Source organism: Metarhizium album, assembly GCF_000804445.1.
Source record: "Metarhizium album ARSEF 1941 chromosome Unknown scaffold_36, whole genome shotgun sequence".
Lineage (NCBI taxonomy): Eukaryota > Fungi > Ascomycota > Sordariomycetes > Hypocreales > Clavicipitaceae > Metarhizium > Metarhizium album.
In genome coordinates this window covers 4,143-139,586 of record NW_024467610.1, presented here as the reverse complement: position 1 = coordinate 139,586, position 135,444 = coordinate 4,143, and the positions used below count along the sequence as shown (strand labels likewise).

Sequence of the window (135,444 nt, the reverse complement as noted above, 5' to 3'; positions counted from 1 at the left end):
AATCGCCGAGCGGCGGGCGGCGGAGCAGCGGAGAAATGGCCCGGATGAAGACGAGCAAGAGGCAGCGGACAAGTTGCCGGGCAGGAATGCCAGTGGGAGACGGCCGTGCGGTGCGGGTGGGTGCAAGTAAAGTAGCCTGGCCTGTTTGTGTTGGTTCGGCGGGGTTGGGTCTGTCGGTGAGATTGGATTGGACGACGACATGGCCTTACTCCGCGTGTGTACTCGGTAACTCGGTACCCCGTGCAATGTGATGTGATGGGACGGATGAGACGCCACGCCCCGTAAGGCTGGGTGCGCCCCCGTACGGAGAGGTACCAACGGCGCGGCGGCCGTGGCTGGTGTGTGTCTGGTGTGGCCGTGCGGCCGTGGGGACTGGACAGGCTGTGGCGGAGCGCGGCAGGTGCGACCAAGTTCATCACCTGGCGCGGAGTAGGCGACGTGCTGGACTAGCCGACGCTCAATTACATCACGTTACGGGAGAAACATGTCTGTTCTTCTTCTTCCTCCTCTTTTCTCCCTTGGTATCAAAACCACCGTTTCTCGGAACTGGGACTAGACCCCCCCCCCCCCCAACCCCACACGCACCGCCATCATCATCACTTTGCTGAAAAATTTCCATCAAGGCACATCGATCCGACTTGCCTTGCGTCACAACGCCGACGAGCACATTCCACCGGGGACATCATCTGTCCTGCGTCCCAGAGCCAGTAGGGGACGCCGACGAGCTGGATCCCCTTGACGACCGTGAGCCGCTCCGCCAATGGGGGGATGCTTTCGGCCACCAGCTCGACGACCAAGAATTGCACAGGCTGAAAAGGAGCATTGCCGAAATGGCCCTCAGTCGGATTGACGGCCGGGACAACCTCTACGTAGGCGGGTACGTGCGCTTCTTACGTCATTCCGTGTACACCACGCGCCGGGTAGTCGGCCGCGGGAACCTCCCACCGCCAAGCCAGCAAGTTGCCAACTTATTACTTGCAGGATTTGGGCTCTTCGCCGCTCGGATAGTCTCACGGAAAAGGGCATAACGCATGTCCTGTCAGTGGTGGGCTTCAGCCCGGACAGCCTGAAAAACTTCAAAGACGAGCCGTGGTCCGAGTACGGCAAGCAGTTTCGCCACCTGCTCATCGACATAGACGACGTGGATGAGTCAAATCTGCTCGTTGAACTGCCCAGAGCAGTCAGATTCATTGACGACGGATTGAGGGGGCCGGCAAACAAGAATGGGCGCTCACCTTCGGACCAGGCCGAGAGCCGAGGTGACACGGTACGAGACGGGAGCGGGGAGAGCGGCATCGTGGAGGAAGGACTGGAGAGGCTGAGGGCATCCACTGCCGACGGCGCGCCCGCGGCTGAGAGCATGTCCCGAGCGGGCGGTGTCTTTGTGCACTGCGCCGCGGGCAAGTCTCGCTCCGTGTCGATTGTGATGGCGTACTTGCTCTGGCGGTATCCGGACCGGTTCGACGCCAACGTCGTGCCGGCCTCGGCGTATGGCGACTTGGGCGGCGGGAAGGACGCCGGCGGTCCGGCGGCGCATTCTTGCGACCAGAGCGCGGGCGGCATCAGGTCGCGCAAGGAGACGGCTCGCGAGGCAGTCGAGCTGGCGCTGGCGCTCGTCCGACGGACGCGACCGATGGCAGAGCCCAACGACGGCTTCATGCGGCAGCTGGCACTCTGGTGGGAGATGGGCTGCCCGGACGACGTGGAGGCGCGTCCTCTGTACCAGCGGTGGGCGTACAAGCGCGAGGTCGAGGAACACGTCGCTGTCGGCCAGGCTCCCAGCCGACTGCGGTTCGAGGACGAGGAGCCCCCGGCTGCGGCCTCTCGAGCTGCTGCCGCCGGCACAGGAGGAGGGGGGCAAGCCACGGGGCTGGCGCTGCGATGCAAAAAGTGCAGAAGGACACTTGCCACGGCGCCCTTTATCAACGAGCACGTCGCCGCCGGGTCGTCGGCGACGGTTGGCCCCCGGCAGGCGTGCCCGCACTACTTTGTCGAGCCACTGAGCTGGATGCGGCGAGAGCTGGAAAAGGGCCAGCTCAACGGCCGACTGAGCTGCCCCAACGAACGGTGCGGCGCTGCCGTCGGACGCTACGACTGGAAGGGCATCAGGTGTGCCTGCGGCGGATGGGTCACGCCGGGCCTGTCTCTGCAGAGAGCGAGAGTCGACGAGGAGGTGAGGAGGAGTCGTGGGGCCGTGGGCCAAGGGCAAGACCCAAGGCTGAGCGAGGTTGGGAGAAACATGGGCATTCGAATGCCTCCCGGGCCAGGGAGGGGTGGCGGCAACTTGTAAAAAAAAAAAAAGGAATAAATCACAAGTTGGTAGAGAACACATGTCACGCAGCTATTTGATGCAGCGGCATCAGACACACGGCGCAATCATCAATAGTCAAAGACGTTGGATGCCGCGTCGGCGCGACCTCTTTGGGCGCTGACAACGACGAAATGCGGTTGGGAGAAGCCGAGAGCACCACGAGGTTCCGCCTTTCTGCGCCGCCATGACTCGCCCGATGCGTCCAATGGTCTCGGCCTTTGTCTTTGCTGTACCGAGTATACCTGTTCCCACGTACATCATCTCTGCGCGGCCTTTTGTTTCGCCCCGGCTCTTCTCCCGGTCTGCGTCTCACGGCGGTTTCAAGACGGCCTTTAAGGCTGGCCGAGGTGAAGGCTACGACGGCGCCGCCAGAACAGGGGCCAACAACCTCCTCTGGGGCCGATTTTCCGACTTTGAGCAGCATCTCGAGCTCTTTTCTCGAGGGCACGAGAGACTTGCATTCTGCTCTTTTTTTCCGTCTAGGTCCTCGACGCCCGGGCTTGCAGACCATGGCGGACCAAGTTGGAGACGTCGTGACTGCACGACAGTGCCGTGGTCACAAACCTGCAATGTCCGTGGGGGAAAACCGTTTCAAGAGGTCCGTCGAGGCCCCGTGTGCCGTCACCGGACGCCGTGCCCGAGGCCGGCACCGACGGCCCCACTTGAGTTGTGACGGATCGGCACGGCACACGCAACATCACGCCTTGTCTTTCCGATACGTGGTGAATGCGAGTCCCCGGCCGTGTCATGCCGGGCGAGGCGGAGGACGTTTTCGGCAAGCACGACCACGACTGGGGACCGGGCGCTTGTCGCGGCGCGGACGCTGACTCGGGGATTGGGTCAGGGTCGGTCAGGCCGTGGAGTTTCTTTAAAAAAGAGAAAGCAAAAAATATACATGTTTACACCCTCGGCGCGCCGTGGCCCGTCGCCTGTTTGATCCTGGCTGTCGTTGAGGGATACCTTTTCCCGGCTCTCACCGCTTGTGCTGCGAAGAGTGACTGTGTCGACGAGTTTGGGCAAACTGGACAGGCCCATGTATCCATGTCCATGTATGTGCGTGTGTATCCCGGGATGCACTATATAATATAGTATACACCAACATTGCCAGCATGTACTTGGCACCTGGCGGCGGACAACCTCACCATGACCCGGGCCGGTAGCACAAGAAAGCGGCTTGTAAGGGCCTCCCCCCTCCCCCCCCTTTTTTTTTCATATGGAGTACTCCGTACCGGGTGGACGAGTCGCGTGGTGCATGATTCGGTCACGCGGCCGAGGTACATTGACGGCCAACTTCTTGGCATGCTTCAGAGGCCATGAGATTGAGTCATGCCAGTTGTTGTCGTGGCCGTTGCATCCTCGACGGCCCCTTCCGGCTGTCCTGAACATCCATCCATCAAGGCAGTCGGTGCCACGTTTCGGCCCCCTCTCCCCCCTCCGCCGAGGGGAAGGAAGATGAGATGGCTAGGTTGCCGTGCGTGACGTTGCAGGGTCGTGGCTGGGGGTTCCTCGATGACTGACAACGATCCGAGTCACTCTGTGCCGAGTGTGGCCTACCAAGCTGACGCCGTCCCTATCCTATCCTGACGCAAGGGAGCGGCGCTGACAGTGGCCGAGTCGCATCACGCACGCCTCCGTTTACGTGATGTCGCAGCAAGCGCTGCCTCTGCCTTGTCGGTCCTCATCCTCGTCCGTCATGGCCACGCCACTCGCCGAGATCCGGGCCCAGATCTAGCAAGTTGACCGGGAAAGGCCTTGCATGGGGCCCTACATCGTACATGGTACATACGGAGCACTGCATGCCACAGCCCGTCAGCAGGCACGCGGCTCCCCCCCCCCCCCCGCGGGCGAGGGTTTGCAGAGCCTTGCTGGAGTGCCTTAAATCTCACTGCGGACTGGCAGACGACAAGTGCAGTTTGCCCTCCGTCCGTCCCCTCCCCGCTGGCGAGTCAAGAGGAACGAGTAAATCGTGGGGCAGTCTTGTTCCCAGCCAGCGAGCAGAGAGGCCGGCGTAAGCACGTATACCGCCATGACGCTGCCGGAACGGATTCCTGCGTGAAGCGTTTAGGTCGGTCAAGCGAGTCCCATCTCAGGCGTAAAATTGCCCGTTTCTCGCTCGCAGCATAAGCGCGCGCGTTGGTCGACGAGGTCCACTGCCGTAAGCAAAAGCACCCCTTGCGCCATGTCTCTCATCACACACTCTCTCTCTCTCTCTTTTTCTCTCTGTCTCTCTCTCTCTGTCTCTCTCCCCCCTCTCCCTATCCATCCTTCTTACGTTGGGCACCATCGAATCCATCATCCAGGCTGCCGGGCCCCCCGCTCTGACACTGAGTAAGTGGAAGAGGGATTTCCCTACCGCCCAGCCACCGCCGTGTCATGACACGATGAGTGACGCCCCCGCCCCCCGAGCGTACGACGCAAGCGCTGTTGATGGTGAAGCCGCTTAATATGCGCGTCCTCCCCTCCCCGGCTCGCCGTGCTCCATGGACTCATTTCAGCTTCCCACCTCCTGTGTCATCGCTGCGTTGCTACCCATGACACCATCGTTGAGGGTCCATGCCGTCCACGTATCTTGTCCGGCCTCACCACGCACACGCCCCTCCCCAAAACGTTTCCGCTGGAAGACAAGACACATGTGCAATGCGCTCATCGCCACTTCGCACAGCCCAAGACACGGCCTGACATGCCTGTAGTCGGTGCGCCGGGTCCATACAGAGGAGCTTTGCCGCGGGCCTTGGACTGAAATATCCAATATAGCTGGGAGCACGAGTCGGCCAACCCCCACGGCTATACGGCACACGGCTTCATGCTTGGGCGGTTGGGTTCCGCTGGTAATGACGCTCTCCTCTCGATTGCCGCTTCTAGCCTTGTCAACTTGGACGCTCAACCCACGCTGTCCATGCACGGCCATCTCCAGTCCGCCGCCACGAAGTTTGCCAAGTCAATCAATGGCATTGCCTTGATTCAAAGAAGAACAAAAAGGCCAAGCGACCCAGGAGGGACACCACGCTGGTCTGTACGACGCCGCGGTCGGCGACGGTGAGCTTTTGCGCTGGCGTTTTGGCCTGGTGTATCTCTCTTCGTTGCGGTTGGCGGCAGGCATCTGGCGACGTCAAGCCCCGCCGCATTCTCGACCGTAAAGAAGATATCAAAGGCCATGTTGCCGTGTTTTGGCTCCTTCATGAGGGTCGCCCCAGCGTTTCGACATTGTGACGGACGCGGCTCGCTCGAGGCCATGATTCAAGGGTTCAGAAACTTGGAGATCTAGGCTGCTGATGAATTGCAGCAAGCCGCTGTTCTGGATCTCCTGATCTAGTGGGCCTTGCTTTCGCATTGTTGAGCTTGGGGCTGTCGCCCTTTTTCGTTCAAGGTTTCTTCTGGCGTGTCGCGAGGCTCCTCTGCACCGCCCTCGGGAGAGGTCTTCCGTAGCTCGTCTTTCAGCTTATCCTTTCGTCGCATTACAGCTCCCTCCTCGACCTGTTTTGTCTTTGCAAGAGGGCACGTAACGCTTACAACTCGGTCCCACTATGTGAGTGTAGACAGTAAATAGATATGAGCGTTTCTCTGAGCACTCGCTTCATCGTCTACAAGATGCGTAGCAGATACGTAGCGTACAAGAGATTGTTGGATGCAGAGGAATGCAAGGGCGTTTTATACCACGATTACTCGGTGTATGAATTGACTTGCGCAGAAGCATTCTGTTCTTTTAAGCATTCACTAGTCGTGGACTGAGAAGAAACTTCGTATGTGTGATTCATTCACAGGCATAAGCTTGGGAGTTGGTACGAATCCGCACAATCAAGCTCGGTGTATTTTTTTTGGCGCAGTATACTCACTCAATGCCTCATGGCAAGCATTTTGGCTTCTGCATGATCAAGCTGTGACCCGAGATGTGTTCCGGAATGCAAAAGGATGAAATGTATGGTTATTTGGCGGGTGGAGCAGATGGGACAGATGGGAAATATCCAGGCTGGGAGACACGCTCTCGGTCTCTCTTTGCTGCTTCAGCCTGTCGTTTTCTTTGGAGCCGTTGTTGGTAAAAGGCGCTGACATGATTAGCGCGGTAGATGTTTGAAGGAGGGAGTCAGTCGAACCTCTTGAGCTCAAAGACGCGAGGCTCTTCGTTTGGTGTGCTAGATGGCTCGTCCTGGGACTGGCGGCAGGTCAGATGTTGTAAGCAACAGTCTTGTCATGTGCATACATTTTTTGCTGATTCATTATCAGCCTTTTCTTTGCTATCCTCCCTCTTATCTGCGTTCTTGCCCTCGTCCTTATCCTTGTCCTTTTCCTTGTCCTTTTCCTTGTCCTTGTCTTTACCTTTTGACTCCTTTTCTTTCTTCTTGCGCTGACGTTCTTCGTACTCCTTCTTTAACTTCTCTGTTTCCTCGGCTATTTCTCTCTCGCGCCTGGCTTTGAGAGCACCCTCATCTATCTTCGGAGAGCAGAAGTAGGTGTCCTTCAAGTGCGATGGACACACGTAGAAAAAGTCCTGCATGGACGTTAGACCCCATTCTTAGCGCCGACCGTACAGCACGTAGCACGCAACATGTCGAAAGCTACCTTCTTGTCCGGCGTGATGAGAACGGAAGTGCTTGGCTTGTAGCAAACGTCACAGGGTCTGGCTGCCCCTCCGGCGACCTTTCTATGCGTGTAAAGATTGGGGAACGGAGCTGACATGGCTCCGCCGACGGACGTCTCTGCTCCCGAATGAAGTCTCTGTCCCAGGGCAAGGGACGACACCCTGCGGCAGGCTTGTCGTTCTTTGATGGTGGTGATGAGGCTGCTGCCAACGGATGGATGGACGCATTCGAGTCTCGACGGACCCCTCGGCGGGGCAAGGGCCAAAAAAGAAACCCAAAATTATTATGTAATCATACAAGTTCCACGCCGACATCGATTATGTAGCTTTGTTCAGTCGCCGCGCCAGTCACAGCCGTGGTGGCAAGCATATCTTTTAATCCAGAACCGCTCGGTCAATTGCTTTCTCCATCACGTTCTTCTTCGCTGGTACAGGTCAATTGGCAAGCATGGAACCCGTCAACATGGCTACAGCCCTAGACTCACAGAGGCTTGGCCTCATCTTCCAGTCGCGTCCGGACATTATCGAGGGGATCGAACGAGCCGCTGGTAAGCAGGAGGCTCCGTGAACAATGGCCGAGTCGCTCTCTGAGGCTCTAACGACAGTTCCAGATTCGCCCGGACGCATTTCTCTCTTCAACAAAATCGCCGGCCACGTCTACGGCATGCTACACAACGATGGCGAGCCCGCCCTCAAGAGGCGGAAAGTCGACCCTGCGACGGATGCTGCGAATGGCACGCAACAGGCAGCAGCAAGCTCCGGGAACGCTTCTGACGAGCCCGTTCTACTACATGTCAAGGAAATATCCGTCTCGGTTCCCCAAAGAAAGAAACTCGAGATATGCCTCAGCCAGAATTTTGTTTACGCTAGGGCCCCTGGAACGGCGGCCCCTGTTCCAGGCATGACATACGCATGGAAGGACATCGGTACGCGTTTGCGAGCCATCTCGATCGACCGCCACTGGGATACAAGTTTCCAAGCTCCTGACCTTTTGCAGAGTACCTCTTCTATTTGCCGGTGCCAGAAAAGGCGCAAATACAGCACAACTACGTCCTCTTCCCACGGGGAACATGCCTGCCGTCCAAGGACAGTCCCCCGACCGTCGAGCCGCTGGTCTTCACAGTTCCTGCTACCGCGCCCAAGGAGGGTACCGTCGGCGGCACCGAAGCGCCATCTGCTGCCGCGGTATCGGACACGTACGAGTCGCTCTTCCACTGGGCATTTGAGAGGCGGTTGCGAGCCGCCGGGAACGCCCGAGATCTCGTCGCGGCCGATCCCAGCAAATTTCACAGCGTCGTTCGCCAGCCCCATCGACCGAACGAAAGGGCGGTGCATGTGAGTGGCTTCCGCGGCTCCAAGGATGGGTATCTGTTCTTTCTTGACACCGGAATCCTGTGGGGGTTCAAGAAGCCCTTGATCTTTATTCCTCTCAACCGCATTGCTGCGATCAGTTACACCCAAATCCTGCAGATTACTTTCAACATGGTGGTGGAGATTTTCTCTGGGGAGGGTGAACCAAACGAGGAACTGGAGTTCGGCATGTTGGATCAACAAGATTACCGAGGTATTAGCGATTACGTGGCGCGCAACCGGTTGCAAGATAGGAGCATGGCGGAGCAGAGAAAGGCTAGGCTTCAGCTTGCTGAAAACAGGGGCCCAAAGAAGGGCTCGGGCGAAGGTGAGGGTGGTGATGCTGAAGGCGGCACCGAACTGGAGAAGGCCCAATTCGAGGCTGAACAGCAGCTACAAAACGACGAAGACGAAGACGAGGAGGATTACGACCCTGGTAGTGAAGGGGACAGCGAAGGATCCGGAGGCTCTAGTGACGAGGGCGATGATGACGGCGATGGAGAGGAGTACGGCGACGGCGACGGCGACGACGACGAAGACGAAGACGACGAGGCGCAGGCAGAAGACGAAGGGGTAAATCCGGAACCGGCGTCAACGCCTGCGCAGCGGCCGAGAGCTGAACCGGTCAAGAAGACGTCGCACGTCCCCGTTCGCCAAGGATGGGCGGCAATGGCAAGCTCGCGACCGACAGACGACGTGGACATGGAAGAAAAGTTTGAAGTCATGTAACGAGTCGCAAAGGGTTGCTTGTATTCTCCGTGTTTACGAAAGCCACGAAGCTCTGGGACAACACTGTAAGGCTTGACAGTCAATTATCGACATGTGCCCAATTTTATGCCGTACAGAAAAGGAACATCTCGGAAACAACATGTACATGTACTCTCCTGCAAGCCGCGTCCGTGATCCTCGCACACTTAGCTGCACTGAAACGAAGCCGTCAAGGCCACCCTCAGCTCGCCTCATCCCTAGCAAGATGCCAACACAGCCGGCCGTCCATCATCCGCTCTTCTCCCCGTCCGTCTCATTCCCCCAGACCATCAGCTGCCTCGACCTACCATCAACGTACTCCCGCGTGCTAATATCCTCATCCTTCCTCTCTTCCCCTTGGCCCAGGCAACTCTCCAAAACTCCACACCGCTCCTGGAGGCCGAACCCCCCAAAGGGGCGGAATGCTCAGCCTCTCTCTGCCACCCGGCTTCCTCACGCGGTGCACCGTGCTCACGTACTGGTCGCTGGTGATTCCCCGCATCAAGTCACCAATGTTCACCATGAATGTACGAGGAACAGACGGGCCATTGATCACCGGCCTTGGCGGTTGAAGATCTGCAGCCCGCCCTGCGAATCCGGTCCCATGATAGAATCGTGAACAGCCTGAGCTCGGGCAGATGGGAAGTGGCCTCCTAGGGGGGACTCGTCTCCATGTGCCTGCGCGCATACTCCGGGACCGCCTATTTCGGGGTCGTACGTAGGATAGTACGTACGCCCAGAAGAATCCGCCAAGGGGCAAAGCGGCGATGGCCCGATATCTTGCCGCGGCCCGGCGCGATTCGCGCCTTCAGCTTCGCGTCCAGGCCTTGTGGTTTCGTCATGTTGTTGTGGTTCCCTCCGACTCGGCTCGCGCTGCCCAGTCATGCAATGTCTCTGTGGCTCCTGAGTACATGTTGAGCACGACAGTTGCTGGCGAAAGGAGCTGGGGAATGTCGGGGTTTTCCATCATGTCCGACAAGACGAGGAGGTCCCATGACGTGTTTCATGATTGCAAGAGTCTTGGCTACGTGCTCCGTTTTGACCCCAAAACAAACAACCGGACAAATCGGATGGATGCCACATTTGCTTGTTTGCATACAGCTCTCCAATGTAGGCTTCGGCAAGGCCCCGACTGTAGTCTCGCACCTAGACATCTCGTCAACGACTATCGCAGGCTGCAGAGCACACAGCGCCGTCTGCTTGAGTTGACCGTCCCGTCTGGACAAGCCAATTGTCGGTCGTGGCCGAAGTCAACATGGAGGAGTCGCAAGCACATCAATGACACAGGTTTTGTACAGAGGGCAATTGCCTTGCTTGTTCTGCCTATCCAAGTGTGAATATACAAGAAAAACGAGCGAGCGCCATGAGAAAAAATATATGCAGAGGCCAACTGCCATGTTTGTTCCTGTAACAATCTTCCAAAAAACGAGTGATCGCCATTCGCCATGCTTTCCAAACAACAAACTAATAATGGTATCTTTCCTTGACGCAATGATAAAAATGCTCAACTTCTCCATTCCATCCAGCTCAACGCCGCCGCAATGCCTGTATGCAATCATAACCATATCTGTAAGAGGCGAAATGCTGTCATGCCGGCTCAACAATAAGACAGAAACAAAAGCAAAGAAAGTAAACATAATGATACACAGAAGAAGAAGAAAACACAATGAGACACAGAAGAAGAAAACATAATGATGCACATGAGAAGAAGAAAACACAATAAAACAAAGAAGAAGAAAAGAAGAAAACATAACGATACACAGAAGGAGAAACAAAATGTGATACAGAAGAAGAAAAGAAGAAGAAAACAAACAATCAAAAATCAAAAACGCCTCATTCCTTTCCCAATTCATCATAATCATGCAATTGCTCATGCTCGAACTCGAGTGGATGATCGTGTAATTCTATTTGACTTTGCTGGGGTTCCGTTCTGAGACATTCCCAGAGTTGCTGCGACCTTGGCGGCGCGCTGTTTTTTCTGTGTGGTCGTGGTTTGGGTGGGCTTTGCGATCCCGCTGCCACCTGAACTTGCGACATTCTTGCCTTTCATGGTGGCGATGCGTGACTTCCTGGCATCTTTGCCATGGTGTGCTTCGAGAGGAGTTTTCCATCCAACACACTTGCGGCCATTAGCTCCTTTTGCTGGCGCTTCAGGATCACGATTTTCCTCGGTGGCCTCCTCATGAGGTCTCGCCTCCTGATACCTGGCCAAGACCTGCGCGGGATACTCTGCATTGCCCCTATTCTTGAGAGTGTTCCTTCGAGTCTTGTTGGATAGTTCTTTTTCTTCACTTCGAGTGTGGTTCAATGCAACATGGCTGCCGTTGTGTCGACCACGCAAATTAATGGAGGTTGGGATAGATGATTTGGCGGCAGAGACAGGCTGCTGTCCTCGCAATCTAGTAGATCTGCGAGTACCTGTGCCAGTTCCTTCTGCCTCTTTCTCCTCATGATGGTTTTCAGTGGTTCCGCCACCATTTGTAGTCGAAGGAGGTTTTTCAGTCGAGTCATTGTTTTCGCTTCCAACCGCTGTGGCTTTGCACTTTTGGGCTGGTTGTTTCTTCCCTGGGCCAGGATTGCTGACTCGTCGAGCCTTCTTAGGGAAGGGGGCAACAGACGTCTTCAGCGTAGAGTAGGAATAGGAATCTTGATTCTCAGCCTCTGCCTTGCGCTTGCCCTTCTGGGGGCTTTCGACATTGGGACTCTTAATTCCCAGTGGTGCACGTCTCACTGGTGGCGCAACCGGCGACCCAGTTTCTGTGGTGGAGAGGCGCTGCTGATGAGTTCGCTTGATAAAGTCTCTCATATAATCGCGTCCCGGGCTGTCTTCGCAAGGATTTCGCTGAGCAGGCTGATTGCCATGCTGAGTTGAGCTGTCAGCTTCAGTGAGCTTGAGCTCTTGAGGAGCAGAGGCGGGCGACGTCTGTGAGGCTTCTTTGACCTGGGAAACAGATCGATTAACTGGTGTGAATGAAGCACTCAATTTTGTCTCGGGTGAAGGAGTCGTAATAGCGGGAGCCTGCTTCTCCTCGACAGTCAACACAGGAGAAGTGACGAAGTCGGGAATAATCAAGGTGATGTCTTCATTTTGAATCGACGAGGGCAAGATGACTTGCTCAATTTGAGGTGATTCTTGACCATTTGTCAAGGCAAGCTCATTGACCTTTTCAAAGCTAATTCTTGGTGATGAAGACATGGCTGATGGGGTACTGGTGAAACGAGATTCGTCCATGCCCTGGTTGTAAGGGAATAGGTGTGCATACTCGGTAGGCAGCTTAAACCTAACAATGAGCCTGCCGTTCTCTTCACTGACCATGACCTTAGCCTGGCCATCACAGTGGTCGACAGCAATCTCGGCTAAGCGATTGATTGCAGGAGGACTTGAAACAGAATGAGCAGCAGGAGCTCCGAAAATATCGGGATTCTGGCACACATCAATGTTGTGCAAGCCGTCCATGTGCATGACTCTGCGGTGAGCGGGTGTGCTCTGGACACCATCGCCAGACCTGCGACCTGTCATTTTGCCCCAAGAAATGGCCGGTGTCATTGAAGTCAGAGTAGCCTCCGAGGAAGCCGGTTTTTCTGGAGTTCGACCCCAGCCCGTAAGAGTAGGCTTATCGTCACCAGCGGCAGCTTGGTGCTGCAACAAGGTAGGTGCTGGTTGTGCAGTAGTGGCTGTGTCGAAGACGCCTTCGCTCGTAAAGTCATATCTGCGAGGCGAGATTGTCTGTCGACGGGCAACCTGGCTTCTGACGTGGCTGCGAATGACAGGTTCACTCTTGCGTCGAGTGATCTTTTTCGTGGTCTCCTTTGCTCTACTAGTAATAGTGCTGCTGAGCCACGTAGGGGCTTTGAAAGTGGGAGAGGAGGGCCCAAACTTGAGTCGAGTTGGATCAACAGACGAAATTGGGTGCGTAGAGGGTCCATCAAGCTTGGGCGTCGATGTCGGAATGGATTCAACTAGGCCCAGGCCAGGTCCGCCATTCGACTGTGGAGTAGCAATCTGAAAAGGAGGAGTTGAAGGTTCCGACTTGGACACCCTTGGAGTTGTCTGCGCGATCGATGGCGAGACCTTGGTCAGTGATAGCTGAGGTGGCAGGGACAGATTCACGGTCCGGTCCAAGTCACAGGAAGAGTCAAACGAGGGTGCACAGAAGTGCTTCGTCGGACCAGGAGAGAAACAAGGAATATCAGCAAGTGGTGAAGAGGATGCGCCATGAGCGGTGACACGAGCCAGTGGTGAAGGACTCTGGGCCACCTTGATTGAAGAAGGCGAATCAATAAAAGCTGTGGAAGGCGACCCAAGAGATTTGACAGGAGAAGAAGCCACTTGGAGGCTAGTTGCAGGCAATAGCTTGACGACACCATCGTTCAAATGACGAGGAGAGGCCTTGAGAGGTTCAGCAGGAAGCGGTGACTTCTTGGTTGGCGATTTGCCAGACTCATCCTGGAAACTAGCAAGCTCAAGCACGCTCAGAGGCTCAGTCTTATCTGCAATATCCGGCAAGCTTGGTCTGCCATATGCGGAAACTCGGACTCGGGGGTCGTAGCAGCCCATCTCCTTGAAAAGGAGGGCTACATCCGTAATGGAACCCTCCGTAAACGTAATTCTCTTGCGGCCCCTGTTTGTGGCTTTGCGAACGAGATGAAGAACTTCAGTGTACGTCAACAGCTTCCATCCGCCCCAGAGACCGTGTGGCTCGATGCAATCGTTTCTAGCGATGCGTCGCTTTGCAGGAATAGTTAAACCATGGTTCTTTGTCTGCAGAAGGCCGACCTCCCTGTGGAGAAGTTTTGTGTCAAGCTCCAAAAGTCCATTGGCAATATCCACTGCATGGCAAGACAAGTTAACACAAACGTGAACGAGAATCTTGCTAGGAGACGTACCTTTAGCTTTCATGAACATATAAGTAACCATAGCCCAAGAGTCAGGTCCGCCACGGATTTCGATGAGGAATTCAGTGGGTTTGAATGAGTTGCGTTTGCGAGACTTGCTCGGCGGCATCTTGCATCTTGTCGGCTCTGTCCAGGCGGCAATGCGCTTGGCGGCAGCAATTTCCGAGCTCCCAGACACGAAAAAGCTGGTTCCATAAGGACGTGGCTGTGGGTGACCAATTCTTCTCATGATAATACGAGAAAGATTGGGGTTCTTTGAAGGGAAGTATTCGGTAGGAATGCGATGCCATGCTGGTTCTCTTTGGACTGGAATTGGTGCTCGTAAGACGCCGACCCAAGACCTACAAATGCCATCAACAGTCAGCAAGTTCAGCCGCCAAACGAAGTCATTCAGTCTTGTGATCTGATGTGAAGCTTTCATACGGATTTGGGTGGCAAGAGCTGGTTTGGTTCTTTCCATCAGATGAAGTGCCGTTGTCGCGTGCCGGGAAGAAGACGATGGAGGATGGGGGCAAGTTCAAGCTGCGAGACGCGTCATGTTAGTTTCCCGAGGTCATGAAACGAATTTGCAGGTGCTCCATCGGGAGGATGCACTTACCTGATACTGGGCTTGAGCCCAAGTCCCCAGGTTTGGGGAGTAGGCGCGTCCATGAGGTCGGCCTACGGAATCGTTTGTTTGGAACGCGATTGCAGTAAGTGAAAAGCTCCCGGCTGGACGGGGCAAGCGCGTTGCAGATTGGTGAAATCGTTTTGCAAACAGCGTCGTAGCAGTGGTAGCAAAGATTTCGTGCTAGAAGCATCAAAAAAAAGTGCAAGTGCAGTGTGAATCTGAAAATTGCTCTGAATTGTTCGTAGCAGTAATTGGTGACGATGGAACAAAAGGTGTCCCCCTCGTAGGTTCATCAACATTTGTTTACACGAGCCCAAGGAGCATCGTTAAGCATCAGAGGGCGCTAGTCCCGGGCTGGAAATTAGTGGATTCTGTCGACAAAATCCGTTCACGCGCCTGTCGGTAAGCGACAGTGAGTCGCGTAAATGGCATCGTTACGCGAGGGGAGGCTGGATCAGCCATGACATCGTCATCACATGCCATCGTTCCAAGAGCTTCAAAATAAGCTTCCAGGGATGGCATGATCTCGTCGCTTGTGAAAAAAAGCATATTTAGCGACCCCGATGTGATTCGCAAAGTGGGTGAGTCTCTTTCTGCTGACTCATCCGCCCTTCTGACGCTGGGAGTCCGGGACAAGGATGCGTCATCCCGCTCGACACAGCCCATTTGGCTGCGACATTCTTGCACCACTAACCTGCATGCAGCCCACGGTTAGACACTTCAAGAGAGCCTCCGCCAAAACTCAAACTCTCCCATCGTCCGCTCGTAATATTGAACTGCTTCCCATCTGCCATCCATCTGCCACCCATCTGCCAGCCAGTATGAACCGAATCTTCGGCTCCAAACCGTCTGGTCCAAAGCCCACCCTCTCCGGCGCCATAACCAACATCGACACGCGCATCGCCTCCATCGATACGAAACTAAAAGCCCTCAACGGTGAACTATCCGCCTACCAGGAGAAGCTGTCCAAATTGCGCGAGGGTCCCGGCAAGCAAGCGATCAAGCAAAGAGCCCTCAAGGTCCTTCAGCGTCGCAAAGCCTACGAGGCGGAGAAGGAAAAGCTCGAGGGCCAGGTATGGAACATGGAGCAGGCATCCAGCATGCAGGATAATTTAAAAAACGTCATGACGCAAGTCGACGCGATGAAGACGACCAAGAAGGAGCTGCAGAAGCAATATGGCAAGATTGACATTGACAAGATCGAGCAGCTGCAGGATGAGATGGCGGATTTGATGGACGTCGGGAACGAAATTCAGGAGAGTCTGGCAAGAAGCTATGACATTCCAGATGAGGTGGATGAGTCGGAGCTGGATGCGGAGTTGGAGGCTTTGGGGATGGAACAAGAGTTGGAAATGGAGTTGGGGGGCACGGTGCCTGGGTTCTTACAGGACGAGGTAGTGCCCGAGTTTGTGGATGAGCCTCCGCAGACGGAGGATAAGATGAAGGAGGCCGCCGGTTAGGCGTCTACATGACAAGTGCTGCATATTCCCAAATCCGAATACCATCAGCAGCAGGCGTTGATTTGCGCAAGTTTGCTTTGGGTAATGTAGCTCCGGTCACTACCATAGCACTTCCCTGCAGGTCACATCACTCATGCCCACATATTTGCGTAGCGGAATATGACTTCTTAGTACTCAATGTTTAATTAAGAAATCCTACCGTTGTTGTCACCTACCACGATCCCATAAACTTAGGTCTAGGCCTCAGTGTGCGCCTCGATATGTGCAAACGCCTTCTTCCCGAGATACAAACCAGAAAAATCCCTTATTTGCGCCCACAGGTTTTTCATTTCTTCATAAAAGTTGGGCACAAAGCAGCAATCGGCCCCTTCATGCAGGCAGTAAAACGATATGGGGTAGTCTAATCCACAGTAGCAAAGAAACGAGCAGTCTCCTCGAGCTCGCTATCTCCGTTACAAAAGTCCCAGCCCACAATGACCGGCGCTTGGCTACAGCACACAATCTTTCGAGCGTCGAACTGGAGCTTGAATACACGAGCTGGTGCGTTTTCTGCCCCGGTAATGTGCGGGTGATGATGCGCCGGCGGAGGTGCACCGTGTTGCGCGGGTGCTTGAGCTGGCTGAGCTGGTGCAGGCGTAGGGGTCGGCAGAGGAATTGGCATCGGCGTAGCACCCGTTGCCATGAACACATCCGGAGCAGCGAGTGTCGCAGCCAGAGACGGTATAGCGATGGCCTGTGTTGGTCTGGGGGTAGAGATATCTGCAGGCTGGTATGCTGCCGACGTTCCGGGGAGATTGCTGGGGCCCGCAACAGCAGGACCAGCGGCAGCAGGCGGCGCTGTTAAGGCTGGATTCAAGGTGCTGGCTGGGCGTTGTCTTGTCGATTGTTGCCCGGTTTGAAAGGAGACTAACGCGGCTGTGATGGCCTGTCGAAGCTGTGTGCGGACCAGTGGTGACGGCTCGCGCTCAATGACGGACTGCAGGTAGTTGTGGTGGCCAAGCATGGTTGGATAGTTGGCCAATGTCTGCTCCAATGCTCGGGCACCGAGGGGGACGACTTGGTCAATCAAGTTCATGTAGAGTCTCGAGTTCCCCTGGACTTTGGGATCAACGCTGGTCTGGCTCACGTCATCCGGGGCCGGAGGTCTGCTGCTAGAGGCAGGAATGGGCATGGTTGGGGGCACGGCAGATGGGTGCATTGGGAGGCTCGCCTGTGCTTGACTTGGAAAAGTCGGTTGTAGAATGGATTGTGGTGGTATCGCCAGGGCCGTATTTCTTTGCGCTGCAGCTGCCGCCTCTTCCTGGCGAAGATGATGAGCCGGTTTCCAGACACCCTCCTTGTCCCGTCTCCAGATAATAATGCTTTGATCGTATGAGCCAGAAACAATCCGTCCATACTTTCGACCGCCGCCTCCTCCAGGTGGCACCTTGGCCCCGAACGCCTGCACATCGGCTGGCCTAGAGCTTCCTGCGTTCACTCGCCTTGTCCTTCGATTCCGTCTTTCGCCGTCACGGGCCACTTCTCCAGCCTCAACAGCTTTGAAGTACTCGGCATCCACAGTTTTGGCTTCTGCCTCATCTTCAACCTGGCTGTATGGCAGATCACCAAAGCCAGCCTGAACAGTTCTGACCAAGTGTGCGTGGCCACGTAACTGCGCAACCTTCAAACCGGTGGGCGCGTCGAAAATGCAGACCTCATAGTCACTGCTGCCACTGACGATTCGTCGTCCATCAAACTCGACGCAGGCAATGCCTTTATCGTGGGCGGGAATGGTTTGTGTGCACACCTGGTCTGGCCAATCCCAAACCTTGATGTGTCTGTCTCCGGACACAGACACAATGGTGCGACCTCTGACCTGAATGGCATTGACGGCGGCACCATGTCCTTCCAGACGGCCAATCATGGTGTACGGTTCCTTAACAGGTAGCTCCTGGGCCAAATCCGGTTCATAGCCGTATGGCTTGATAGTCTTCCCGACGGCACTGAATGCCAACTCGCTTGAGCCATATCCTAGGTCTCCAAAGCGCAGAGGTCTCCTGTTAAAGATTTTGATTGTCTTGTCTTTTGATGACGTGACAAGAATCCGCTTGTCGAAGCGAACATTCAAAACTGACTCGCGATGCGCCTTGGTAATTTGTTGGATAAGCTCGCCAGTTGAGAATTTCCAGATGAAGACATTTGAGTCGCTGCTGCCCGAAACAATGATATCCTCGGAGGGGTCAGCGTCAAACTGGAGACACAAGACCGAACCATTGTGTCCGACTAGCGGTGGTCGAACTAGTCGGCGTGTTCGCACGTTCCAAACACGCATCGTCTGATCTCTGCTGCCGCTCACTAAATAGTCTGCGTCGAACTGGAGCGTATAAACGCATTCTTGATGTCCCTCTTCAGGGTGATGGGGATGTGGCAGCTGAAAAGTCGTGTACTTGCCAAGTTCCCAGTTGGACTCGAGTCGTCGTCGCATGTTGTAAAGATATTTCCAGTTAATGCGATACCTCGAGCTATTGATATCCCAGGCCCACAGCGTTGATCGTATTGAAGCGCTTGGGTGATCTTTCGGCAAGATAGGAGGTAAAGAGGGTTCTGGCGTCCCACCCGGCTCCTTTCGCTTCACGCGGACAACGTCTGACGAGCCAAAACTCCGATCTACTCCTTTCCCCTTGTAAGCCGACGAGTTTGAGGCAAACCTGATATCCATGTCGACATCTCCGCCTGTGGGTGACACGACGAGCCGATTGGAGACAAATGATGAGCCTGGAGTCCCAAAAATGCTGCTGCTCGCGATGCCCATTGGTTCTTGGACGATGTTCTGGCTTCGAGCGGTCCCTGTCATTTCCTGGTCCTCGTCTTCATTCAGTATGGCACGAATCTTGTTAGTCTGGCCATCCGCATTCTGGATGCGATGCAAGTGACCAATAGAGCTCGTTAGACCGGCGTTGACTTTCCCTTCGCATAATTCAATGTCGTTCGGCACCGCCTTCCAACCCTCAAGGTGATATAGCCTCTCCCACAGTTTCCGATCCAACGCCAATTCGTACCAGGCGCGACATGTTTGGGAGACGCCGACTAGTGAAATGGGATCCAGATACCCCAATACTTTGAGACAAATTTCGGCTGGAAGATATTGGACGAAATCAATGTACAGCCGGGGATTCAATCGCTGGACGATTTCGGCAATGGCTGACGTGGGAAGATGATCGAGAAGTGCGAGTGTCAAGTCTGCGCGAAGAAGAACAACATTAACAGTCAGTAACAGCGCTCAGCCCGATGGAAGGGAAAATACGTATGGCGGCCTGGTAAGGTCCGGGTTCGCTTGCGCAAATTACCCTTCTTGACAGACACTGGCAGCGCCGAAGCATTGCTTGCCAGCCACGATGGCAGCTCTGCCGGGGACCGCAATGTCGCTAAACTGGCCGGCAGACCATGGTGAACAGTAGGATTCAGGGGGTCCTCGGAATAGCCCTCATCGGGTTGATGTGCCGGCGAAAACGGATCCATGGGCGGCGGTTGGTCGGGCTTCGCCATCAGGCTGGAAGCCAGGGGACGGACAAGGCGGAAAGCCGAGAAGACGACGTAGCAGGGGAATCCGATGTGAATGAAGGTTGCAGCGGTGAGAGACGATGCAGCAGGCGGTGAGATTTATTGATTCGCTAGGCCACTGCCGGGTTGTCGGGATGCAGTATCGATGGGATAGGCCGTAGATTGACCGTCGGTTTTTTGGCTGACCCGAGCCTTGGTCATGAAGCAGGCGCAAACACCACGCGCCAGTGAAGCGGCGGCGTGGCACGAAAACGGTGTCGAGGCGCTAACGACTGCGGACTATCAGCGTGGGTACACGGGCGACCCGTCGATGTCGGTGAGATGGGCGCTTTCGTGAAACGTTGATGGCGGAGATGGCCTTGTGGTGTTTGTTGTCGCGAGTCGCGACTCACGATGCACGTCCACAGGCGAGCTGATACGGAGCAGGGCGTACTACTAATGGCCAGCTGACATGTGGCGCCCAGGGCAGCAGCGGCAGCAGTAGGCTGAGGTAGCAGCAGCAGCAATCAATTGAACAATGAACCAAAAGACTCAATATCGAAGGCGCGTAAAGGGGACGTGGTCAGCAAGGACAAGGGCAGCGGGTGACGATGACGGTGACAGTGACGGCGACGGTGGACGGTGAATTGCGGCCGGCGTGCGGCGGAATGCTTCGCGGTGGTGGGTGGTGGGTGGCTGGTGGCTGATGGCTGGTGGCTGGTGGCTGGTGGTACCGGCACTTGAGACCAAACGTGTACATGCTCCGTGCGGACGTTCGAAGCCAGCGCATGAGGAGCCGGGTGATTAGCGGCCATCAGGCCCCCAGTGCTGGCAGTCTTAGCAGCTTCTAGTGCGGCGAGCTCCACAGGCGCGCTGGTGGAAGGGCGGCAGGGCAAGTACCTACAGGTACTTGCCAAGTCAAGTGTCTGACAATATGCTTCATTATGGAGTGTGATGCGACTTTGCTCAAGCAGCCACATGCCACTGGAGAGCTTCTCTTCTCGGAGTACGGAGTTACACGTACCCTCGTCCCGCATGCTTACCGAGACTTGGGTAATAAAGACTGATCAACAACAAGTTTATAACGGCTCGCCAACGAGTCAAGTACTGAAGTACTGCAGTCAACCAAAGTCTTTCCTCTTTTCCTGCACCGCTTGGGCGCAAGGGTACGCGGTACAGAGTACGGAGTACGTGTTGTTTGAAACCATATTCGCTTTAACCCTCATCCGCGGAATTTATAGTCACTTCCTGCCAAACAAGCGCCGGCTGGAATGTGTCGAGCTGGAGGATCGAGGCGGCCCGGGATACTAATCGTGCCCGCCCCACTTTATGTGGTTCGGGCACGATTACCGCATGGTGCGACTCAAACATCCTTAAGCAGGCATGCCTGCCAGATGCTTGCGTAGACCGCTTGAGAAACACTCCTTAAATCGCGCTCGCAAATGCATCGTGTACCCGGTACTCATGTCAAGGCAGGCAATGCCAACTTTGACCCCTTGTTATCGGCCTTTCTGAGTCCTTCCCCAGAGTTGGGCAGACATCTTGCGCCGTGGGGCGAGAGAACACGACGCTCCTTCGCCTCTCTCCATTCATCTCGGGAGACTTTCATTGATCATCAGTTGGCGTGGCCGCTCAGGCATAGATGCAGATGAGGAACCAAGCCCGATAGACGATGCAACGCAACGCAGCCTTGCAAATACGAGGCCAAGGTATCGCCAAATTTGAAATCAAACACGTTGTGCCGGTCATGGTCATCATGCATGTACGCCGTATGTCCTTTGGGCTCGGGCTGGTCCGTCTACAACACGCATCGGCACTGCAACATGCAGCTTCGCACGCCGTCTTCTCACAACTCCCGTCCATATAATTGCGCACAGCTCTGGCCCTCGAGTTGGGTTGTTGATGACAGTCCCTTGGCCAACGGTGTCCTTGTCCGTCAATCGTCATGCCGCTGTGAAATGAAATCCGTGTTCGCAGGCCAGGCGCAACAGCAGCGACACCGGCAAGTTCCTGGCGCGGCGAATGATGGCTCCTAAGCCTCTGTTTGCCAAAACTGCTGCTCGGCAGGCCGTAATTTTAAGCGTCATCTGAATCGGCAGAATGGATAACATATTATATGCTTGGGTTTCTTCGTGATTGCTGCAGGGTAGCGTCTTCTCCTGTCTAATAGGCTTGCCTGACACAATGGACGACGATACGATGCATACTGGTTACCTCAGATCTCTGGTCGCACATACCATGCGTTTCTGCATAGACAAGGACTGTGTAAACATGCAGATTGCCATGCATAATGGTCATGCATCGCGTGCAGGCATCCTTCCATGCGAGGTGGTTGGTGGAGTGGCTGCTTGGCTGCTTCGAAGAGCGAGTTGCGGAGCCTGGCCTGCCTGCCCGCCTTTGTTCGAGACGCTGAGCATCTGGTGGGAGAGGAGAATCCGTGATTGCGTTTCCTCGAGGGCATGGCGTGAAGGTTGGCAAGGCTAATAATAATAAGTGTCGGGACTCGTCTGTCTTGGCGCGGATTTGCGCTTGCAAGGTTCCCAAAACCTTCCTTCCACTCTCCCCTCTCCGCTCTCCCCCCACCAGCAGGACAGGACAGCAAGATTGCGAGGCGTATCTTTGGCTTCGTTCATAAGGATACCTGGGTAGTCGGCACGCAATACGAGAACTCCCTCCAAATCGTCCCGGAAACGCATCAGTTGTTAGACTTGCTTCACCAAGTCAGCTGATCCACGCACCAACGCGCATTTTATCCCAGGCGGTTGCTGCTGTCAGAACCCGTCATCCAGGCTTCACGTTTCTGCCTGAAATGGGAACAAGGAAGAACATTCAACACAACCTCCTGTCAAACAAAGGTCGAGCGAGAATCGAGATGGGGGGATATGTCGTCCCTGCGTGCCCCCTTCACGCACATGACGTTCGCGAAACACCAAACGGCTGCCCTCAGCGAACCCTGTGGCTTTTTTTTTTTTTTTCTGAAACAAAGACGCCACTCCAAGGAGTGACAGCCCCTTTTTTCCTTTCTTTTCCCCTGGCGTCGACCTGATGACCTGAATAGGTACGGAGGTTGAACAAACAGCCTATCATGGATCAAAGGTATCACATGGTGACCTTGTTGACTCGAGGGTTTCAACTGGCCACCCCCGACTTTTGACGATTGGTTGAATGGCATCTGGTTTGGGCGCGCAGAGTGATACCCTGACTAGCACCCACCATTGGCCACGTTGGCCCAACGTCAAGGGACCCCATCCGCCGTGTACATGCATACTGTACGGAGTATGGCGTATTGGGGGCAGATGCGATCGACAAAGCGCCGAGTGTGGCATATTGAGGATGAGGACGAGGATGAGGTCTGGTGCGCATGCAAAACTGGCTGACGCAGAATCCCACGGCGTATAGCTGATATCCATTCTGGATTCAACGGTGTTATCACCTGCTGACCATGACGGCGACCGGAGAAACCGAAACCAAGCACCTAGGGCTAATTTGTAATTGTATTGTAGCATCGTATCGGAGCGGCCCAACCTTGGGAACCCAACGTCGAGCTGGCCATTCCAAGACCTGATGCCGGTGCAGGAACAGCAGGGGGCCAAACCAGCTGTCCCAGGCAGTGCAGCGCGCGGCAGTGAATCGATTTGACTCAGAACAAGATTGAACAGATACGGACGACTCCAACGCACGCGAGACTGGACCAAAGAGGTCCCCGGTCCGGATCGTCATGGGGACCGAGAAGCCGAATGAATTAAACAGGTCGCTTGGTGCATCATATGCACGTATTTGCACTAGTTGGCGGCGACGGCGATACGTGGAGTCTCGACGGCGGCATACATGACATACTGGACAAGAGCACTCGAGACTAGACGCGGGCCTGGTGTAGCATCGTCCACTCGGTACGCCTCGTCTCGTCTGCTCGCTGCTCAAGCAGCCAGGACTAAAAGTAATGATATAATATATGAAGCCTTCTAGAGTTGTACGTGTGTCACGGACGGCAACGTTTTCCCCCTCCGACGTGGCTTCGAGGGCTCCGGCTGTTGCTACCGTGCTCCCCTGCTCCTCTGCTCCCCCTGCTCCTGCACCAGCGGACCGCCAACGGGCTGCCAACGGGCGGGCTGCCTGCCGACTGCGGACCATTTTGGCTGCACCCACCCACACGCTCGACGCTCACGCTCGACGCTCACGCTCACGCTCACGCTCGACGTTCGGCGCCTCGAAGCCGGCAACGCACACAAACACACCAGACTCGATTTGCCATTTGCTTGTCTGGACCGCCACGTCGCTTGCAGCCGCCGTGCACCGGTTCATGCGTCGGGGCTCAAGCTCCCAGCGCCTTTTCTCCGAATGCCTACTGGTTCCCGTCGCTCGCTCGCTCTCCCTGCATCCCGGACCAGGGGGCCTGATAACAACTTTAGACAGCCAATGACCATGCCGGGGGCCCCCGCGGCGCCAGGCACGTACTAACTAGCACGCCGTAGACGCTGGCCGGGCGCCCCCAAGCGCTGTTTCTCTTTCGTCTTGTGTGTGATGGCTGCTGTAGCAGTGCTCCTCACGGAGCACATGCGCCTGCGTCTGGACACCAGACACCAGACACCAGACACCAGACACCAGACTCATTCTGCCTCACTTCCGTCACACGCAGGCACCGGCGTTGCCGTGGCCATCGCTGCCACTTGGGCCTACGGCGGCCGGCAAGCCTCTGGAGTATCCTCGAACTCGTCAACGAGGAGTCGAGGACAGCCCCTCACCCGCCTCGCTCCCGCCTCGCTCCGGCCGTCTTGGAGGTCTTGGAAAAGAGACTCAGACTCGGCCACCCGAGGTCTCTCTTCGTCTGTATAAGCTCAGTAGCTGCAATAAGAGAGCCGCGGATAAAACGACTGATATTGCGTGCAAACTCAGGCTCAAGGGATGTATCGTCTTCTAATACCTCCCCTAGCTTGTTGGCAACCTTATTTATCTGCCTGAGTGTTGTGGGCGTCTCAAAGTCGGAAGAGTTGTTGTGATATAACGGCGGCGGCGATGGTGTTGATGTGTAAATTGCAGCTCGTTGTTCAAGGGCCTCAATTACAGGCTGTGGATTGTAGGGTGAAATTCCAGTTTTTCGAAAGGCTGTGAGAATAGTAGTAGTCTTGAAAGCTTGTTTTCGTACAGCTTGAATGCAAGCAAGGAATTCAATCTTTGTAATATTCAACACGCCGTCTCGAACAATGATATCCAACGCCTTTGCATGATAATGCTTTAGTGGCTGAAATATCACAACATCAAGAGGTTGAAGGATGTGTGTAAGGTGCGAGGGCAACGCAAAGGGAATTATATCGTGCTGTTCGCAGTATTCAACGAATTCAATTGTATGGTGTGATCCGTGGCCATCTAGGATTAAAAGGCGATATCTGCCTATTGGCGTTGCAAATTCCTGAAAATGCTGTATCCAAGCAACTGCAATTTCGTCATTCGTAAAGCCGGTTGGTGAGACTGTTATTTTGGTATTAGCTTCAAGCTCCTTTATCCGATACCAGGACTCCATGTGTTTTTGCCCTGTAAGGATAAGAAAGGCAGGAATAACTTTGCCGCCAGCAGAAATGCATTCTATTGCTGTTGCAGTCTCCCTGTTTTCTGGCATTGAAAATAGATGCGCTCTTCTTCGCTTTGTAACAACTAAATGGTCCTTTCCCATTCCAATACGAAAGCCAGTCTCATCCATATTCCAGATATCTTCAGGAGGGACTCCGTACTGCTGAATAGCCTCTTTAAGCTTGTTGTAATAAGAAAGAGCTCTTGTCACATCTTCTGAAGCTTTTCGACTTGAATCAATCTTTTTTTGAAGACCTTTATGATAGTGATGCCGCTGGATAAAGCGTGTAGTCCATCGCGTTCCAACTTGCCTAGGCGGGGCAGTTGACGATGCCCTCTCTTTTAGGATGTAATTTGCAGCATCTGTAATGAATTCAGGTCGTACAGCGAAGTTGGCCTTATCAAGGCGATCGATATAGTTACATAAAGCAACTTCCTCTTCTCGTGAAAGCATTGTATTTCTTGCTGGATGGCCTTTCCTAGCAGGAACGCCGTTAGCACGTCGTTGAAGCCGGCTACGAGGCACGTTGAATTTCTTCGCCACAGAGCGAATTTTTGCACCTGGATTTTCCTCAATATACTCAAGAGCCTCGTTGACACGTAATTCGACATCGCTTTTTGCCGTTTGGACGCTAGTTGCAGCCATTTTCGCGGTTCAACGCGTCTAGGTTGAAAATTGGTCCGCCTTGGTGTCCGGCCCGCCTTGCTGTCGAGCACCACCTTTGGTGGTGAGGGCTTTTGCTAGCCGAACCACATAAAGTGGGGCGGGCACGATTAGTAGTGCGACTAGTCAGTTCACTGACAGTCTCGATCCCACGGACCCACACGGCCCACCTCGAGTCGAGCCACACGGACTGTCGCCACTGAGCCGCTGAGCCTCTGAACAGTGCGGGCAAATGGGCGCCAGCCCTGATCCCCTGATTTCCTGATCCCCTGTCCCCCTGACGTGCTAAATTGCCAATCCCCCAATCCCCCAGTGCCGGGCGTTGCTTTGCCCGCAGGCAGACAGACGCTGGGCAGGCCACGGGCCACGGTCATCCACCCACCCGGCCTGCCTCGGCCTCGACCGCCCCGGGCGCCTTAACTGACCTGTCTGCCCCCAACTCACCAGACCATTCGTCAACTGCCCCGACCGGTCGACGCCTGCCTCTGGCCCTCGGCATCGTCGCCTGCAGCATCTCTCAGCTCGCCCCCGAATCGACGGTGCCTGCCGCCTGCCTGCTCCTCGTCATTGTTGGCTCGACTTGTCGGGACTCACCCGTTCGACGATAACTGCCGCCTCGTTGCTGGCCGCGGCGAGCCGTTCCGTGACGAGTCACGACTCGAGCCGAGTGAGATAGGAGGTCGACTTCCCCTCTAAACCCGACCCGTCTGCCTCTGCCTTTACTGCTAAGTACCAACCACCACCTTTCGTTGGTCTGGGGCAACCAAGGAGGAGGCCTGGGAAAGGGGAGAAGGGAAAGAAGAAAAAAAAACCACCTACACCTAACTCCTACCCACACGCCGTCTCCCCCGGTTCTGCCCTGTCCGACAACTGCTCTGCTCCCTACCAGGCGACGGACAGCTGCATTCCCCGTCTGCTCGCGAATCGTCTCGCCCGACAATTGTTTGTTGAATGACGCGACCAAGCGCACAAATCTGAGACCACTCCGTCTCCGTGCCGAAAGGAGGCCGGCCTGACAAACAAAGGCAACGCCCCTCGTTGACGAGCGAACATACACGGTCATCTTTCCCACACGCCCTGCACTCCCGCCGCCACGACGATTGACCCCTCACTCCTGCATCTCGACGACAAACATTTGTGCCCCTTCATTGTTCGCGCCATCGCCTGACCCGCCCGCTCCCTTGGGGCTCTCATTTTCCCTGGACGCATGGAGTGAATGGACATGGCCCATGCCCCTCTGCTTCGAAATAACACCGCTCCGGTCTTCCACCCCAACCAGAGCGGCGTCGGCGTACTTCCACACAACAACATGAGCAGCGTGTCCCGCGGCAGCCAGCTGTCGGGTTCGACGGCGTACACAACTTCATCAACGTCGCTGAGCTCACTGGGCAGTGCGGCAACGATAGTTCCAGGGCACAATGGCGGACCTGTCGTGGCCACGGCCAACATCATCAATCAGAAGGCGGATGCCTCGCGATCGCTCTACCAGATCTGTGTGTCGCTCAAACAACGATTACGTCAAGTGCCCGATTTTGGACCGTTCCTCGAGCAGCTCGACCCTACCGATCCTGTCGACCCCCTGTGGAATCTGTTTCGCTCTGGCTACCCCCTCCTTTCAATCTACAACTCCCTGCAGCCCACGGAACCACTCAAGGTGGAGGACCCGAATGCCTCGGAAGCGAAGAAATCCAAGATTGCCATTTTCAAGTTTGTACAAGCGTGCATGAAGGAATTGCAAGTCCCCCCGGCCCAGAGTTTTGTCATTACGGACTTGATGGGAAACGACACTAGCGGTTTTGTCAAGGTCACGCAGGTCGTCAACTACGTGCTTGATCTGGCAGAGCAACGTGGCCTACTGCTGCAGCTTCAAGCGTTTCCCGACGAGGAGCCCGCCGTCGCAACTGGAGGCTCGCAAATGAGCTACAGGGACCACATTGTCAAGGAGTTGGTTGATACTGAGCGAAAATACGTCCAGGACTTGGAAAACCTGCACGATCTGAAAAAGACTTTGGAACAAAAGGGACTCATTCCAGGAGATGTTGTGCATCAAATCTTTCTCAACATCAACGCGATTCTTGATTTTCAGCGACGATTCCTCATTCGAGTCGAGACCACAAACTCCTTGCCCAAGGCCGTCCAGCGATGGGGCGCCCCGTTTTGTTTCTACGAAGACGCCTTTGACATCTACCAGCCCTTTATTGCCAATCAGCGCAAGGCTGCCCAGATCGCGAATCAAGTCTTCGAGAAGATCCAACAATCAGAGCACCCTGTCGCCACCGACTTCAACACATTGGACGGGTTTCTACTAAAGCCGATGCAGCGGTTAGTGAAATATCCCTTGTTGCTCAAAGACCTCGCCAAAAAGTCGGAGGATGAGGAGGTCAAGGACGATCTCAACGCCGGATGCGACGCTGCAGAACGGGTCCTACTCAAAGCCAACGAAGCCGTGAACCGCGATCTTCTTGATGAAGCCCTGGAGGAACTCATCACTCGAGTAGACGATTGGAAGTCTCATAAGGTGGAATCATTCGGCAAGCTACTCCTGCACGGTGTGTATGGTGTCATTACTGGAAAGAGCGATCAAGAGAAGGACGTACGTGTTGACCCCATTCCATGTAGGTATCAGGCGAAACTGACTCTTTTCTTTTTTAAAAATACAGTACGAAATTTACCTGTTCGAGTGCATTCTGTTGTGTTGCAAGGAGGCCTCCGGCAAGAAGGACAAGACGCGATCAACGGGCCCCAAACTTAGGAGTAGGAACGCAAAGCTGCAGTTAAAGGGCAGGATTTTCATGACTAATGTGACTGACATCGTATCCCTTTCAAAACCGGGTAGGTGACAGGACTACCCAAGGGACGTCCGGAGTGCGATTTCTGCTAACCACTCTCATAGGCTCTCACAGCGTTCAGATTTGGTGGAAGGGTGACCCTGGTGTCGAGAATTTCACGATCAAGTTCCTTAATGAGGAGACAATGAGGAAATGGGCGGGGGGACTAGAGTCGCAAAGGAAGCAAAATGCGCCGCGGCTCTCCACCAGCCAAGAATCCACCAACAATGATTTTGCTTGGACCCGAGACCAAGCTGGCGGCCTTGAGAACCCCTATCTGCAGCAAGACGAGGAAGAGGACGAAGACTATGGGCCGGCAACGGCGCCGGCACAGTTCCCAATGCCTTCGTCGATGGGCAACGCCGTGCCTCGCACCGCTTCCAGTTCCAGTCTGAGACAACGCTCTGCCACGGGGGAGAGCACCCAATCCCTTGCAGGACTCGCAAGAGCTCCGCCGCCGCGTTTTCCACTGCCTATGCCGCCCGCTCCCCTTAGCCTACAGACCCAAAGCAATGGCGCCCAGTCTCCCGGTTCCAGGGGAGGGGACAGCTACTTTTCCCCGGTTGCCGAGTCTCCAGCTTCGTCTCGCACCAGCACAACGAGCGGCATCTTCCCCGGGCCTGCTTATCAGTTTCCTCCCAAGGCTGGCACACCACAGGCCGTCTGGGACGACCCGCGCTACGCTGCCTCCATGCCACGGGCTCCGTCGCGAGATGGCGCCTCCCCCAATCCAACGGGCATGGGAAGCAGAAGCGCCCGCGGACCGTCTCTGCCTGCAATGGCCACCCACAGTCAAACTGCCGCTCAGCAACAGAGAAGTAGGTCCTACAGCACGCCAGATGTGAACGTTTCAGGTATCCCTCGACAGCGGCAACCGAGCCAGAGCAATATTCCAGCGGTACCCGGCATCCCTCAGCATTTGCACCCAGTCCATGACGGCAACGTCGCTCGATCACAGACAGGCTCGCCTCGCAACGACTTACCCATCCGAACCAGCACACAGAGCCCCGGAGCCCAACGTGAGCGGATGCACCAGCACTCAGGCAGCCTCGGGGGTGCCATGTGCCATTTCCCTCCGCAACAGGCCTACCCACGCGGAAACACACCCACGGGCATCAACGGGCTGCGGGTCGACCCCGTCAGTGCCAACTCCCGCAACGTGTCTCCGTCACTCGGTACGGGGACGCTCCCTCCGACCAACATGCCGGTGCCCAGCCCAGATTTGCCCATGCCCACGCAGTTGAAGGTCAGAGTCAACTGTGACAGCGGAAACTATGTGACGCTTGTGGTTGCATTCAACATAACCTATCAATCCTTGATTGATAGGATTGATGCTAAACTCGCCCGTTTCATGACGAGCAGCATTGGCAAGGGCATGCTCAAGCTCCGGTATCGTGATGAAGACGGCGACTTTGTCACCATTGAAAGCGACGACGACATTCAGATTGCCTTTATGGAGTGGCGTGAGGGGGTTCGAAACATGTATTCCGGTGGTGTTGGAGAGATAGAGCTCTTCTGCGTCGGAGAAGGCCAATGAGGCTGCTACATGACCATTTGGTTTTTGGCATCCTCGTGGGCCTCTTACGAAGTTACTACTGGCTGCATTTACCCACGACATTCATCGCAGGTTGGCGTGTTCAAAGCACATGTCGGCATTTGCGTCCTTGGCACTTGGATCCCCTCTCAAGGTCCGGACGATGCCAACAAATACAGACATTTCCGGCCTGTTCGGCCCTCACCCACATTTTACGGCACATATCCATGACATGGACGTGGGATTGCGGCGACCCGTATGTTTGCAGAGTCTCGCACTCGACCGGGAGTTTGCCCGTGGATGTTGGACACTATTCTGAATCTTTTCATCCCCCCCCCCTTTTTTTTTAATTATATTTTTTATATTGTTTAGACTGCCGCAGCCTGTTTCTCAGCAGTGCGTCTCTTCACCTTGGCCGGGCAGCAGAGTTTGTTGCCTTGAGATGGCCTGGCCTGTACTGGGACTCGGTCCATTCATTGGATGTGCATTCTGTAGCGACATTACCGCAAGGCTGTAGCATAGCATCATATTGTCTGTCATCTTTTGGGCAACGTTTATGGACATGATTAGTAGGCGCCACACGGAGGTTCGCGGAGCCGGACATTGGAGGCTGGGCGTATCCTGGGTTTCCCTCTTTTTTTTTTTTTCTTTTCTTTTTTTCTCCCTCGTCTCTATTTTGGTCGGATATATCAACATGGCCACACACTCGTTTGGGATTGCATTTCCCTGTCATTTCTTTCCGCCTTGTGCTCACCCTCGACCCCTTTTTTCTCCCTTTTCTATTGGCGCTCTGTGGAAATTGAGCGGGGTTTTCCTTGTTATTGGCGGCTGCAAAGCTGGATAGAAAGACGGTGGCACGGGGAGCTGGGACAGCTTGGGGTCGTGCATAGTAGATCTGGAATTGCAGGGAGTGAGGAGGCTTCTCAGCCTCAAGTTACATAGATACTTAGTCAGGCACTTGGCTGTTCTGATGAGCGATTTAGCAAATTCGATGTGAATGAATTCGTCATGGATATTGCAAATAGCACGCTCGTCCCCGCGGTCTCTGTACAGCCGTCATGTCGAAGTCACGCATATCCTACACTGGCCGTCAATGGCCCGTTGGCTGCCCCATGCAGACAGAGGAGGCATCACCAAGAAAATGCCGATGAAGAACGCCCGTCAATGCCAAGTTTCCGTGAGACCAGACACGTACGGTATATATACCGAAAATGTCCCAACCACGTCGCCCGTCCTGGCCCCCCTGTCTCCGCACCCTCCAACACCAACCTTTTTTCTTCTTGCGTCGACGTACGGCCCGTCATTACGATTCACCTGCGCTTCCTCGGACTCGTGACGTGCTTCTGCATCCTCGAGAGGTGGTAATTGACGGTGTTTGCTGGCGCGGGAGGCGGTGCCGGCCCGTCCATACATTTCCGGAGCTGGCTCTCGACGGCGGCGCAGCCCGAGGCGTTGTACCCCGCGGAAGCCCAGCACGCTGCGGTTTTTGTTCCCTCTGTCAGCTGCGGTGCGCGGCGGAAGGGCTGCTGTTTCTTTCGCTGGGGGGGGGGACGTACCGAGCACGCTGGACATTATGGCGATGCACGGGTTTTCCGGCTGCCGCTTGGGGTTGTGCACGCGCAGGGTCTGGAGGGGCGGCAGGCGGATGGGCTTGTGGCCGCCGGGCATGGTGACGGTGGCAGATGCTGCGCCGGGGAGGGGAGAGCAATGGCGCGCGGGTGCGATGCGATGGGAATGGGATGATATGATGGCGGGCGGTCGGTGGTGGTTGAGGTGGTCTTGTGTGGTTGAGATGGAGTCACGTGATGCGGGCGGTGGAGGTCCACGTGCTTGACTACTGGCGGACTTGGTTGTGATTCCTTGGACGCTGCTTTTCAGCGAGGGCCTCTTATCGATCGTTTTTGGCCGAGATCGGCTGGGGACTGGCCTTGGTTGCTGCTGCTGCCTGGGAGACGGATACGGCACGAGGACGCATTACCAGGTTCGTTTCGTGGTGGGGATGATGATGATTTGTTCCTTCTACATGCACGCCGTCGTTTGCGTCGGTTCTCGCGATCCTGGCCCTTGGCCCCAGGCGTGCGGTGGCTTGATCCTGAGTCCTGAACCGACGACGTCGGAATCCCGATTCCCGACGCTGGGATGAGGACGTGCTTCTTGGCGTCGGCAGCTGGGGGGGGGGTCATGTCGAGCGCGGGACCTCGTCGCACAAGCCGGGAAGCCGGGACCTACCCGGAGAGCAGTGCCAGCATCGATCGAGGCCCGACACCAGACGTGGTTCCGTGCATGTCAGGGTGCTCAGACACGGGGACAAGTTCACGACGACACCCGACTGCTCGAAGCACGCGATGGCATTTTCTATCCTAGAGGCGACTATCGCATAGCAGAGCAGCGTCTATGTAAACCTTGAGCCCGTGTCAGTCAGAGGCCTTTGCTCCAAACCACCGGCGATCCGAATCCTCTGCCCACCCAAACTCGACACGGCACAAGACAGCAAGACCAGACGGCGTAGGGGACAGCGGAAGACGAGATGACGCCCGTGCAAGGCTCGCCGCAGAAAGATACTCTCCGTCCCCCGAGGAGCCGGGGCCCCGGCGCCATGGTGTTTGCGGCATCCTCTCTAATGTCCGTGTTCCCTGTGAAGTGCCTTGGACCGTTCCCTGTGATACTCATCGACAGGGTCCGGGAAGGCCGCGACCTTGAGGGGCTTCTTGCGAGGGCCGGGTGACGTCGCGGCGTCGTTTAAAGCAAGACTCGGGCACCAGGCGCGGCACGGTATGATGCGACAGTAAGACTTGCAGAATTGCGCCTTGACGCTGGGCCTCAGGAGAGGGCTGCGGCGAAGAAGGGCGCCCGGGGCCTGGACCTGCTGTCCCGCGGCGGCCGGGGCATCGGCGCTGCCGGCGAGGGAGGGAGCTGTCGCGACGAGCGGGCTCTGGACCGGGACGTCGAAGGTGCCGGGCGCCAGATGGCCTCTGTCGGGCACGCCCTGGGGCGGGATGCTGGGAACGGCCTCGGTGGTCTCCCCGACTGGAGCGGCGTTGCCCAGCGAGAGGGCGGAGGAGGCTGCGAGGACGGCTGTGAATCGCATCTTGGAGGAGACTGGTAGCGATGGCCCGGCGACTGAGAGCGGTTTGCGGGTCGAGAGCCTGACTGGAAGCGGCGGGTTCTGCGTGCAGAGAGGATGATGTGGGAGGGAGAGAGAGAGATTGTGTGTGTCAAGAAGCGCAACTTGTTTGACGGCGTGCCCTTCTTATACGACGGCTTCGAATCTCATCGGCCTGGGCGAAGCAACACATGGGTTCGCCGGCTACACGTCAGTCGAGAGGTTATCGTGTGTCCTCGTAGCTGCGTGGCTTACTAGGAGCGCAGCCGCGAGCAGCGGTGGCGCTGGACGCTGCCGCCGAGCAAAGGTAGCCATGTTTAGTCTGGTGGTAGATGCAAGCGTCCAAGGAATAGCCTCTTGCCGGCAGCTTGGAGCGAGTGAGTAGTCTGCCTTAGACTCGGAGCTTGGCAGCACGGTCGAGGCAACTCGCACTAGGTAGTGACGCATGTCGCGGCCGACGTGGTTGACCAACGCATGCCGGCTCAAGAGGTGAGGAGGAACACAGCACACGCGGGGCTTGGACAGGATGAAGAGATTCAGCTGGCTGTAGAACCACGCAGTTGATGGCAACCGCTCGTTTGGACAGGACCGGCGTGACCACGCACTCGACGGCCCCGAGGAGTGCGACTCGGGGACGCGGACCGCATCCCAAGTCGACCGGCCTTGCAAGACTTGACGCTTCACGAGCCCAAAGCCGGTGGGAGGCGGCTCGTCTGAGCTCGTGGTCAAAGTGTGCTTGTCTAGGTGTCTGCCCGGGTGAGCACTTCTCAAAAGCGCAAGGCTTGTTTACCAGGCGCTTGTAGAGGCCGCCTGTCACCGGGCCGTCGTCGAGATATGTGTCGAGAGACCGGAGATCCAGAGACTAGAATGACACTCATCGACTGGTGTAGTCGCAAGTCACGGCTCGGCTACCCAGTCCCAATCCCAATCCCAATCCCAATCCCATTCCATCTCCCAGCATCAAAGCCCATTGCGGTTCCTGGATCGATGGATGGAACGTCAGCATCGACTCCATCTCTATGCCCTTCCGACGACGCCCTTGCCCGCTGGGAAAAGGTGTCCCGTGAACGACAGTGCGGCGCTCGTCGAGCAAAAACATGCGGCTCAACACCACCTCCTTGCCAGTCCGCAGCATCGTCAGCCTCCAAGCTCCAAAAGGAGACACAAAAGCCAGAGCACCAGCCAGCCACGGCACCAGCCACGCAAATCCTCTGAAACGTTGTGCGCAATGACCACAGGCCGCCATGGCCCATGATGCGGCTTTCCCACAATACAGCCGCAGGCCGAAGCACGGCCGGCCAACCAGCCATGTAACGGACCATCCATCCATCCATCCATCCATCCATCCCTCCAACCCAAAATCCAAAACCCAAAACCCAAAACGCGAAGACGCTTCCCTCCCATTCACCCGACGCGCCCCGGCGAGTAAGAATGGCACACAATACCCGGCGACCCCGACACCCGGCCGCCACCACGTTTCTGGCCCTCCCAAGCGTCCGGCTGGTGCGTGTCTGTGGTGGGGGTGAGTAAGGTGGCCTGCGCGTCCACGGCTGGCTGGCTCACTCTCATACAGGATGCTGTCTGTCTCGTGCGGTCCAGGGGTTTCCTACGGTCTAGGGGTGAAAATCCTCACGACACCAGTCACATGGGAACATGCAATCAATAAAAAACCCATGGTATTCCTGCCATTCAGTGTCGACATGCCGTGCGCTGCCCATGCATCATATGTGACAAATTTGTATCCTGAGCCATAATGCCATGTACATGCAAAAAAGTCAAAAAGTAATTTGAACCAGAGGTTCCCAAACCTCCAAGTGAGTGCGCATTCTCCCCTGTCCCGTACAAAAATAACATGTCTCTTGTGTTCAGAAGGGTCAGAGTTTGCTGTCGTGTGTTCGTCGTGAGTTGTAAGGGGTATAAAAATTCTATCGTCTTGATGCGGTGATGCGATAATGTAGAAGTCAGCCCCGGTGGGCTTGTAGCTGTGTAACGGAGACGTGCTGGCTCCTGGCGGCCCAACCTGTCTGGAGGGAAAAGAGTGCAGCACTGTGCAAGGCGGTTCGCGCGAAGGCTTCACTGTCGGTGGTGCTTGGAGCCCTTGTAATGCCTCCTTACGCGCTCCCGCCCTCGTCTCTCTTCATCCTGGCTGTGCTCGGCTCTTCCATCGTCGCTTCCGCTGCTCAGTCGTCGTCGGTCTTCCTCATACCACGCGCTCAATGATTTGCCACCAAACGTCAAGTCTTCGTCGTCGATCACAATGGGTTGTACCCATGCGTACGAGTTGAGGTCGACCTCGCGCGCAGAGGTGTCCAGCGCACGGAGGTTCGGGACGAGGTAGCATGTTGGTTCCTCTTTGGGCGACATGGTGGTGGTGGTGATGGATTTGTGCGACTGGATCTTGGGTGGCGACGTGGTGCGCGCCGCCGCTGTGAGATGCTTGTCGGTGTGCTGGTCTTTGATGGGGAGCGCCAGCGCGAAGGTGAGAACAACAAAATATCTTGTTTGTGTGCAACAGCAGATATTCCAGGTTGTGTGAGGGGATGGTTGATGTTTTGAGTCAAGGAGAGGAGAGGCAAGATGGATGATAAAGGAGACGGTAGGGAGTCTTTCTTATCGGGATCGGGAGTTGGTTTGGTGGCGGGTCCAGAATTAGTCAAGCTGAGCTCGGAGGGGCAAAAGTAACGAAGTAGGTGGTAGTAATCGCGTATAGTAAACAGGCGCACTGTAGCGCCAGGCTGTGGAGCGGCAGCGCTTTTGAGTCTCAGCTGAAGGAAATACACAGCCAGCGTGCTGAATTCAGTATTTCAGCTGCGAGGCTCGGCCGCGTGTCGGCTCGGGAAACGGACTGGCGTTGGGAGAAGGAAAAAGAAAAAAAGAAGAAGAAGAAGAAGAAGAAGAAGAAGAAGGAAGTCGAGGTTGTGTAAAGGAGTAAAAAACAGGAAAGACGAAGATAATGATGATGATAATATAAAGAGAAGAGTCAGGGGCGCCGGCACCGGACGAGTCATAAACACGTGTGATTGTCTTTTGACTCTTTGCACGGCGATCTCCGGACAACGCGTCAGAGCGCGGGACGACAGTGCTAGAGACTTGGATGCCAAGGGAACTCCTGTACTCCGTATGATGGATGGGTTATGGGGGCTCCGGAGACTGTGGCGGGCGCCGTCGACCTTGTTGGGGGGCTCGGAAACTTTTGGGTGACGTGCCAAGTGGGAGCTCCGACTCATGCGGTTGCGTTGGGTGTGGGAGACGAGTAATCCCGAGGCTCTGACTAGGGTATCGTTGCGAGGTTATGGACGAGTCCAACGGGGCCGGTCAAGAGACTATTCTGCGCTTTCGATCAGTAGATGATGAGGATTTCAACGCGCTCGGGCACATCATATCCTTTCGAGTCGGCAACGGAAACGGAAAACTCGATCGGGAGGGGGGGGGGGAGCATGAAAAGAAAATAAACGACGACGGCATGCGGCTCGGCTCACAGGGCAGCTGGACTGGAATGGTTTGGTCACAATGTCGCAAAGATGAATATCCCGTACGTCAACGTACAATAATCAATCGCCATGCTCGTCGGGAGGCTGGAGGCTGGAGGCTGGAGGCTGGAGGCATCTGGACTTGGGGCCTTGGGTTTGTTGCGGGGCTTGGCGGGGGCGCTCGCTGCCTTGGGGACCAGCAGGAAGGAGCCTCCCATCCATCGAGAGGGACACAGTGCGGCCCTGCGTGCCAAGATACTCCCTCTATCTGCTGGAGGGGCCAAGCATCTCCAGTCAAGTACCTCGGCGCCATGTACTCCATATCAGCATCAAACGTGGCCCTGGAACAGACTCTGAGACTCGACTTGCAAATCGTGGCCAGCCAGCAGTGGCACTGTGTGCTGCCTGCTCCCTGCCGACTTGCCCCAGCACCCGGGTTAGCAGTAACTACTCACCGAGCACCAAGCACCAAGGTGCCTAGCCTACTTAAGGCAGCGAGGTTCCTGAAGCAGGCTGCCTCTAGGCAGACAATAACCAAACTAATAGATTTGCAGGGCTGAGCCAGCTACAACCGAAGCCCTGGTGAAGGCTTTCCACGTGGCCAACAGTTGGCCGGGAAATCCTAGTCTTTGGGGACCGACAAATGCGGCGTGCAAGTCATACATATAGCAAGCAAACTAACTACTCGGGATCCAAAGTCTTGTCTCGCAATCCTGTCACCACGCGGCATCGATTCAAAGTGCCATGGACGAGCAGCCAAAAGGTTTTCCACAGAAAAGTATGAACATGTGCCCTGTGGGACTCGCTGAGAATCGTCACCTCTTCTACGTTAAGTACTCGGCCAACACGACGTCGGGGCAGTCATGGAAGCCTCACTCCGTCTCTCGCCGGCTCACCCTCTCTCTCCATGTGTACAGTGCACGAGGACGCATCAAACAGCCTCATTTCGCGGCTCTCTGCGCTCCCACGGCAGGCAAGCTGTCGTTTCCGCCACGCTGTCACCCTGCCCTTTTGCCCTTCAGTCATTTGGTAAACTCTTTTGCTTAGCATCGTGTGGCGCAGCTCAAAGTGGCAGCTGGCGGGTTCGAGCCCGCCGCCGGCCGCCCTCTTGTAAGTTGTGACGGCCTGCCTGGTGCAGATAGCGCCTTGGTGCATCCATCATTTTGTCTGGTCAGTCAGGCTGCACACACAGTCTGCGTCGCTTGCTAAACGAGATGTTGCCGCACGAGACCATGCTCCATGACCAACCGTGTTTCGCCCGTCACTGTCACTGGGACGTCTCGCGGCCGGCTGAGTAAGACGCACTCAGCTATTTGTGCGGATCCCCGTCGACGAGCCTTGACAGCCGCGTCAGATTGCTGTGCCTGTTTGAACCTCGAGCATGACGAGCTGGGGCGGCTGCTGCCGTCAGCTCGCCCTCGACATGGCAGCGTTGCCGACACCACCCCATGTCAGATTATGTACGAATGTACCCATGGGCCGTGGCGATGGGCACGAATGCGTCCCGCCTGTCTGGTTCGTCAGCCGACAGGGCTGATGAGACTAGAACCGCCGCCAGGGACGCTGCCATGTTGAAATCTCGTAAAGATTGGGTGGGCGTCCGTCTTTTCTCACCCTCGTCGTTGCATCTCCCTCGGCGGACTTCCTGATCTAGGTCAAAAAGACTTTGGACAATCCCCCTTCCTTGCATCGACGTGGAGTCGAGCATGACCTTTTTCGCATCGCGGCGCCGTTTGGTGGTGAAGAGGGTCCGATGATTGTCACGCAGCGCATGTTATTTGTCCGTCCAAGTGTTTGTCGTTGCAAGAGGCCGCCCAAATCGGTGATGTCGTTTGTGCATGTGCTGTCTGCTCATTGGATGTTTCTCAAGAGTCAAGACGCCTGCAGATGTGGGTGGGTCAGCCGATGTGTGGACGGAAGGTCGACTTGAAGCCGGAGCATGGGGAAAAGCGCCGCAGCCGCCGGACTGTTGAAGGATATGTCGACAAAGTCGTGTGTGGTTGTGAAATTCACGTGGTGATTTGGAAGCAGTCTTGGTCGTGGCAGGTTGGGGAATGGATGCGATGCGAGGTGCGAATATGCAAATATGCAATATTCGCGCTCGAGGGAATCCTCCAAGTCGAGCCGGAAGCCGGAGAGGCACAAGACGCCTTGGACCATGTACCGGGCCATGCGGCTCCGTCTTCGAGGCCGAACCAGGCAGTCTCCAACACACAGTCGGTGGGCGGGTGCAAAGATGGCACACGGTGTGACCGGCACGGTACGAGATACCTGTAGACAGACTTTTGTTGGATGCGGTCGGCCCGTGGAATACGGCGGCCCAAGTACCTAGGTATTTAGCACGTTGTCCGAGACGGCGGAATAAATTCGCCTGAGCCAGCCAGTCGGTCGCCTGGTCACGCCGGCCGTTGAGATGTCTCGCAGCCGGAGGAACAGGCTCACCGCGCTCCCTTGCCCACACCGTTGTACGACCCGACACTGGCTTGCCATGTCTGATGAACAAATTGACAGCTTTGCAAAAGACGTTTATTGCACTTCTGCAGTTGAGTTGGCTTCTAGCTAAGCGGGCGAAGGACAGGACCAAGATACCTGGTACCTGCCTGGGAAGTACCAAGGTACCCCAAGGATCCTCCTTTTTGCCCCTCCCCCGCCTTTTTTACTTACTTATTCTCCCTGTTCAGATCTACGTATGTAACTTACTACGTCCCTTCATGGAGATGGAGGATCCCCGCAAACTAACGGTGCAGGTAGTACTATCGCCTGTACGGATATCAAATGTCATCTCCAGTAACTAGTCCTCCGTACAAGTGCCAAGCAACAAAGACAGACCAACGTACGGGCCCTCGGAGATCCGCGACGCCATCAACGGGCTTGGTCTCCGTCATCATTCTCCCCCCTCGCCGCCGCCTGCCTCGTCACCGCCATCATGACTTCATGCATCAACGCCCATCAAGAATCCCATTTTCCCAAATTACCCGTGTCTAAAAAAGAAGGGACCACGATGACGACAGGACTCGCCCCCCCCCTACCGCCGGTTTACCCAACGCGGAGAACCAGGTTCCCGGGCGCCGCTGCGTGTGAGCGGCGAATACGTCGTCATGTGCGGTGTCAGTGTGTGTTCCGTCCCGAGCGGGCCCGCTCTTTTTGTCCGCCTGCCCCGTGCTGAGTGGCCCTATCCCTTTATTCCCCTTTTTTCTTTTCCGCGCGTTTCGGTCTCGCGGTGGGTGAGTGATGTCATCGACCGCCGTGCCCGTTCATGTGCGACATGCGGTTGTCCGGACCTACGTCCGGATCAACGACTCGTTGGACATTGGCTGATTGCGTTTATTGCCTTCTTTTTTTATTTTTTGTCAAAGAGAGAAGCAGCCATGTTTAGGCTCTGGGATTGTTGCCAATTCGAAATTGCCCATCTGTGGAACGAATGCCCGGTCCAGCTGCTGGAAACCGGCGGCGGTCACCTTCCAGAATGAACAAGTTGATCGTGCCACAGGTGTTCTTGTGTATATACAAAAATCAACATCAGTGGTATTTATTGCGCAAAAATCGGTTCAATCCGCCACTGTGCCTTTGCCCATTTGTAATACCAGCAACAGCACGACGCGACAGGCGGGCAGGCTCAGACAGACGCAGGCAGAGACAAAGCCTACAGGGTAGGCTACTCAAGGGCCAGGTCCCCGCCCCAGCCAATCAAGCCGCCGCGCATCGGCCCGCCTCAGTCAGCATCGACATTCAACTTCGAAACAGCGACTCCATCCCATCGTCACCGCGGGCTGAGGGCAGCTCTCCCAGCTTCTGCTATTCTCCGGCCATCGCCTCTATCCGCCGAAAACCGCGGCCCGCCGACCAACATGTACGCCACATACGGCGCAACGTTGCTGCTCTTCGTCGTCGGAGCATGTACGTGAACCACGGAACGCGCGCTCCCGCCGGTGTGTGCCTCCTTTGCCGACCCCCAACCCCCCGTCTCGCCGGCGGCGGCGAGTCCTTCAACGTCGGCCGTTTTCTGGAGCCAGTCTCCCCGGCGGCATGGGCGAATCTCGGCATCTCGCTGTGCTTGGGTCTGTCGGTAGTCGGTGCGGCATGGTACGCGGCAGCCACATCCACATTCACATCCACATCCACCATCGTCTCGTCGTCGGCGAGGGGTCCCCGGCACGAGCTGACCATGTACTCTCTCCCCCTCTTTCTCTGCCCCCGTGTGTAGGGGCATTGCCGTTACCGGCTCGTCTATCCTCGGTGCGGCCGCGAGGGCGCCGCGCATCCGCACCAAGAACCTCATCTCCATCATCTTCTGCGAGGTCGTCGCCATCTACGGCGTCGTCGTGTCCATTGTGTTCTCGTCCAAGTTGCAAGAGACGAACAAGCGAACAAATACGTAAAACCTCGGCAATGTGCTCCTGCGGGCTGCTGCTGCTGCTGCTGCTGCTGTTGCTGTGGACTAACTCTTGCGGCAGATTTGTCAAGATGATGGTCGTTGAGATTTTCGGCTCGGTCTCGGGCTTGTTCGGTCTCATTATTGGCCTGCTTGTTTCGATCAGGGGAAAGGCCCTTCCTAGCCGAGCTTTCAGGCTCTGCAGTGTGGAGAAGCAAGATATTACAGAAATACAGAATGAAGTGTAGAGGGCATCTGTGGATAGCGCGGTATTTCCCGTTTTGTATTTTATAATAATTAAGTAATAAATTAACGTGTAAGATATTTAGGTTTAGTAAAACAAGTTTTATCTCATCTATCTGCAGATAGCTTTACAATCAGGCCACTAAATGCTGCCAGCGTAAGCGTTTCTTCATAGACTAGGAATAGTACGCGCTTCTATAGGAGTATTTTACCGAAGTTAAAAGCAGCAGAATATCTCTTCTCATACCACCTGGACAGTAATATCAACGAGACTTCGTGGCTCATACAAAATGCGCTTCCTCGTTTGTCTCGCTGCTGCGCTGCCTCTCGCGCTAGGCGCAGAGCTATCGACTGTCGTTCAAAACCTGCACCCAAGCAAGAGGGCGCCTCGAGCAGGGCAATCGACCTGCGATGGAGAACTGATATTGCACCTTGACTTCCGCAAGGACGCACCTGCCTTTGAACTATCCGCGAGGCTCCGTCGGGACAGCCCGATTCCACAGGAAACCACGTTTTGGTCTGGTCCCGGTGTTAGCATTACGTTGAACATGGGGCGGCCGGGGAAGCTCAAAGGAAAATTGAAACTCGTGTTAGTAAAACCGCAGCACCATAATGTGCCGGATAATCTACAGACAATGCAGATACCTGTTCAAAGTACGTTGATCTAGTGTTTTACCGCTTACCCAAGCAGCTTCTCTTCTTAAGCACTAACTGGATTTACGCCCAGGCATCTACATGACTTGCTCTGATGGGAATAATTTTTATCGCCTCAAGGTACTCGGACAAACCACTCTGAAGCCGGGAAAACTCGTCAGAAGCAGCCAAAACCGTTACTACGAGCTTGAGACGATAGACATAGCTAGAGTTCCCTTGGAGCAGAGTCGATGTACCGACGTACAGAGAGTAACTGGTACTCTTTCTATATCTGACAAATGGTGGGCCGGAACTTCAAACGAGGTCCATATCCGTGTTGGCAACCAAGACGTACTGGTAGCCAAGGGCTTCAGCCGCGATAACAAGCTTCCTTTTGAAGTGAAGGACTTGGATCGAACTACCTTGAAAGACCTCAGCCGCATTTTGGTTCTTCTCAGAGGAGACTCCGACGACGCAGCGCTAATTGAAGGTATTACGACTCCGTCTTTATCACTCTACTTGCTCTTACAATAAAAAAAGAAGCAAATCTAACTCTTGGTAAAATATAGCTGTAAAGATGGTGGCTACTTGTAGTGGCCGTGGTGTAGTTGGTTATGTGCGCAACGACAAATGGCTACATCGTGAAGGCGAATTGGCATTGAACTTGAATTGGCAGTTATTACCTTGACGGTCTCAACGCCTACCATGGACTTTAAAGTCGTAAAATGCTGGAAAATGAGGTTTCAACAACACTTGTATAGCTAGACTTTGCTTAGTTGGGTGTTAGCCTTGGTAGCTAGATTTCACATTTTTTGGCTGTAAAAGGTCTCAAATCTCTTTACAGATACTCTTGCAACGCCTAATGTAACGTCTCGTAGTACTCGTTTGTAGCTTTATTTATTTGCAACTTTTGCTCGTGTAGTATATCCTCCTCGGCCTCTCGCAGGGCGTTTACTAAAGGACGAGAACCCCTGGAAATTTGTGACTGCGTTGTATTCAAGGTTGTGAGCAAACATGCTTTGTCGGGCTAAAGTGCGCACATGCGTTGTCTCCTTGTCCTAGTCATGATTTGGCGAGGCCATCTTTGGCACGATTTTCAACTGTGTCGTTGTGTTTTCCGGGAAAAGCCTCGGCTGTAGCTCCCGCAGAAAAGAAGCAAGACCAAGCACAGCATTCCGGATTCGTCTGGGTCAGTATCGAAGAAAGACATGCGGTCATTGGGCCGACAAGCGGTGTTTCTTGGATGAAGAGAATTACTGTTTTGCTGCAGTGATTCCCTTACTTAATGGCCATGTTGTACCTCAGATTGTATTTACTCTGTACTACCACATGGACTGTTATTGGTCTTGGACACGGTGGCAATGTTCTAGTTACCGTTTACGTTTCTGTAGTTGGATGTCCGAACGTACCAGCCGACGTCGAGTTCCTTGCGTCAGAGGCATTTGGCCCCGGGGATCCAGAGCAGGGGTATCCATGGATAGGAGGCGACTTGTCCGCCTTTCCCAGCGGCCAGAACGCACTGCCGCCGTAGACATTTACAAGATGCAGCAGTGCTCATACATTTCCGCGTCAAACTCGTCTCCCTCCCCCGCCGTACCCGCCGTACTTGCTCGCGCACCGCCAATGTACGCCGGAAACCAAGGAATCTCACGGCTCAGTTTCTGGGGCGCCTCCCGCCAGTAGGGAGCGGAATGCAAGACGTGAACCATGGCGTACGAGCAACGATAGTCGTCCAGCAACTGACGCAGCCTGGATTTCAAATCAGAGCCCTGCTCGGCGGTACACCACGCAGCAATTGTGGACAGCGGAATGTGGTGCGCACTCAGGGGGAGCTGAGACTTGGACTCGTCCGCCAGCGTGGCCGCGTCGGCGCAAAACGTGGCCCGGTCGTCAGCAAGCCGCCGGTCGTCGAGTCCCCCTCTGGCGCGTGTGCGCAGGAAGGCGTTGAAGCTGAGGCCTATGGCGATGTGAAGCGACTGTGCTTCCACTTGGATAGCCTGCATAAAGGCGTCGTGCTCCGCCTTGTCCTCGACGGTCTGGTGATGCGTGGGATTGACGTCTCTGGCGCATCTTGGATACGCATCCCTGATCATGGCATATATCAGCTCGATTGACTTTATGTTTTCCCTGGGGCGCCGCAACAGTTGCGGTATCATCAAGTAGACACTGATGTCGAGGCAGTAGAAGTCATAGGGCCAAAGCGGCTTCTTGGTCCTGGATTTATGGCAGGGCCGGGGTGCTAGATGGCGCGGCTCTGCCGTCGAATCAAAGACGTTGAATATCCAGGGGTAGATTTGAATCCTGCTGTTGAATACGCTTGACCGAAGCTGCCGCGTTTCGTGTCAGTCGACGTGGGGAAAGGACCGCGGGAACTGGCCGAGAAACCTACGGCGACTGGTCCCGAAGACGTACCAATTGTATCGCGGCAAGCTTGAGCGCATCGTCAGAAAACTGACTTGGGTCTTGCGTGCCACTGTCCAGGACGACGGTGATGAGGTGCGCCAGCCCATCCATGTGGCCGCTCGCCTCACGGGCGCCGTCGACCACCCACATGTGGCAGAAGGAGAGTACAAACACGGCCAGCAGGGTGTCCGTCTGGTACCGGACTGCCGGCTCATCGAGGCTCTGACGAAGCGCGCCCAGAGCAGCGGTGTACTTCTGGAGAGGCCTGGTGTTCGACGACAGTTGCCGTGGCGAGGATGGCTTGGCCGGCGCCGCCAACAACCCGACGGTGCTGACCAGCGCGGCGAGAGATGCATCGAGCGCCGGGGAGTTGCCGATGCGCTGGACGGCCGACTTTCTCACAATGGCACTTAGATTATATCCCGGATGCTGGGCCTCGAAGAGATGGACCATGGAGGCGGCGAGCTTGCTCGAACCGTTGCTAGGCGGGCTTGCAACGCTCGCCACGCCGGCCATGCCCGGACGAGCCGTGTTCTGTTTTCTTACGACGGACAGCGAGGCCGACTGGTCTTTGAATCTGAACCGTTGCTGGCCAACTCCGTGGCAGGGGAGATTCTTGCGCGCGCACAAAGAACACTTGGGGCGCGAGCAGTCGCACTAGTGATCAATGTACGATGGAACGAGGCGGTTAGCCTTGTGCTCAGGTGGCAACAAGGAAAGAGGCAAAAACAAGTGGTGCTGCTGTACCTTTTTCTTCCATTTTCGACAGTTATCACAGCCACGATACGGGCTCATGACTAAAGGTTAAGCCAGACCTGGCGAGGCGGCGGCCTGGCTTTTCAAAGATGAGTCGATGGCCAAGGGATAGATGCGTTTCCAAAGTGTGCCAGTGTGCCCGCTTCGCTTCCAAGGGACTGACAACGGCGACGTCGATGAGCTGCGGTGGCGGCACGTCTCGAGGTCTTGAGTCTTGACTCTTGACGAAGCCGGCGGAAGTTGGAGAGAGGCAAGAGGAAATTTGATTGGCCCGGAGAAGTTGTGTCACGAGTTACCCTTCCACTCCGTACATTTGAAGAATCAGAATTATTAATGGAGGCAGGCCACATGACGGAAGGACGTCTCTCGCATCGAAAATTCGTCCATCTACAGCGGCCTACCATCCGACGAGCAACGACCTGCGTTGACTGCAGCCCAGCCAACCACCATGGCAACATTGAGCACAGAAAGAGCGTACGGACGGGGAAATACGACCTCTGCAGAGAATAGGTTAGACACGAGTAGGGTTCAATACCGTCTGGCAGAGGCGGAGGGCCCTTGGCTGTCGTAACCGTGGCGGCCGAAGCCATCACGGCCCAATTGTGTGTCATCGCTCACCTCGAGCCGGGTGGGCAGCAAACCCCAAGTCTGCATCGCCATCCGTCTCTGCCACCGCATGTTTCCATCCAGAATGATGCCAAGCGCTGCCCCGTACTTTATCGGCCATAGCCATAGCCTCCGCGGACCGCCACCACGTGGTTTTCCCCTCAACCAAAGGAACGGACACGCGGAGCCAAACGCCATCGGTCCCTAGTGCAAAACTCTCCACGTCGCCGCCATGGACGGAGCTGGGGGCAGCCGCGTCTCGTCTCGTCTCGTCTCGTCTCGTCTCGTCTCGTCTCGTCTCGTCTCGTCTCGTTCCCGGTTCTGGCGTCGAGGAAAGGCCTGCCTCGAGCGATAGATGCAGTCCAGCAAACGCAGCCACGGAAGCGGTCCTAGGCGTAACACCCTGACTCTGGACCTTTCTGATATTCGCCCCTGGGGGTGAGGATGGCCGTTGGGATTAGCCAGGCCCTTCGGAATGCGGTAGATCTAACCCCGGGGGGCGAAACTCCACCATGTAAGTTTAACCGTAAATGACAGCTGAACTGCGGAAAACCCAATGCTGTTTGCAAAGCGCGTTTCCGCGTAAAACCTCGTACAAGAGGCGCGCCACTTTTCGCGGCTTGATTAAACCACATAGGCTCGTAGCCGACCCTGAATCCTCCTTCACACAGGCCACTCTCAAGAGGTTTCTCCAGCCCATCCAGAAACGATTTTGTTATCGTTGCCTTGAAAAGTGCATCCCGGACGCATGCGTCTCAGGTAAAGCTATCAGATGCACCTTCAAACCATCGTCTCCCTCGTCATATCCCATCGCTCGCTTCGCCTGTACCGTGGCAAGAAGAATGGCGATAATATACGAGTCCTCACATGCTTTCCTCGGCTGCACCAGTCGCTTCTGATCTCTTATTGCAGTTCTTTGCCAGCTGCACCATGTATTTCTTATTGCAGTTCACCGCTCCGGCCCATGCCATGCGGTCTCGCGAATAGGCGATTTTCTCAAACTGAATGTCCGCCAGGTGTGCCCGCCGTGGTGAGCTGGTTCCAAATATGCCGCCAGTCTTAATAGTCGCTGCCATCTTGTTGCCCAACAAGAGTCCGGGCTTGTTTTGCCAGAGCTGTGCCGATCGATTATGAAATGTGCGTAGCTTGGAATGAGCGTGACGAATACCATCCATATTGTTAGCATCCTGACCGTATAATATGTATCCAACGATCCACCCAAGGCAGGGAATAACTATTACACGTACGGTATCCATTGCATGCCGTTTTGCTGGAGTATTTGCTTGAGAAACTCTGCCTCCGCACCCGAACCCGTCTCTCCCGACGATTTCATCCACCGGGTGTTGTTTCCATCGTCTCAGGGCGCCGCATGCGCTTTGGATTGCTCTACCTTCTCGATATCGCAAGGGTCGGCGCGTTTCGTCTTCGTTCTTTTTTGTTTCCACAACTGCCGCTTGAAGCGCCTTGAAAATGTCTTCCGTCCGGAAATGGCACCGTGTCAGAGTCCTCACCCAGGCGACGTCGTTTGGCGTCTGAGGGGCTTGCCGCATTATGCGTTTGGATGGCGTTGTATGATGGGAACAGTCGCAGTTTGGCCGTTTTTGCTGCGAACCAAGGCCAATGTATAATGGAAACAATGACAATTTGACAAAACACTGCGAAAGAGGGTCATTGGAGCCTAGCTTGCTCTCCAAGAGACGAACGTGATTCCATCCATCACCTTCAAGTACGGTTTTTGCAGGCCGCACCCCCGGCCATGGCTACATGCAAATATATGAGACTGCTGAAACTTGCCTGCACAGAGGCGTTTTCTCAGGCTATTTGCCGAGACTTTGCGAGGTGAGCATGCACTTTTCCGTTTCCATTGTAGCGGTCGGGGCAGAGACAGATTGTACCACAGGCAAAATATATTGATGCTCATGTAACGATGCTGTTTATTCTGTACCGTCATGTGGAAGCAGGAGACGTGTGCAACCGCGAAGACGTTGAATCCCCTAAACCATCCTTGCCACTCACTCGTGCCAGCTCAAAGATGTGTGGCGGGACCAATTAATCGCAGAGACGTTCTTGTAGCAGTCTGCTTCCCGAACGAACTCGTGGACTGGGATCCCCCACGCCGGGCGAGATGGATCAAAGGGAACGCACTGCGGTAGCAGATGGATAGGAGCACATTCTTCGGGGATATTGCCATGGACCATGTCGGGGTTGTTGAACTGCTTCAGAATAACCATCTTCTTGCCGTGGTAATACTTGATAGGCTCGTTGCACATTGCCAGCCGACTCAAGTTGAGAAAGGCGTAGGGGTGACGGCCCTGGGAAATAGAAAGACCACGCTGACCATCACCGACGTCTAATCTGACGCTGGAAACATTATTGTTGCCCTCGTCCAAGTGGAGGCTGAGGCCATACTGGATGCTGGAGGTTCCGCCGCCAGAGAAGATCTGGGCATTGCTGGACCGAAACTCATTCTTGGTTGCATTGTGGTAGAAGACACGCGGGTTGAAGCCGTTGCCAATTCCAAGGAGATTGTGAGTTGGGCCAATGTGAATGCTGCTAAGTAGCTTTCCGTGAGGCGACTTTGCGAGCGGGCGGGACGAGTCGGTGACGTTGACGACCAGGTGGAAGCCGCGGGAAGTTGATTTCTTTGGATACTTGTGGGAGCGGGAGTCGACCACGGAAGAAGTGGCCGCAAGAATAGTAAGGACGATGGCAGCAGTAAACATCATCTTGTCGTCTCGAAGTCTATTATTTGGCCTCCTTTCTTCTGGGATATTTCAAGAGCGAAGCAAAATGACGGCTATGTCTTGGCGGGCTGGATGACAATAAGCTGTTGATATTGCTTTTGAAGCGGATGCAGATGATGATGATTGCAAAGAAGTGAAGATGGTACGGAAGCGAGGATTTTGTTTGGCAAAGTATGTCCGTCCGTCGGTGGGAGTTGCCATGATGGAAGAAATCATCAGCTTTGGCCATTGGTCGTCGACTTCCTTCGGTAGTCGCATTCGCCTCGGCCGTCCTTCCCAAGTTGCAACAAAAGGCATCGGCAAACATGGCAGGCGTCCTCGGAGTTGGAGGCAGCGAATTCCTTCTTGCCCAAAATTGGAATGATGAATGCAAACAGGAAATGGAGCATCTGGCATCGAGGAGCATCGAGGAGCATCGAGTCCGGGATTGCAACATCGTGGTCATTCGCTGGCGGCCAGCCATGTCTGCACATCAAATAGACAGGTCATTCATGGCCCTCTTTGTTCGCGTCTACAATCGTCAGCTTCATGCCGCACAACAAAAGTGATACTCGTGATGCAGCTTGCTGGCAACGATATCCAGTCCGCCCTTTGCCTCCGAGACGTGATGGTCGGAGAGGCCTGGCGTACCCGAAAACGTGTGGTCTTGGACAAAAGTACTTGTCCACAATGTTTGAAAGACATGGTCTCCTCTTCATCAGTCAGAGCGACCTGCAGCATGGAAGAGAATACAATACAGCTTGATCCCATTGGATCTGGGCCGTTTAGAAGACGTGCCAGGACCATGGCCGTTAAAGCTCTACTACTGCGGGTGATTAGTTCTCATTACCTAGCAGCAGCGAAACCATTATTGTACAAGAGGCAATTCATGGACTTTTCAAATTCACAAAAACAACCGATGCCTCTAGTACCGTCACTTCCAACAGTGTGCATTTGAACCCCTCGCAGGGTCAGTATAGCCTCGGCGTTGCCGTGTGCACACTCCAACCGAATTACTACCGCACGCCCTTGGCCCTATCAAGATGCATATTCCGCAATTTGAGCATCCGTAGTGGACAAAATATGCCGTCGCTGGAATGGCAGGCCTCCCTTTGGTGTAAGTACCGCCGCAAGCCAGGAGTCAGGTCAGGAGCCAAATCACACGTAGCACGCACATTAGCCATCAAGACACGTAACCACCACACGGTACTCCGTACTCCGCACTCTATTGTTTACTCTCGACATTCAAATTCTCGTAGGGTCCTCACCCAATATTGTCTGGTATATAAAACCCCGTCGCCGATGGCTCGCCTGATCGAGGGTCCATCGCCACAGCCATTGCCCTGACGCAACCACGTGGGGTTGCATTTTTCCGCCGAGCGGCCTATCGCGGGAGCCTTGTCTGCAAGCTTCCCTTTTCGCAACGGCCAGCAACAACAGCTCAACGCGGCTTCGCTGTGTGAGTTTGCTTGCGCTCACGGTCCCCTTACGATCCCCTCACGGATTCCTCACGGACTTTCAACAGGTAAGCGCGGGTGGGTAGTGGTGCAACCTTGATGAGATAAAGTTTAGGCGTCGAGCTGCAGCACTGACTAACCCTGGGAACGACGGGGAAAGGGCAGCAGGAGCAACTAAGTACTGCGAGCCGACACTGGAGAAGGAGCCTATACTTCATCACTGGTCGACGGGGAGACCGTGTGACATGTGCGTGCGCAGAGCAAGGATCTCGATTCCCAATCTCCAGGCCAGTCCGTCAACACGGGACGGAAGCATCTCTTCCTTTGGGTGGGGGAAACCGTACCAATGTCCCTATTGTTGCAAACAAAGGGGACCCGGCGGACCAAACCGTCCTAATCGCAGGAACGCGGCTGTCCGGAAGGGCTGTCGACCCCGTGTTGAAGAGTTGCAGAAACCCCTCAAGCCAAGTCGAAAGAAACAATTCCGGCATCAGCCAGGCGGGAGGAAGGGTGTCAAGCAAGGGGCTCACTTGCCGACTAGCCAATAGGTTTGCCAGGCCCCCGATCAGGTCGTGGAGGCGGCACTTGTGGCGCTCTAGTGTGGTTGGTAGTAGCTGGGAGTTGTTTGAGCGTCTGGTGGCACGAAGCCAGTTGATCGATCATTGGGTGTCCACAGCTTCGCCGAAGCTTCGTCTGAATTCAGCTGGACTATCGACAGGTCGCGGCTCGTTCGCCGTGGCCGCAACGCACAAGACAGACAGCAGCTTGAAGTACGAGCCTAGGTAGGTATTTTAGCGGAGTCGAGAAAGCAGACGGGGAGGCTGGGATAGTCGTCAGTCCTGACTCCACAGACAGCGCGAGACACGCGGCGCAGGGGAAAACATGCCGAAAAGTCGGAGCATCCAGCACCAATGGTGGTTCGATATAAGACTGATGCCGCCTCAGCCCTACACGTATGCGTACTCAAGTACCTTGGGTGGTGGACTCGATCGGGGAGCGCTCCCACGCAGGCTGGCACTTGAACAGACGATGGGTGCAAAGACGTGCTAGTCATCATGTCTTAGTCATCATTTTCTCCTTCGGATGACAAGTTGACAAACAAAACGTCGTTCGCCTTCCAGTCAGACTCACTCCCCTCACGTTTCTCCATCGAGCAATCCAGTGCAGCAGTCAACGCTCGCATCATGCGCTCCACGTCACGAGTTTGTAACGCCATGCCGCCCAAAACCGTCGAGCCCCGTTCATACTATCGAAATCTAAACCCTGATTCCCGTGCCGTCAGGACGGAACGTGCACTGTGGACTATGCCACCCTGCAAACAAAGTTCAGTTCTTATATATTCCTTGTCCCTTTATAGCACTCTGACCACCTTGAACCTTGAGGAAAAAAGGTTTCCATGGACGGATGGTGCTTGCCGCCCAGCCTCTCTTCAATGTCACTCTCCTCGAGTCGGGCTTCGTGTAACACCGTGCTCTGCAGAACGCTTGTCTCGGAGCACGATTGTCGGCAAAGACGTTCTCAGTCACACCGTGTGTTTGGCCGCTGGAGCATTGTCCCCGTACGAGCCGGGCATGAATGGTCGCAGGGTTGGCAGCTTAGCAGACGGATAGACACAATGACTCGACAACACTGTCACTCACGTACGTGATAACATGGTCACAGAAAAAACCAGAGCGCCCACAATCCGGCTCAAGGTGTCCGTCTTTGGGCTGTCACCGGGCGCGGGCATTACAACGGACGTGCGTACAACCAAGGGCTGGGACAGCCCATGAGCTTGGCAAGGTGTAGTCGTCCAAGCGGGCAAGCACTCAAGCAGGGAGGGAGGTACAGAGTATACACTACTCCGTACGTGACACCGGATGAAATCATGACGAGATCGGCCAAAAACAAAATACATAGCCACGAGACCACGCTGCCTTTGAGCTTTCCTCCCACGCTGCCACCCAAAAGACCACTGCGACGGCACGCTGTGACCCCTACTCACATATGTATGTGCGGACATGCATATCCATCGGCCACATGCGTGCCTATCGATCGAGCTAGTAGTCCGTATCCGCCGCGGTAGTAGTTTTACTTTGGCACTGCTCCGTCGCTTTTCGACTAAAAGGTCGATGCCGTGAGGGTCCACGTTGCATCCCACGCCAGACATCGGATCGGCGGCGGGCGACCAAGCAAGCATTGAAGAGGGGCTGCTGAGCGGATGAGGAAATTCGAGCGCGGTCGTGTGTCGTGACCCGTCATGGCCAAGGTTCTATTTATTGTTCACGGATGATTGGCACTGACATGGCTGTTGAACGTTGAACCCCCCTTGTTCTGCAGAGCATCGTGTTCAAGTATTATAAGAGACCTTTGATCCCGGAGCGGACTCTGTTTTCTTCACCTTCTCCTTTTGATACTTCTGTGGCAAAAGAAAACAAACAAGGGTGGCCACAAAAAGAGATCATCGTGTCCCGTCGCTCGCACAGGCTGGACTTTTGGATACCAAATCAACCTTGACAGCAGACAAGACGAGACAGAAGGCGCACCCACAATGAACGACCAGACGACTTCCTACCGGCGGATCTCCTCGTCGGCATGCTCCGCGGCATCGAATTCGTCGTGGGCCTCCAGCGACGAGTCGTCCTCGTGCCCGCCGTCCTCTCCGCTGCTGACAACGTCTCATCGGTGCGCCGCAAGGTTCTTCATGCATCAGCGACCACGGAAGCCAAGTGTAGTGTCAACTTGGAGCCGCAGCTGCGAGGGCATGGACAATGAGAAGATGCGTGAGCTATGGCGCTGCATGTTGGACCTGCAGCAGAAGTACGGGTGCTACAACTCGACGAGGATAGACCTGGCAGTGAAAGCGGGCGAGGCGGGAATTGATCTGATGCGTAAGTAGCCGCCTGGCAGTGTTGTCGTTCTTGTTCTCTTGTTTTCCCTGAATGAGTGCAGTGCGTGCAGCCGATGTCGAGACACGATCAAGTGATTCACGTCTCGCCCGGACTCTGGACTCTGGAGACTGATGGTCTGGTGCCGGCCCGGCATGTCAGGCCACCAGACGACACTAGTTGCCTTGGCAGCAGCGGGCAGCAGTGCACGCATCGTGCATGCATCCCCCTCGTCCCTTGTGTGCACGCTCGCTTTGATGCATGGCATAATGTGGGGCCCGCCGTCAAACCCCCCAGTCTGTCAAGTATCATAAGCAACAAACAACCCTGAACCATCAAGCACCAGCTAACACTCCTCCCTCGGCGCAGCCAACCCTTTCATCATCGATACCCTCAACGACTCTCTCGTTCACCTTCCCGATGCCGGGCGGGAAATTCTGGACCGCTGCCTGCGAAACGCGAGCCACAAAGAGCCGCACGCCAAAGCCAAGTCACTCGCGAAGCTCTGGCGTCGGACTTGAGTCACAGTTTCCCGGGGTCCATCAGACCTCATGGGACTACTCGTCGCCGATGATGGTTAATCACTAGTTGGCTTCTGCTTGATTTTTACTTTTACTTTTATTTTATTCTTTGACGTGGCATAAGCTACTGGTTAGCTAGGCTGGCCAAATAATTTGCCACGCGTCCATGCTCGGGGTTGGCCGAGGAAGAGAAGGCTGGTCCGAATTCCAAAGACCACGGAGAACCAAAACCATGGTCACTTTGGTGTTTACTTTGGTCCATCCGTTGAATGAAATGGATGTTGTTTTTAAGGAGCACTGCGATACCCCCTTGGAACTGAGAATGCGTCACTAGGTACCTGACTATTATACTTGAACAAAAAACATCAGTTTGGACTTTGACGAGCCTGACGACGCACCATTAACTGGACGGATGTCGCGTGCGATTATTGACAAGGACCTATCAATTTATGAAGCACCTGTTTGATCATGAAGTGCTCCTGCAGTAGCTGAATGGGCTGCTCAGTGTAGACACGGACCCAACCCAATGCTCTCTTCTCCCTTCAACATCCGGATTGGCTTCATGGCCGAAGGATGAGGTAAGAAAAGCTGCTAGTAGTACTGAAAATTCGAAGACTTTTATTCCCTCTTCCCAACCCTCTGCCAGCTTTGCCAAGAGAAGAAGAAAGTGGCGTGAAACGCAGCTGGCCAGTCGGAAGCGGCCCCAGCAACGGCATCCTTCAACTTCCAGAGAAATCGCCACTAGCTGCTGGTCTTTTTGCCCTTGCAAAATATGCTTGCTGTGATGTGACTTGGTTGTGAAGCGTGTTGGTGGTATGAACAGAGCTTTCACGCCCTTTGACATACCTCGGTTGACATTGCGTGTTCAGAGTGAACAACTTTCAACGCAGGCAGTAGTGGATGCCGTCGTTGATATAAATATGTGAGTAGACTTGACGGGAGTTGAGAATCATATCGCGGCTACGGAAGAACCGGGTAGTTATGCGAAGAGCTGACTCCGAGAAGGATTGTACGGTTTGATGAGAAGGACTGCGGGTCAACATTATCCGTGGATTACCTAGGGCACTTACAGCCCGATTACGCCTCACGTCGAGGGACGATGCTGCTGATTTGACACGTACAAGGAGGCCCCATTCCGACGACGGCCAACAGCTGGTGATTTGATGACGACGACTTTCCAAAACCCAGATGCAGCACACGCTTGCCCTTGTAAAGGGCCGGTTGTGCAAACTTGTCGATATCTTGACTTCTCATAAGCCGGTATCCTACAATGTAATTCATCTTGAGGTCACTTTGTGATTAATATAAAACAGGATGAGAAACCTTTATTTCGTCTGAGCTGGCCTAATCAACCACGCTGCCTGAGGCAACCTGCACCTGTTTGTCGACAAAAGACGCCACTGGGCTCGTCTCCATAACCATGAAGTGCAGCCGGACCACTTTCTAGGACAGCCTCGCCTCTCTCAGTCTGGTGGCTAAGTTGAACTTGTCTGACCGGGCATGCGGTGGCCACCGGCGCCACGACGAAATTCGTACCGCGGCATACCCATGGCCACCGGTGGCAAGACGGGCTTCAGTGTGCTTCTCCCCCGCGGCGTCTTCGTGGTCCGGTGCGCTCAAGGACGAGAGAGAAACTCTAACAGAGCAGTCCTGGTCCGCAGATGATCCTTTGACGCAACCCGAAGGGATTCGGACCCTGGACACAGTAAAAATAATCCAGCTTGAGCGCTGTGCATTCTATAAATCAAATCACGCATCAGTACACTGCATCTATAACGGAAGGTGAGCACACGGATAGGCAGGGCCTCAGACCATTCCCCAAAGCAGGATTCCACCGATAACTGCAGTTCGACATGTGAGCAACGGGCTGTATGTACTATGCAGTAGCAGGATCAAGGGGAAGCTCACAAGTCGGCCAGCGTGAACGTGTGGCTGTGCTTCCGGACGATTTTCACACATGTGTCTCCAGACACCACCCGATAGTACTTTTGGCATTCTTCCTCCGTGTCTGGCTCCATGGGCGATGGAGGAGCTGGCGACCGCTTGTCGAAGGAGGAGTCGATCACAGCGGTGCTCCTCTCAGTCCTCGACGAGCGAGGCAGGACGTTGCTCACCCCGACGCAGTATGAGACGCCGACCTCGATGCCGCTGCAGTCGGATTGGACGCTGGGGTTCTACGGCAAGGAGGATGAGTCTGGTTAGCCATGGTGCCCGGCACCGGTGTCTCCGAGAGGGATGGATGGACGGAGCTCACCCAGGCGACGAAGTCGTCGTGCGAAATACCCCAGGCGGCTTCGAATTGTCGGCACGTCTGCGAAGAGTCCGCGGCTGCGTCGTAGTATGCGCAATCCGACGCAGTGCCGGGCGCGAATGGACCCTCGTGCAGCCGACGTCCATCATGCCTAGGGACCTTGGGTGTAGATGCCGCGGCGGCGGACCATATGATGGAACCAAACGCGAGACAGGATGGCAAATGCATGGTTTTGGCGGCAATGTCAAGAGGCGGCTGCGTAGGGGGCCAGTTCTCGAGAGCTCAGACACACAGTCCTTGATGATCCGTCGGATTGTGGTGTAGGTGAGCACCTCTTTATACCACGTCTCGGAAGACGCAGAGGCGAGGTGTACGAACCGTGCGGGCGATGCATTTCGGGACGTGGAATGCACGCCCAAGGCGCCCTCTCAGCTCATCATCGAAGGGGCTGCGTCGACGAGACGCGAGTCTGTTGCTGCGACCCGCGCGAGATGCAGCCATGCGATGGCACATGGCGCCCGGCCGTCTGGGGATGAGTCTGGGGATGGGACTGTTCCTGATCCCAGGTTGAAACGTCAACGGCCATTTCGACGCCGACGGGCGGCGAGCAAGCTGGCCCGTCTCCAATTCCCGCTGCCCACTGCCACGTATAGTCATCCTTCGCTATGGGCCTCGGATATCTCGAGTCTGGCAAAAAACAAGGGCCTTGTTCACGCTCTTCACGAGTTCCTGGCCCGTCCTTGCTCAACCATCCAGGGTGCCATTGTATGCCGCGCCGGCCATGGGACAGCTCCTCGATCGGGCCATAGCTTGCGCCTTTGGTGTCCGGCATTGCCGTCGTTGCTCCCAGCGGTTGCTCTCATCAATCCCCACACTCTGCTCGTTTTCGTGTATTTGCATTTCTCTTCCATCCTGTCCGCATCAGGCATACATACCGAGAGACTGCCGGTGTGAGTCGACGGCAGGGGCGACGAGAAATACGGGCGGCCATCAGGAGGCAGCTCGAGGACGGACCCTCATCTTGGCAACGGAAGCCTTGTTCACGGCCTTCTTTGGCAATCATGACTCCGAGGCCGTCGAGGCAGCAATGGTTTTTCATTTCGACGGCGATGATACAGCCCCCTTGCAACGCAGTTGACCTGGCCGACCAAGAAGCCGCCCGGGGAGGCATCATCTCGCCGCTGAGAGCTAATTTTTCTCCGCAGGAAGACCTGCCTGAGGCTTCCCAGCACCGAGAACGAGACGTCCCTTGGTTGCAGGGCGAGTAGATGCCAATTTTGGCATGTTCTGCGAGGCTTTCAGTAGGATTCGCGTTGGCTAAACCACCTGTCGGCGCCGAGACACGGCGCAACTCCCGGGTGAGGTTTCGATAGACGTGCGCGCTCCGCCGAGATGTCCGCTTGCGCTGCGAGGTCTGGCCTCTTCGAAATAGCTTGCTGTGGCGCGAGTGATGCCGACGGCGCCTGTCTCCCGCTGCCTCTCCTTGAAGTAGCTTGGCTGGACGTCCACGTACGTGCGCCCCAGCCTATGATCCTGGAGGAATTCACCCATGGGGGCGCTGATCCATTGCCCGTCTGCCCAGCGAGCGGCGCTGCAGTGCCACGGAGTCGTGGTCGTGGACTCCGTCTTGGTGTTGAGGGTGCCGACCGCGGACTCATGGACGGATCGAGAGGCGCAAGTGATTTGGGTAGGCATTTTTGACAGCCCGAGCAAAGGCTTGTCGAGAATCCTCAGCAAACTGTCAATAGGCGCGGCAATGTAGCAGCTCTCCTCACATGGCCTCGGATCCAACATCTGCTTGGCGAGATGCTTGCAATCCCTCCTGAAGCCATTCGCGGTTCTATCCCGGCCCCTAGGGAAGACGTGTTTCAAGTCCGACTCCAAGAATCTCTTGTACCCAAATGTCACAAAGCCGTTCTGCAACGTTCCGCGACGGTCCCTGTCCAAGCAGGTCGATCCAGCTTTGCGGACAAGACTTGAACAAGGCGCGGCTTCTTGCCATGTACGTCATCCTCGCGGATCAGCCTGATACCAACTTCAAGTCTGACCATGGCAGTTTGCCTTTCTGGCGGCTCATTGTTGTGCAGAGGCTCGAGGGGAACGACGGCCGGACTTTGTCTGCTCTGCCATGATTCACTCGGAGACGGAGTTTGACGGCTGTGTCGGCATCAGCACTGCTCTACTTTGGGATATTAAGTCGCGTTGAGTGAGTGACTGAAAGTTTGGACGTTTGAACCGCATCTGTTCTGCGAAAACCTTCCCCAGCCACATCAATTAAGAACACGGATCAAATTTCTTCCCTTTATGTCTGGACAGTCATTGCGCAGTGGCCTTTGCGCGCACAGAAGGTCACGACGAGTTGGAAGGCGTGTCTAAGGGAGTACCGTGCACCGAGTGTCAGAGGAAAGGATCGTGTCCTCTTACTGACAACAACTGGTGTTTATTACACTATGAGAGACAGTGATCGAGATCTGAAGTCCAGGGGCCAAACATGTCTTGCGCGCGCGCACCGAAACGGGTGAAAACATTCTGCACCACATGGGACAGGAGGCAAAGACGAACAACACTGCGCACTGAGGCTGGTTTCGCAGCCTGTATACAATGACGTGGTCTCCCCCTGGGGGCTCCGAATCATTCAAGATATTTGACATGAAAGGCAGTTCCGTCCATGGCAGTGCGTGGCGTTGCCATCCGATCCGCCGCACATTGCGGCTCACCTAGGAGGAGCCGGTGAGCCCGCCTAGGCCGGGGATGCCGGACAGAAGGTCGCCCATGTTGTTTGCGCCCAAAAAGTCTCCCAGATTGGGGACCGAGCCGTTGGTGGCCTGGCCGAGGTAGTCGTTTGCGGCGTCGATTCCGAGGCCAGAACCAATCATGCCGATGGCCGCAACGACGGCCTTGATGATGCCGGGGGCGAGGCCACGGCCCATCAGACTCAGGAGCTTGGCGATAAGGGGGATACCGCCGATGATCCGCTTGCTCTGCGGCATGTGTCAGGCTGGATTCCTCCATGGACGGGGGTTTGCGTCTGGTGTTGGGCTTACCTGCGGGAGAGCTCTTCCGGAGAGGCTCTGAAGCACGTTCTCGATATCAGCGACGTCAGCATCGCTGGTGTCACGGCCTACAACGACACTGTCCTCGTTGACGATGGATCTTTTGTAAGGGGCCGCGGAGGCGATACCGGCCAGAGTGACGACGACGACGGTGACGAACTTCATTTTGACAGGATGAAGGCTTTGTGGTAGACAAACGGTCCGGGGGAGATGGCTTCTCAAGTAAAAGACGGTGCCAAGTCTCTGTGAGCGTCTTGAATGGCGTGGCCTGGTCGGTAGTGACTGTAGTTTGCGAGGAGGCAAGAGAGCGTCTTTCGTCGTTTGGGTCCAAGGGATCATAGGCAAGTACTTATACGAATGGCTGGCGTTTAGACTGGCGCGACGCGGCCTGCACCTGCTTCGGGACATGATGAATAGAGATAAAGCACGTTCATCCTTTGCAGCGATCGACGCCGTACCGGGTGGCCAAGACTCCTCAAGCCTGTCCGGTAATCTGGGGTTGGCAGATGCTGGGGGGGGGGACGCGGTAGCCGGACTGGTTAGTTTTGTGTTGGGCCAATTTAACCAAGCGCTGATTGCCAACTTGCCTGGAGAAGGGGTTCCTGAACTATTATCTTGGACGGAAAAGCAGCGGGATGGTATCTAAACTCGAGCAACTGCAGACTTGGCGCCGGGTCCCTCCCTGATCATGGGTGTTGATCATGGCTTGTCTCCCACGACGCCTTCAGTATTGCGAGCAACACATGCCGCAGGACGGACACTACAGCCTATACATTCCGTAGGGGTCTTATGTCTTGTAAGTAGAACGTTTGATTGTCATGTTAAGTTTCGGACAAGGGATTGACATGTACAACCAAGACCTTGAGTTGCGGAACGGCCAGACGCTCGGTTCCACGCTCGAGGGCGACAACTGTGTCAAAAAATTGCCGCGGTATACTACCCCCCCGTAGGCAGCATGTAGTTGGTCTGGAAGGTTCACCTGACTGATAGCCAAAACCCCTGACTCTTGCCATACGTAATAAACTATTTTAAAATGTTAGTAGGCGATTACAGGGGAGAAATAACTCTGAGAGTGCTAACCCTGATTTAGCAAGGGATTCGCTACATCGTTATAATGCTTGATTCCCGTAAGCTGCAAGACTCCCTGCCTTGTCAACTCGCGGCTAACCATCAGGGCTTGTATCGTGCATTGTCAAATTGATGCGTGCTTCCGAGGGTCTGAACCTCGGCCATCGTCGGGTTTGGTTCATATCCAACCTGTCGACAACGCTATTGGCAGCTCCACGTGGCAGCGATCGTCAGTGCCCTTGTCCCCAAGGTGATCATGGGACCGTGTGGCGGCCAAGGAAACTTCGTATCTTGGTGCCAGGTTCCAGTCGGCGTTCCAAGACAGCGTGAGATGAGATGAAGAGAGACATGCGGATGACAGGGCGCCACGTATCGTCCTCTGCAGGACCCTGAAGATCATGAGCATGAGCCCTGGTTCGCTTAGTACCTGTCGATCTCGGGCGTGCGGTGGGAGGCTAAACGTGCTTGATCACAAGAGCTAGCTACTCGTGTATCGCGCGCAAAATAATAACATCTTGCAGTAGAATAATAGGTATGGGCTTATCAACAAGCAGGTATATCATAGGGGTGCTATATAGGCTTATATGTCAGTTCTCACGGTATGATATGCGGCGGCAATATACTGCGGTATGAAGCATATACTTATCCCAGAACGTAGCCGCTCTCATATTTTCTGCATCTTTTGACCCCTCCCTGTTCTACGATGTTGCGGATTCCGGTCACAGACGGCATATTCGACTTGGGCGGCGATTATTTTCTTTCCACATGGTTCGCAAACTTCCCTGCATCAAGCAAATCGACCGCGCGTCGATCAACTCGCCGTCACCTGCCAATTTCTTATACGTTAAAGTCTCAAGGTTCCGGCGTAGCCTCCCGTTTTGGAAGATGAACCACGGCTATATCTGCACATCGCCGTTGAGCCGTGCACACTTCTTTGCATCGTTTAATGAATCTGTTGCAGCCTTCTCGAGCCCACGTGAGTCGTTGACCCCGTGAGCCTCCTCTTGCCTCACACTCGACGCAATTTAGGGGTGTCCAAAGCCCATTATTTCTCAGGTAATCTTGGAAAGCTTGGCGTTAATGTGAACGTGTTCGTCAGGTAAAAAAAACGCCCATGCTACTCGTCGCGAACTGGATGGCGTACTCGCGTCCGGGTAACTGATACTACTAGTCCTCTCACTTCTAGGGAGCGACGGGCACGCCTCATTGTCTCAGCACTCTGCACCAATAGGCTATTTTCTTCATGAGACATGGCGCAAATCTGAGGCTTCTTTGCTTCCAACATTGGGCCTAGGCGACACGTCATTTCTACACAGCCACCGGCCGACTTCTAGGATTTGCCCGAAACTCTTCATCTTGGGTTGCCCGCGGAATGGGATGCAGGCAAAAAAATGCGCGACATACTGAGCAGATTTTGAACTCGAGTATTCATCCGGTTCTCGCGCGCTCGAATGAAAGAAGTGAGCGGTCTTGCGGTCTTGCCTGGGTTTGTCTCTGTCTGCTGCCTATTTGTTTGAACCCAAAGCCTCGGCTGGTGTTCGCCGTGGCATGGTCATCTTTCATAAGTACACATGGAAACAGGCTGGTGGCAATCATCAACAGGCTCTGTTCGTTCCCTTAGACCCTAGAGCCTCCAGTAGGAGTCTGGGATCCAAGGCTGCTGTCGAGGAAACTGTCTTGACGGCAGCGGTTGTGCTATTTAAAGCCATATTAGTTGCTACCGGACATGGCGGACGACGGCAGCCTACACCAGCCGAGGTTCCTTCACTTTAACAGTGCAGGCTTTATAACATCGGCCGAGGCGTCGGGGGGGAGTGCGTTGGAGTCATGACAAAGCTGTAGTAGAGAAGCCGAAAACGTACCGCGGGACTTTTGCGAAACGACAAGTAATGTACAAAAGCAAGTCTTTGAAGTAAAAGGGATCTGCATCGTCTGGTGGACGGATTCAAAATCTCGCCAGACGAGTGGCTCCGTCCGTGTCCGGGGCCAAGAGGGAACACTTGGATCGTCGTCCACGTTTGCCTTTGGGTAGCCAACGATGAGATGAGTTGTTGATCATCAATTAGCACCCTCAAATATACTGCTTAACATCGCGATACATCGTCAGCGTCGCATGGAAGAAAGGAGGCAGGCCAAACGGCATCACACGGGAAAGGGGAAAAGACGAAGGTCGAGAAAACCGGATTTCCGGCATAAAGCAAAAGCCACGTCTAAGCGAATTGTCGTGATTCGCAAGGCAGGAACGACCTCAGATGTAGCTCTCGCCGACACGGCAGGCACGAGCAACGCTGACACAACGCGATTGCATAGAAGCAGGACATTGCGAACCCCGAAAACTTCCATGACAAAGTCTCTTTCCTGAAATATATTTTTTAGGCTCTGAGCATGATATATGAGTATGATGCGAGGGCGTCTTTACATTGAACCAAAAAGTCCCATACAAACGGGAAGGAAACATGCTGGTAAGATGTCGGGGCTCGCAAGTGCGCAACCACCTGGGCTCATCTTCACAAGAGAGAGAAGCAGGATGAATGAGCAAGCATAGCAACTCAGGAGAGTCCGCTCCATGTTCTCGCTTGTTGTGACAAAGAGGACAAAGGCGACAGAGACAACAAAGACGACGCGGAGATGATTCTGATGAAGCTCACTGATACACTGGTGACGGTGACGCATTTGCTTTTGTTGTACCAGGGTGACCATTACTGTTGCGGTTATCGAGCTGGTGCTGCCCGTTCATGTTCCGAGAGTCTTGTTCAAATCTTCAAATTCCGCTGATACGGCTTGGAGCGGCGAGTATGCCATGGCTTCGAGGCAGTTGAGGTTCACGCCACACTCGTCAAATGGCAGCAATCACCACCCTTCATGCCTTCTGCTAAGGAGCTTCTTGTTGTTATGCCTCACCAACTCGCCAGTCTACCGATGGCATCCAGGCTCTTGGGGTCCATTGATGGCAGAATTCTGTCGAGTGCTTCCAAAAGGGATTGACCGATCCAGCGGCAGATTGGGAATCCAGCGTCCGATTCGACTGCCTCGGATATAAGTGCCATTGTGCCGACAGCCAGCACCAAGGCGTGGTTTCCAAGCCGCCTATGGACAGGTACGGCCATAAAATCACGGAAGATCATCATCATTGCCGTTGAAAAGGGGCGTTGCCAACGTCACGAACCTGATTCAGAAAGTAGCGCTACCAGCGGACCTCGCAACACACGTCAAGGTGTTACATGCGCATGCGACAAGCAGGCAAGAGAGTTCAAGCTGGGTATTGAGGCAACAAGGAGAAAATCATAGTCAACGTTGATGGTCATATTCTGTGGCCGCCGCAGTTTCTCGGAAACTTAATAGGTTGCTTCTACGACCAGTCGGTGGGGGCAGTTGGGCCACCACTCGCGGTCCATGTCCCCAAGCATCTCCAGAACAGCAGAGGTGTTGCCCCATGGGAGACGGCAATGACGAGAGCTTCATGGAGAGGGAATAATGGCCTCGGAGCAGCCTACGCCATTGCCGGGTGGTGCTGGATGCTGGCCGGCTCGACCGTCCTGTTTAGGGCCGAGGTTGTCCGAGATCCTCGATTCTTGCCCGGCCTGACCAACGACTGACTGCTCGGGCGGTTTAAGCTTGATACGGGGGACGACACATTCTAGTCTCGTTGGCTTCAACAGCACGGCTGGAACATTGTTTGTCCAAAGCATGCCCGAGACGATGGTTAGTCGAACGACTGTCCAGACGGGACGTGCGTTTTTAAAGCAAGCTTTCCGATGGAAGCGAAGCACCATTCAGTCGTATCTCCGCACTCTGAGAGATGTCCCCCAAATCTGGACGGAGCCATATGTAGCTCGCAAGACAGTCGGGAGACTTTTGCGAACACGTCTCACCGCGATCCACATTCTCTCGCGGATGATCTCGTTCTCGACGTATCCCAAAGTCGCGGAGGCGACCAATCCCCATCTCTCCTGTGCTCCTTTCCCGAGAGTTGAACAAGCAAGTTATCCAGGGCTTTGCTACTTGGATATCATGTTTGGGATGCTGCCTCGAGCTATGCCGCTTTTCTCAAGCGGTAGCGGTATATGTAGCGCCAGCTGGGCCATTGTGCTGATGGATCATTTTCGTATCATCCAAGATGTGCGGAGCTGGCCGACTCTGAAGCAGCAGTATCATCGCGCGCAATTTGCAGCACTGCGCAGAGTTGACATGCCACCCATCAAAAAACAGCGCAACGCAAGGATGCCCCAAATGGCGAGCGATGAGGGCCCCACCTCCGCAACTCGGCATCGCCAGCCTCCCTTCCGGTCCGGCCACGCGACGGGTGGACCAGCGCCCCACCAACGCCAACCACGCGGCGCGAGTCCCGGATGGCCCCGCCGACACGTTATTGGCTGCGCCGGCGACGCCTGTGCTCCTCCCTCAACGGCAAGTCTAGCCGAAACAACAACAACAAGACGCCAGCACCGCCGCCATCTCCCGGGCCACGGAATCGCCCTCCCTCCTCCCCGGCTCTTGTCTACGTCCAACGTCAAACGTCAAATGTCAAACGTCCAACCAACCCGACCCCCCTTCGAGGCCTTTACTCGCCCTCGCCCTCGCTCCGTCCTCCGTACCCCGTAGCACAGCAACTTCACTCTGGTCTCGTCTTGTCCCCGTAACCAACAAGCAACAAGCGAAACAAAGTGCCACCGGCGCCGGCTACATGCTCCCGCACATGGCCCCGCGGCCTTTGTTTCGGACGTGCGCACGCACAGTCAGTCGTCCGTCCCATCAACTCACAACTCGCAACTCGCAACTCACCTCGTCGGTCGGGCACCAGTCAGCGCACATCAATGCCCCAGCAGGGGACGCAAGCAGCTACAGCCAACGACTCGCGCAACACGACAGGTACAGGTGAGCGCACACCGAGACGCCATCAAAGTCAAAGTCGAGCAAGAACGTGCTTCCTCCCCGCCCTCCAGGCGCGCGCGCGCACGCACGCACCCTCGGCATGGGCCAAGACGGCAGACAGTGTCAGCCGCGTCTCCCCGTGTCCTTCTTGTCTCCCGTGTCCTTGCCTGCGCGTCGCACGGCGTACGGAGCACGGAGTACCCGTAGACTGACCGGCACCCGTATGCATGCCTCTTGCCTCTTGCCTCTTGCTCTGTCCCTGCTCTCCTCCTCCTCCCTCCCTCACATGAGACGTGCCGCGCGGTGTTGACGTGCCCTGGGTGTTGCGCCCTTTCCATCTCGTGTCCCCTGCCACGTGGCCCGCGGCTCTGCGCCATGCCCAGCCCCGAGTGAGGAGCTTTTATTTCCCCAAATCTGCGAGGAGGCCAGGCAAGGGCGCGGCGGGGCGGGAGTCGGCGGGAGTCGTCGGGAGGAAGCCGATGCGGTGCGGTGCGATGCGGTGCGGTGCGATGCACACATGTGGTCAGCTCGTGGCCCGACAGACCGACAGACCGACCGACAGACCGACCGACCGACCCTTCGCCGGAGCCAAGTAACTAATTTTCATTCTTCACCGTGGCCCGTAGCCAAGTCGTGCTCGATGTTGTGACATGTCACACTGGAACATGGATGCCGTCATATTGCCAAAAGCATCCAATAAATAAGTTATAGTAGTCTAGACCCTGCGCCATGTTGTCGCGTAGATCAAGGTGACGTGGCATCGACCCAACAACCCTTGCGACGAGGTACCGCCAATACCAGCCATGTTCCGCAAGCAGCTTCAGCACAACCCACCGACGTCAATATAGATGGCAAAGCAAAGCACGAAATGTACCATTCCGTTGAAATCTTTTGTTGCCGTCAACTCAACAGCTGTCGTAATCCGCGAGCTGAACCCCCATGCCCAGCCTTCAGGCTGTTCCTTATTTTTTTTAATTTTTTAATTTTTTCCCGCTGCCACATCATCATCCTGCCCCGTCCCATGTTGATTTGATATTTCTTTTTTAAAAAAAAATGCTCCCACATTACATCCAGTCCGTCACGCCGAGTCTAAAACTTTTCGGTTCCCTTGTGGCACGCTCCTTTTATGTTCAACGCCTTTTCCGTATACATGGTCAACCCCCCCCACACACACAAGTATGAAGAAAAGAACACGGCCGTTGGCTTTTCCATCTGGTCAATTTCTTCTGGCGCCACTGAGGTCGCTCAAGCTGTTGTTGTCGTACGATATCGGAGAAAGAAAAAGTAAAAAAAAAAAAAAAAGGCAAAGGAAAAATAAGGAATGACTGCAGTCGGGGTATCTCTTGATGTCGCTTTGTGGAACAACTGAAATCAAAGCGGGCTGCCATAAAAGATGCAAAAACATTCGCTTGGTTGCAATTTCGCACTTCGTACAGACTTGCCATGGCATCAACGCACATGCCCGTGGCCTGTGACGACGCGACCCGACGGCGAAAGCAGCCACGAGGCATATTATTTGCGCAGACCTACTCGATCCGCTAGAGTCTTCCAGAATCGACCCTTTGCATCCTCGCTTCTTGCTCGTACCATCACCGCATCCCGTTGCATAGGTCCAACAATGTCTTCGTCACCCCGACCGGGGAACTTGCCGTCTGCGTCAAGCGACTCCAGCATTTGCGGAACAGCGCTGGGGAGGCAGTCTTCCAGACGTCTCCACTCGAGTTCGGCAACAAGATCGTCTTGGGCTGGAAGTCGCGCGAGCGCTGCGGCATTGGAACTGCTAGAGCGGCCGCGCCCTCGTCCTCGGCTGTGGTTTCGAGATGCACCAGCCGATGCGGCGGTAGCTCGATTGGTGTTCTTCACAATGTCTCCAAAGGTTGTCTGCCAACGTCGCTCTACTTCAGCCCATTTTGCCTCAGTCAGAGCGTAGATCTTGCTCGTCTGTCCATAGTTTTCACCAGTTCTGACCAGGTGCTTGGTGTAATTTGTGCGCGCCAGATCCCAATCATTGCGGAATTTGGCAATGGTCTCTTGGTTGATGGTTTCCAACTCGTACGGCTGTGGTGAGATGGTGAAATTGGCGTGTCCAAGTCGGTCCGACCACTCATCATGTTCCTGCAGAATCGACGGAAGCGGGAGTGGCAGCTCCGTGCTGCTGGAGACATTTCGCAGGGAGGACATGGATGGACGACTGCTCAGTGCTGGCCGAGAGAACTGCGCTGGTGCACCAAACGCGGGCGACAACGGAGCATCTGGAGTTGGGCTCGTTTCAACCTTGGGTGACTGCAGCGGCGACTCTCGTGGAGGCCCGGCGAGCGTGCTGGTGAGCAGGGGGGGGAGGAGGGGAGTAGTGGCCATGGAGCGATCGCGTGCCAAGTTGGAGTGGTCCTCGGGAGAAATGTCTAGCCCAAGTCCAGTTTCTACGTCGTCGCCGTGGCTGTAGAATGTCATGGTCGGGTTGGACGGGACCGGTGGCATCGACTCCAGGGCACGTTCGGGTAGATGGTGTGTTGGCGCCGACATTGACGATGAACGGCTGCTAATCGACCCGCGAGCCAAGACATTCTCCAAGCTTAAGCCTGTGGTAGGCGACGCTCTGAGAGCTGCACGCTTGGTTGACCGCCATCGCTTGAGAGAGGGCATTCGAGAGCCCAGCCGGGATGTGAACTCGGACAGAGCAGCTTCGGTAGTGCTGCGCTTTTTTCGAGGGTAGCGAGGGTCAGTGGTGAAGTCGGTGTCGCTCAGGAAGCCCATGTCATAGTCGATATCAAATTCCGAGACGAAATCACCCTGGAATTTTGACTCTGAGCTGTTGCGGTGGGAGCAAGCTTGGTCGCCTGCAGGATACAACGGTCAGCATGTAGATTCTCCTATTTCATGTTCAGGTGGCCCAACTCGGCACCATCTCGCAGTGCAGCACATACACAAGCAGCTGTACAAGCCAAACTGATCGGAAAGAGTAGCTGTATCCTCCCCGCGATCCAGCGGTTCCTCCTCCACATCAGGCAGCTGTCGCAAGGTGGACATGGCACTCGAGGTCTGTGATGGTGAGGCTGGACATTCCTGCGGCATCTGCATGGGCAGTTCCAGCGATGAGGTGGAGCTCGAAAATCTGTTGTGGCCCTTGGGCGAGAAGATGGGTGTTACAGGGGACGTTATGTCGGACGCTGAGGAATTGGTCGTGTAGTAGACGAATGACAAGTCGCCTTGGTCAGGAGCTGCCATGGTGGACGATCCATTACCATGCTCGTTCACTTGTTGCTTCTCGGTCCGGCCTCCAAGTCGCTGCTCAACCAGCTGCGGCAGGAGCAGAGGCTTCAGTCTAGGCGTCATGCCTGCACAGCGTCGGGGCTGTGAGAACACAGCGGTGCCTGGCGGTCTTTTCGAGCTGGGCAGGTATCGAGTATCGTCGCGGTGTCGATGAGTCGTGAGGTATGGAGTTGTGAAGGAGAGAGCGAAACAAGTCTGGGAGGGCAGGTGAGCAAAGCCTCTGGAGGGTACGGCCGGTAACACGCTCGGGACCCTTGGAACCCTGGAACCCTTTTGAACTCGGGGAGCCCACAAGTTGCCGGGCAGAAGTATCGGGCTGGTTTTGTTGCCTGTGCGCTTCCGACGTAGGAATCGATTCAAGAGAGCCTTGGAGAGGGTAGAGCAGAGAAGGGTGGGCAGGCGCCAGTGGGGTCTTTGTTCGACGCCTTTCCTGCCAAAAAAAGGCTTCCCACTCGAAGACAGTTGACTGGCCGAGCCGGATTCAGTTCCTCGGGGCGGGGGCCGATGGTGTGGTGGGCGGGTTGGCGGGTAGCAGCCCTGGGGTCCTTGCAAACAATCCCTTGGCCTACTTAAGTACTTGCTTAAGTACTCGAGTACCTAGGTGCTTGCTAGTCGTGACGCGACTGGGTCGAGCTTCTTCTATGGAGTAAACGAGAGCAGGAAGTGGGGGGGATAATACTACTACTACTACTAATAATAATAATAATAAATAAATAAAGTGGGATTCTCTTTGACGGCCGCGGCCCAAGACGAAACCAAGCCAAAAGGCGCGTCTTGGAACGACGGCATGTAAGTGTGAAGAATTGGGATTTGATGTCTTTGTCTGTCTGCCTGCCCACAATGGCAATGGCAGGACAAAAGAAGGAGCGGCCGGGATGGAGAGAAGGTAAGCAGGGCGGTGAAGGCGGTGACGGGCGTTGACGGAGGGCGATGGGTGATGGGCGACGGGGGGTCAACGCGGAGGGCGATGGCGCAAAACAACGAGGACGACGGAATAGAGTTCTCAGAGGCTCCGATTTCCAAGGTGCGGACGCAGGCGGTTTATAAAGCATCAACGGTGTTGTCGACTGGCCATGGGTCGTAATCCGGCTCGGTGTCAATCCAAGGCGAGGCGGGACGAGCAAAACGCCCAACGCGGTGCAGCAGACCGGGGGTGGTTTGCTCCACGTGTTGGCGTGATGCCGGTTGGACGACGAGCGTGTGGTGCTCAAAGCAGAGCCCAGGTGCAGGTGCCCAGGTGCGCGGCCGCCGTCACTGGTGTCTGTGGGCTCTGGTGAGACTTGTGCGGGTTGTGTCTGTGTTTGCTTGCTCTGCTTGCTCTGCTTGCTTTGCTTTGCTTTGCTTTGCTTGCTTGCCTGCCTGCCTTCAACGTCGGAGTCGAGAGGGCCGGGCCCAGTTTGTGGTTGCAGTGGGCGGCAAGGCAAGGTGATCCAGATGCCCAAAAACTGGCAAGCTGTGTGTGTCGTCACTGTGGTGCAATGGGCAGTGCGATGCCTTCCAACAACACACGTTAATGCTGGGATGCGCCCGACCTGGCCTTGGCCTGTTGCTCTGCGCTACGGAGCAGGGTGCTGGATAAATCTAGTAGGGCCACATTCGACGCACCCAGTCCGGGCAAAGGTTGAACCATCCACAACACAACGCGTCCGTCTTCTGTCGCTGCGTTTGCGTCTGGCTTCTCGTGCGTGCGTGTGCGTGTGTGCGTCTGCCCAATGGAGAGGCCAACCGGCCGGTCGCCTCAAGTACTCCGTACCTACTTGAGTACGGAGTAACTACCTAGGTACTTGGTACGCATCAGTGTGTCTGCGTCAACCCAAGCAGCCAGCGGGTAAGTGCCTCGCTCGATTGGGTTGAGCACCCAGGCGCCGTTGTGGTTGTGGCCTTCGGATGTGGTGAAGCTGATCCGGACAGACACGTGAGAATTGACGCCGATGCTGCTTGCTTGTTTGACGTGGACGGAAAGACCAGATGACTCTTGGCCCCGGCGTCACCGTCACTGCTGGCTTGCTGTATGTGGCCTGTGGTGCCAGCAGTCGCTCGATGTCTCGGTGTGCGGTGTGCCAGTGCTTGACCAAGAAGACAAAAATAATACGGGTGAGACAAGAATAAAAATAAAAATACGGCCTGCTGCGCCTCGTGATTGATTGATCCTTTCTACTTGCTTCACCGCGTTGGAACTCGGCGCTTAGGGAGGACGAGGGGACATTGGTGGCTGGCCAACACCACACAAAGAGACACCGCTCGCCTCTTGAAAGAAAAGAAGACACCAGAGCTTGTAAAAATATAAACAGCCAGCTGTTGCTCTTTGTCCATGCGGCGGGCCTTTGCCTAACTCGTGAAGCAACGAGACGGGCACCATGGAATAAACGTGGTGTAGTAGCGCGCCGAGATCCAACATGGTAGACATGCGTGCATTCAAGTCGTCAGCATCGTTTCTGGCCGAGATACCGAGCAGTCGGTACATGCGTTTGCGCTCGGCGCCGCGCGTGACATTGGTGCTCGTTGATTCCTTCTGCGGCCCATCCACGCAAGTCGACCACGCAGACATTACTTCGACACTTGATCGGTTTCTCCGTCGTCCTCTGCGTTTCGAGTCGACGATGCGTCCTGTCCCATGTCCATACAGCTTCAACGAGGAGGCCAGAGCGGGAGGGAGCGCCTTGGCCGTGAGACGTCAGACTGGTCCTACCACCGAGTACTGCGATACCTCGGCGCTCGCGCGTCTCCCTGCGCAAAGAAAGCTACCCTCTCGCATCGCTCCAACCCTGCTCAGGTGGTTGGTTCCTTCGCCTCGTATCAAAGGCAGCACCAGCACCGCCCAGTCCAGCGTTATGGTTTGGCGCGTCTGGGGAAGAAACCAAGCCGACGGAAGCTCGGTAGCTGTCCACCCTGGCCCTGGCCCATGAAACTCCCATGACAAGTGCGTGCTACTCCCTACGTCCCGTACGGAGTACCCAACTGATGATGGGTGTCAGATCCACTGGCCGTGGCTCTGACTGTCTCCAGCAGATGTCCCCTCAGCTCCGCCCTGTCCCAGTGCTGCTCCCAGTTCTGCTCTGCTCTGCAGTCCCAGGACCACGGGCTCACGGAGTCCGTACCTGTGCGGAGTATGGAGTACGAGTTACCAGGCTATTACGGAAGATACTGGCTGGCTGACCTTTGTCGTCCTGACCGACGGGATCCCCTGGTCAAAGCCGCCACCGGTGGAAGTCGCCCGAACTGCGCTCATTTTCATGGAAAAGCACAAGCATCTGTGCCTTCGCCAGCCTCACCTCAGGACTGGAAGTGGGACGCACCTAAGTAAGTTTTCGCCGCAGGGTGGCTATTCGTCTCCGTGCGTTCTGCGTGGCTTGGGGCCAGCAGAAAGGATTACTGGCGGCCATGGCCCAGCATGGAGACACCAGCAGCGCCATTTTCCCTCGACAACACCCGTGGATCGTGGATCGGTCAAGTGGTGAACATGCCAGGCTCCCCGGGGGGAAGGCAGCCCGCCCCATGGCTACCTCTAAGTACCAGGCTACCACCAATGACGAAACATTGACCGTTGGGTTCTGGAGTACCGAGTACGGAAGTATGAAATGCCGAGAGACGACCGGTTCAGTTCATCTGCCAGATCCAGCGACACGCGGAGGAGGGGGAGGAGGGTGCCTCACCCATGGGCCGTGGCAAGCTTTTTGTTTCAAGATGCTCCTTCTCTTCGATAGGCTTGCTGTTTCGCCATGGACCAGTCAAAGATAGAGATGGATTGCGGATATCCACGAGCATCTTACAGCGCGGATCCTCGGCAATTGGACCGCCTCTGCTGTCTCGAAACCAGCAACTCGAGGGCTTTTCTCTCCTGCTCTGGCCGCTCAAGTGGAGGGCAATATGACACCATGCGAACAAGCAAAGGCCTGCAGTACCCCAAGACGTATGTGCTCGCCATCGTCCCACAGAGTCACGGCACACAACAGAAGTAGTAGACCATACGGCGTACGGAGTACGGAGTAGGTAGTCAGTCACATCTTGGCATCATGGCGTGTCATATTTCTGCAATGTCTGCTGTGCTCGGTATCAATGGCTGCACGGTCTTTGCATGTGCCCTTTTGACACCCGACCTTGTTGTCCCCTTCCTCTTCAGTCGGGGGAGTGTTGTTTCGGTGGCTGCGTACGGAGTACCGAGTATCTACTTGAAGTAGGTTTGGCCCCGTCCGACGATTCGTTGGACTTCCTCGCTCGACCCATCCTCTTCTTCTTTTTGATTTGGTTCCCATGACAAACCATGCCAAGTCTTTTGTCACGAAATGCGTGCTTGGGAAGCGGGATATAAGCATGCCTCCGAGAGTCCTCCGTGGTTTGGCTCGGTTGCACTGACAACGGGCCTTTGGCTGATGATGAGCTAACGGGCCGGCTTTACGGCGAAAACATCAAACTCTTGTGCTCTAGATCCAAATTCATCTTTACACATGGTGAGGGCCACAATCAGGCTAAATCGAGATGTAGGGTTCCGCGACGCGTTCCGCTTCGCGGCACTCCACACAGGAACAGACTACGTAGTCAGTGAGTCAATACTCCATGCTCCGTGCTTTTATTAGCTTCCTTGCATCGGCCGTGGTTTAGTTATTAAGCATGATGCGTAGAACGGCAAAGGCTAGCTCGTCACCCGCGGACCTGTTCAACAAGCGATAGGTCTAGTGGACAGGAAGACAAAAGCACGGAAAGCTTTGGTCTTGCCCAAGTTTCGTTGTCAGGGTCGTATTGCAACTTCTCGACACTTCGTGTCTGTTCTGCGCCAAGACGATCCGGCATGATGTGTGAACGGACAACAAGCGAGTGCCAGATAACCTCCACATCCCCGCCCGGTTAATAGAGCACGAGTTGAGAACTTGAAAAGCCTTGTCCCGTGAATGGCTTCGCTCTGTAATATCGCACCTGTGAGACGGATGCCCCGGCTTGTAGCGTCTTGCATTGTCAGAGGGTATGTATGAGCAGAAACGTGATGCGTATGTGATTGCAAGACGTTGGTTGAGCTTCCTTCGTAGCATGTAGCATCTTGTGACGGATCCCACATCGACACCGAGTTTCAGCAATGGTAGCTAATAGTAGGAATGCCCTCGGAAACCTGCCAAAACAAGGAGATCGCCAAACTACATGGGTGGCGCTGGATCTTACAACGCTGGTGGTTGAAGAAGCAAGAAATGTATGTAGTCCGACACCACCGCTCTCAATGTTCGAGATGTCGTAGCCAAAATGCGACATGCAATGCATTGAGCGGCATACTGTCAGCCCCATTGGTTTCTTGAGTTGCATGCGTCAGCAGCAAATGCCTGCAGGATTGTCGATTGCGCGCCGAAGCGGATGAGGTTTCCGTACCGTCTGGTAGCAGCAAGCTTCTCGGGCTGTGCGGAATACACCACATACTGCATCAATCGACAGGTTGAGCCGGGACGAGGATGGGCTGGTCTCCATCCCGCAATGAGCTCAACTCAGCCTTTCGCCGTCGAGGGACCAGCAGTTCACATTTCACCTGTACCACTTGGCCGCTGTGCAATTGACGAAGAACATGGGAACATCTCTCACTCTTCACATGGTCTCCTATGTGACGGGTGGACAAGCAAATGCAGATAGACACATCGGGCGGCGAGATATACAGCCAGGTGGCCTGATACTATCGATTTGTTGAGTAACACCACACGCTCAGATCTAGATCTGGTATACGCGTTGCCGAAACCCCGTCTGCACAGGTGAGCCTGAAAATTAGCGCATACCTGTGGACTCACAGCTTGAGGGCTTTTCGCGGACAGCAACGAGGAGCGAAGTGCTAAAGCCTTGTTCCGCCTTTGCTCGGTTGGACATTCAAGGTTGCTCGTTTCTGCACCGGGATAATCTGTTGTACGGTGCGGCTGCCAAGAGTCTGGCCTGTGGCCACGGAGGCATCGAAGAATTATCCTGGTGCATAGCTAAATTCAGAGCAAGTGTAGTTACATGTGCGAGGCATTTAAGCGTACGTCAATCTTCAGCCCATCCGATCTCTGGCTTCTCAGCCAACTGTGGCTGCATATATTGGAGGAGGTGGACCAAGTTCACTCGATATGCTGCTCAAGGCAGAGGCTGGGCCACACATCGTATTGACAAGCTTGGAGCTGGGAAGTGTGTTCGGAATGCTCTGGTCTTCTCCCGAAATTGCGTACTCAGTGTCGAAATAGAGTCCAAGACGTGGTGGTATCGACGGAAGAACGCCTCGACAGTTCGCAACGCCGGGTTGACGCAATACGCCCTATGGCGGGCTGAGGCAAATCCGCCCCCAATGGTCCCTATTCGACAACGGGACAAAGTTCCTCATTTGCTGCTTCGCCGTTATCATGACACTAGCAGTGGTCTGCATGCAAGCCCCCTACAGAGAACTATAACCGATTCCTTTGGTCCCTTGGCTGCCGCTGCCGCCGCCACCTTTTTCGACAAGATTTTCCGTTGGGGGTGCCAAGAAATCCTGGGTGCAAGGTTCTGCTTCCGACAGAAATGAAGAGGGGTATATCCGAACATTCGAGCCAAGGTGCTCAAAGGTGCTCGCTTCGTTTGACACAAGTGCAGGCAGAATGTTTGATATCTGGTGTACTCGCTGCTTGAGAAGCAGCAATAAGCTAAAACCCAAAGACAACCAACTCCAGACGGCGATGGGATGGAATGGTTCAAGGACAAGACGGACAGAGGCAGAGACTCAGTTCCTGCGAGCGGGGGATTTTTTTTTTTCCCTGGACTTTTTCAGTGGCTTTTGGCCACGATCCAACGTCCACAATTCCGTGGACGTGGCGAGGGATTTCTGAGTTTGTGCCTTACATTAGCCAGGCCCGACGGAACGCCTCCCCCGGCCACCAGCCATGTCACGTCCGGGAAGCGCCACCTCTTTGTCGGGTTCCTGTGCTTTCGTGGTGCAGTGGCGAGAAGCTCAAGCCATGAGCCTATCAAGCTAGCCAGAGGGCACATCCCATCCATGGGAGATGGGAGCTGTCCATGTCAAGAAGCTTACTCCGTACACAGGTTCCTTATTTTGGCGTGGCCGACATGCTGTGAGAGATCTCGATTTGACCTACACCATTCAGCTACATGCAATGCCGTATGCTGCCCTGAAATGTGCAGCAAACAAGAGATGGGGGATGCAGGTCACCACGGACCGCATGCTCTTTCAAGCTACACTTACTTTCAGGACGCGGGGGCCGTGGTGCGATGGAGCAATGCAATGGCGTTTTTTTTTTCATATGCAGGTTGGGACTCGCCGCCACCATTGACACATCGTAATTTCGTGGTGGACCGAGTCGAATCCGTCACGACATGGTACAGCACAGCACTCCGTAGCAGTGTCCGCTGAATCGGGTCCCTCTGTCTGGACACGAGTGGGTTGACGTCGTCCCGTTGGTGAAGTGGAGGAGAAGACATTTTCAACGAGCACTGCGCTCCACCTGGCCTGAAGAATGGGGCGCCTCTGCTTGGAAGCGTGGTTATTCCGGCCCGCGAACGGGGAAAGAAAAAACTCTGCACTGAGACGCCGTCGTTCAAATCTCCACCCAACGCAACTTGCCCACAGGGGCAGCCCGAAGCGGAATACGTCCGAAGACCCGCGCACAAAATCATCATCCGTGGATCTTTCCTTTTGCCTTCTTTTCCTTTTTCTTTTTCTTCCTCTTCCCTTGTAGGGTGACAGCGCGTCGCCACATTGGTGGCCTGCAATGACTTGCATCTGCGATGAATCTGGTCGGAAGACCTTCTAGCCTCTAATATGCCTCATCGGTCTTGGCAGCGTCTTCACACAAGTTGAGCGAGTTATGGCAGTGGCACAAGCACCTGTGTGGTGTACTCTTGGCTCGACATTCCAAGGCTGACCTACTTTCTCTCGCTGAGTAGCTGTGCATTAGTCCCATATGGGATCTACAGCGCCGAACAGCAACGCCGTGTCGTCCGTCTCCTTGTCCAGACACCCTCTACATGCAGTACAATCCGTATGGGAGGGAGCCTGTCCGCAACACCGACCACAGCCAGCGAAGCCCAACATGCTGCCTGAATTCTTGGTGCTAGGGATAGAGAAACTCTAACTTTTCCCTCTGAGACACCGAAAATATCCCGGTGCTGGCGGTTCTGGAGTGGTGTGGCGCCTCGCTATGCGTCGACCCCGGGGCCCGGAGCTCACCAATGGTCGGAGAAGTGTGGTATGACTGATGATTGATGTGATGTTATGTGTATGTGTACTCGGATGGTATCTCCAGAGCCGGAATTCAAGAGTCTGTCTGGCTGGACGATTCTTCCCCGATATCTTGGCGGCATCCGGCAAGTTCCGTATAGCAACGTGGGTTCCGAGCAGTGGTTGGAGTTTCGTTCGGTATGCAAGTCATGACAGGGGCGGTGAGCAAAATTTTTGTGTCTAGTGCAAATCCTATCGCAGGCCCTCTTGTTCTGAAGGAAAATTGGACGCCGTCATGGAAGTACTATGGGATAGGTCATCTTCCACACCGGGAACCGTAGCAGACGCACTAATTATATGGCTAGCTGGGCTAGCTATTTAGGGTAACTTATAACTAACATGGGATAGGTCACACAGGATGGTATTGCGGCGTGAAGCTGTTGTTGAACGTGGAGTGGTGTGAGTGGGTGACGAATGCTGGCCGGGGCATTTGCAGTTGGCACGTTGTTATTACCTTTGGCTGTTGTACGTGTCGAGTAGATTAGGCTCCGTCTGCGTAAGCGGTGATTTTTTTTTTTATTTTTGCCTTGTCGTAGCCGTCAAAAGAATCGACTCCAAAGCCGGACATGGTGAGGGGACATAGCCCACATCTTCGTTGACTACCTACCAAGTACGGAGTATACGGTGCCAATTGAGCGAGCAGAGGACAGCTTGTTCATTACGTGAAGCACCCTTTTGACCCCAACGATCGGGGTCCGGCACACCACGGGAATGACTGCGGCTGGCAACCCGCGATGGCTCGTTGAGCTGGTCCATCACAGTACGGGTTCTACTTGGACCTGCCATTGCATGATAAGCAAGTTCCCTTTGGCGCGTTGCGAAATATATATATAAAAAAGTAAAGCATATAGTAAGATAACCAAAGAAAGAAAAGATGGCTTTTCTACCTCTTCCATCTTTTCAGTTCGTATTTGATACCAGCAACGCTTGACTGCAGCAGCCTGTAGGTTAGCCCTTGACAATGATGCTGCTCCGCTATGATAGATAACATTTTACTTGCGTGGAAAATAGGCACTCCTCTTTCTGCAAGAAAACATAAAAAGGCTTTCAAAATGCCAGGCATCTCTTTGGTATATACCTGGCGAGCAGCGTTTGCATACTTGACTGCCTTCGTGTCGTGCCACAAGCGATCCGGACGATACACGAAGCAGACCTGTGCATGAGAGACTCGATCGCTCATCCCCCAGCATTACTCGACTCCTCTATTGATGTCTATTCTAATAGATGAGTGGCATGAGCTGCCACCGTATCGCGAAATGTGAAGCTGTTGATGGTTGTGCCGCGCATTCAGTCCGACATTTACTCTTGTTTCAAAGTCTGCGTGGATGTTGCGTAAATACAGATGTTCCGAGAAACAAGATTACTCTTTATGAGTCCAAAGCACAATTGCACTCAACAGGTTGTCAAACTCTAGTTTGTTTCAGAGCGCGTACAAACAGAGCCAAGAGTTGCCGTGGCTTGACAGGTCATCGAGCATACCTCAACACGTAGAGTATGTGATGGTCCAAAGTTCTCCTTCAAAAAAAAGCTGGTTGCAATGTAGCCTTTGACGTACTATTTGCCCCAGACGACGTATGCATTCATTCATCACAGTATTTTATGCCATAACCCGCGATAGTCTAGTCCGTAACGACCTGCTCTAGCCAAGTCTTTCTACCTCCCACGGTAGGCATTCTACAAAGGGGCACCGTACGCCCCCGTGAGAGTTCTCATCAACAGTTATTGTTTCCAAAAAAAAAAAAAAGGAATATCCTGCTGCGTGCAAGAAAATAATGCGTTCCTTTCTTCGAACGCGTGTGGTGTGTTGGCCGGCTTCGACTTGCCGGATGAGTTTTCGTCAACACAAAGTGCACATTAGGATACATGCGTGCACCAACCACAAGGCTCTCTGTTCGACAAGTCGACAGAAATAATGCTGATGACCGCTGGTCCAGTTACTTGACTCTCGCAGAGGAGGTCTGTGTTATCGGGCGTCCGTACTGCCTTCTCGTGGTGGCGATCGACTCTAAGCACAGGCTCAATCCCTGCACCAAGTCGAGCGGACATCTGGACCATCCGTCTTCGGTTGACTTTACACTGAAACGGGCCTGCTTGCTTTAAATTGTTTGCAGAGATCTAGGAAATTTCTCCACCAGTAGAAGAAACACCAAAAGAGGCATTCACGACTCTTTGCGATTATTTGTGTGCCTTGGAGAATGAGCCATCAAACTAGGCGAACGTCGTGATTATTTTAAATCGACTCTGCCTTTGAACTTCCGACCCAACTTGACCGTTACTACTACAACGGAATAGGCTGTGTATGGAAGCCTACGTGATCTCAATAGTTAGCGTGGTAAGTATTTTGGACATTCTTCCCATTGTGACTGCAATTCCCGTGGGGGCTGAAGCAGTTATTATTATGTCGGACAAAGCCAATTCGACTCGTGCAGCAGGGTGGAATTGACGAGCACGGCCGGTATTTCTCGCTATTTGAGGCCACGCGGAGAGCTAGCTGCAGTAAATGTCTTCCAACTGAGGGCATCAAGTCTTGCCTAGAATAACTTTCTGGGGCAAGGCTTGAATCCCTTGTTGCTGTTGAGCTATCCGCGTATCATGAACCTTGCGATCAAATGTCTTAAAGTCAAATGCCCCCTCTAACTCTCCCCGAATGGACAGTAATTGGTCTTGGGCTATTCTGATGTCGTCTGGCTTGTTGTCTTGAACAACGTGAGATTTGACGAGGAGAATCCAGCGATTTTGCATGTCGACTGGGGTTACATCATCCCAGGCTGGTAGTGATGTAATGGGGCTCGGGCTCGGTTGCTGGCCACCTCTAGACTCCAACGGCGCGTAGTCGCCAAGCGGTCTCAGGAAATACTGCCTACTAAGACAAAACTCTACTTCTTCTCGAAAGAACCTGTAGTTTTCTTCGAGGATTTCGGTTTTGAATCTGGTATACGTCAGCTGAGCCGAGCCACTCCAATCCACGGACCCTGCGTACCTATAATTGTTATCCCGCATAATTGGTAGAAGCTTCTTCTGCTCCCATATTTCCACCATTTTTCTCTGACTGAGCCATGGTCTTCCATGGGGAGGGTCTGGGAAGTCTGCCCATCGCAATACGCCAGGCATGCCGTCCAAATCCATTGGTGCTGAGGAGGGTCCCAGGTCTCGATCTTTTACAACCTCGTATCTAACTTGAAGAATACACGACTGGCGGCTGAGGCTTTGATGGAGCTCTTTCCATAGCAATGCCGTATCTTTTCGTAGAGGCTTCTCAATGGATGACTGATTCGTGATACCGCTGGGTCTAGGGGGGCCTTGCAAGTAGAGCACCCTGTTGAGAGTCTCCCAGGGAGACATGGCACAGAAGCCACTTAGCACAGAGCATGCTGCATTGAAATCCTTCTCCTCAATCAATGCAGTGAGAAATAGTTCGTACATGATGAGGGAAATGGCGAAATGGTGCAGAGGCAGCCTTGAGGACTGAGGTGCTGTAACCTTGGCGAAGGAGTAAGTATGTGTTTAGTCGTACGATCTGGGGACAAGGCTTCCTCCACGTTCAACGGATAAATATTAACAAGGGAAAGTGGCATAATTTTCTCTCGCTGAGGATTACTTTTTGTTGCGCGAGATCTCTGCGAAGCCAAACCGTTCACCGTTCATGTTTGCCGTGGGACAAATGGAATGACATGTCCACTCAGCACGTGATCCCGCGTTAAGCGACTCGCGTGCATCCATTTTCCCTCGCGTTGTGGCTGCATTTGGGACAGGACTTTTGCCTCGCCACCACATTGCCTGGGTCTCACAACGCTGATTGACTGTAATTATATTTGGAGGAACAGCTACGACTTATGCTACTCTGCAAGAGCCAAATTTCCCCAACATGGCACCGCCACCTTCCACCATTAAGCGGAAGGCTGAGGAAGCACCGATTTCACCCCCTCCTATCAAACGGTCTCTGCAGAGTACCACCACTAGTAGGTATTCATTCATATTCCTCAATGTAGTTGCAAGGGCCCGCTGACTAAACTATTCAGAGTCCGCGGTGGCCAATTTCTTTACTCCAACCTCGCAGAAGCCCAAGGATCGAACGACTTGGTCTGAACGCGGACCAAGCGACGATGTTCCTGCCACGTTGCTCGTCGGTCGATATGTACCAGATGCACACGTTTCTGGAAAGAAGCCTAAAAAAAGGATCGCTGCATTCGATTTAGACTCGACATTGATCGTGACTAGCTCTGGGAAGAAGCATGCGGGTGATGGGAGAGATTGGAAATGGTGGCACCCTCACGTTCCTGGCATTCTCCAAGAATTGTCCAAGGAGAAGGACTATCAAGTTGTTATTTTATCCAACCAGGGTGGACTTGCGTTGAATTTTGACCCGTCATCCAAAGGCCCAAAAGGAAACGCCCAGAAGCGAGTTGCCGATTTTAAGCAAAAGTGCAGTGCTATTCTCGCTAGCCTGGACATCCCAACGACTATTTACGCCGCGACCGAAAGGGATGGATACAGAAAACCCAACACAGAGATGTGGAAGGAAGTTTGTGAGGACTACGACATTCCAGAAAACGAGGTGGACCTGAAACACAGCTTCTTCGTAGGAGATGCGGGCGGCCGAGTTGCTGGTCTCGGCCGTTCTGGTGGTGACGGCGCTGCGTCAAAGGCCAAGGACTTCAGCTGCTCAGATAGGAATTTTGCCCACAATGTAGGAATCGCTTATAAAACTCCCGAGGAATATTTCTTGGGTGAAAGCCCTAGAGATTTTGTTCGAGACTTTGACGTGGCAAAGTTCCCATTTGACGATGGGGGGACTTTGTCTGATGGACTTTTTCATGTCTTCGAGCGGAAGAATGACAAGGATGTTGTCTTATTCTGTGGTCCGCCGGGAGCTGGCAAGAGCACGTTCTTTTGGAGGTATCTCAAGCCATTAGGATACGAGAGAGTCAACCAGGACACTTTAAAAAGCCGGGATAAATGTCTTCAGGCCGCCAAGGAGCTATTGCTCAAGGGGAGCTCTGTCGCTGTTGGTACGTGTACACGACAACCTTGAATTCTTTGTGCTTCGTTGAGCTGATGAATTGTTAGATAACACCAATGCTGATCCCGATACGCGGGCATTGTGGGTAGAGGTAGCGTCCAAAGCAAAGGTTCCTATCCGATGCGTTTGGTTCAAGACGCCATTGTATATTTGCGAGCACAATGATGCCGTTCGAGCCCACAACAGGTCATTGAATCCGGAGGCAAGACCACGCTTACCAAAATTAGCCTTCACGGGCTTCTCCTCAAGATATAAAGCACCCCAAAGCAAGGAGGGATTTCAAGATATAGTAGAAGTAGACTTCAGGTTCATGGGAACGAAGGAAGAGCATGCTGTATGGGCACGGTATTGGACGTAACCGCACGTTCAGAAGCACGAATGTCAGCTACGAAATCGATTTTCAGAGCCCAAAGCATGGGATACCTTGGATCCCCGGCGTCCAGAACGATACTTTTGGCGAACCCAAGTTTGGGTTGACAATGCACGACGATGACTTCAGCGGCTTTCTTGGCAGCGTCCGGTATATCTGAAATAGCAGTAAGGCGAGGTCACCGGACATGGTACGCATACCGGCTCCATAATGTGCCGAATTGACGAGAAATGCTTGGGGCGACAAACTCTCCAACAAGCGAAAATGAACCGGATGGCGTTGGCCGGGGTTTAACTACAACGGGGCAGTAAGCAAAGAAAGAGTTTAGGTCTGCTGCCCCTCGCTGACATACTTTGACAAGTTGCCGTCTTGCCCGAAGGCATCTGATAGGGAGCCGCATAGGATCGTCATGAAAGGTCACTGATGCAAGTCAATTTGATGCGGCTCCAGTCTGGGCAGAGCGCCCCGAGCCTGGGCATGGCATGATGGCATACTTGGCGTGATAAGTCACGGTCAAAATAAATAGTATATGGAGACGAAATTTGACTCTCATCAACCCAGGCATTTTGCACACGAACCAATGTTGGACTGTCAATTGGTAAGTTGCCACCTCGAATGAAGCCAATATCTGGGAACGACAAGACAAATGGCATAGAACCGTAGTGCGACACTTGGATTTCGTGCAGCGTATGACGCAATCTTGGCGTACACGATATCCTTATTGTGGCGGAATTGGCGACTCTGACTTACCCAACCTGACAACTATTGGTTGCAAATGCGAAGATACAAGCATCACGCACGAAACCTGCAGGGTCGAACGTGTTGGAAGCACCCAGGTTATTTGTCATGGTTTTCGAAGACGACACAATGTCATTGGGTTGTGGCAAACCAGCGTCCCCTCAACGTCGAACCTGCGGACCAAGGTCGAGACAATTGGCAAATCACAGGCGACGTTGGAGACGCTCCCAAGTCGACAGTCCAATAGCATCATTGACGAGACCGGTTAACAATGACTTGCGCGCTCTGCGGAGGGAGCCGAGGCGAATGGGGGGTTTTGAAGAAACGACCAACACCGGCAACTGTCAGCGAAGCAGACCTCGACGCCGGACGTTGGCCGAGATATAAATTGTGTCAACAACAGCGGGCCCCGCTGCATGACGGCCGAGGCGGTGGCTTGTCGAAAGCGGCTGTTTAAAAGCCCCAGATTCAAGAAAATGGCGGCGGGCTGGGTTGGGTGTCCCTGGGGTCAAGATGCGGACGGTGCGGAGGCGGCCGGAAATGCCTACGTGCACGACTTTTGTCTTCAGCCTGATATGATATCAGGCAGAGCTGATATCTAGACCCGGAGGAGATGACGAGGTTGACCAATGCCGTCATCTGTGGGCTTCCAAAGGTTTGTTGGGGGTGTCGAGCTGAGAAAAAAAAAAAGAACCAACCGGCCTGTGTTTCCGCGAATGCCGACGTTGGCAACTCGCCATCGTCTGGTTCGAGTCAGCTAGTCGAGTCAAGGGTCAACCGGTGGGCTCACATCACATGGCCTCATGCGTCGCCGGCGCATCGTGACGATGGACCGTGCTCGAGAGTTCCCCCGCGCCCGCGCCCGCGCTTCGACTGGTCGCGGGCGGACTCGTGGAGCCGTGGCTCGAGTTGATTCTGGCACCCATCTGGAACACTCGAAGGCCGCGACGCCGTCCATGCCCCGGAGTACGCCCATACGGAGACCAGGGGACAGGGGACAGGGTTCATGGACGACGAGACGAGCAAGCACCCTTGTCCCTGTCTTGTCCATGCCAAAGCAAGGGAAGCCCTCTGTCGGCGCACGCATCGATGGCCTGCCTGCCGCCCCGCGCCTCTTCGTCTTCGTGCTGCAGAGTCTTCAACACCGTGTCCCGTGGGCCATGGCACGACACGACATTCGTTGCTTCACCCAGTACTTGCATCATCCCTGGACAGTTTCGCATGCCAACTCGGATCCTTTGGCTTGCTGTGGCTGAACTTGTCGCCCTGGCTGCCGCCGGTTCGGGTGCTGGGGACGTTGCCTAGTTTAGATTAACTTATAAGCCAGGCGCACCATGACTGCCCGCCGCCGTTTCGTCAGCAGACGACGCGAGGCGAGGCTGTGAGGGAAGCGTGCTTGCTTGCTGGCTTGCTTGCCCACAGACTTTTGCATTTCTCCAAGCTAATAAAACCCCTGCCTGGTTTGGAAAAGGCCTGCGACTTCGGGCTACTCGGCCCTGTTGGTTTCCCCAGACCTCGGACCCCAGAAAATTCCCCAGGATAAGAATCTCGCAATGCCCGCCTACTATTCTCTCGCGCAACGACTTCTGCCGCGTACTGTCAAGAAGTAGTTCCGCGTCCCTGTGTTTCTGAAAACCGGCCGCCCGTACGCCTCCCTTCTTCCTCTCGTCCCCTGAAGCCAAGAATCTTCCTCGGACACTCCAGCACGACACCACACCACAACACAATGGCAGGTGGCGTGAAGAAGCCTGTCAACATCTTCCGTCTTGGGGACCTGGGGGAGCCCAAGGGTGTCTTCAACTGGCGCCTGTGGTTTGCTGTGGTGTCGTTTGGCCTCCTCGGCGCTGCTCGCGGGATCGACGAGGGTCTCATCTCGGGGGCTTTCAACTCGGCGGATTTCCAGTCCACCATTGACTACAAGTCCTTCTCTGCCGTCGAGCAGGCCAACATCAAGGCCAATGTGTCGGCCATGGTGCAAATCGGCTCCGTTGGTGGTGCGCTGCTGTATGTGCCATTCCTTATTAACCTCGCATCACGATGCAACGGCGGCGGCATGTCCGCGTGAGCTTCTTTGTACGACAGACACCGCCAGAGTTTCCGGAAATGAGAAGAGAATGGACGCACACCCCTTTGGCGGCGGCGCGCACTGGCTAACGTTTTTGACACACCACAGAGCCTTTCTCGTGTGCGATCGCATCGGTCGCATCATGGCCACCCGCTTCCTATGTCTCCTCTGGGTCGTCGGCATCATCATATTCATGGTTGGCGGCGTCAACGGCAACCTTGGCGCCATTTATGCGGGGAGGTTCATTGCAGGTCTTGGCGTGGGACAGACCCCTGTCGTGGGGTGAGTTGCAGCGAAAGACTTCTTTTGCCCTTGACTCGCGCGTTTCATCCCGGACTTTTGGTGTTGAGGTGCTCGGAAGTCGGTCCTCAGGGTCCAACCCAGCCCGCGCCGCCGCACTCAACGAGCAGCCTCTTGGCCTGCGTCTTGCAAGCCCTTTTTTTTTTATTTTTTTATCAAGTCTTTGCTGACAATCTCGCAAAACAGCCCCGTGTACATCGCCGAGGTCGCGCCCGCTTCCGTCCGCGGCTTGTGCACCTGTTTCTTCACCGGTGCTGTTTACATCGGCATCGTATTGGCATACTTCACCAACTATGGCTGCAGACTCAACATTCCCAACAATAGCCACAATCAGTGGTTGGTCCCCACGAGCCTGCACATCATCATGGCCTGCATCATCTTCATCCTGACCTTTATGCAATACGAATCTCCCCGCTTCCTCGTCAAGCAGGGCAAGAACGAGAGGGCTACCCATGTCATGGCCCGTCTGCGCAAGCAGGAGCCCGACAGCGAGTATGTTGTGCGCGAAATCGCAATCATCCAGGCCGCCCTGGACCATGAGCTGGAAGCCAGCAAGGGGGTCGGCTGGGCCGGCAAGCTCAAGGAGATGTTCCTCGACAAGAGCAACCTGTACCGTGTCTACCTCGCCACCATGGTCCAGTTGCTGTCTCAATGGTCCGGCGCCGGTTCCATCACCCTCTACGCCCCCGATCTGTTCAAGATCCTTGGCATCACCGGCAGCGAGGAAGGCCTCCTCGTCACCGCCGTGTTCGGCATCGTGAAGCTCGTTTCGGCAATCGCCTGCGCCCTCTTCCTGGTCGACGTGATTGGTAGGAAGCGCGCCCTGCTCACAGGCATCACCCTGCAGGCCGTTTCCATGATCTATGTCGCCGGGTTTTTGACGGCCGTTCCTGAGCTCGGCACGGTCGAGCACTACGTCCTGCCCGCTTCCAAGGTCCCCGCCAGCCGCGGAGCCATTGCCATGATTTACGTCTCGGGCTGCGGATGGGCTCTCGGATGGAACTCGATGCAGTACTTGCTGACTGCCGAGCTGTTCCCCCTGAGAATCCGGGCTCTGGCTACCTCGTGGGCCATGACCCTCCACTTTGCCAACCAGTACGGCAACTCCCGGGCTGTGCCCAACATGCTGCTTCCTACTTCTGATGGCGGCATATCCCCCATGGGCACCTTCTGGTGCTTCGCGGCAGTCACCATCCTGGGCGGCATCTGGGTCTGGTTCTCCGTCCCCGAAACCAGCGGCCGCAGTCTCGAGAGCATGGATCGCCTGTTCGATCTCCCCTGGTACAAGATTGGTCTGTACGGCAACCGGGACGCCGAACAGCAGGACATGGCGTACAGCGAGAAGCAGCGTATCGCGGAGGAGACGCACGGTGCCGGGCAGCACATTGAAGAGAGGAAGACCGTTTCGTAGACGATGCATGATGCCCCGTTTTGTGACGGTAGCCCTTTTTTTCATTCTTTTCTACTCGAGACAATTCACTCGTCGCTGCATTAAACTTGTGCGCGGAGGTTTCGCATTCCTCTGCCTCTCCCTGTGACTAGTGGCTAAGTAACCAACTTTCCGCGCGAGAAAGGTTGAACTGGAAACGCCCTCACGACGTCGTGTCTGGCCATCGACCGCCCGGGCACCGTCGACACAATGCCAAAGTAAGTAGGCTTCCGAGACCCGAGACACAGTAAATAACCTTGGCACTCCATATTTCAGGCCACAAACCTTGATCCCTCAGTCTGAACCGCCCACATGGTGACATGGCAAGGCGTCTGCCCCTCCTCCCTACCCCCGCATGAGTTACCCCAGTTTGACAAACGAGAAACGCGGCAGAAGACTATGGAACCATGATCCATTCCCATTCCACCCAGGGGCCCCGGTGGACCTGAGTCATGCCGGATAGGCGGGTACATGAATCAGATCGACGACTGCCAGCGAGCTCGGCGACGGCGCCGTGTACTCGGCATCTCCTTCGGAAACATGGAAATCGTATCACGCGCAAGCGCAAGACGGCCAATGGGGCATCTCATCCATGCACTCTGAGTCACTAGTGTCAGTCGACTGCCAAGTACCCGCGCGTTGCGAAATATCACCGAGAATCATGCGCTGGCTGTATGTATGCTTCCGGAAAGCTGGCGCTGGCCCTCCTGGCGTGCGCATTTGCGAGTGGACACGTGGGAGACGCCCGGGCAACCAGGGGGCTTGGAGCTGAACAAGGGGCATGCGAAGACGGGGCAGATGATTCTCCTCCCAGTCTGGTGGCTTGATTTTTTATTTTTTATTTTATTTTTTGGTTTTGCTCTCGTTGCCGCACTGAGACTGAGACGGTGGACATGCAATACACGGAGGACGCCGGAGAAAGTTGGAGTTGGGTTTCATCGAGTGACGAGGAGGTGACACGTATCTAGGGCTGCGTTTGACGCCGGCATTCACGTCCGCCGCCTTGTTGTGGGATCGCTGATGAAAAAAGGGGGCTTCTACTCTTTGCCCGGCGCGCGCGTTTCTCGAGGCTTTCGGGGTCAGCCCCTGCGCAGGCGCCTCGACGGCGCGTCTTCCGAGCTGCGGCCCGGGCGCGGCCCGGCTGGTCGCTGGTCGCTGTCCTCTGGAGAAACGTCAAACTCAAAGGGCACTTGTCCGGGCTCGAGGGCGCTCCACGCGTCGTAGGCGACGGGCGTGACGGGAGACGGCGAGGCTTGTCGTGGCCGACGGGCGTTGGGCGCGGATGACCCCGCAGGCGACCCGACAGGCTCCTGCGGCGTGAAGAATGGAAATGAAGTGTTTCTAAGGTCTGGCTCTGACGATTCGGAAAGCAAGCGTATCGGAGACGCTGGCCTCTGCGCAGCACGGGGCGACTGGGCTGGTTCGACGTACCAACGGGCTCGGCGGGCGCGGCCGCGGCGAGATGCTCTTTCAAGCCCCGGCGGAGGTGATGTCGCGGGCTCCTCCTCCTCGTCGTCGGCAAGTGATCCGTCGTCGTAGCTGTGGGAGACGACTGGTGAGCCCCTTGGCGGCGAAGGCACGCTCCCTTGATCCCAACTCGGCTGTCTCAGGGGCGACGACACGGAGGGCTCGAAATCCGGGCGGCTGGAGCTTGACGCCCGGTCGATGATGGTCTTGCGTGACCGTCGTCGAGTCCCCTGGGCCTCGTTGTAGTCGAGTCGTTCGCGCGCGGCCGAAGGCGCGTCGTGTAGGGGGCTGAGATGGTCCTGGGAATCCTGCTGCTCCATTTGTCAAGCGAGTGCTATTCTTTGCGTCGGCTGTGTGCTGCTGCGCTGTCAATGGCATGACTCACACGAAGAGCGCCTCGTGCTGTCGTACGCGCCGGGCCGGGCCTTTATATATCGCCGCGGGACGTGATGTTGTTCGCGGAACGGCCAAGGTGCCTGGTCTGTCTGCGTGACAAACGAGGTCGCGACGTGCGGCTCAGTCATGGAAAACAACGACACAACCGGGCGGTTCCATTTCCAACAGACACGTCGGGCTGAGACGTGAATTTTGGATCGAGACTTGCCTTGGGCGAATGCACATGCTGGTCAAATGTGTACCACCGGTACGACTGGCAAACAAAGCCAGTGCACAGTCCTAGACCCGCCATTCAATGAGTGAGCACGCATTCGAACGGACAAGGGGAGTTGGAGAGACGTATGGCGATTGCTTTCACTACCTGTTTGGCGCGCAAAACGCCGGTGAAAAGGAAGGGTGTTGCCTGCGTGTGTGGGAGACAGTGAGTGGGTGAATCAACGCGAGCAGCTCTGGACGAAACACAGCCAGTCTGCCGTGGATTTCGCAGGATAACTGGCAAGACTCACGCATTCCACTTCATCTTCACATAAGCTGCCTCTCACAGTATCGTCAAGCGTCGTGTGGTGGAGATGCCGGTCGAACTGGCGGACCAGGACGGTAGCGGCCAAGTACATCTTCGCACAGGCAAGGCTGCGGAGGACATGTTGGCAGAGTTTTCGGAATCGAAGAATGACGATACGAGACATGCGAAGGAGTGACACGGAAGAAGTTGGACTTGCTTGATGCTCGGACATTGCCTGCTCCCCTTCCCAAAGCTGACGAGATCTCTATCCAACCCGGTGTCTTTCCCACCAGACTGACCCGATCCAACGATCCGGCTTGAAGTCCTGGGGCTCGGGAGATACCGGTGGATGCAGTAGAATGAAATACGGTGCTTGCGACACCGGTAGGGCAGAGCAACAGGCGCCATAGCAAGACGTCAACCGGACGTGTGATGATGACCGCGGCGAGCAGCAGCAGCAGCAGCAGCAGCAGCAACAGCAATGGAATGGGCTTGCCAAGCAGACATTGCTGCGGCCATGCGGCCATGTCATCGACTCTGCGGCGGCTTCCACGCCGAAACCTGAGGATGTGGTATCGGAAAGGGATGGATGGATGGCCGGGATTTTGTAGTTGATGCACCCACCATTTTCGCCTTTATTTGGCACCACAGTCCGCATTCGTTGCTGTACAGCCTGCGACGACCAAGTCTAGGCTACCAGTTCATGGCCATCAGGAGATGCAAGACAGGCCCTGGACGAGTCGACTGTTGCCAACGGGCTGGTGGGCTAGGTGACTTGGTGTCGGTCCCCTGTCTCGAAGGCTTGGGATCGACGTCCGCTCAAAAGATTGACACGCGGCATGTTTGCGTGCAGTCTGCCACTAGTACGGAGAGGCAGGGCTGTACAGTCCATCGAGCAAGTGGGCGAAGCTTGGTTGATCTGGCTCTGGCGGGACCCGAGGAGGTGCGACGAGACGAACTGCAACACAACACTCATCGCGGTTGTTTTCGTTTGCGTGCTTGAAAAGCCTTGGAACATGAGATTCATTCACTCAGCCTTGGCGGCCGAAAAATCGACTGTCCAGGCCATGCGACCGTCGTGACTGGTGACATCTCGGCCTCCCCCGTCTCCATCCATCTCAGCGTTGGCCGTTCCGGGGTGTGATGCTTCCAATCCTCGGCTCCCATCAGCGCCTCCCACTCGCACGAGTCTGCCCCAAGTCACTTGTCTGGCCTCTGGCGAGTGCCGTCTCCGTGGCTTGATGCTAGCTCGGCCTCATTGAACCCTAAACCGACTTGGCGTGGCACGACGGCACTCCGGCGGACTCGTGGTCGCGCATACAACGGAGAGTCTCTGCTCCTCCGCCGGGGCCGCACGGGTCGTCTTTTCATCGCAGCTTCGTGGCCGTCTTCTGGCATCGGCGTTGCCACAGGTCCGACCATCGAGGACGGGACAGGGACATGTCGGACGTTTCAAGGGGCGTCGCCGGGCTGCCCGCGCCGCATGCCGACGAGGCGAATGCGCCCATACAGGCAGATGCCGAAGTACGTTTGCTCGAGCCTCGGGGCCCGGGGACGTGGGATTCCTTGCGAGTCGGTCCCGCGGCCAGGCCATGCATACACACATGCGGATGCTGCAGCGGCAAGGTCCAGCTGACATGAACATGCTCGATTCCGCAGTCGGACGAGGCGGCCAGCGATTCGCATTCCGACTATTCCGAAGTCGCCTCGCACACGACGAGTCTGCGATCATCCGCCTTCGACTACACGTACGAAAATGGCCGACGATACCACGCCTACCGAGCCGGGCAGTATCTCCTCCCCAACGACCTGGAGGAGCAGGACCGACTAGACATGACGCACCACGTCTTTCGGCTGACACTCGACGGGGAGCTGTGCGTGACGAAGCTTGACCATCCTCAGGAAATCCTAGACATTGGGACAGGCACGGGGATGTGGGTATGTGCGTGACCTGCGCTTCACCTCCTCGTCCGCCTGCCTGCCTGCCGTCATCCCGACTCCACACACAGGCAGTCATGTACAAGACGACATGCTGACCGTGACTGCGTGCGTCTGCAGGCCATCGAGATGGGTGATTTGTATCCATCCGCCGACATCGTCGGGACAGACCTGAGCCCCATACAAGCAGAGTGGTCCGTAACACGTCCTCGTCTCTCTCCCCCCTGCGTGCGCGCAAACAAGGCGCCGCCTGCGCATTGCTGACAAGCCGTGGCCGGCAGGGTTCCCCCAAACGTACGCTTCGAGATTGACGACGCCTCCCTGGAGTGGACGTTTCCTCTCCAACACTTTGACTTCATCCACGCGAGAACCCTGGCCGGGGCCATCCGGGACTGGCCCGCGCTCCTGGGACGATGCTTCAAGCATCTCAAGCCGGGCGGCAAGGTCGAGATCTCCGAGGGACGCGCCGACTTCTTCTGCGACGACGGCTCGCTGGCCGAGGACACGGCCACCCACAGATGGCTCTCGGAGTTCCGGAGACTCGCGGCGCCCCTGGGCTTCGACATCGCCCCCCAGCTTCCGGACATGCTGAGGGACGCGGGATTCGCCGACGTCGCCTACGCCCAGAAGGTCGTGCCCCTGGGGACGTGGCCCAAGAACCCGGCCCTCAAGGAGATTGGCCGCTGGTTCCGCGTGCAGTTCCTCGACATGGCCCTCGAGGCCTACAGCCTGGCCCTCTTCACCAGGTTGGGCGGCTGGTCCAACGACGAGGCCCAGGTCCTGTTCGCCATGGTGCGGAACGAGCTCAAGACCAGCAGGATCCATCTCTACACCTACACGTACGTAAACCCCCCGCCGGATGCGGTGCGGCCATGCTGAGTCTGGAGACGCAGAGCCTTTGTCACGGGAACAAAGCACGCCGACGCGCCATGACGGACGTGTTGGAGATGCGACAAGGCGCCGGGCCCCTGTTGCGCCTCGCAGCGTCTGCGTCCTGACTCCTCGACGCTGTGCAGGCCGCTCGCGACGTGTGCCATGCTTGCAAGCTTCTTGAGATTGAGGCGGAGGCGAGACCGGGGCGGAAACCAGATGCGGGAGTTGCTCGACGGCGTGTTCAGCATGACGAATCGAGAGCACGGCGCTTACGGCCCTTGGGAACTGCCTTGGCATCTCACCAAACACGTGCTGAGACGGGAGCTTGCTCCGTTGCCGCCGATGTATCGGTCTGTGACTTGTCCAAGATCAGTGTCGGGAAACCGACAAGACGGAGCCCGTCGCTCGTCACCATTGAACCGTGGTCTCCCACGAGGCGCAGGTGTATACAGCATACGCCGGGAAAGCCAAGCCTACATGAATCATTTTGCACAGACTGCAAACCAGTGGACCATGCGGGCAGTAGATGGAGAGCAACGCGACGTTTGGAAGCCCAAAGAATTGTTTGTAGGCAGAAAGTGTACGGCCACGGCTCAGGTCTAATCAGAATCTCGGTGTCGACTGCGGCAGTAGAGTCCCCAGGTAGTCAACCATGCGCTTCAAGTCAAGTCTCGTGATTTCACAAAGCTGGGCACCCATTTGAAGCGTTGCAGAATAGTCCAAGATGTTCTTGACAACATGACACCATGGCACAAGACAGTGCAAAGGTAGTGTAAGATGGTAGTAAGTGTATACGTATTCCGCAGAAACCACACCCTTGCTTCATAGCACACAAGGCACATGGCCCCAAGACTCACGGCCAGACGAGGTCGCTCGCTGCATGCGCAGGACTCCCAGGCAGAGAAGGGTCTCGCGGAAAGCCAGGGGAAAGCCAGGGGCGACGTCCAGCCCAGAGAAGTTGGACTGAAGAAGCAAGAGGCGGTGCTGCGTCGGTCCATGGGACGAGGGGAACAGGTTCCTTGCCTGGCATTCCATCGTCGCCGCCGGCGCAGCCTCGCCGCGCGTCTTGTGTCGACACGGCCGCTCATCCGTCCTGATGCTGCGACGGCTCCTCAGCCGAAAGCGCGTCTTCAGACCTCGTCCTGCTCCCGTCCTCCCCCCGGCCTCGGCCTCGCGTCTTCCACGGCCGGCACGCTCGACCTCGGCTGCTTCTCCGGTTCGAAAATGGCGTCCATCTCTTCCAGGGTCTTGCCTTTTGTCTCGACCCAGAACACTGCCTGGGATGGAAATCAGCCTTTCGCCGCCGGCGCTGCTCGCGAGAACGACCCCGCCGTCGGCCGGAACTTACGATGAGGAGAAACGTGATGACGTCCCACGATCCTTTAATCATGTACATTCTCCAGCCGATGGTGTCGAGGCCGATGGGCATGACGAAGACGAGCAGCATGCTGCGCCCGGTTAGCCCACTCCCGTCCACACCGAGAGAACAAGCAGGCAGGCAGGCAGGCAGGGCAGGGCAGGGCACTCACGCCAGACCGTTGGACGTAAACGCCGACAAGGCGACGCCGTTGGCCCGAGTCGGGTAGTCCATGACCTCGGGCGGGTAAAGGGGCAGCAAGGGCGTCCAGGCAACGGAGTAGAAGCCCTGGAACAGAAACATGACCGCGACGTCGCCGTAGACGAGGCTCTGCGGCGCGCCGCCCGGGTCGTCGGCGTACATCTTGGAAAGACCGCCGATGACGAAGAGGCAGGCCGTCAGCAGTGCCTGCGAGACGAGAGCCGTCGACTTCCGTCCCCACGAGGCGGCGAGCTGCGTGCCGGCGAGGCAGCAAGCCAGGCACCAGACGTTCAGGACCACGTTCTTGCCGAGGTCAGTCAGCCGCCGGGGCATACATACATGCCGCGAGCAGGTTCAAGCCGGCCGCGGGCATCGTGGGACGGCTCACTCACAGCCTTGAGTTGGTCGCTGGGGCTCGTCACTCCCGCCGTGGTCAGCTCGCTCCCGAGATAGTACGACGCGATGACGTTGCCGGCGACGCACGAGAACGGCCCGGCAGAGGCGCCGACGAGCACCCGTCTCCTCGCCACCGGGTTCCTGGCAATCTCTACGGGGCTCATGGCCCGGGCCCGCTTCTTCTCCCGCTCCAGAGTGTCGAGGATCTCGCGGTAGACCGCGCTGGCCACCGGATCGGCCACGTCGCCGTCGGCGTTGGTCTGGGCCACGACCAGCCGAGCGTCCTCGTAGCGGTCCTGCCGGACCAGCCATCGGGGGGACTCGGGCACAAAGGGGAGGACGAGGACGCAGACGAGGGAGAAGACGCTCTGCAGCAGGGACGGACACCGCCACGCCCACGTGGAATCCCACCTGCCCGTGGCGAGGGTGACGCCGGCCGCGACCAGGGCGCCGACGTAGTAGAAGTTGTTGAGCAGCTTGGGCCGCGCGTCAGCCAGCGTCGAGCCAGGAGCCTCGACGGGAGGACGGGGACGGGGGATACATACGCCGACCCCCCAGGGGCGCCAGCGACTTGAAAAGGTCTCGCTGAGATAGACGGGGGCGGCGACGTAGCTGATGCCGCCGCCGAAGCCGAGGACGATGCGGCCCACGACGAACATGGCCACGTTGCGCGCGGCAGTCTGAAGGGCGACGCCGGCAACGGTGATGACGGACGCCCAGAAGAGCGCCGGCCGGCGCCCCAGACTGTCCGACATGACTCCGCCGGCCACGGGGCCGAAGAAGCCTCCGATAAAGATGGAGGCCGTGTTGAGGCCCCGCGTCGCAGACGTGAGCCCGAAGTAATCGGCGTACGAGGGCAACATGTTGAGCCCGTTGAGCATGGACCCGTCGTACCCGCCGGTGGTAGATTGGGCCACGGAGCAGAGCAAGAGCAGCACGGACAAGGTCGACGTGGACTCTGGGATATACGACGGGAGCCAAGTCCCGGACGGCGTTGGTCGCAGCATGGAGAGCCCAACGACGCCTCCTGCTGGGAGCGTGCCTCGACGTCTGTCGCTGTAGAAGTCGCCGGGGCGGGACGGGGAGGAGGACACGGCCGTGTGAGATGCGATTCGGACGTGGCCACGCCCCGTCATATAGTGTCTGCTCGTTGCTCCCTCGCCTCCTCCAGTTCAGGCTTGTCGACTCGGCGACAACGAACTGGCGAGATGCGACCCGACGGCAACTCGCGGCGACGGCGACGGCAACTCGGCAAGGAGACTCGCGGCTCCCATCTCTCATTGGGGCACAGGCCTGCTTCTGCTTGTCTCTGTCTCGCAGGACATGTTCCCCTCGCAGGGCAGCGACGCTTCTGCGCGAGACACTGGAAAGTCTGTCTGATCCGCGACGCCTCTACACCGCCAGGCCGGTCCGTTGACAAGGCGCGAGAGAGCCGGCCGTCCACCATCGCCGCGTCATCGGCCCAGACGTCGTTGTCTCTGCTCTGCGTCAATGTCCCGAGACCTGGCACACGTGTGCGACCTCGTTACCTGCTAGCGGGGTGGCGCCTCACGAGGACGCAATGGACATCAAGGCGCGTGCGTGCCGAAACTTGATTGACGTGTCGAAATCAGCGTCAGCGTCAGCGTCGTCGCCGCGGCGGCGCCCCCTCGAGGCCTGGATTCCCATCCCCGTCCTGCTGCCCGGCGAGCAGCGGCCCTTCTTCATCTCGGAATCGGGAGACGATCCCACGATCCCACGGCCGGCGGCTCCGGCGACGTCACCGGGGGCTGGCGCGGCTTCTCCGCCGTCCCGAGTTTCAGGGCACCACCGGCGCCGTCGAGCAGGGGGACCCGGACGTCGAGTCCGAAGTCGTGCTGCAGGTCGGTTCCGGCTATGCCGTCCTCGCCAAGTCGAGGAAGTTGTGCCACCACGAGAGCGGTTTCACCGAGCTAGGCCTCCAGCCGAGGTCGGCAGACGTGGTGGTCCCTGACGCACTGGTCGTCAGTATTGGGTGTCTGGAGCCGGACGGAGCTGTACGACGTGGCCAAGGGATGGATGCTGGCCCTGACTCCTGGCGGCGTTGACCGCGACCTGGGTGAGATTGGGCCGTGGCATAACCCGGCGGCCCATGTGGCCCTTTGACAAGACTTTGACAAGGAGCCGGACAGGATATTGGGGCAAGGCGCACGTCGGCCTCTCGAGGCTTTGCAGGGACGCTGACTCACTACTCGCTACTCGCTCTGTGCCGGGCTGAAGGAATCAACATCACGACGTGAAAGTCTCCGGCGTGTCTCGGCACCTTCAAGGACAGACTTGATTTGTACCTACTACTCCAATAGTCGGCCATCTGGCCGGGGCAGATGCAGCATGTGGGTTGGCCAGTCACGTACAGACGCCGCCATCCATAGTACATACATACACATACGTACATACGTACATGTGTAATTTCCTTGACTCGCGCATCTGGGCAGTGGGCACAACCCGGTCCGGGTTGCTTTGTTCAAGTGGAACGTATTCTACACCGCATCATCTCCGCGATAGGCCCACCTCCAAGCCCAGCGGCTTTCGCAGAAATCCTTCTCTGGTCTTCATCGGCCCCTGCCGCGGAGTAACCTCGTAGCGTCTTGCCCACGTAGCCAGGATCAGCCTCATCTCCATCTCCGCTACGTTTCGCCCGACGCAAGACCTCGGCCCGTGGCTGAAAGGGACGAAGGCGTTCTTTTGCCTAGCCGTGACCTTTTGCCACCTCTCGGGCTTGTACTCGTCCGCGTCCTCTCCCCAGATCTCCTTGGAATGATGAATCGTGTAAGTGGGCACGCTGAGAACGGTACCGCTGGGGAAGAAGTGGCCCTGGATAGTAACGCCAGGCGACTCGGGCGGAACCTGGCGCGGCAGCCCAATGCCAGATGTACAGTGGTGACGCAGGGCTTCGTCGATAACCCACCCGAGATACTCGAGGTCGCGGACCATGTCGTATGTCGGGACGTCAACGTCTTCAGGGACTGACGCGTCAAGCTCGGCTTGGAGCTTCTTCATAACTCGCGGATCGCGAATCAAGTAGTTCATGAGAGCGCAGGAAGAATTGGATGTCGTGTCGCTCCCGGCAATCAGCTGTGTGAGTGCTTCGGCAGTCAGCTCTTCACGGCCAAGAGGTTGGCCGTTGTCGTCTTTGCCTTCCATGAGCCGGGCGAGCAAGTCCTTGCGGTCCACGTCTGGGGGGTTCTCGACCCGACTCTTGACGCGAGCAATGGCTATGCCGGCTAGGTTCTGCACGGCTTTCAGGCCCCGGCTGAAGAAGGGGTCGGGGAGCATGGACGCGTAGGGCCTGAGCGGCGGGTAACAGCCCAGTGTCGCGCTCACTTCTCCTCTTCGGTTCAGAATCTCGATGGCTGGGGCGTAGACGGGTGGGCTATCCGGCGACGACCTGATCTCGGCGACGTCGGCCCGTTTCTCGAGCATGCCAAAGGGCGCCCCGAATGCCAAGTCGCCAATGACATCAAAGGCGAGCAGGTTGAACCACAAGAGTGCGTCAAGGCGGGCTTCCGGCTTTCCACTCTGCGTCTGATGCGGGCTTTCCTCAATCAGCTTGTCAAGCTGTCGCACGAACAAGACGAGGTTTGCGTGGATATATGGCTCGAATTGAACCACAGACTTGGCGGAGAAGGTGTGAGAAACCAACTTTCGCTTCCGAGTGTGTTCGTGCCTGACTCGCGTGTTGAATAGGCCACGGCGAATGGACACAAAGGCATCATAAAACTCGCTATGTCATCAGCGTTAGCTCCTTGTGGTCCCATGTGTTCCGTCTGGTGGGTGGGCGAGGGTCGCAGATGTTGCTCACGATTTCAAAAACCCGTTGCCATGGCCATATATGGTAGCGATGGCTGCATCGTCGGCGATACTGATGTGGTTTGGTTGTATTCGCACCACTTTGCCCAGCTTCGCGTGGTACTCGTCGACGGTTTTGTATCGATCTCCTCGTCGGCATACCGTCAATAACCACAAATTCGAAAATTGCGCTCCGAACGGTGCTGGGATCCCGCGCAATTTTGCATTCGCCACAAAGTAGTCGAAAATATACCATGACAGCACCAGGCCAACAATGGCCAGGCCGACCTGTGGCGAGAGCACCGATTCTATCAGCGCCATGCCAAAATTGACCATCAACTTGGTCTGGAGCAACGTCAAATCAACCTCACGGAATGACGGTTCATGACGCGGTAGTTTCAGTTTCGGCGCCGGAGGACTTCAAGGGCGGGCTTTTTTCCTTTGTCCTCAGTCGCTAGAGATGCCCAGTGACTAGGCGCAAGACGTAAACGCCATGTAGCAGATCGCCATGCAATAAAAGAGTTTTGCCAGCCGGCTTCCTTTTCAGCCCAAGTTCCGACCCCGCAGGCTTCATTTCTGCCTGCTGTGCTTCTGTACGCAGTATTCTTCCGAAATCTTGGCCCACCGCCTCGGTTATCTTATTAAAGACACGGCAAAATATCATGTCTCAATGCTACTAGCAGTGCGTAGTTCCCGGTCCCGGTTCCAAATTACAAACCGCCCTGTGTAACTGGCCTGGAGATTAGACCATCCCCCACACCAGACAACGCGGGGAATGCACTAGTCAGCCGGACGGGAAGAGTGTGGGTTGCTCGGGAATCGACGTCGGCAAGGCCAATGTCTCCTTGTCGACACCTGCCGTACTTGATTGACGTACCAATGACGGCTCGGGTTTTTTGCTAGATCCGTGGCTGTGGCGTGGCGACCTCACGAGTCTGCCTCTATCAGCGGCGTTTCGCATAGTCTCTGCCTGGCTCGCAGCGTTAGCAAAGCAGGACCAATCTGGAAAGGAAAGAAGAGGAAAGGAAAGGAAAGGAAAGGAAAGGAAAACCCAGGGTTTGCCACGTATTTCGCTCCTCGAGATGCTGGCTTGGATCCACTCTTAAGGCAGGCATCCAGCCGTCACCAGCAGCAGTCTACGATCTGGAGCCTGCCTCGCGTGTTTTTTCCCGTGCTTTTTGCAGGGCATTTCAGGTGGCTCCCCCGGCGGCAAATGAATTGGCTTTGGGTCCAGCTGATTCCGGCTGGGGCGAAGAGAAGACATTGCGTCTTTTGTAGCTTGAGTGTTATGACGGTATTGAATTGACTTGCCGACAGGAGGCTGATTCCCAGTTCTAAGCGTCGGGGTCAATCGGTGGCCTTTGCTCCTTCCTCGTCGACAGCGCCTTTAGGCAGTCTACTTAGGTACCTACTTAACCTATGTACCGAGGTACAGCCATCTGCTCAGTCAATAGAGCAACCCCTCAGCGCGTCAAGGTAACTATAGATAGATGGGCACCTGGGTAAGTACCTACTCGGGCAGGTTCCCGGTACCTCGGCAGGGTGTCTCCATGACGGACCAAATGGGATTTCTCATCGTCGCATGATTGCAGATGAGGGAAATCCAGAGCTTTGCGCATCTGGAGCTTCTCCGCGCATGTTTTCGAGCAAGGCTCGTCGACTTTCGGCAGCTTCGCCAACGCAGTAACAACAGTTGGCATGCCCGCTGATGTTCGATTCGACAACGGCCTAAATAAATAGCCAGCCGGCGAATCAGACAACTGGATAATGAAGCCTGCAAAACTTTTTCACCATGCCTCTATGGATGTTTGCTTGTCGACAATATGCATCACTGCTTCTAGAGGCCGCGCTGTCCATTTGATGCGTTTGGTCGGGGAACTGGCATCCGGAACGATTGGAATGCATTATTCCCGACGTGCTATTGTCCAGCCCTCGGCAGCAAAAGAGTGACATGACTGAGGGTCTGAGAAACGTCCACGGCAGAGAGTCGGGCCAGGACGATGCACCGCTACGGTCCATCGCAGTCCAATCCCACTCGACGGCTATTGACCGTGCCTCATACTAACTACATACTACAACAAATCACTTGCTGGACACGGCACGAGAGCAACTCGTGGCAGAATTCAAAGCCCGACCGTATTTCGGAGTGTGCCGTCGTTCGGCATGTGAAGTGGGGGGCCTCGCCAGGGCCCAGGGGTGCTTCCCCAATCTGGACTTGTCCTTTTGCGTGGGGAAATTCTACGACAAACAGGTGGAGTCGAAGTTCGACCGTCCGTCTCCTCTGCGAGATAAGTCTTGAAATTACTTACGTCGTCCTCTGGTCCGTCGCCCGGATGATGCGCTACCTGGATGCCATGGGTAAACGCGCGCGAGGATCGACACGACAAGCAGTTTGCTGCAACGACAGTGTACATGTACCTGAACGTGCCTTCTCAGAATGCCTCGAGTGAAACCGGGCGAACGCCAGAGGGCAATGGCCCCCAAAGTCAGAACTGGTTGCAAAACATGCAAGTTGGTCCAACTTGTCTCTCGCTCCCTTAGCCGCAAACCTTGTGCGAATCTAACCGTCCAATAGAAGTCTGCATACGCACTCGTCCTTTTCCATCACAAGGCAATAGAGTGCTGACATCTGAGCTTAGTTCGGAGGATCAAGTGCGACGAGGGACGCCCCGCGTGTGAAAGATGCAAGTGACCGCTACAAGTCGATTGTTGGAAGAAGGGGGGAAAAAAAAAAGACGCTAACACTTCCTCATAGGCTGCAAGACAGGCCGCATCTGCGACGGATATGATAGTCCTCCGGCAAAGGGCGTCACCACATCGTCTCTGACACTGACTCGCATTGCTGCCTCGTCCAGTACGACCCAAGAAGTTCGAGCATTGCAGTTCTTCGTTGAACGTACTGCTGTGCAGTTCGGAACATTCGTGCCCGACGACTTGTGGAGCAGCCGAGTGCTCCAATTAGCCCATTCAAACACCTGTATACGACATGCCTTGGTTGCATTGTCCTCTTATCATGAGAGATACTGGAGCCATGATGTTGGCGGCGAAACACCATATGGCCTGCGACAGTACAATTTGGCCATCAGTGAGCTTGTTAAATCGGGGGCCGAGCGACCGTCTTATCTCCATATCCAACTGGTTTCTTGCACAATATTCATATGCATCGAGGTGAGAATCGTAGAGTCAGCTGACATTCGACGAATGCAAGGCTGACCTGACCGCTAGATCCTCCGGAGAAATATAAGCAATGCCATATATCTCTTCAAATACGGCTGTAGAATGATCGAGGGAGCTATGAAGCAGGTCAGAAAGGGCGGATACGTTGGTGGTGCTACTGGAATATCAATTGAGCCTGTTATTAGGCTTGTCGAAGCCTTTTTTGCTCGTATATCAACTCAAGTCTTTCTAGTGAGTAGCCGCCTGCTGCCTTCAGCAGGTATCGCAACGTACTAACTCAGGTGAAGGCTATCGGAGGCGATGTTGATCACACTCTCGCCGACATCATTTCGCCCATGCTAAAGCTTCGCATGGTAACCATGACGCACAAGCTTGCACTGTCGTCAATTCAAGAGGCGCGGGATTCGTTGCTAAATCTTGCCTTGCAGTACAGACGCGACATGTCAACGGCGCAGTCCAAAGCCTTGAGTATCAAATTCGACACCTGGATGGAGGCATTTGAGGCGTTTCGCAGGACTGTCGACCGGAACAGCCTGAACTCGACAGAAAAGCGAGCGTTTGCACTGCTAGAACTGCACAAACGATACTTGTATATCAATATCGCGGCATTGAATCAACCCGACCGTGAAGATCCGTCAATGTGGGACTTGTGGACAGACGAGTTCCGCAAAATGGTCGAGTTTGCCACAGAGGCTGGCGGACTTGATGCTGCAGACGCAGCAGCGGGTCAACAACCGCAATTTTATATGGAAATCGGGATCCTGCCAGCACTGTTCTTCCTGAGTTCTAAATGCCGAGATCCAGAGGTGCGACGGCGAGCAATAGAGATCATGGAGACCAATCATATTCAAGAAGGCATATGGAATAGTAAGATGGCGGCCAAGGTCGCCAAGAGAGTCATTACGCTCGAGGAAGGCGAGTTTATCGTCAAGTCGAGCAACGACGTCGACGACCTGGCTCGAGTGCGTCGTGTAGCGGTCCATGCTGGTCCTGAGGTGGCTTATCTGAATGTAGGCTATGAACTGCACTGCGGTTGGGTTCAGGAGGAGCTTGACTGATGGGAAGTTGATGGACCACACGTTGGAGACCCTGACACCAGCGGGGGCAAAATGCTGAGTGAGAAGGCAGGATGACCGAGGGGAACGGCAATGGCATGAACAAAGGCCAAAGCATGAAGTCTCGATATTTGAGGGCAAGAGCAGAGAAGTAAAGAAAAAAGACGCAGCGGTGTCGAGGGGTTAGTGTTGGCCATCTGGCTTTTCATGTACCAAGGGGATGGCTTCTGTCTACCTAGGTAGTGAGTGTGTGGCTCCAAGGTCCAAGGATGCCCCGATTCGTTGTTGGCTCGTCACGGTCGTTTTGTAGTGCTGTTCTTGGTGCATAAATGAGATGGATATTTCAGATATCTGGAATATACCCTGATGTGACTGGCCGGATCGTATGCCGGGGGCGAGGGGGAATGCAAGCCTTGTTACGGGCTCGGTTGAGGGAGGGTATGGAGCGAAGAGGGTCCAGTGATCCAATTGATTTGATTCACAGAACCGTGCACCGTCAAGCCGGGTACTCGCATCGCACGCAAGTCGCAATCCAGGCATAGGCATGCCCTTGCCCAGCGTGTTGTCGCCGCGACAGGCTGGTGGTGTGATGTCCGGACGAAAGATTTGCAGTTCTGGTAACATTGAGCCGCCATCTGAGCATTGGCGGGGCCTTGCAGCGGGCACTTGCCGAGTTGGTTGGCTGATTCGTACGCTCGGCTGGAAGCGAGGCGGCGCGGGCGGACCAGACACGCGCACATTGCACATTCGAAGCTGATTGGTTCGGTTGCCAGAGGACCAGCGCACCAGTGGGCACGGCAACGGCAGTACACGGCAGGCAGTGCCGACGAATGGGAGCCGGGCGAGCTCCAGGTTCTGGCAAGTTTCAACGTTGAGCCAATCAACTGCCCAGTAATCGTGCCCAGCACCTTGTGCAAGACAGGTTTATTTATGCATGGTAAAGTTCACCAATTGCACCAAAATGTGTATGCTCCGAGAGCACCCTTGTACCGCCCATGCAAGCAAGCATCCTCGATTCCATCCACTCCGCAACACCATCCTTCCTGCCTCTATCTTCTGATCTCTTCGGGCCCTTCCATGATGCACCAGCCCCGCAACACTGGGCCTAATGCATGCTACCAAGTCTTCTGACGACAGAAGAACCCTCTCCAGACGACTCTCAAGACGGCTACAAATTGTCATGTGTACTGGTAGCAATGTCGGATAACCCAGCAGTCTAGGAATAGCTGGATCAGGTAGGTGACGATCCTCCCCAGAAAAAACATCCAATGTTGACCCCTTGGCGCCCTCAGGTCGGTACCGGCGGCGCTGGCTTCCCGAACTGTAGCTGGCCGGCATGGATGGACCTGGTCACGATGCAAGCCTTCGTTCAACACAGCGCCCTTCAATGTTACCCCGGATGGAACAAGCCGGCGGGCCCATCCCACGGGGTAAATTTTCAGGAAACATGTTGATTGCCTCCCGCTCCGCATCGTCGCTGGATCCAGCGTGATACCACATTCTTTGCTTCTCTGCTTTTTTGCCTCTGCATCTCGCGCCTGGCCGTTCTTGCTGTATCTTGTGTGCAAAACCAAGATGCGTCTCATGCCCGTGCTGTCGGCCTTGGTCGCTTGCAATATTGGATTAGCCATTACGGAGCTGGACCACGAGAAGATCCAGCGATCATTGGAAGCGCGGACATGGGCGCATGAGACACGCGATCTGAGTAGTCTGCTTGGAGACTTGGAAACGTGTGAGGGCTGCGAGGTATGCGTTCCTGCGTGGCTTTGCCATCTATGCATATGCTTTGCGTAGAGGAAAGAGTACTAACGACACCATGGCTCAGCGCGTTTTGTCCGTCCTCAAGGCCGTCGTCAAGACCGGAGATGATGCCCTCATCGCCCTGGGCAAACGCCTCTGCAAAGACAGCAGTGTCAGTATGAACTGCAAGACGGAATGCTTTTGCGCAAAACCTAATGCTCTGTAGGCTTATGATTCGCAATTCTGCAACGGAGTTGTCGAGCGCGAGGCCCCTTCGATTGCGTCCATAATCAGAACCATGGAAGTCGGCTCTTCCTCTGCTAGACACTTCTGCATGACTTTCCTCGGAGTCTGCAGTGCCCCGGCAATCAATCACTGGAATGTCGACTTTGCGTCCCCGAAGCTTTGTTCAGAAGTCAAGATCAAAAGCGTCGGTGGCCGGAAGCCCATTCAGGTCATTCATTACTCGGACATTCACGTCGACCCTCTGTACGAGAAGGGATCCAACACCAAATGTGGCAAGCCCACATGCTGTCGATCCTACACCGAAGATGACAAGCCCGGCAAAACTAAGAATCCCGCCGGGCCGTTTGGCGATCACTCCTGTGATGCTCCGACTACTCTGGAGAAGAGCATGTACGATTTCATCAAAAAGGAGTTTCCCCACGCTGCCTTCACGCTATTTACAGGCGACATCGTTGATCACGGTCTCTGGAATACCAGCAAGTCGTATAATCAAGGCCTCATCCAACAATCGTACGAGATGATGAATGACGGCCTCAACATTGTGTATGGAGCTACTGGCAACCACGAGGTCCACCCACCCAACATTTTTGAGCCCGAATCCCTGGGAAGCCAGACCCGTTGGGTATATGAAACCCTTTCCAAAGAATGGTCACGCTGGATTGATGGCGCATCTCTGCCAGAAGCACAGGCCGTTGGCGGGTATTCCACCAAGTACCCCAACGGCAATCTTCGCATTATTTCTCTCAACACCAACATGTACTATCGCCTCAACTTCCTTCTGTACCAGAAACAGCTTGAGAAGGATCCAAATGGCCAGTTTGCTTGGCTGGCCAAGGAACTCGATGCTGCGGAAAAGGCCGGCGAGAACGTGTACATCATCGGCCACATGCCAATGGGGGACGCAGACGCCCTACCCGACGGTTCAAATTACTTTGACCAGATTGTCAACCGCTACGCAAGTACCATCAGGGCCATGTTCTTTGGCCACACCCATCTTGACCATTTCGAAATCAGCTACTCGAACTACGCCGAGCGGACTCATGACAATGCCGTTGCCATTTCGTATATTTGTCCCTCCCTTACGCCCACATCCGGTATGCCGTCCTTTAAAGTCTACGACGTAGACCCAGAGACTTTTGCAGTCATCGACGCTAAGACCTACATGGCCGACATGAACGACGAGAGCTTCCAGAACAATGGGCCAACGTGGAAGCAGTACTACTCTGCGAAGGAGGTCTACGGTGAAATCGCCAGTCCCCGTCTTGCCGGCGCCAAAGCAGAGCTATCCCCATCCTTCTGGCACAACGTCACCGTCGCATTCGAGAAGAACCAGACCCATTTCGACGCCTACATGGAGCGCAAGTCCCGTGGCTGGAAAACTGACCAGAAGTGCGCTGACAAGTGTCGACAGACGGAGATTTGCGCCTTGCGTGCTGGCCGTGCCCAGGACAACTGCTGGGTGCCAGTTCCTGGAATTCACTTTTCCAAGCGTGACGGATCGGGGCATAACCACAACAAGCACGACGAGTGTGGCTCTTCCGTCTCCAGGGACATCCTGAGCAACCTTGTGAGGAGACTCGACATGCTGGAGATGCTACAAGAGCGCTTTCTCGCTGAGGGCGCAACAATTGAGCCTATTCTTGTGAGGCGAGAGGAGCCGTCTTCCTCTGCCACTGCCACTCAGACCCAGAATTATTGCGTCGCCGGACCCGAGAATTCGAGCAGTACTGGGAGTGCTACGGGCGGTGTGGCCACTGCTACTGCGGTCAAGGGAAATGCTGCTCGTGGGCCCGGAGCTGCGGCTTTCTGGGCCAGCGGTGTCTTTGCACTGTTGGCTTTGTAGTCTCCAAAACATAATGTCGGAAGTAGAGCGAGGAGTCATGCCGGAATAATGGAAAAGGGCCTCCACAGACTGTAGATGGCTGTTGGACCACGGCTGCAAATACTTGTATATAAAACACGAGATTATATCACTTGCCTCCCGGCGAGGCCCTCCATCAGCAACTCGGAAAGCTGCCTGACACTCGTCTCAGACGTAACTTGACTGGCCATTACGTACAAGACGTTCCCCAGCACGCGACTGTGCACGTTCCAAGGACCGCTCTCTCCGTCCCCTCTGCCCAGACCCAAGTGCTCTCTCAACCCTAGCGCGGCGTTGCTACTATACCCTGCGCCGGCTTCATCCTTCAAATGGATTGCCAAGACGCTCCCCAGTGCCCAGACGCCACTCACCTTGTCCGTCTGATGGGATAGCCGTTCTACAAACTGCCTCGGCCATGTGGACCACACATGGACCTGCGATTCACTCTGGCCAAAAGACTGCGTCCAGCCTTGTTTTTTCGCCCAGTCCCATTCCCCACGATCATCCATACCCTGCATTTCCCTGACAGACTCCCACGCAACCTGGCACCCAATCGGATGCGCGGTGTAACTGTGTCCGTGAAGCAGCGCGTCAGTCTTATCGGGGCTCAGGAAGATTTTGAAGATGCTTTCCGACGCAAGAGTCGTGCAGAGCGGCACAAGACCGCCAGTGAGTAGCTTGGCGTGGACGGAAATGTCGGGGTGCACTCCTAGGAAGGAGGAAGAGGTGAAGCGACCGAGGCGGTAGAGCCCCGTGAAGACCTCGTCAAAGACGACGGGAAGACCGGCCCATTCGTTGGGGTCTTGATCACCAGACGCGGAGAGGGCTGGCTCGCCAAAGAGATGGGGGCATTCGCGGACCGTGTTGACGAGGGTGCGTTGGAATAAGGGGTCCCTTGAGCGCTGTTAGCGGCGCGTTTCGTCTCGAGCGCTTTTAGCGGCGCGTTTCGAGACGGCAGCGTTGGGGGATCACTCACACAAGTTCCATGCCTCCTGCGCCCAGGACGACGGGCTCCAGCATCAGGGCGCCGAACCTGTGACCCTGATCTCTCAGCCGTTGCAGTGTAGACGCGATGTGTGCCTTGTACGTGTCGTGCTCGCCGTTGGCCTCGCGGCCCGCGACGTCGAATATCTCATTCAGCGAACGGTATGCCCTTCCCTCGCCAAAGCTGTCCTGCAGCCCTTCCGGGACGCAAACACTCCATTTCCCGTCCCTGCACAGGATGGTAGGGTAGTCAAGCCAGTGCCCCTTGCCTTGGTACCACTCAATCTTCTCGTTGTAGATGCCCGGCTCGGAGCAATCCATGGCGCCCATGGTGTCGCCGTGATACGAGCCCCTGAGGCCCAGGATGCCCAGTTTCTGTGTCGTGTCCCAGCCGTAGCGCCTGCGCGCCGCCCGCAGACCCATCTTGACGGCGACCTCTATGCCCGTGCTGCCATTGTCAGAGTAGAAGACTCGCTTGAGGCGCGGGTTCTTCATGCCTTCGAGGAGCGTTTCCGCGAGAGCCATGGCGGGTTGGTGGACGGCCGAGGCGAACATGACGTGGCCGTAGCGGCCGGCAGCATAGGCTGCTGCCATTGTGAGCTTGGGGTTAGAGTGACCCAAACCCTGTGTCCACCATGATGCCGAGGCGTCAAAGGACGAACGGAGGACAGGTGTGTCGGGGGACGGGGGCGATGGGGGCGGCGCAAGCGTTTGGAAGTAGTCGCCGTGGGCCGAGTCAATGGCCATGATGTCCTTGGGTCCGACGAGGCTTTGCTGGGTAAACGGGTACCAGATGTGTTGGCTCGCCCGCGTGGCCATTGTGTCCAGGTTTCTCAGGCGAGCGGCATGGTTGCGGTCCAGCGTTCGCAGTACTTGGTCGGTAATTTCAGCCAAGTCCTTGCGATTGTAGTAGTCTTTCATGGCCTCTGCATCTTGCTCCGGGTCATCGTGTTTCTCGGGCGGCTGCAGCACGCTGGCGACGGGGATGCTGTACTGCTTGTGGAAATACTCCTGGAGATAGAGATAGTTTCCATACTTACCATCTTGGAACAGGAGCACAGATTCCACATCGTAGCCGCGGATTCGGAGTGACTCAAACGCCGAAATCGTCTGTGAGATACCCCCGAGCCTCGAGTCACCGACCAGGAGAGACGGGGCTCGCAGGGGGATGTATAAGTCGGCTTGGGTTCTGCCAGATGGTCCAGGAGAATGCACGCCTCCGGCAGTCTCCAAAAATAACCAGCCGTTTCTAGTGGCACACTGGGCGGCAAAGACACGGCACTTGGCCAGTAGTTCGTCGTCTGATGGGATGGGCTGCTGACGAGTTAGCCTTGTTGGTTTTCGAGATGCACTTGGCGGGCCGCTTTTTACTCTTCCGGATGCGATTGCTGCAGCGTGAGGACTGCACGGTACGTCGTACTGGTAGAGCGTGCTGCGGGCTACTCCTGGCGCAAACCGGCTTATATGCCTGGCCGATGAAGTTAGATATAAGCTGCCGTCTCAAGTTGATTCAACGAGCAGTTCATCTATCAAATCTGTAAGCAACGGGAGGGTAGTTGGAATCGACATCTTTTTGGAACGAGGCCGCAGAAGAGACTTACACCGGTCATCAGACTCAGCCCCTGCGCCAGTAGAAACAGGTTTCAGAAAGGCTACATGCTCGTCTTTCCAGAGTTTCTGGACCGTCCGGGCAAGCAACGTCGTGAAGATGGTCTTGCCGACGTCTGTGTTCGCGCCGAAAACCTGGTAAACACGGAGGGAGCGCCAGAGGAGCGAAGCCAGCGGCGACTCCATGATGCCTCGAGCTTCGATTGCAACTGGCAAGCTACGTCCCCGACGCAGCGATGGACAGGAGCAACATGGAGCACCGTCCTTAGGAATTTGGTGTTTTGTTGGGGTTGCCTCCGAGGTACAAGGTACATTGTACGTGGTACATGGTACATGGTACATGGCACTCGGTACATTGGACTTACTAATCGCCCATGTTCATTGTAGGCCCAACGCCAACGCCGGTCCGTCAACCATCTCCATCTCGACAGGGGCTTAGGCCGCCCGCCAAATCCAGCGATGTCCTGACTAGGGCTGAAAGGGATGGGTTGCTTGTTCTATTCTGGCCTCCAGGTAGCCGCTCAGCGTTCTGGTAGCAAGTGCGTTGGCTCCCCCCCGTGCGAGGTTGAAACGACAACTTCTTGGTGGCTCCTCAATTGATGAGTTCTGCAAAAGCGCTGACCGCCGGCAACAGGGACCAACAGCCATGTCGGTTGTCCGAGCATGACTAGCATGGTTTGGCTTGCGCCTCTCCAGGCGATGGGGCCTTGGGCTTGTCCAGCCCACATGTGTCAATGCATATGTGCATCCCATCAGTCGATGGAATGTCGGCATCAACCCTCCCCGACCCGACCTTTTCCAAGGATGGGTCAATTTGGCTTCGTCTCACCTGCCCTGAGTCCCGACTCCTTACCATGAGCCTCCCCAAAACCCGCCTAGACGCCACGTTCGAGTCCCTTCTCGCCCGTCGAGAGCACCAAGGCCGTCTGCGTCGCCTGACTTACCGCGAACCCGGAGTAGTGGACTTCTCCTCCAACGGCTACTTGTCCCTCTCGACAAACTCGGATATCAAGGCCGCCTACTTGTCGCATCTTCAAAGCCCCTCAAATGAATTCTCACTAGGATCGTGCGGCTCACGGCTATTGGATGGCAACACCCCTTCATCAGAGAATCTAGAGTCCCTGATTGCCGGATTTCATGGCGCGTCGGCGGGTTTGCTCTTCAACTCGGGCTTCGAGGCAAACACAGGGCTGTTCAGCTGCGCGCCCCAGCCGGGAGACTGCGTGGTGTACGACGAGTTGATACATGCCAGCGTTCACGATGGGATCAAGTTGAGCAGAGCGCGGGCCATACCGTTTGCGCATAGCTGTGTACGCCCAGGTGACGTACGTGATTCCTCGAAACGGAGACCGCTGGACGTGGTATTGAGTGACTTGCTAAACGGGTCGGATGGCCACGAGCTAAGGAGCGGGCGAGTAAATGTGTTTGTCGCCGTTGAGGGCGTATACAGCATGGATGGCGACGTCGCTCCCCTCAGAGACATTGTTGAATGCGTGGAGAAGCGGCTGTCTCAAGGAAACGGGCACGTAATTGTCGACGAGGCTCACTCGACCGGCTGCGTAGGTGACAGAGGAAGGGGTCTTGTGTGCCAGCTGGGTCTGGAGGAGCGAGTATGGGCTCGCGTGCATACCTTTGGAAAGGCAATGGGCTGCGCAGGAGGTGAGTTCTTTCATCCTTCCATCCGACTGGCCAAGTATCATCTCTCAGGTTCTGACAGCTTCAGCCATTGTTCTCTGTACGCCAACCACCCGGTCCTACTTGATCAACTACGCACGCAGCCTGATATATACCACGGCGATGGGCCACCCCATGCTTACGGCAATCCAAACGGTCTACGGCTATTTGAAGAGCGGCCAAGCAGATGGTCTTCTCGCCAACCTCTTCTATCTAGTGCAGGAGACTCACGCCCTTCTTCTCTCCATTTGTCAGAAGCATAATCCTTGGCCGCAATTATTCAGAATCAACACACGCCCGCCGCAGTCACCAATCATTCCTCTCTTCTCAGTGCAATCGAGGAGTCTAGCACGACACTGTCAGCAAAGAGGGTACATGGTGCGCTCCATCGTTGCGCCGACAGTGCCCAAAGGCACAGACCGAGTACGACTATGTCTTCACGCGGCAAACACAGTATCCGAAGTACGTGGTTTGTGCAAGGCCATTGAGGAGTGGCTCGAGCAGCGACTGGCAAGAGATTGCTCTCCAGGGCCTGACAATCTACAACTACCATCAGTCGGTGATATAAAAAGACCGCCACTAGCCGAGTCGAGTAAACTGTAGAATCAAGGACAATTTGTAACCCTATTAGAGACTCGTCCTATCAAACTTGTGTGCTGTTTCTGTGAAATCCTGTCTTCATATCTTGCCGGCTTCAATGTCGCCGGCGTCCTCGACAGACTTTTTTCCGAAGCTCTTCATTGGCTCCAAACCCCAGCGGCCAAACATTGCGCTGTCCTCGTCCCAGCCGTTGCAATCGGTCGTCAGCATCTTCTCACCAGTGAAAATGGCATTAGCACCCGCCATAAAGCACAGTGCCTGCTTCTCCTCCGACATGGTTTTGCGGCCAGCAGCAATGCGAATGATGGTCGCGGGCATGAGGATTCGCGCTGTCGCAATCGTCCTCAGCATGCTCGTGAAGGCAACTGGCGTGGTATCTCCCAGCGGCGTGCCCTTGATGGGTACAAGGGCGTTGACGGGGAAGCTCTCTGGGTGGGATGGCAGTGTTGAAACCGTGTGAAGCAAGCCAACTCTGTCCTCGGACGATTCGCCGAGGCCCAGGATGCCGCCAGAGCAGACCTTGATGCCGGCATCTCGCACATTGCTCAGCGTCTGGAGACGCTCATCGTACGATCTCGTCGTGATGATGGACGGGTAGAACTCTCGACTGGTATCAACATTGTGGTTGTAAGCAGTCAGTCCGGCTTCCTTCAGCTGCTTCGCCTGCTCAGCGTCAATCATGCCAAGCGTGACGCAGACCTCCATGCCCATGGCCTTGACACCCTTGACCATTTCTGCAATGTTCTTGAGGCTGTTCTTGCGGCCACGCATATCTCGCCACGCAGCACCCATGCAGAAGCGCGTGCTGCCATTTTGCTTGGCGATTCTGGCGGCTGCGAGGACTGACTCGACGGTTTCAACACGCTTGGCTACGAGACCCGTGCCCTTTTGATAGCGCGTGGCCTGGGCGCAGTAGGAGCAATCTTCGGTGCAGCCGCCAGTTTTGATGTTCATCAAGGTGCAGAGTTGAACTTCTCCCGGGCTGTGGAACCGTCTATGGACAAGACTCTGAGCCGCAGCTGTCAGTATGCCGAGGCCTGGCCTTGAGCTTGGACGGCAGGGAGCCAGGCGGAGGGCGATCGGGGCGGGGTCTGGCTCACAGCTTGGTGTGCCAGTTCAAGCAACGGCTGGTAGTAAATGGCAGAAATCTCCTGTCGCGTCCAGTTCTGTCTCGGGCCGGTAGCAGCAACGGCATCTTGAAGGATCTTCTTCGCATTGGCTTGCCTGGCGGCGTTCTCAACGGCCTCGGGCTGGTCGTGCGCCGCGGTCGGCGAGTCTACCAGCGTAGCGCCAGTTCGGGCCTGCTTCGTTGACGGCAAAACAAGCCGGGGAATGGATGCTGCCATCCATGGTTCCCGCAAGACAGCTGTTGACCGTGAACCAGATGACCGCAAGGAGCGGAGGCCACTGGTCAGGACCGAGGACCTCATTGTTGAGCTGTGTACGATTGGACGCATGGTCTGGGCGGCCGGCGAGAAGATGGGATACAGGACAAGCGGTGACGCCCGGCAACGCGATCCCGTGACAAGAGCAAAAAGCACGTCACCCGTCCTGGCACAAGTATATCGTCGTTGGGCTGGATGGACAGTCCCGCTCTGCATGAGTCCTGTCGCATAGCATATAAGGTGGTCTACCACACACAAAAAGTGTGGCGTGGGCCACGCCCAACTTTTGGTGTGACAAGTCCATGACCCCTCGTCGACCAGTTTGCTGAGTGAGGGGGGTGGGGACTCAAATCAATCAATACCCATGGCACACCATCAAATAGGCAGCTTCTGGATGGACCGCACATCGCAAGCGGATCCTGTTGCTTGTCCACCCATGTTGGCTGAATGGGGCAAACCCCAACACTGTGCTATTCTCGTTGAGCCAAGGGGCGCATCAAGCTTGGAGGGAGTCGAGGGACATGTCAGGCGTCAGTGACTGTGTGGCATGAAAATTATCCATGTGCACGAGTGTGATTGTGCAGCTCCCTTCCTTCCCAGTGTGCAATCGACCGGAGGCAAGCGCGGCTCGCTGGGCTCGGCTCGGCACCTGCCTGCCCCTGTTGAAACTTGACCGTCATCTCAAGTTCCACAGCCTCAAATGGGGGAACGTCTTCAGTGGCGGCACCGTCTTGAACTCTTTTGACACTCTGACAATCAAGCTTTTCCATGATCCCCGTGGCGCATATCCGGCCTACCAGCCAAGCCGCCACATCATCTACTCCGTACACGTCCGCTCTGGCCGACACGGTCCGATCCGACTCGTGCCGATTCAGGAACAAGAAACAAATATTGGGTTCAGCCCTACACAACTGTCCCAAGCCTTTGCCCAGGGACCGGCTCTCGCTCCGGTGGGCGACCCTCGGAGAGAAGTTGGCGGATCCGATGCAATTCATAGATTTTCCAGTTGCCAGTTTCTCCAGCCATTATTCGGCAGCCGTGTCTCATTCCTGGCCGCTGGACATCAACTTTCACCAGGCCGGAAAAGGCAGGTTGCCTGCTTTGAGAGGCCCGACTTTGAACTCGGGGCTTGGTTTCTATTTTTCATTTACCTACCTAGGTAGGTAGGTATTCAGACGACATGACTGTTACCTGCCAATCCTCGCAGATGGATTCTACTCGCTGCGTTGACTGAGAAAATTATTGCCGTCACATGCACTTTGTCACGGTCACCAAGTGGTCGAGGCAATTCGCTTCGCCGCAATGGTCATGGCATCAGACGGGCCAGCGGCCATGATTGTCCGCTTGGAGTCAGATGACCCCTTATCCAGGCAGCACTCGGAAGTGACTACGTATACGGAGTAGAAGACATCGAATCTACTCGGCCATGCTACTACTTAGTTGGTTCTAACGAAGGGGATGGATCGGTCTTTGTTTCGTGCCACCATCTTTGTCTCGCCTTCGACCAGCACTTTGATTCCCCACACCTATTTGCTTACATGTCCGGTCTGCCATCCCGGAAAAGACCAAGCACTCACCAAACCAGATTGCAGAGCTACGGCTGCCCTGTGCATGGTGAATGACCCGGACTATAGAGCCGCACGGGTGAACTTGGCCAATGCGGGTGGCACACGTCGAGCGGCATCACAGCAGGTCCCTTGTTTTGCGCCGCCTCCAGCACATCTACCTCCGCAGCCGAGCAGGAAGTAGTCACCAGTCGTGGAAAGCTCTGCCGCTCATCACCGGGAAAGGCAAAGAGGGGGTCTCCGGAGCCCCACGGAAGCCAGCGTTCTCCCGGATACTTTCACATTGTCCATCTTCGACGGAAATCGAGCCTGGCATGTTGGCGCGCTATCGGTTCAGAGAAAAGAGCATGGCTCGACCAACGAAGAGACATGAAACAAATGGCGCAGTTGTCGCAACACGCTGCAACACGACGTGACGTGTGAAGAAATGACCACCCACGCCTGGACTCAATTCTTGTTCTAGTACTGTCAACACTGAACAGTAAGCCATACGTTTCACACGTAATTCCGTGGCACGGGCTATGGATGACGAACACGGCTTGCAATTCCTTGACTGGCTGTGCGAACCAGTATTTGCATCGCTCACGCAACATGAGAAGCATCACAGCAAGGCGGCGATCGTGGACTCATCTACAATGCAAACACCGAGGACACACACAGCCAAGACAAGGCTCTGCCATCTACGGACCAGCGTATCAGAGACGAGCCCAAGACACAACTTGCGAGACGCCTAATTGCAAGCGGGTATCGCGGTGACGCGCAACAAGCACACGCACGCCGTCGCAAACATCAAGTTAACTTTTTCCAAGAACTTTGCTCTCAGTCAGCAGGGATAGGCGACCTTCGAAAAATGACGTTGGGTGGCATGACCTGCCCAATTGAAGGGCCCGTGCTCCGTATCGCCGCGAGACCAAATGAATACGAAACACTCGACAATCCCCAAGGACAGTCAGTGCCCAATGCCGTGCCCGTCATCATAGCTCCATCATATTGTCACCAGTTGTGGCCACAGTCGCCGTGGCAGTTGGGAATGGCGCCATCTAATAATAGCCTCGCTTCAGTCACATAGCCTATTGTCCAACTTCGCTAACACGACGCGGGATGCTTGACAGCTGTTGTCGGGGCGGTGCCGCACTCCGATCGCCCTCGCCCTGCCCGCATTGAACAGGGTCTTTGGACCGCACTTCGTCAAGGGCTGGTCGGAGAGGTATTGCCTCGCACCAGGCTGTCGAGCAGTTGCGTCATAAATGGATTGCCACGAGCAGCACTTACAAACCCTTGCGGGGTGGGCGGACGGACATGCCCGCATGAAGGGGGATGGATGGATCATGGTGGTGGTGGTGGTCGAACTGTTCCCGCACCTGCGCCGAGACTTGACAATCTGGGCGATGTGAATCATCATCTTAAAAGGGTCCCACGCCGCAGCGATTTTCGAATTCCCCGGAACTTGCTCTTCCTTTTGTTTTGTTTTCAACCAGTACCTGACTTTGTCCTTGCTCCCCTCTTGCTCCGAGATACCACCAACGCGTTCCATACTACACGCAATTTCAGGATGCCGAGACCCGGGGCATTTGGCTCAAAGTAAGTGTCGTGCCCATCTACGGATCATACATGACATGGCATGGCATGGCATGCATGGGATGTGCCCGTTGGTTTCTGGGCTTCGGGTAGAAATAGGTCATATAGGCACTCACACCTGGCTATAGTCTTGCCGATTTGGCCAGCTACTTGCTCACAAATGGTCCTCGCAAAGTATATCCAGCCTCGCGACGAGTGCGCGTGAGGCACAACCAAACCACAATCGTGGACACAACCAAGGCCGTGCACGTCTGGGAACATGATGGCTACCCCCAGTTCTACTTCCCGCTGAGCGAACTCAGACATTGCTCCGCAAGAGATATACATCTGGTCAGGAGCGAGGGGTTTGCCAGAGCTGCCGTGGTGGAAGTGACCATTCCGTCGAGGAACGGCATCCAAGAGATCAAGACGGATCGCGTGATCCGCTTCACCGACGACAAGAGCCTCGGCGCGTTATCAGGGCTGGTGCGCTTGGAGTTTGGGGCTATGGGTAAGACACAACTCACTGGCCTTTCTTTCGTGCTTGTGCGATTCCCTCTTGTCCCGAGTCCTGACGGTTTGTGTGTTTGTGGTAGATCAATGGCTCGAGGAGGATGTCCCGGTATACGTCCATCCCAAGGATCCCTTCAAGCGGATAGATGTTCTCCCGTCGTCACGGCCAGTAGAAGTCAGGGTGGACGGCAAAACCGTCGCGAGTGCCACTTCGTCTGTCCACTTGCACGAGACGGGCCTTCCGACGAGGTACTACATCTCGCCTGGAGCCGTCGATCCGGCCTTCCTGCGAAGGAGCCAGCTCGTGACCAAGTGCCCCTACAAGGGCGACGCGGAGTACTACGACGTGGTCGTAGATGGGAAACGGCACCACGACCTGCTGTGGTGTTACAGGCTGCCTGCCCACGAGAGTGTCGGGATTGCGGGACTGCTGTGCTTTTACAATGAAAAGGTTGACATCCTGCTCGACGGGCAACTTTTAGAGAGACCCGAGACCCATTTCGGTTAGAAGGGAGGGCCTGGTTCGGAGGGAGGTGTGGCCATGCATCGAGTTATCATGGTGATGAGATTATGACTACTGTCCATATCAATGCAATGATTCGACGCGTACGGAGTACTCCACATTGTGTCCTCAATCGTCTTGCTCACGGCTTCGTCTTGCTCACGGCTTCGTCTTGCTCACGGCTTCGTCTTCCTGCTAAGCTTACATGGACCTTGGCACAACGCAGGGTTGAGCAAAGTCGCAACACAGGGCCAGGAGACGCAGGTCAGAGTCAGACACGAGCAACTACATCGCAGCTTGGCCGTCCCTGTTACCTAGTACTCGTGGAACCCTTTTCTTCATGGAATTTCCTTTTCTGCATGGCTGCAGGACATCCTTGAAGGCCGCCCGATCGCGTTTTGGGCATGGAAATTTCATGAATACAAAATAGAATGCGATTGGGCCAGCACTAGTAGTGCGTATTAAATTTCTCTCCTTCTCGTTGTCCTCTTTCTTGTCCTGTCTTGCCTCCTTTGGCGAGGGCCAATGAATTACGGACCAAATATATGTACAGAAGCGGACTGGGAAATGCGTCAGGGTGCAATCGTGCCGACGCAGGAGACCCATGCACGATCAGCCGATTTGGTCCCGATGCAATCAATCAGTCTTGACGGTGAGACGGATGAGAGAGCAGCGTGAGATATGTGGCCCACGCTGTTGCTGCTTATTCTGGTGCGAACAGCAGGAGGCGTCTGGAGTTTGATTAATTGATGGCTGGCAGAACCAGTGATATATAGTAACATGTCGCTCATGCTGGCAGCCGTATGGGAGGTAGTCGTCTGTTCTTGAGGGGAGGACAAACGCCGCGCTGCTTTCTACGTCATGGCGTTTTGAGCTCTTGTCGCCCATGACAACACGAGCGTGATGAGCTTGCTGCTGCAGCTTGGACTCAATCCTGTTGATGAACCTGATGCCACAGAGTCTCCTCGTAACTTCCAGGGTGGGTGTTTCTGGTTGGTGGCCACTCCCTTGGAAAACCGGAAACCAGGCATCCTATGAAGTTGTGGGATGGGTGGCACTCCATCTCGGCTAACTTGTAGCTTATAAAGAGTCTTGGACATAAGTGCAACCAGAGCTCGCGATGAGGTATGGCGAAATGAAGAGATTGTGACGGCTGGTAAGCTATATGTCAGTAACGACACCGTTGACAAGCCTCCCATTACGTATCAAGGTTCTTGACCGCCTCGTAATTTTGTAGATTCCTAATCGGGAGGAAGCAACGAGAAATCTACGTAGTTTTCTGAAGCGATACAGGGCCTGGTCGCTTCTCTAATAGCATCATTGCATGAAAAAAAATTAAAAAACTCCACGGGGCATAAAGCACCCCATGGGTACGGGTTTTGAGAGCCGGTGATTTAGGCCTGGTTTGTCGTGACTGTCAGGATCTTTGCAAGGTCCCGACAAATAGGACAATGGGTAATAAATGACACTGGTAAGCGGTCAAGTCTTTCTCTGCTGGTGTTTGTGAATTGTGAGAAACCAGAACGGAGATTCACTCCGTAGATGGCGGCCGACATATCGAACATCCGGGTGGTGAACCATGAGCACCCTCCCTCCCTCCATGCCAGGACTGAGATCCTGGTTGGAGCAAACAATGACCAGTTTGGTCCACAGTGAACACCGTGACACTGTCGAGTCAAGAGCTGCACAATGGCGAAGCAAGGCTGGCCAGGATGGTCATTGGTGGTACTCTGAATCCTCGGCTTGGCTTAAGCCCGGCCAGAGGCGAGACGGCGACAGGCTTGAACATTGGTCCAAGGTAGCCTTCTCAATACTCCATGTTTGCAGGCGCCAACCGTTGTGCGAGCGAGGGACGGAGCCACACCCGCCGGGCTGTATGTATGTATGTATGCATACGGAGTACGGAGTAGATGCAGATGCAATACAAAAAAAGTAGCCGAGGCGGGAGTCGTATTGGTGTCGCTGGTCAACTAAATTGTCGGTTCGCGTGTGTCGTCGAAGCTGGCCTTTTGTATTCCACCAACTGGTTACTATTCGGCGCGATGCCAGAACGGGATCTTCATGGCCCTGATCGTTGACGGGAACAGGGGACTCTGTGGTGCGCCGCATCTGTCTAGGAGTCGGGGATTATGATTTGACTTCTAGAAGTACCTAGCAGTTGATTCGTTGGACTGCTTGCTTTCTCCCCCCTTTTGCCGAGCCAACTGAAACCTTGCTCCGCCTTGATGTTGGCCTGGATACTCCATAGACTTCGCTTAATCCCTGTGCGCATGCGCAAGTAACTAACTAACGTTAGCTCAAAAGCGTCACGGAGTACTCCGTATGACCATCAGAGAAATCGGACGAGAACAAACAAAACCGTTACGGCGACCCCCGTCCAGAGGTTGCGTTGAAGAGTTGCACGACCGTGCCATCCATGCCTGTCGACGACTGCCCGTTGTGCCCTGACTGACTGCTTTCACATTCGTGACTCCAGTCCATGTTGTCTTGACTGTTGGCATGGCTCCCGCCTAGCCACCACCTTGTCTGCTGATTCGGCGAATTTGATCATCTCCAATCTTCCCGCGTCTTTAATAAGTTGGTACGTAGTATCGTTGGGCATGGAATCGTCGGCGCAGCTTGGCTTGGTGTGCACGTGTGCGCCACCGCCGCCCAGGCACACACTCCGGTCCCCGAACCAATTTATATTTGCTTTTTAGCCAAGGGGCGGGCATGTCAAACAAAGTCTCTCGTTTTCCGCGGTCTGTTGTAATTGTAACATGGCACGGGTATCACGGCGCCTCCGGGGCAATGCTCATGCTCATCTCGGCGACTTCAATGACCCAACTCGGTTCCAACTCACACACAGCCGGCTTGGTCTTGCGACGACGTCCTGTTGCTGGACGTTCAATCGCTGGACGGCTCAGAGCCATCTCGACTTGGAAGATGATGGTCGGGGAGAGGGGGGGGGGGCCTTGCAAATATGCTGCCCTGAGCGCCATTGATAGTCCATACATGGACCTCCAGAATAGCCAACAAGCTCGGGCTTTTCGGCAACGGCTCGACGCATACTGCCCACTGATGTATTAGTAATATCAACACGATTGAACATTTACGCGGTCAGAGTTGCGCTCGAGCTGGGTCATGGGCTAGGTCCTTCTCATACGTACTTTATTCTCGCCCATGTATATGTGAGTTGCCCTCCCCGCCCCTTGCCGATCCACGAGGCTGTTTCTCATCCATTGAGTTTTCAGTCGTCATCATGATGGCTTGCCGTGCAATGCTGGCCATGGCCGCGGCCTTCGGCGTCGCTGTTGCCCTTGGAGATACGGACACAATCACCTGGGGGGGTGACAACTCTAGAGCCGGCTACCAAACGTGAGTCGATAAGAATTAGCCCCATTGGAGTAGAGGCCGCCGATCACGGCGGAGAAGGAGTGACTGACTGATCTGCATGAAACTATACAGAAACCATAACATGGACCCGGCCGTAGTTGGCAGCAGTCAATTTGGTCAACTGTTCAGAACACAACTGCCTGGTGTATGGGTTGGACAACCTGAACAAGTCTTCTCGCAGCCCCTCGTCTATACCCCGAGCGGTGGTAACAAGCAATATGTGTACTTTGCGACGACCCAGAACAATGTCTATAAGCTCGATGCCAAATCGGGGCAAATCGTTGCGTCGCGGAATCTTCATATTCCGTTTCTTGCTGCAGATCTCGACGGCTGCGTCGATATCAACCCATCCATTGGTATTACCGCGACCGGCGTCATTGACCCTGCCACCGATACCCTGTACTTGACGGCCAAGACTTATGTCGATCAGAACGGTGGTGAAAAGGCCCAAGGCAGACCGGCTGGTCGATACTATATTCATGCTCTCAGCGTCGACGATCTTTCTGAGCGGCCCAATTTTCCCGTCGACCTCGAAGGCATGATTGCCAACAACACTCCTGAGCGCATGTTCCAGGGTGGTATCCATCACCAACGTCCAGCTCTTCTGCAAACTGGCGATTTCATTTATGCCGGTTTTGCATCCCACTGCGTGCAGTACAACTTCACTGGCTGGATTATCGGCTGGCACAAGACGACGGGAAAAATTGTAGAGAAATGGGCAACCGAGGGCGACGGCGTCCCCAATGCCATCCGAGGCGGTGGCATCTGGATGTCTGGCGGCGGTATTGCCTCTGATGACAAGGGCTCTATTTTCCTCGCCACGGGAAATGGGTACGCCTCTCAGCTTGCCGACGTGCCTGTCAATGGCTTCAACCCTCCCACCTCGTTGGAAGAGGCTGCACTGCACATGACGATAAACGCGGATGGCAGTCTTCAGCTGGTCGATTTCTTCATGCCTTGGGAGAAGCGCGCGTTGGATGGTGCAGACAAAGACCTGGGCACGAGCCCTTTGGAGATTCTGCCAAGTGAGTTTTCATGCGGCAGCGTCAAGCGAATTGGCGTCGTTACGGGAAAGAGCGGCAAGACGTACTTTCTCAATCTGGACAACCTGGGTGGATACAAGAACGGCAAAGACGGTCTCGACGACGTGATTCAGGTTTACGAAAACCTCAACTCGGTGTACGCGGGTGCTGGCGTCTATCCTCTGGAGGGCGGATACATATATATCAACGTCATCCAACACCCCTCCATCGTCTTCAAGTTCTCGTGCAGTGACGGAATCCCGTCCTTCTCCAAGGTGGCCGAAACCCCCACGAACAACGCGTATATTCTCGGAGTCAGCCACGGCACAACCACTTCGCTCCAGGGCCAGCCGGGGACTGGTCTTCTCTGGATCACGGACGTCCAGGGCCTCAACCTTCGAGTGTATGACGCTGTGCCCCGAAGCTCAACCATGAACCTGATTCAGTCCCTTAACATTCCGGGGGTAACCAAGTTTACTCGACCCGTATTTGGCGACGGAATCGTGTATGTCGGAACGACCCAAGGTTACGTCTACGGCTTTGGCTCCCCCGTCAATGTGCCTCTCAACTGCACGTCGCCCGTCGATTTCGGCAACGTCAACACGAAGAACAGTAGCGTTGTCAAGCCTGTTACCTGCAAGGCCCTCATCGGCGTGACAGTGACGGGCATTGAGCTTAACGATGCTAAGAGCAAGGATTTCAGCCTTTCTGGTTTGCCTAGACTGCCCCTGGAGCTGGCTGTTGGCCAGACTTTCATGGTCAACGCCAAATTCTCTCCTTCAAACGTCGGCCTGCAATCCAACGATGTCGTTGTAAACACTACCAACTCAGCCGCCGGTTTCAGCACCGGAACTCACGCCAGACTGACTGGAACAGGCCAGAGCGCCGGTGCTCTTCTGGATGTTACTCCTGTAATTCTCACGTTCAAGAAAGCCATCACGGGCGAGGATCCCAACGGGGTGTCAGAAAGCATCATAGCCTCCAACTTGGGCAATGGGATGCTAAGTGTCCAGTCGGTGCTGTATTCCACAAACAGCACTAACGGACCATTCAAAGCTTGGAACGGCCAGGGAGATTTGGTCGTTGGTAAATTCAGACTTCAGAAAATACCATCTACCATTCGACCGAACTCAGCAGCAACAGTGAACGTCCTATTTGATACGTCCACGAGCGGCACCTATTCTTGCTACGTCAAGTTCGTTTCGAATGGCGGCAATAAAACAATCTCGATGGCTGCCTCAGCAGGCCCTGCACCAAAGGCGTTGCTCGAGTTCCAAACACCCGATACAACCGGATGGGTCAAATACCAACCGGGCACACCCTTCACGTTTGGCAATGTGACTGAAAATAATTCTAGATCCCTCAAGTTCCGGGTCACCAATAGCGCAGCAGCGGGCGCGGCTCCTTTGTCGTTGACTGTGTCAAAGCCTCCCTTTGGCCTCGCTGGGCTCATTAGAGCCTTGAACCAGGTAGACCTTGCCGAAGGCACATCGCTAGGAGCAGGGGAGAGCGCGAACGCTACGCTGATTTGCAACGTGCCCTACGCACAATGGAATACGGCTCCGTACAACGGCACGGCCCGGTGGACTATGAACACCAACGACGCCACGCTTGGGAAGCAGTTCATTCAATTTTTCTGCAATGCCGTCGCCGAGCAGGCACCGCCGCTTCTGCCCGATGGCCAGAGTCAATTCAAGTACATGGGGTGCTACAGGGACAATGACCCCGGCCGCGAGCTGCCCAACGCCATCTTCTCCAGCGACACAATGACTAATGCGGATTGTATCAAGGCCTGCAGTGACAAGGGCTTTACGTTTTGTGGTACGCAGTATCGACGGGAATGCTGGGGAGGCAACACTATACCCCGGGAGAAAGTGAACGACGTCGATTGTAATTATGACTGCGCCGGAGCCTTGAAGCAGATTTGCGGTGGAAACGGAAACAACAATCCTGGATCGTACATGTCAACGTTTGGCAATTCGCTCAAGTGGGATGGCAACACGACACAACCCCCCCCTCCAGCCGGACCGGTTATCAATCCGGGTGTGTCGGGATATGCGAGCATAGGCTGTTACACTGAAGCTACAAACGGTCGCGCGCTGCCGAACGGTGCGGGCACTGACAAGAGAACGGTGAAGGATTGTGTTGACGGTTGCAAGGCTGGTAAATACATATATGCCGGCCTGGAATATGGTGGCGAGGTGAGCTGAGGCTGAGGACACTTTCACCGCAGAGGCCAATATTTTGACTAACCGGTGGTGATAGTGTTGGTGCGGCAACGAGTTCACTGCTGGCGCTGTCCCTGCTCCCGACAAGGACTGCAGCATGACCTGTAACGGTAAGTAGAAGGGTTAAATCCTGTGGACGTTGGCTGATATCCGATAGACAACTCGACCGAGTACTGTGGTGGCCCATCTCGCCTCAATGTATACAAACTCGGCCCCTTTGTGGCAACCAACACCTCGTCCGCACCTACACCTACACCAACAGGTCCCGCCAGGAAGTTGAAGGTTGGCCTTTGGAATTTCCAGGGGTGCTGGACAGAAGCGACAGACGGCCGTGCGCTCAACAGTCATATGTACGCGGATGATAATATGACACTCGAATCTTGCTCCAACTTCTGTCACGGCCAGGTGTACTTTGGTGTGGAATATGGCCGAGAGTGCTACTGTGGCAACGAGCTGCAAGCTGGCAGTGCCAAGGCCGGCAACCCGGATGACTGTAATTTCCTCTGTCCTGGTGACAAAACAGAGTATTGCGGAGCCGGTCTTAGATTGGAACTATACAAAGCATAGCGCTGCTTTTGGCTCTTTGCTTAATTCTTCATCCATCACGTTCTCCTGGATATTTTGTGCGCCTAACACAAACCTGCTACCGCATCAGTGCCTGCAACAACCGCATCCGAACCATCTGCAACCACGCTCAGCCTTGACAACTCTGCTAGTGTCCGAACACTTGTGTCTTTATCGTTTTACCACGCGTCGACCACTCCCACCTCACCCGCCGCTACTTCTAGTACAAGCGAGGATGATGCGCCTACCGTGTCGTCTACCAAGACTCTGCGCCTTCGACCACGCCAACTCCTGCTCGGCCGATGATCTCCCAGGGGAACGCAATATCTGCTTATTACGCCTACGTTGTATAGCCATCTAATGACCGAATTCTCCAGAGCCAAGTTGTCAATGCCGAAAACAAGTTAGTCGAGGGGTGTCTTGGCGAGTGCCACCAGCACAGATGTGCAGGCGTAGAATACGGCCAAGAGTGTTGGTGCAGCGACAAGCTGAATCTGCCCGCGATCGATGGTGGTAGACCTGGAAAGGACGTTACGACGAGGAGTGCAACTTCTTGCGTCCTGGTAACAGCACTGAATTCTGTTGCGCCGGTTCAAGGTTGAGGTCTTTACTATTACTCACGCCGACACATGACAAAGTGATTGGACTGGTCGATCCTTGGGGAGGAAAAAAAAAAAAAGAGCCCACACGACCTTTACTTGAACTAGCGGTTGTCATTTCGTTGCTGGGATGGCATATAATGATACCAATGTGTGCCGCACAAATTTGGCTGCAGGTGAGCATGGTCGATATTTGGCATTACTTGTATACTGGATATTGCCACTTTGCGTATCAGCTGGAAGAGCTGAGCATTAATCAGATTGCGGCGAGTCAATCCTTGAAGTTGGGAACAGTATGAAACTACCGCAAATAATGTATCTGTAGGTTACAGGCTAGAGCCGACGATGAAATAATCTTTTTCCAAGGCGCGGTAATGAAATAGCGTGAAGATTTGGAAGATAAAGTAGGGTCGACTGTAATTTGAACTCGAGCGACATGAACTAAAGAAATAAGAAGAAGTGCCCTAAAAGAATATCCTGAAGAAGCCGATCCTGAACTAGTCCGCCCTGAACATGGAATGGAAAGGCTAACAGCCGTGATGGTAAGCTTCTACCCCAGAAGATGGTGCGCTTAGAAAAAAAAACCCCCCGACATCTTGTGAGGTCTTCCGAGCATCAGAAACAAATGAAAGAAAGGGAAAATGGAAAGGCACAGAAAGTGCATTCAAAAAGGAACGTCCTCTTGCTGGACCGCTTGCTCTATACCCTTCTAGTGTGATGGAGCCAATAAATTTCCCCTCGCTACCATGAGCGCCAATCTGTGCGTCAGGCCACCATGATCTGACGGGCGGCTATTGTGTTCCCTGCTGCTCCCTTCTCGGATACCCAGCACCCGAGCCAAGCTCTTGGACTTATGGGGGCTTCGTCCTTGTTCCAACGCGATGAGTCCTTCTCTCACGGACTGCGCATACTGTTGCGTGTAGTAGTAAGCGTCTTTGATTTCACCCAGGATCAGAGGTAGACTGATTCTGGACAAGGTAGATATGTCGCCGAGGTTCAAGCCCGAGTAGACGGACCAGTCTCGGGGCTGAATGGTGACGGAGTCGTCATCGAGAGCCTGGTCGTAGCTGGGCAGCTCGTCGTTGCCCCTTGATGCAGGAAGACTGTAGCTTGGCGGGGACCGAGAAGCAGTTTGGGCACGACGCTCTTGGGAGACGAGCTGGAGGCCATTGGCTGTATCTTGTAGTTGTCGCATGCGGCTGGCGAGGTTGGCGTCTGCTTGGAGCATGTCCATGACGGCGAGGGCGGCTTGGGCCTGGTGGCGCGCTGCGTCTTGGTGACTGCTCCTGAGATGAATGAGTCCTTATGGGTTCTGCCGGATTTGACGGAAAAAAAAAAAAAGAGAGAGAGAGAGAAAGACAGAGAGAGTGTGTGTATGTGTGTGTGTGTAAGAGAGAGAGAGAGGGAGAAAGGCAGAAAGACGGAAACACGTGTTCATGGCGACTTACACCTGTAGAAGATTCAGAAGCTGGGTGAGTATAAAGTCCACCATTGCAATCCTGTTGGCATCCTTGGCCAGGCTCTTCGAGCAGTGCGGCACTACCTCGTCAATGCCGAGGCCCAGCTCGTTGGCCTGGACCAGCAAAGCATCCAGCCGGCTCTCCAACTCGGAAACGGTCAGAATGGAAGCGGTCAGCACAGTGACGAGCACGTCCAGATCCACCAGGGCTGGGCGATCTCGGTGCGCCAGGGTGCCGGCTTCGACGCGCCGCAGGAACTTGTGCAATAGCTGGGCCGTCGTCTTGAACGACTTGACCTTGGCGAGGAGCCTCGTCAGCGGCGCGGTCCCCCCCATCGGTGACGTGTTCAACTCGTCCAAGTCACACTGCGCCTGGCACGATGCGGCAAGGAGACCAACGACGGCGTCGGCGGCCGTCAATGGGGCCGACTCGGTGCCGGGGGAAACAGACGTCGAGCCTCGTCGCCATGCGGCAAACGGACTTGAGGAGTAGCCCGCTGCCGAGACGGTGGGCGGGTGGTGGTGTCTGTTGGACGAAGCAGACGACTGCCCCGTCATGCCAGCTGATGAAGGATCGTGGTGTAAGTCCATGTCAGGACGGCGGCTCCTCTGCTTGTCTTTGCTGGTGGTTGAGGATCGGCGAGGCAAGAGGAACGAGGCCCGGGCGGTGTAGGGTCTCTTATGATTCTTCTGAATGTCCTGCCCGGCGGTTGTTTCTCTGGGCTGTTGTGTACTGCCATTGTTCTTGCAGGTGGCTTCGTGCAGAGCCTTGTCAGCTACGGGCTGCTTCGACGTGGACTGGACATTGACGGGCAGTATGGCATGTGCGGGCGTGCCTGGGGGGTAGTTCATGGCTGCCTTGCTGCTTAGCTTGGGCCTTTGGTCTGGGGGCAAGCAGGCGGCCTCACTGGTTATTGTTCGTTGCTCGTGCTCATGGAGCTCAATGCTCAATGCTCGTCCCGAGTCCCGAGTTCCGAGTCCCGAGTATTGGTGGATCAACGGTAGCGGTCGTAGCTTGTAAGTACGAGTGAGCGTGTTGCCGATCTCTGCGAGACGAGACTAGACTGTGCAGCCCCCAGCCGCGAAAAGCAAGAGTTTCTCTCAAAAGGCGGATTAAAAAAAAGTGCTTGGAAAAGCAACTCGTGTGAGACGAGAGAAACGAAGTCGGCCAAGTTCCAATTCTTGTTAACATTATATACCTCGCAGTCGGGGATTGGAAGCTTGGCATGGGCAGGAAGGCCAAGTGCTCCTTCCTCGCGCTGACCTGGACAGGACAGAAAAAAACGCCTCTTGACCTCCAAGGCAGAAACGTCCTTGGTCGGAGGGAATAATCAAGATGCAGTCATCTTCCGTCACTCGTCATCAACCAAGGTGGGTTCTGGTTCGCCGCCTTGCCTGGGCTACTCGTCATCTTACATGTGCACAAGGTTCATTCTTGGGGAAATGGAGAATGCATGAATTCACTGTTGAGTCAAAACCGTGGCGTCGTGAGTCAACCGGCAAGCCACCGCCTCGGAACGGTCTGTGACTGTACATGGCAGCTTGATTGGCTGACGACACGACGGCACTTTGGCATGTTCCCCCTTAGCCTCGATCGACAAACGTGCAAGGTACACGATGACTGGTGCTATTGGCATGACAACGTCTTGCAAGGCATATGGGCTACGTGAGTAAAAGTACATGACATGGTCAAAGTACTAGTTGTGTTCACTTTTTCCTCTGAAACAGCTCAAAGTACTACTACCATACTAACGCCCGTGTTGTTAGAGGACCAGCTGGCTTCACTTGCGTGGCAATGCGAATAGACGAGCCATGGACAACCTGCAAGGTCAGGGTCCCTTGGACCTCGATCCCATCCACGACGGCAAACAAAGCACATGTACTATGATTGGAGTGTTGGCATAGAGCTATCTAGCTATCTAGCAACCTAGTAAGTTTTCTCTTTTCCTGGAGCAGAGTTTTAGTCATAGCACGAAAACGTCCTACCGAGTGTATTGACGGAGCAATATCAGCATATCTGTATAGTACTCCTGCGTCACATTCCAAACGTGTGTCCATGCCAAACATGGCATTACAACAAGTCGACATTGCATTCGAATTACATGCAGATTCCGGCAAGTCTAAAGCAATTACAAAGCAAGCAGGCACGAAAACTCTGACGGCGAGACGGGCATCCTTCCTGGTCACGTAGCCGTTGTCAGCGACATCCAAGTACACAGACAAGTTTGACTTCCCTCCCTTGATTGCCAGAAAGTACTGAGCCGGAGGACTTTAATCTTTCCTGGCTGACAGCTCGTTTTCTCGGCGAGTCTGCATACATCACGTCAATATCTTTGTATTATACACACGCACGTTGACTCATCATCACCGAATTCTACTTCCCAGAAAAGAAATCAAAGCCATATTGCTCCACAACTTTCTCATCATCTAGACGCTCCCACACACAAATCCTGCTAGTCCACCGAGCGTGGCACCTCCCGGCAGAAACGACTGGCGATGGAACTCTGTCTCGGCACTTTCTCTTTCTCTCTCTCGCGCGCGCAGGCTCGGTCTCGGTACAGCGTGGTACTTGCAATTACCCAAATCGGAGTTGCATTCGCCCATGTCTTCCAGGAGATCGACAGGGCGAAAGAAGAGCAGCGCCGCAGACGGGTCGACAGAGGTTGATAGACGAACCACCAGCATGGCCACCAAGCAACACGGCAAGCCGGGCAGAAGATTTGCAGGCACAACATCATTCTGAACGAAGGGTCGGACGTACGAACCTGCGACGCATTTCCGTGGTGTCGCATGATTTTTCGCATTCGCTGCATCGGAGGCCGTATAGCACCACCTTCCGTGGCTCGGTGTCGTCAAAGCATCTCGTAGCTCCCGGGGGAAACTCATCCGCAGGTTTGTATGACGTGCAGCCCAAGCACTTAAATCTCAGTCCATGTTCGTTGTACACATCCGCCGCTCTTTCGGGCAGGCCCCCTTTCACCTTCTCATGTACATCTTTGACCACAGTCTCCAGATCTTCGTAGGTTCCGCTATGTTGTGTAAACATATTCTTCAGGGAAAAGTCCACACATCGATGTTGAAATATCGGTATTTGAAGGGCAACCGGCGAATCACCAGGTTTAGGAACACAATTACAAATGCAAGGGGCCTCATCTGGCGGTGTTGTCGTCCAAGAGTTGTTCTCAACAAAGCGCACGGCTCCCTCTCTACGCAACGTTGGAGTCCGGGGGAGCGGCTCATGAGGGAGGTCGCCGCGTGGACGGAGCTGAGAAGGTGCTGCTCTTCGTCGTCCAAGACCCAACGCGACGGGGAAGGATCCAGTGTCCGCTTCATCCGGCATGATGGCAATGGTTCCAGTGTCCCCTTGATCAAGCCCGGTGGGAATGTAGCTCACTATGACGGTGTTTGCTGTCTTGCACACGACGGGTATAACATGACGTGCCAGTTCTGGTGTTGGAATGACAAGGTCGTCGCCGGGTGAAGACGTGTGTTGCTGAGACTAATAGAGCCTCGAGGTTGACGCTTCTTCACCCTTGCCGAGGGGGACATGACGAGGTTTATATAACTCGGCGTCCGAGAGCGAACACAATCCCCGACCATTCATTCGTTCAGGGTCAGTTCGAGCGCTCGCAAAGCAAGCTTGCAGACAGTCCCACGAAAAGGAGAGTGTTGCAGTTGCGGCCTGAAGACCATTCGGAGGAGGAGCATCTCTGCCCCCAGACTAGAATGGCAAGCCGACGACTCCTAGCCTCGCGATGAGTGAATGACCCACGCCCTGGGAATTTGGATTACAAATGACAGGACTGTCCTTTCAAAGATGTTGTGCAGTTGATTCATTCCGTGGTGGCATTGTAGGCAACCAGGGAGGTGTGGCAAGATGCAGGAGTCTTTTTACAACCGTGCGTTTGCCAAGTCTACTGAATCATTGGCAGTGGATCAGATCATCATCAAGATGCTCGTTCTCATGAACCAGCAGGACTGTGCAGCTTCGTCGTCGTCACAAAAGCCAGACCGCTATCGCATAGCGTCTCCGAGAACAAAGGACGACAAAGGACATGCCGCGTGCGCACATTGCGCAAAACCAACCTGCGTTACGAGAACAGAAGATGACGTCCCCGGACCATTTCACGCGCGGAACATGGCTGGTTATCCGTTGGGTGTCCTGGTGCAGGGTCCAGGGATAACATTCGCAGCTCCAGTTCTCGGTGTCAGGAAGACTCCGCGACGCGGACAGAACCCCTTGGGCTCCCACGGCTGATCCCAGAGACGCAAAACTGCGTTCGTATTAATGGGGCCTCGCACGTCATCTAGGATTCTCTCTGCATCATCTGGCGTCTTCCACGTGCATTGCAGCAAAGTAAGACCACATTCGACCACAAGCGCGAAATACCTTCACTCTTGGGTTTGGCATGCCTTCCACAGCCTCGCCCACTTCCTTTAGCCGTGTTCCTCGCCGTCGCCAAGCGTAAAGACACTGCTGTCACGGCACTTTTCATATCCGACCTCTGCCAGTTGCGGTAGAGGAGGTATCCCGGGTCGCGGACGCGCATAGAAAAGCTGAAGCAGCGGATAAATGTTGCCGCTACGGAAAGACGTCTTCAACACGTCCCAAGAAGCTTTGACCAGAGCAAGGTCGAGCTCAGGACACAAGTTGACATACCAAGTATCTCCCGGGACCTCTGCTCTCGCCCCAGTCCCTTATGAAGCATCATTTTTTTGTGTCTGAGGACTCGAGGACCGCAGCTACTCGACTGGCTTAGATGGGGGAGGTATGCGAGCTGTTTCGAGAAGGGTGGAAATGTGACCACACGTTTGCGCGGAAGCATGCTCTGCGGCCAGCAAGCGACCCAAGTCAGAGAGAGCGAGAGAGGCAACCGAGTTGAGGGGCTTGAGGCTTGGTCTATGCCCAGATTCAACGCGCCCAACAAAATGGCCGTCGAATTCATCGACCTTTTTAGCGGCCAAGACGGGCAAAGGGCTGCGGCTCGAATCGCGAGTGGTGTCCGCTCCGCCGAGGACTCTATCCCTGCATGACGTCCGTTTCTCAAACCACCGGCGAACCGAGTTACTACAGCCCGAAATCCAAGTAATGGACTTGGCTGAAAGGCCCAGAACAAGACCAAGCACCGCGGCGTTCGGCCGGTGAGCTTCGACGAGGTACGAGGACGTGGTTAGCCGCTGCGCATTCACGCTGGGCGGCGGCGTGTATTTCCCTCTTCCAGTACGTCCCCAGCATGTGTATCAGCTCTTACATACATGAAGTCGTGTCCCGGACGTGTCTGGACACCCCAGACAAGCACTTCTCGTTCCAGCCCATGTGAGTCCTTGGCGAACAAGACAGCCTCCTCCCGGGCAACATCAACATTATCCACGGGAACCCGTCCTGGGCCCAAAACCAGAACACTTGGCTTGGTTTGCCGCACGAATGCCTAGACTGGCGGGCAGATTGTTCAAACACAGCGATCACCCCGTCGTCGGGACCAAACCCGTCGGCGGGTACGGTCACGCATGGGCATGTGGTTCGTTCCCGACAGGCATCATGCCAGAGCGCATCAAAAAGACCCTTCTTCAAAAGAATCGTAGACATTGCCCCTAGCGAGAGGCTCTCTGGGACCAGGCGCTCAAAATGGAAACCACGTCTCCCCAGGGCCTGTACAACCGCCAAGGACCCGCGGTATCTTCTGTGGCTCGAGGCGACGGTGAGTCTTGTGCGTGAATAGCGATTACAGACGACAAAGAAAATTCAACAGTGAGCATGGTATAGGATCGCTGCATCAGCAACAGTACCAGAACCGAACGTTCAAACGTGGGTGAATTGGGTGTCCGGGTTGCGCAATATCCCTTCCCCAAGGAGGGTTACATGGAGTTGAGTTTCCCACGGGCTGGAACTCACGGCCCGTCACGCCCTAGTGCTTCTGTCAAAGCTCGTGGCTGGCCGAGCCGTCGAAGTACTTCCATCCCATGTTCTCGACCGCCGACATCGTAAGTCTGGATGAGTAGGTGCTGAATATGGAGGCACATCCGTTCCGGATCCCACAGTAAGTCGACACGCCCGAGTTCTCATTCGCCACATGACAAGATATACAAGAGCCTGAATGGAGGGAGAACCGCCCGGGAAGACACTCCCTCCCGGCCCCTTTCTCATTTTCTTCCCAATCCCTCTCCAGCGTGGCCTGTCGGCGTCGGCCCCCAAGTCGGCGCATTGATGTATGATAGCGTTTCACTCCTCGAGCCCAAAGCACTGTCCCTTCATGATACCAGACGAGTATATGGCGCCCCAAACTCTGTCATTCCACTCGCTGCAGCGACAAATAGGGCTGGATCCCCCCGACAAGGAGGTAGAGCCGTACTGCGTGTCGGGCGGATCGACGCCGCGGCAGACGTTCTCCAGCATGTGGACTTGGTATGCGCCGATGACGCCCATGGGGGTCTTCATGTCGAAGCGCGCAAGCATCTCGCTGCGAGAATTGAAGACGAGCTTGCCGCCGGCGTTGACGGAGCCGCGGACGTCCATGAGCATGCCGGCGCCGTCGTTGCCCGTTTGCACAAACACGCCGTAGTGCAGGCAGTTGCCGACTCCGAAGCGGACTTCGTAGACGGTGAGACCAGCCATGACGCTGCCACAAAGCTTCCCTGGGTGTTGCGAGGCGAGATGATGGTTTCCAGTGAAAAGTTGATAAGTTGGAGGCTTCTGCTCCTTCTCCGGCTGCCAGAAACGTACGGATGAGCTTGAGAAGAGAAGGGGAAAAAAACCCCGTTGCGGCTTTTCGCTCTCCCAGACGCGCCGGAAAGCAAAACGGAAAGAAGGAAGTCAAAAAGAGCAGATAGAGTCCGGCGCGGGCTTTTGGTCAGAGTCTATACATATACAGTATCAGCCGGGCAAGAATTTCAGGGAGTCAGTCGTACTCATCCTTACGCACATGACAACAGCATCCGCGGTGCGCTGAATAAGACGCTTATATCGTGCAGCAGCGAGGAGAAAATGTTCAATAACCGCCCTTTCAAATCAAAGGCTATCTTTGCCACTTGGGTAATCAGCGCTGATGAATCACCGGCAGGCAGGGCGAGCAGGCATCCGGAAGCCAGAGCATTCTCAAGCGGAATTCCCGCGTCCCGTCGAACCAAACATGCTTGACCAGACGTGGAAAAAAAGGTAAACTCGAACTTCGGGGACAATGACAGGAAAAGAAAGTACAATACACCTAAAGGCAGCCAATTGGCAGATGGTCGAGTCGCACCCGATTTGCACGGTCCCGCGTCTCGTGGGAAGCACAGCATTTGACAACGATGAGGCCTGCAGGCTCGTCGTAATACCGTTTCCGCAACATCTGCAGGGTGAGACTCCCTCCAGGACCGGCGTACGGCACCTTTTAACGAACCACGGGATCCCAGCTGCCATGCAAGGCGGCAGAAACGGCGCTGTGAAACGAGGAAAGCGTGGCAATGACGAAGCCAAACCGCGCCGTGACAAGATAGGGCTCTTGTTGGGCGCATCCATGAGCACGCGATGCGGTGTGCAAGACCACGTTCATGTTGGCGTGCTCGTAAATTCAGGTCTGCTGGTGCCCAACTTGGCCACCGGTGTTGAACTTCCCCCGAGCATCAGGTTAAAGCCATCTTGGGCAACCTCGCCATGGTTTCTTTCCAGCGCCCGAAATTCGCCACTGCCTACAGACACCGTGGAAAGCTCGCTCTATCCAGAACCAGCGCGCATCGTGAAAGCATCGAATACAAACAACGAAGCGCCTCGGAAGGAGAGACAGCAGGACGAACGGGGATCCCAAGAGCCAGGTCTCTTTCTCGCGCCGCTGTGGCTGCCAGATAGCCATCATCGGGGTCGGTTGTCTCCTGCATATATCTCCAGGTCGTATTGCAACGAACCAAGCCGCTCCGTCGTCGGTGTTCTTCCGGTTTGACGCCGGTTCTTGCCTGTCAGCGTTGGTTTCCAAGGTCCGACTTCCGATTTCTTTTTCGTTCCGTCTTGCTTTCTTTTTCTTCTTCCAAGAATCCCTGCGCCATGGATTGGCCTCGATGGCATGTTTTGGCCGTTGCCAAATAGAGATAATAGTCGACGTGTGTCTCACCACAGACGAGATGTGTGCGACGTGGTATGTTGATGGTACCTTGGTATGATTTCGTCCTTCACTGTGCCCAGGTCGCACACACGATAAGTTACTGCGATGCGACACTGTCCGCTTGCTGCCCCATGTAGTTGCCTCTCCGCAGCTCAATCAACCATCATGCTCAAAGCTCTTCCAGTGAGGAACCTCCCCCCCGTCATCCATCAGCTTCCTCCACGTCACACCATCAGCTCCTGGTCTATCCCACACCAGCGCGGACTCACTCCATGCAGACGGCATAAAAATCCCTCTTCGCTCTCTCACGGAATCACCATGCCCACGAGCCATGCCGACACAACAGCCCCTACCAATGAGCCGTGACTCATGAGCCACATCGCCACCTCCTCCCGGCCCACCCCCCAGCTCGGTGCGAAAATCAACGACTAGAGCCCAAGTCATCTTCACATATACAAAGAAATGCTCAGGGCTTGAGCTTGGCTCCGGCTCAGTATTCTCCCTCAGAATCTCGATCGGGTGAGGTGACTTTGCGTCGGGCTGGGAGTCCCGCGTCATGCCAACCAGGTCTACCCAATAAGGCGGAACGTCATGCAAGTGCATCAACTTCCACAAACCACGGAAAGCCTTGGCTTATTCATCAGAAGAGTAAAGAGACAGTTCAGGATCGTGTTCTCTCCAAGTGTTTCTGCCGCGCACGAGGGTGGCGTGGCTGCAACAGACACTGTTTCTTCAGCATGATGGGCGAGCTGCATCACACCTTTTAAAGAAATGGCTAGACTTGCTGGAAGAGCCAAATATCGCTTGGGTAGGTCGTGGTAAGGTGAGTCCAGCCTTCCTTTCCGCCTTTCAAATTTACGGTCCCGGCATCTTATCCTCAACCTCGCATGCCGATCCAGACCCTTCTTATGTCGTCGACTCGTCAGGCTCCATCCAGCCTCTGGCTGCTCACGTTGCCCTGCGTTCATCCAGGCACGAAGACCAAGTGCCTCGGACAGGCAAACGAGACCGTTCTGTGCGGTGGTGACTCTCGATATAAGCGTTGCGCCGCCGGGAAAGTCAAGGTGATGACTTTGCATGGCGCCGACTTCGTTTTCCATTTTCGGCAATAGCGCTCTCAAATCCAAAAGAGCCATGTCGATCGGTCCCACGCTTTCATTGGGCGACTGCAGACTACGTGAATGACGAGTATTACCCATGGCGACGAGACTGATCAACCTTGGTCGTCTCGTTTGACTCGCGTTGCGGCAAGCTACGAATCATCTTACACGGTTAGCACGCCCGGATGGCACGGACGTGTACTTGAAGCCAGGGTTGATGACGGTCATGAGTCATGACCCATGAATGTACTCCGTAGATTGGATGAGCAGACAGGGTCGCGGGTCGCAACTGAATACGTACAACGATCGGTTTCCTGTTCTCCGTCACTGTTTCTGGCAGCGCACGTGCTTTCGTAAGCAGGGAATATTAACTACATATCATGTTTTCAGTGACAGGGGTTGTTTGACGACCGTTTTGAGGACCATGCTGGCAAGTCGATATTCCTTCCGAATGATGGTGGGGACCGTAGCTCTCCGGAGAATGGAAACATGGCACGACACCGGCTTGCCAGACTGTCTGCCCAATGGTGATATCTCGAATCGGGTCGTTGTCGACGCCGCTCATGATGCTGAAGTGGCTGATGCGTCGAGAATGATGTTACGCCGTCGTACCGGGGACGTCCGAGGGGCGTAGCGCCAAGTCCAGTACTATTTCCTGGCCATGGCTGCGATGGGCTTGCGTGAGGTCGATTGCTCGCACGATGGGCCACCTGCATGCATTAAACATTTCGAGGGCGCCGCCCCCTGATTTGTGTCGCACGGCAACGGCATGCCCACGCGCCCTAGCATACCCACCTAGGGCTAATAGACACACATGCATATAGAATTAAGTTAATGCGCACCTAAAGCGTAGAGCTAGGCGTACTTATTTAAAGAGTATATATAATTCTCTTTTTTATAAATTAATTTAAGGCTTTTAACTATTATTTAAGTAATATCTAGCTTAGTGCTACTACTATTATATAATAGTTATAAGCTTAGAAGGTATTAATTAACTTTTATAACTTCTATTAGTATATTAAGTATTCTTTATATATATTATATACTTATTATTTTTATTTTAAGCTAACTATAAGCTAATTTACTAAGCTAACTATACTAATAAGTACTATTATAGCGCTAGTAAAGCTTCTTTATTTCTCTATAAATTAAAAGAATTAGTATAATATAATATATAATTATTATAAAATATAGAAGATTTAGAACTATATAAACTCTAATTAATTAAAGTAGAAGTTTAATAGTTTCCTTAAGCTTAAGTATTTAATAATAGTAAAAACTAAGGTTCTTTATAAAGTATATTATTACTTTAATTTAACTTATATAGTCTTTAAGGTATATAACTAAATATAAAAGAACTATAAGTATTAGTATACTAACTAGCTATATAAAAAGAGAATAGTATAATTTATATATATACTTAGTTTGCTATTTTAATTAAACTAAGTATATATTAAGTAACTATAGTTAAGCTAGAGAGAATAAATTCTAAATTTACTCTTAAGCAGCTAGTTAAGGCGCTAAAAGTATAGCTTGCTTTAAATAATTTAAGTATTTATATAGAAGCTTATAGAGCTTATAAAGTAGTTCTTAAAAATACTTAATATATAAATTAAAATTCTAAGAATTAGTATCTTTAATAAAGTAAGGCCTTTACTTATACTACTATAGAGAATATTACTAAGATCTAGAGTATTATTACTATTTATAATTTCCTTAAAGTAGCTAGATCTTACTATAATTCTAGCTAGGCTAA

General features: G+C 55.1%; 37 protein-coding genes across 37 annotated transcripts; 14 read left to right on the top strand and 23 right to left on the bottom strand.

The window, feature by feature from the left end:
• Positions 1-830: 830 nt before the first annotated feature.
• Positions 831-2,290, top strand: MAM_07801 (Dual specificity phosphatase, subgroup, catalytic domain protein; the record flags this gene model as incomplete). Its single annotated transcript, XM_040826599.1, has 2 exons — positions 831-877; positions 982-2,290. 2 exons carry the CDS (start codon positions 831-833, stop codon positions 2,288-2,290), a joined length of 1,356 nt encoding a protein of 451 aa, XP_040675438.1.
• A 4,102-nt stretch (positions 2,291-6,392) lies between these two features.
• MAM_07800 (uncharacterized protein) lies at positions 6,393-6,985 on the bottom strand (the record flags this gene model as incomplete). The annotated part of the gene is made up of 3 exons (XM_040826598.1): positions 6,393-6,461; positions 6,510-6,797; positions 6,869-6,985. 3 exons carry the CDS (start codon positions 6,983-6,985, stop codon positions 6,393-6,395), a joined length of 474 nt encoding a protein of 157 aa, XP_040675437.1.
• A 365-nt stretch (positions 6,986-7,350) lies between these two features.
• Positions 7,351-8,966, top strand: MAM_07799 (uncharacterized protein; the record flags this gene model as incomplete). Its single annotated transcript, XM_040826597.1, has 3 exons — positions 7,351-7,435; positions 7,499-7,813; positions 7,885-8,966. 3 exons carry the CDS (start codon positions 7,351-7,353, stop codon positions 8,964-8,966), a joined length of 1,482 nt encoding a protein of 493 aa, XP_040675436.1.
• Positions 8,967-10,854: 1,888 nt separating this feature from the next.
• MAM_07798 (uncharacterized protein) lies at positions 10,855-14,531 on the bottom strand (the record flags this gene model as incomplete). Its single annotated transcript, XM_040826596.1, has 4 exons — positions 10,855-13,814; positions 13,872-14,221; positions 14,304-14,402; positions 14,479-14,531. 4 exons carry the CDS (start codon positions 14,529-14,531, stop codon positions 10,855-10,857), a joined length of 3,462 nt encoding a protein of 1,153 aa, XP_040675435.1.
• Positions 14,532-15,311: 780 nt separating this feature from the next.
• MAM_07797 (SNF9 family protein) lies at positions 15,312-15,950 on the top strand (the record flags this gene model as incomplete). Its single annotated transcript, XM_040826595.1, has 1 exon — positions 15,312-15,950. One exon carries the CDS (start codon positions 15,312-15,314, stop codon positions 15,948-15,950), a length of 639 nt encoding a protein of 212 aa, XP_040675434.1.
• Positions 15,951-16,350: 400 nt separating this feature from the next.
• Positions 16,351-19,448, bottom strand: MAM_07796 (F-box/WD-40 repeat-containing protein; the record flags this gene model as incomplete). Its single annotated transcript, XM_040826594.1, has 2 exons — positions 16,351-19,169; positions 19,277-19,448. The coding sequence occupies 2 exons, from the start codon at positions 19,446-19,448 to the stop codon at positions 16,351-16,353; spliced, it is 2,991 nt and encodes a 996-aa protein (XP_040675433.1).
• A 4,759-nt stretch (positions 19,449-24,207) lies between these two features.
• Positions 24,208-25,680, bottom strand: MAM_07795 (transposase; the record flags this gene model as incomplete). Its single annotated transcript, XM_040826593.1, has 1 exon — positions 24,208-25,680. The coding sequence occupies one exon, from the start codon at positions 25,678-25,680 to the stop codon at positions 24,208-24,210; it is 1,473 nt and encodes a 490-aa protein (XP_040675432.1).
• A 1,240-nt stretch (positions 25,681-26,920) lies between these two features.
• MAM_07794 (Dbl-domain containing protein) lies at positions 26,921-30,063 on the top strand (the record flags this gene model as incomplete). Its single annotated transcript, XM_040826592.1, has 3 exons — positions 26,921-28,291; positions 28,359-28,530; positions 28,592-30,063. The coding sequence occupies 3 exons, from the start codon at positions 26,921-26,923 to the stop codon at positions 30,061-30,063; spliced, it is 3,015 nt and encodes a 1,004-aa protein (XP_040675431.1).
• A 1,307-nt stretch (positions 30,064-31,370) lies between these two features.
• On the bottom strand, positions 31,371-31,728 carry MAM_07793 (37S ribosomal protein Mrp10; the record flags this gene model as incomplete). The annotated part of the gene is made up of 2 exons (XM_040826591.1): positions 31,371-31,537; positions 31,617-31,728. 2 exons carry the CDS (start codon positions 31,726-31,728, stop codon positions 31,371-31,373), a joined length of 279 nt encoding a protein of 92 aa, XP_040675430.1.
• A 949-nt stretch (positions 31,729-32,677) lies between these two features.
• On the bottom strand, positions 32,678-33,148 carry MAM_07792 (uncharacterized protein; the record flags this gene model as incomplete). Its single annotated transcript, XM_040826590.1, has 1 exon — positions 32,678-33,148. One exon carries the CDS (start codon positions 33,146-33,148, stop codon positions 32,678-32,680), a length of 471 nt encoding a protein of 156 aa, XP_040675429.1.
• Positions 33,149-35,236: 2,088 nt separating this feature from the next.
• MAM_07791 (uncharacterized protein) lies at positions 35,237-35,527 on the bottom strand (the record flags this gene model as incomplete). The annotated part of the gene is made up of 1 exon (XM_040826589.1): positions 35,237-35,527. The coding sequence occupies one exon, from the start codon at positions 35,525-35,527 to the stop codon at positions 35,237-35,239; it is 291 nt and encodes a 96-aa protein (XP_040675428.1).
• Positions 35,528-40,528: 5,001 nt separating this feature from the next.
• Positions 40,529-41,253, top strand: MAM_07790 (vacuolar ATP synthase 20 kDa proteolipid subunit; the record flags this gene model as incomplete). The annotated part of the gene is made up of 3 exons (XM_040826588.1): positions 40,529-40,716; positions 40,838-41,008; positions 41,088-41,253. 3 exons carry the CDS (start codon positions 40,529-40,531, stop codon positions 41,251-41,253), a joined length of 525 nt encoding a protein of 174 aa, XP_040675427.1.
• Positions 41,254-41,538: 285 nt separating this feature from the next.
• Positions 41,539-42,415, top strand: MAM_07789 (uncharacterized protein; the record flags this gene model as incomplete). Its single annotated transcript, XM_040826587.1, has 2 exons — positions 41,539-41,902; positions 41,976-42,415. The coding sequence occupies 2 exons, from the start codon at positions 41,539-41,541 to the stop codon at positions 42,413-42,415; spliced, it is 804 nt and encodes a 267-aa protein (XP_040675426.1).
• A 1,001-nt stretch (positions 42,416-43,416) lies between these two features.
• Positions 43,417-44,800, bottom strand: MAM_07788 (uncharacterized protein; the record flags this gene model as incomplete). The annotated part of the gene is made up of 2 exons (XM_040826586.1): positions 43,417-44,208; positions 44,294-44,800. 2 exons carry the CDS (start codon positions 44,798-44,800, stop codon positions 43,417-43,419), a joined length of 1,299 nt encoding a protein of 432 aa, XP_040675425.1.
• A 1,709-nt stretch (positions 44,801-46,509) lies between these two features.
• Positions 46,510-46,821, bottom strand: MAM_07787 (uncharacterized protein; the record flags this gene model as incomplete). The annotated part of the gene is made up of 1 exon (XM_040826585.1): positions 46,510-46,821. One exon carries the CDS (start codon positions 46,819-46,821, stop codon positions 46,510-46,512), a length of 312 nt encoding a protein of 103 aa, XP_040675424.1.
• An 837-nt stretch (positions 46,822-47,658) lies between these two features.
• MAM_07786 (uncharacterized protein) lies at positions 47,659-48,372 on the bottom strand (the record flags this gene model as incomplete). Its single annotated transcript, XM_040826584.1, has 1 exon — positions 47,659-48,372. One exon carries the CDS (start codon positions 48,370-48,372, stop codon positions 47,659-47,661), a length of 714 nt encoding a protein of 237 aa, XP_040675423.1.
• A 6,598-nt stretch (positions 48,373-54,970) lies between these two features.
• On the bottom strand, positions 54,971-55,693 carry MAM_07785 (Peptidoglycan-binding lysin domain protein; the record flags this gene model as incomplete). Its single annotated transcript, XM_040826583.1, has 3 exons — positions 54,971-55,055; positions 55,123-55,388; positions 55,469-55,693. 3 exons carry the CDS (start codon positions 55,691-55,693, stop codon positions 54,971-54,973), a joined length of 576 nt encoding a protein of 191 aa, XP_040675422.1.
• Positions 55,694-56,782: 1,089 nt separating this feature from the next.
• On the bottom strand, positions 56,783-57,160 carry MAM_07784 (transferase family protein; the record flags this gene model as incomplete). Its single annotated transcript, XM_040826582.1, has 1 exon — positions 56,783-57,160. One exon carries the CDS (start codon positions 57,158-57,160, stop codon positions 56,783-56,785), a length of 378 nt encoding a protein of 125 aa, XP_040675421.1.
• A 1,022-nt stretch (positions 57,161-58,182) lies between these two features.
• Positions 58,183-58,683, bottom strand: MAM_07783 (uncharacterized protein; the record flags this gene model as incomplete). Its single annotated transcript, XM_040826581.1, has 2 exons — positions 58,183-58,446; positions 58,510-58,683. The coding sequence occupies 2 exons, from the start codon at positions 58,681-58,683 to the stop codon at positions 58,183-58,185; spliced, it is 438 nt and encodes a 145-aa protein (XP_040675420.1).
• Positions 58,684-65,970: 7,287 nt separating this feature from the next.
• Positions 65,971-67,791, bottom strand: MAM_07782 (uncharacterized protein; the record flags this gene model as incomplete). The annotated part of the gene is made up of 2 exons (XM_040826580.1): positions 65,971-67,295; positions 67,383-67,791. 2 exons carry the CDS (start codon positions 67,789-67,791, stop codon positions 65,971-65,973), a joined length of 1,734 nt encoding a protein of 577 aa, XP_040675419.1.
• Positions 67,792-78,460: 10,669 nt separating this feature from the next.
• Positions 78,461-79,363, bottom strand: MAM_07781 (uncharacterized protein; the record flags this gene model as incomplete). The annotated part of the gene is made up of 2 exons (XM_040826579.1): positions 78,461-78,869; positions 78,921-79,363. The coding sequence occupies 2 exons, from the start codon at positions 79,361-79,363 to the stop codon at positions 78,461-78,463; spliced, it is 852 nt and encodes a 283-aa protein (XP_040675418.1).
• A 442-nt stretch (positions 79,364-79,805) lies between these two features.
• Positions 79,806-81,490, top strand: MAM_07780 (DNA kinase/phosphatase Pnk1; the record flags this gene model as incomplete). Its single annotated transcript, XM_040826578.1, has 4 exons — positions 79,806-79,899; positions 79,960-80,949; positions 81,008-81,294; positions 81,365-81,490. The coding sequence occupies 4 exons, from the start codon at positions 79,806-79,808 to the stop codon at positions 81,488-81,490; spliced, it is 1,497 nt and encodes a 498-aa protein (XP_040675417.1).
• A 2,304-nt stretch (positions 81,491-83,794) lies between these two features.
• On the top strand, positions 83,795-85,844 carry MAM_07779 (MFS quinate transporter; the record flags this gene model as incomplete). Its single annotated transcript, XM_040826577.1, has 3 exons — positions 83,795-84,072; positions 84,242-84,415; positions 84,620-85,844. The coding sequence occupies 3 exons, from the start codon at positions 83,795-83,797 to the stop codon at positions 85,842-85,844; spliced, it is 1,677 nt and encodes a 558-aa protein (XP_040675416.1).
• A 1,097-nt stretch (positions 85,845-86,941) lies between these two features.
• On the bottom strand, positions 86,942-87,649 carry MAM_07778 (uncharacterized protein; the record flags this gene model as incomplete). The annotated part of the gene is made up of 1 exon (XM_040826576.1): positions 86,942-87,649. One exon carries the CDS (start codon positions 87,647-87,649, stop codon positions 86,942-86,944), a length of 708 nt encoding a protein of 235 aa, XP_040675415.1.
• Positions 87,650-89,667: 2,018 nt separating this feature from the next.
• Positions 89,668-91,098, top strand: MAM_07777 (uncharacterized protein; the record flags this gene model as incomplete). The annotated part of the gene is made up of 5 exons (XM_040826575.1): positions 89,668-89,751; positions 89,887-90,165; positions 90,286-90,359; positions 90,447-91,004; positions 91,059-91,098. 5 exons carry the CDS (start codon positions 89,668-89,670, stop codon positions 91,096-91,098), a joined length of 1,035 nt encoding a protein of 344 aa, XP_040675414.1.
• Positions 91,099-92,168: 1,070 nt separating this feature from the next.
• MAM_07776 (Major facilitator superfamily domain, general substrate transporter) lies at positions 92,169-94,128 on the bottom strand (the record flags this gene model as incomplete). Its single annotated transcript, XM_040826574.1, has 4 exons — positions 92,169-92,315; positions 92,387-92,486; positions 92,568-92,899; positions 92,989-94,128. 4 exons carry the CDS (start codon positions 94,126-94,128, stop codon positions 92,169-92,171), a joined length of 1,719 nt encoding a protein of 572 aa, XP_040675413.1.
• A 1,372-nt stretch (positions 94,129-95,500) lies between these two features.
• On the bottom strand, positions 95,501-97,120 carry MAM_07775 (Cytochrome P450; the record flags this gene model as incomplete). The annotated part of the gene is made up of 2 exons (XM_040826573.1): positions 95,501-96,734; positions 96,813-97,120. The coding sequence occupies 2 exons, from the start codon at positions 97,118-97,120 to the stop codon at positions 95,501-95,503; spliced, it is 1,542 nt and encodes a 513-aa protein (XP_040675412.1).
• Positions 97,121-99,481: 2,361 nt separating this feature from the next.
• MAM_07774 (C6 zinc finger domain protein) lies at positions 99,482-101,034 on the top strand (the record flags this gene model as incomplete). The annotated part of the gene is made up of 4 exons (XM_040826572.1): positions 99,482-99,500; positions 99,555-99,967; positions 100,025-100,207; positions 100,264-101,034. 4 exons carry the CDS (start codon positions 99,482-99,484, stop codon positions 101,032-101,034), a joined length of 1,386 nt encoding a protein of 461 aa, XP_040675411.1.
• A 1,572-nt stretch (positions 101,035-102,606) lies between these two features.
• On the top strand, positions 102,607-104,860 carry MAM_07773 (Sphingomyelin phosphodiesterase; the record flags this gene model as incomplete). Its single annotated transcript, XM_040826571.1, has 3 exons — positions 102,607-102,777; positions 102,857-102,943; positions 102,998-104,860. The coding sequence occupies 3 exons, from the start codon at positions 102,607-102,609 to the stop codon at positions 104,858-104,860; spliced, it is 2,121 nt and encodes a 706-aa protein (XP_040675410.1).
• A 122-nt stretch (positions 104,861-104,982) lies between these two features.
• On the bottom strand, positions 104,983-107,656 carry MAM_07772 (Aminotransferase class-III; the record flags this gene model as incomplete). The annotated part of the gene is made up of 3 exons (XM_040826570.1): positions 104,983-105,772; positions 105,855-107,361; positions 107,464-107,656. 3 exons carry the CDS (start codon positions 107,654-107,656, stop codon positions 104,983-104,985), a joined length of 2,490 nt encoding a protein of 829 aa, XP_040675409.1.
• Positions 107,657-108,324: 668 nt separating this feature from the next.
• Positions 108,325-109,747, top strand: MAM_07771 (Pyridoxal phosphate-dependent transferase, major domain protein; the record flags this gene model as incomplete). Its single annotated transcript, XM_040826569.1, has 2 exons — positions 108,325-109,129; positions 109,194-109,747. The coding sequence occupies 2 exons, from the start codon at positions 108,325-108,327 to the stop codon at positions 109,745-109,747; spliced, it is 1,359 nt and encodes a 452-aa protein (XP_040675408.1).
• Positions 109,748-109,822: 75 nt separating this feature from the next.
• Positions 109,823-111,174, bottom strand: MAM_07770 (Biotin synthase; the record flags this gene model as incomplete). Its single annotated transcript, XM_040826568.1, has 2 exons — positions 109,823-110,752; positions 110,845-111,174. The coding sequence occupies 2 exons, from the start codon at positions 111,172-111,174 to the stop codon at positions 109,823-109,825; spliced, it is 1,260 nt and encodes a 419-aa protein (XP_040675407.1).
• A 3,072-nt stretch (positions 111,175-114,246) lies between these two features.
• Positions 114,247-115,272, top strand: MAM_07769 (uncharacterized protein; the record flags this gene model as incomplete). Its single annotated transcript, XM_040826567.1, has 3 exons — positions 114,247-114,275; positions 114,401-114,762; positions 114,848-115,272. 3 exons carry the CDS (start codon positions 114,247-114,249, stop codon positions 115,270-115,272), a joined length of 816 nt encoding a protein of 271 aa, XP_040675406.1.
• A 3,238-nt stretch (positions 115,273-118,510) lies between these two features.
• On the top strand, positions 118,511-122,761 carry MAM_07768 (Carbohydrate-binding WSC; the record flags this gene model as incomplete). Its single annotated transcript, XM_040826566.1, has 5 exons — positions 118,511-118,623; positions 118,714-121,864; positions 121,929-122,001; positions 122,049-122,384; positions 122,547-122,761. The coding sequence occupies 5 exons, from the start codon at positions 118,511-118,513 to the stop codon at positions 122,759-122,761; spliced, it is 3,888 nt and encodes a 1,295-aa protein (XP_040675405.1).
• A 1,002-nt stretch (positions 122,762-123,763) lies between these two features.
• Positions 123,764-125,365, bottom strand: MAM_07767 (uncharacterized protein; the record flags this gene model as incomplete). The annotated part of the gene is made up of 2 exons (XM_040826565.1): positions 123,764-124,340; positions 124,503-125,365. 2 exons carry the CDS (start codon positions 125,363-125,365, stop codon positions 123,764-123,766), a joined length of 1,440 nt encoding a protein of 479 aa, XP_040675404.1.
• A 5,368-nt stretch (positions 125,366-130,733) lies between these two features.
• Positions 130,734-131,126, bottom strand: MAM_07766 (uncharacterized protein; the record flags this gene model as incomplete). The annotated part of the gene is made up of 1 exon (XM_040826564.1): positions 130,734-131,126. One exon carries the CDS (start codon positions 131,124-131,126, stop codon positions 130,734-130,736), a length of 393 nt encoding a protein of 130 aa, XP_040675403.1.
• A 1,618-nt stretch (positions 131,127-132,744) lies between these two features.
• MAM_07765 (C6 transcription factor) lies at positions 132,745-133,787 on the bottom strand (the record flags this gene model as incomplete). Its single annotated transcript, XM_040826563.1, has 2 exons — positions 132,745-133,220; positions 133,349-133,787. 2 exons carry the CDS (start codon positions 133,785-133,787, stop codon positions 132,745-132,747), a joined length of 915 nt encoding a protein of 304 aa, XP_040675402.1.
• Between the last annotated feature and the right edge of the window lie 1,657 nt (positions 133,788-135,444).